General features: G+C 42.1%; 4 protein-coding genes and 1 long non-coding RNA gene across 5 annotated transcripts in view; all 5 read left to right on the top strand.

Moving 5' to 3' along the window:
• Positions 1-26,207: 26,207 nt before the first annotated feature.
• Positions 26,208-35,180, top strand: LOC115355616 (NXPE family member 3-like). Its single transcript, XM_030046474.1, has 7 exons — positions 26,208-26,330; positions 31,492-31,923; positions 32,823-33,115; positions 33,326-33,396; positions 33,613-33,622; positions 33,783-33,967; positions 34,395-35,180. Exons 1-7 carry the CDS (start codon positions 26,208-26,210, stop codon positions 34,946-34,948), a joined length of 1,668 nt encoding a protein of 555 aa, XP_029902334.1. The 3' UTR covers positions 34,949-35,180.
• An 11,517-nt stretch (positions 35,181-46,697) lies between these two features.
• LOC115354925 (uncharacterized) lies at positions 46,698-57,448 on the top strand. Its single transcript, XR_003927825.1, has 3 exons — positions 46,698-46,763; positions 53,809-53,975; positions 57,408-57,448. It is a non-coding gene; the product is annotated as an uncharacterized LOC115354925 (long non-coding RNA).
• A 166-nt stretch (positions 57,449-57,614) lies between these two features.
• LOC115355615 (NXPE family member 3-like) lies at positions 57,615-111,122 on the top strand (the record flags this gene model as incomplete). The annotated part of the gene is made up of 5 exons (XM_030046473.1): positions 57,615-58,001; positions 62,045-62,337; positions 62,657-62,727; positions 63,112-63,318; positions 110,341-111,122. Coding segments are annotated over 5 exons (1,512 nt in total), but the record flags the coding sequence as incomplete, so codon positions are not given.
• LOC115355540 (NXPE family member 3-like) lies at positions 78,808-85,732 on the top strand. The gene is made up of 5 exons (XM_030046396.1): positions 78,808-78,957; positions 81,023-81,454; positions 83,045-83,337; positions 83,657-83,727; positions 84,705-85,732. The coding sequence occupies exons 1-5, from the start codon at positions 78,808-78,810 to the stop codon at positions 85,256-85,258; spliced, it is 1,500 nt and encodes a 499-aa protein (XP_029902256.1). The 3' UTR covers positions 85,259-85,732.
• Positions 111,123-130,896: 19,774 nt separating the features above from the next.
• The window catches only part of LOC115355614 (NXPE family member 3-like), a 4,706-nt gene continuing 829 nt past the window's right edge, over positions 130,897-134,773 (top strand). Inside the window, exons 1-5 of the mRNA XM_030046472.1 lie at positions 130,897-131,316; positions 132,909-133,201; positions 133,521-133,591; positions 133,959-134,165; positions 134,575-134,773. The exon at positions 134,575-134,773 is cut by the window's right edge and continues 829 nt beyond it. Coding sequence (XP_029902332.1) covers positions 130,897-131,316; positions 132,909-133,201; positions 133,521-133,591; positions 133,959-134,165; positions 134,575-134,773 — 1,190 coding nt within the window. The remainder of the gene's footprint in view (positions 131,317-132,908; positions 133,202-133,520; positions 133,592-133,958; positions 134,166-134,574) is intronic.

Here is a 134,773-nt window from a genome sequence, read left to right as displayed (position 1 = left end):
TGCATGTGTGTGAAAACTGCCTGTGTGGGGCGGTTCTGTTGGGTTACTCACAGAGTTCCCTGTTGGACTTCCCACCGTCGTCGACCAGCCACCTCGGGGCTCCGGCGCAGGCTCCTGAGCGCCCCCTTGCTGCCTCACGTCGGCCTCTGAGCTTTGGCTAGGCCAGACGCTGTTGTGGTGACTTAGTTCAGTTTTAAAATAAAGGTGCAAGCGAAAACAGAAACGTGCGATGTCGGGTGTCCAACAGAGTCCATGACCAGTCTCTGTTGTCTCAAAGGCTGTGTGGGCGAGTCCCGGTGCGGCTTCTACGCCACGCCCTGTGTTTCATTGGCTTCCTCATGTGCGGCTAAATGGGAGTTAACCCAACCCTCCCCCATGAACGTCAGCCTCACTCTGTCTCCTAGCTCCACCTCGAAAGGCCTTTTCTGATAAAAATCATTAAGCACCCTTTCATACTGTTTTATTATTCTATTTGTCGCGAAATTTGGGATAACCGACGAAAAGAAAACCTTTGTTCCATCCAATCCTGACAGGGCGTCAAGAGCATCGAGGAGGTTGATCGGCGATCCAAACTGTGCCATGGGAAAAGTGCACACCGGGTGATCACCATGGAAACTGAATGGGTTCATTCCAGTGTCTATGGCGATCAGCCCTTCAACTGGACCAGGGCAAAGCCTCAAAACACTGCAACATACCGAGCGGATCCTGGTCAGCAGCTGTCCTGGGATCAGTCTGTTTTCTCCATGCTGTGCCAGAGATCCCAGCAGATCCAGTCACATGTAATAGTTGGGTTACCAGGTCACCCAGTTTGCGGTGTTTAGGCTACACCTTGTTGACAGTCTATTAAATTGTTCCATCAATTTATTAAGGTTGCTGCTAAACAACACAGAAAATCAAACCTGTTCCAAAAACTTTGATGACGGACGAAAGTGTTGGCGTTGGTGTGTAAACGTGATTGACACAACTTGAGGTCGGATTTACTTTTAAACATGCGATAACTTCAGACGACAAAATCAGACTTGGTGTGCAAAGGCCTTTAACTCTACACCTATTACTAACATATTTACAACTTAATTCATCGTAAAAGGGTGTCGCCTTAGTCAGCGTGTAGCTGCCGACAAGTTCGCTGACATGCAGCCATGTCCATTTCTGGTTGTGCCTTTATTAAAGATTCAAAACCCGAGATATTAGCTCTACTGAGTTTCTGTTAATACTCATCAAAGTCGGGGTGGTGCGACATGTTGTATTTCTGAGTGCCTAGTGTTATTGGCGATTGCTGGTATTTCCGTTGTACATTGGAATTATCAAGACCGTGCATCCGGTAATAGCTTTTATTTAGAACAGTGAGACTCGTTTGTGTTTGCACCCACAATAATAAAACTGTATAGGAGGATGAAATGGAAAGAGCAAGCCAACAGTGTGAACAGCAGCTGGAGCAGGAACTCCAGGTCCATCTACCGCGGCCGTTTCAGATTTGCCAGGCGGACGAGGACCCAATAAAAATGTAACATCCTCTCAATAACATCAGCAAATACAGACACTTGCTTCTCTGGCAAACATCAAACAAAACAAACAAACAAAAAAAAAAAAAACAGGAAAAAAAGCAATCAAAATCACCAGCTAGCCCCCTGGTCAGCACAGCAGTTGGCATGGCAACCAGTTCAACTACAGCGCTGGAAATACCGGACACTGGGTGGGCATCTTTGAGCAATCAATTTACGCATCGACTTCACATCACAGACTAGAGTTTCAGAGGTACAAACATTTCTCAGTGGCAAAGGTAGAAATAATCTGATTGGTTGGGGTGAACCTCAGAGGGCGGAGCCACAGAGAGGCAGATCTGTTCGAAATATGTCATGATAAATAAGTTAAATGAGTGAATGACTAAAAAATCTGGGCTTGGGGAGGTCGTGTCTGTACGTACTGGTGCTGCTGTCGCTGATGGTCTCCTGGCTGGCGCTGTAGGACGGCAGCGGAGTGATGGACAGTGAGGCGGGGCAGGACACGGGCTCCGGGTGCTCGCCGGTGGGCGGGACGGCCGAGGCCTCGGAGTGAACGCAGTCCAGACTGGGCAGCGTCTGGCCGCCGGCCGGGAACGGACTCTTCCAGTGGGAGATCCCGATGGCCACCTGGCCGCCGAGGTCGAAACCTGCCGGGAGCGACAGAGCTCAGTCAGCACAGCGAGACACAGCCGGCATGTCCTACTAATGTCCTATATTGTTAATGAATCTGTTTACTGCACCAGTCAAAAGTTTGGACACACCCACTCACTCAGTGGCTTTTCTTTATCTCCATTATTTTCTACATTGCAGTGTAGATTAATACTGAAGACATCAAAACTTTAAAGAACACAGAAGGAATTATGTAAAACAACAACAAAAAAACAAACAAACAAACAAAAAAAAAAAAAACAGAATATGTTTTAATAATAAAAAAATAAAGAAAAACATTGAATGAGAAGGTGTGTCCAAACATTTGACTGGTACTGTACATTAATCATTAGTGTACACAGGCTGAAAGATAAAGCCAAAGCCTCATGGGAAAAGTGATGTCTTTAGTTTGACTATCAGCCCAAAAACACACAAACAAAAGCAAATAAAAAAAAAAAAACAAATAAATAAAACAATCAATCACTTAATTTTCTGTTGATCAGTTAATCAAAGAACTGACTGACTGTTTCGGCGCTGCACACTCCAATAAACAAACTGACCTCCATTCACTCTGTGTTTGTCCACGTTCTGTTCGTTTGAACACAACCTCAGCCTGTGCCATGTTGTCCAGGCATAAATAAATCTCAACTTTTGGATTAGGCATGCAAAATTAAAATGATAAAACACTGTAACATAAAATAAAATAAGAAAATAAACTCTCTTTTCTACTCCGACATGGCAACCCTGGCTGTGTCATGTTCCACACAGAAACATTTCATTTATTCACAATATCATGACTCATTGTTGTGGGTACACGGGTTTCTGGATATTGAAAGCAAAATAAATAAATAAAAAATGAATAAATAAATAAATAAAATGAACAAGGTAGTAAACGCATCCTGCTTTTGAGTGTCAGGGCACCGCGGCTCTGACCTTTGACCTCATGCCTCTGTAGCGATGAGGTCACCCCGGGGTGAGGCGACGCTCTGCTGCTCAGTGCTCAGCGTCACCCTCATCTCCTCAGTGCAGTCGCCATCTAGTGGCCGGAGCTGCCAACAGCAGCCGGCTCCCTGCAGCTGCTCTGGTCGTTAAACTCAGATTATAAACTGGCAAAACAAACGAAAGGCTTCTTTTGTTCTTTCTTTCTTTCTCTTTGGTTTTCTTTCTGTTTGTCTTTATTGCTTTCTTTTTTATTGTGTCTTTCTTTCTTTCTGTTAGTTGTTCTTTCTGTCTTGCTTTACTCCTTTCTGTCTGCCTGTCTCTTTCTTTCTTTCTGTCATTGTTTCTTTCTTTCTTTCTTTTCTTTCTTTCTCTTTCTTTCTTTTTCTTTCTGTCTGTCATTGTTTTTCTCTTTCTTTAGCTTTCTTTCTTTTTTCTTTCTTTCTGTCTGTCATTGTTTCTTTCTCTTTCTTTCTATCTGTCATTGTTTCTTTCTTTGATTCTAACTTTCTTTGTGCCTGTCTGTCTTTCTTTCTGTCTTTCTCTTTCTTTTCTTTCAGTATTTCTTTCTCTTCTTTCTTCTGTCTGTCTTTCTCTCTCTATTTCTTTCTCTCTGTCTTTCTTTCAATGTGTCTTTCTTTTCGCTTCTGTGTTTGACCTCTCTCTCCTCCATCGTTAGTACCTGTGTCCTGTGTGTGTGTGTGTGTGTGTGTGTGTGTGTGTGTGTGATTGAGCTGCAGGCGGTGTCTATCTGACTGGATCAGATGATGGGATTGCTGTCAGCTGATTGGCTGTTTGGGAGGATTTAAACATAACACATCTACACTAGATACACTTTTAATTCACATTCTATTCTATTCTATTCTATTCTATTCTATTCTGCTCTACCACCAGCTGGTCGCTCCGTCGCTGGTGAGCAGGCTGGGTTTGCTGTTCAGTGACCTTCACCTGTGAATGTGTAAAACAGCGGCACTGCAGGTAAGTGTTTTAAAAGTTCATGTTTGACTCCAAAGCAGCAGTTTGGTGGCAGAGAGACGCCCGTTCCTGCTGTCAGCATTTCTCTGCTGTTTTCAGTTCGGACTTAAAGCCTTCTTTTCTCTTAGTTATATTATTACTATTATTACAATTATTAGTATTACTCAGTCCTGCTACAATCACACCTATAATTATCATTATTACTATTCTTGCTATCATTGTTCCGACTACTGGTACGGATATCAGAAGTTGTATTATTATTGCTATTGGTGTTGTTATGATTAATACTGTTGCTGCAACACTATTTGTATTGTTGTTACTGCTATTATAACCACTAGTATTACTATACAGCCCTGCATCGTTCTGTGTCCCTGGCCCCTGGATATCTGTTGAATTGAAAATTGAATTGAAAACTGAATTGAACTGAATTGAATTTGTTGGAATATAGATGAAACTCACTCACTCAATTAAAAAAAAAAAAAAAAAGAAAGAAAATGATGTAAATCTGTTGATGTGACCTTGAACACCGACTGCAGAGGCTGGACTCTCCACCGCCATCATCAAAACACCAAATGAGGGAAAATCTTTTGGAAGGTTGGAGCTCCATCCCTCCAGTCGAGCTACAGTGACTTGGAGGATCTACACCGAGGAGCAGTGAAGCTGTCCTGCCGGCTCGAGGTGACCCAACATACTTACTGAGACACTCTGAATTGATTTCTTTCGTTCATTAATGCCAAGCGTCTGTGGCTCATCACCGCTGCATGAAAACCTTTGTGCAGACTAAGCAAAACAGCCTTGTGTGCAGCTCGAACGTCATGACTTCATTTTTACGTCCCGCAGAGGAGCAAGCAATCCTTCAACCGAAATGAAGGCATGAAAACTGACGGAGTTACTTTTATTTTATTATTATTATTATTATGTCTCATTCGGTTATATGATCCCCATTCTGATATTAAGCACCCATACAGTTTATGGAGACTGCGCGTTCTGCTGATTTTCTCCAAATTCCCACACCAGAGGGGCAGGTGAGACAAGGGAACACCCTGCCCCCCTTGTTAAGCCTCCCCCCGCCGACACACACACACACACACACACACACACACACGATTCCCTATGAAACACAAAGCCCAGCAGATTTTGAAGGAACATCAGCAGTGAACAAACACAGCCCAATCAATAGCACAGTAGTGCAGCGGCTGGCAGTCTTCTTGCCTCCTCACACGGCTGCACATTCTGCAGAATAAATTTAAAGGCGGGGCAGGGGGGTAAGAGGTAAATCCAAGCCATATCTCATCTCCGCCGCTTTAAAGACTTTAATTCTCTGCAAGAATAAAAGGGGCTTTCACGGCACAGCGGCGCAGGAGCAGGTCCACACGAGGCCGGGGCGTCCCCAGGATAATGTTAGTGCTCCAGTCAGCACTTCCATCAACATCAGAACGGGACTTCATTCTCCCCGCGGCGAGCTCGTGTTGTACAAGACTCTGTGGGGGAGAAATAAAACACAGCACTGTTTTCATGGGAGGAAATCTATTTGGTGTGTGAATCTGGTGAAGTGTCGTTGTCATAAGCAAAAAAAAAAAACAAAACACAATATTACTTCATTCAGCTTCATTTATCATTATTATTATTATTATTATTATTATTATTATTATTATTTTAGTTTTACCTGTGTTCAATCCGAGGTTTATTATACTTTTGCATTTTTCATTAGTTTTGACTTTGAAAGCGGTTTAGTTTAGTTTTTATTTTTTGAAAATGCCTGTTTTAGTTAAGTTTGCATTTGTTTCAGTGTTAGCTTTAGTTTATTTGTAAGATTTGTCAAAAAGGTCAGGAAACATCACACCATTATGAAAAATATATTCACTCAGGCCAGATGAACAAACAAAGGCGTTTTCTTTATAATTTGTTTATTTTAGATACTTTTATAAACACAGATCACAGTTCCAGTAAGTTATTGCTTTTTTGTAAAGCCTTGCTTCTATATTTATGTCAGTTCACCCAGTTTTCATTATTTTGTAAGTTGTCGTTAACGATAATAAACTTAATGTACAGATGTAAGTGAGGCATGAGGGAGGAAACATCTGTGCATGTTTCTCATAAAACAACAGAAAAAGAAAAAGGAATGAAGTCGGCTCAGGCGTTATTCCTCTGAATGTTGACCACTTTCTTTTTTTTTTTCTCTCTTCTACAAAACCCAGCAGGGCAGCACAGGCCGTCCTCAATCATTACCTAAATGAGTCAATTTTCAACAACAAGCTCATTCATCCATTACGTAAACGCCGGTGAGCCAAGATAATTTCAACAGAGTGATGGCCAAATGCCCAGGAAACTCATCTTGTACAACATGAGCTGAGAGACAGTAAAGCTGACCTGGCTCTGCTCTGCTGTGCTACCGACTGGGCGAGCATCAGCCTGGGGACGGGGAAAAAAAAAAAGTGTTTTCTCTTTAATTTACAGATTACAAGCTTTTCTGTGGGACGATAAAATACATTTGGTTGACGAGATAAACTCAAAAGCTCCCGGTGGTTGAGCTGAAATCTGTTTTTCTCCGTCCCAAAGAGGCTGACGACGCGGGGGATACGAGGTTTTCTCCCGACGGCAATGATGTATTACTCTCATATAAAACTGGGCAAAGGTTTTAAAGTTGCTGCAGTCCATTTTTTGCTCTTACTCCAGTTTATCATATCTGTCATTTTCTGATAAAAGAGGTTATATCCCGTTATTTGCTCTATTGAAAAGCTGACAGGCTGCAATACAGTTAGCCGAGGGCATCAATATCACACTGAGTGCTCATATCAAAACCCTCCAGTTCTCTCACATCGCTCTTTCAAGACAATTTTCTGTACCGGCTTCAACAACAAAACCGCTTTGTGAAAAGATTTGGGCGATTTCTCTGGTAAAACGCTGCTCCTGGGGTTTAGAAAGTCAGCGTATGCATTTATATATAGATACAGATATAGGTATAAATACCCGGAAAAGTGCTTCTAGCTAGGCCTGTAGATTTGGGGCTGCTCAGCAAAGCCGACAAACTGACAGAAGAGCTGCCGACAGCCGACATCTGACTTCACTGATGTGCAAGGAAACAGAGTTCAAGAAAAAAGTTTTAGAGAGAGACAAAACAGTCAGGAATGAATGGACTGCCGCTTGGGGTTTCTAGTGCTAAACAACGCAGGGCCTGAAATGACCCGATCATCCTCTACATCCCATGAAAGTCACCTGAACTGACCAGGATGAGGCCGGGACGGGGGCGAGGCGGCGGTGTGTAATCCACACCTGGCATGTATCCGAACGACCTCCAAAACTCACCAGGCACAGGAGCCTTTTTGGACATAGTGTGTTCTAAGCAATATCTGTGTCGCAGTCATCAGGAAAAAAAAAAAAAAAAAGAAAAAAAAGAAAAAATTGCCTGCGTGGCTCTCTGAGGAGAGAGAGGCCCAGATATGTAGTGCCTCCGCTTCCTGCCACCATCACAGGCGAGGAAGGAAACAAATGCAGGTGCTGGAAATCTGGGTCACATCCTGCACCGAGCGCTGAGAAGTTACAGCCGAGCGTCTTCCACAACTTCAGGTGGAAGTCCTCCGGCTGGATGGTGGGGCGGGGCGGTGGGGGCGTCGGGGTTTTTGGGGGAAAGGTGTGTAGCAGGTGTGTTTACCCTCACGTTCCCCTGATTCGGCTGGTTTGGATACGACAGTGACACTGAATCTACTAAATTTTAGGGAATTTGAATGTGGAGCTTGCACTTTGTTCATGTACACAAATGAACTGCTGTGTGTGTGTATTCTTTAAAGGTGCAATGTGCAGCATTTTAACGTCATTAAATCTTTACCTCATGCGCTTCATTTTGAGATATTAGTGTATTTACTGTAAACAAACCAGACCAACAACAATCAGCCTGTCAGCCTCTCCTCTCTTCTCCAGTTAGCCCGTGCTCTTCTCCAGTTAGCCCGCACAGTTTGGGTTGATGCAATGCATTCTGGGGAAGTTGAGTATGAGCTCATGTTGCAGACACAAAAAATCTTGTGAATCTGGTTTACATCCGGGCGTTTCTTGTGTACACAAAGTCCACAAACTCTGCAGGTTGAACGCTCTGCAGACTCATTTTGACGTTGTATTTAGTGTGAATGGTTAGTAGGAGTTTGTCAGCAGATGGGATCTGTCAGGAAATCTGCTGTGTTGCTTTGCGGCACAAAACTGGAAGAGGGCGCTGTTCTTCCAGAGCAAACGGAGCTGAAGAAACAACAAGAACAACAACACCACTACTGAGAGAGAGAGAGGCTGCCTCATTTGTCTCCATCACGGTTTATTTCAAATTGTGTGAAAATGCTACACAGTTGGCAACTTTTACTACTTTTTTGACGTTTTACCTCACAAAATATTTGGCCGGTCTTGAGACAAATAGTGCGTCTACATGTGGGTCCTCGAATTAAAAAGTCTGGGAGTCCTTGGTCTTCGCTGAGTCGCTGCTCGGTGGTCATCAGGGCTTACGAGTGAATTTTAAAGATCCGATTAAAAAACAAAACATAAACAAAACATGGAATAAGCAGGTAATCTATCAGTGAGTGAGTCACAAATCTTTAAACATCCCCTCTCAGCCACCTGTCCCTTCAAAATAAAAGTGTGGTTCTCTCTTAAACTGAGATGCTGTTGGTTTCAAGAAAGAAAGACTCCATTTCACAGGATCTTTAACAAAAATTAATTAAGTATTGAAAGAACAAGTGAACAAAGTTACAGTCTGCTGGTATTTTAGGGATATCGGTTCCTGCACACAGTTCTTATCGCACTGGAAAAATAAAACAATTATTGTATTATTTGTCTCAAGACCAGACAAATATTTCGTGAGGTGACATGTTGAAAAAGTAGTTAAGCTTTCGCTGCACTTGTATTATTACATTGAATTTTTTATTTGCACTAGACCCCTACTTCCTGTGAAACAGTATCTTAAATCGTGACATCATCCTGTACTAGAGTGCAGATCGGGCCACGTGTTTGTGTTAAAACCCAACCCGAGCCTGAGATTTTGCAGGTTCAGCACCACGGACAGTGTCTGTCACAGCAGATTCAGCACCACGGACAGTGTCTGCCACAGCAGGTTCAGCACCACGGACAGTGTCTGCCACAGCAGGTTCAGCACCACGGACAGTGTCTGTCACAGCAGATTCAGCACCATGGACAGTACATGCCGAGGCAGATTCAGCACCACGGACAGTGTCTGTCATACAGTGTCTGTCATCGCAGGTTCAGCACCACGGACAGTGTCTGTCATCGCAGGTTCAGCACCACGGACAGTGTCTGTCACAGCAGGTTCAACACCACGGACAGTAACTGCTGAGGCAGATTCAGAACCATGGACAGTGTCTGTCACAGCAGATTCAGCACCATGGACAGTACATGCTGAGGCAGATTCAGCACCACGGACAGTGTCTGTCATACAGTGTCTGTCATCGCAGGTTCAGCACCACGGACAGTGTCTGTCATACAGTGTCTGTCATCGCAGGTTCAGCACCACGGACAGTGTCTGTCACAGCAGGTTCAGCACCACGGACAGTACCTGCTGAGGCAGATTCAGCACCACGGACAGTGTCTGTACGATTTTCCACAGAGATGTGCAGGCTATAACTTTGTTCTTCTTAATGCAGGGGTGTCAAACTCCACCAGGTGATTTCACTGATTAGTCCCGCCTCTCTGTTTGGAGGTAGGGTGATCAGTGAAATCACCTGGTGGAGTTTTTGGTTGGAATGAAAACCTGCAGCCTCTTGGCCCTCCATGGCGTGAGTTTGACACCTGTGTCTTAATGTGTTAATGTTATCAGTTATTAATTAGCCTATTAATCTTTATTAATTTGTTTAGTCTTAATGAGTTTCTTAGGCCATTCATTTAATTCATTTGTCAGTTTGTTTGCATCTATACATTGAAAAAAACATTTAATAACTCAACACATCTGTGAAAACTGTCATCTTTTTTTCAGAGGTAAATTGACAATAGCCTGAAAAGGCGATTAGCAAAAGCCCCCGAAAGGTGGGGTTGAAATTATATAACTGTTCAGCCTTAATGTTACTGCTTACTGTTGTTACTTTTGCAGCTTAGCCACATTAATCGGAGCTAACGTTAAATTGGAGTGACACCCCCCAGCTGAAATAAAACATCTTCCAGTGAGTTTATGAAAAGATAGATGTTTGTTCTGGCGCCAACACTGGAAAGCAGTAGCCTATATTTAAATATAACTGTTAATATAAGTTGGTTGTAGATAAAAATCAGTTGTATTGGTGAGTTGTTGTCACAGCACCTGTTAGATTAAAAATGACTGAGAAGTCGGCAGAAGTATAACTATCAGTCCATGGAAAAATTATTTTTTTCCAGCAGATATTCTATTAACAACATGATTGAGCAAGCAGAGCAGTTCTGTGTTGCTATGTGTGGTATTTATTCAATTTTGGGATATCGCAATGTCTAGAAAACATGGTAAGCCCAAGTTGGCTGGCTGACAAGGACTAGTTCATCAGATGAGATCATCAGATCTCATGTATTTCCGCTGAAACGGAGAGAATACTAGCAAAAAACTTTTATATTTTGAAAGCGAAATGCCCACATATGGATACATTTTGATTATACATTTTATTTTGTTGGCAATAGTTGTATAATTGCATTATTACACTCGAGGAAGCGCTTGACCGTCTTGTGTAATAATGCTTATTAAAAACAGTGACCCCCCCAAACTGGGCCTGTATCATGTATGACTTAGCGGTTCACATTCACCTGCTGCATCTCAACAGGGTTTACTCAACAGTCACGTCACACCAATCAATAGATTCACCTGTATCTCTCAACAGCACAGTATCTGCAGCATTTGAAAAATAAAGAACAATAATGAACAAGACAATCAGCAAAATATCCATTACTAAACTTGCACACAACCAGTTATTTCTATCCTGTATATTCCACCGTTTGAATGAAACAACCAAATTGATCAACCACACACGAGAGAGAGAAAGAGAGAGAGAGAGAGAGAGAGAGAGAGAGAGAGAGAGAGAGAGAGAGAAGCTCCTTGTCAGTGCTCTCTGTAGCAAAGTAGATAAACGTAGCCTACCTTCTGCCTGGAAGCTAGCAGGTCAGGTCAGGGGATGAAGAAGCTTTGTAATCCCACCTCCAGCTTCATTGTCTTTTCAGCCACGCAGTCATTTTATAGCTAACGTTAGACATAGTGTAGCTTTGTGGTGTCTGTAGCTACTAGCTAGCTAGCAGACAGAAAACTAAAGGAAGTCCAGACCGTCACAGTAATCTTGCGTTAGAGCCAACCGACTACAAATGTTTCTTCCTGCCTCTTTAGGGCTCACTCACAGCTAAGCGGCCGGCATTGTTCTCGCTAAAATAATTTAAAAATTGTTTGGCATCCATATTTGTAATTAATTCACTCCGATCAAGTTTTTTAACAGACTAATGTTAACTCTCTCTCCCTCCTTCGCGCGGCACGCCAACATGAACGGTGCGTTCCTTGGTTGTGATTGGTCAGGTTTTAGGCCAGAGGAGTTCAATTGGTTAAAGTAATATCAGGTAAGCCAATAAGATGCAGAACAGCCCGGGAGTCATCACATAGATTTAATGTGATGAAGATTTAACTTAAAGAGAGAGAGAGAGAGAGAGAGAGAGAGAGAAAATTTAATGTAAAGAGACAGTAGTACAACGTTTCATGTTGTTTTCATTGCTTTTCGTTCAGGGCGGGCCCAGCTGCTGATCAGGGCGGGCACACCCCCCTAAAGCCTGCCCTTGAACATGGGTCTGGACAGTATGACCATTGTTTTTCACTAAAACAACGCCAGCATACCTGAACCCGACCTGAACCCGAACATAATTTCTAAATATTTGTCCAAAGTCTGGGTCATCCACACTCTGTCCTGCACTGGTGGGTCTAAATTAAAATTTCAGCCAATAAAACCTTCACAAATCTTCATACATCCTCTCAAAGTTTGTTTCTCTCCCAAACTGAGATCCTGTTTGTTTGCACTTGTGAATGATCCTTCCCTTCACCGTGTCCCACCCAAACTTCCTGTTTCAACAGGAAATACACAAAAACAAGAAGATAAGCGTCCATATCGTGGGCTCTTTAAAATATTGTCTTACATATTCAACATACGCAAATCCATAAAATTCATTTTTAAATGACAGTTAGTGTCCTTTTAAATTTCTAGTGACTCCAGTGTTACTGTGTGCCAAGTTTTCCAAGCAAAGGAAGCATAATTAGCTCCTTGACAGGCTACAAAATCAGAATCAATATATGATTCATTATACTTTTTATGTGGTCCATTTTTTTGTTTTTGGACTTTTTTTTTTTTTCTTTTGCTTTTTAAATTTTCTCAGGTAGACTTCTGTGTCTGCCTAACTTTACAATCTAAACTCTTTAATCACTGTTACTGATGCAGGGCGTGGGGGTCAGTGGTGCTTTACTGGGCCTGACTGATTGTGCGTACATTGCATGTTATGAAAATTTTCTTTGCCACTAAAGAAAAGGCTGTATTGATGCAGCCGTGTAGCTAAGACGTTCATTTAATCACTCTGCATTTTCAAAGATACAGCATCAACCAGAAGTCTTGATAGCTCTTACTGATGCGTTGTTGCTGATGCCAAAACATTAAGTGTGATTACTGACAGAAAAAAAAAACATGATAGTCAGCAAAGCGATCCATAAACGAGGTCACAGCCTTGTGAATGTTTAGCTGTGATCAACACAGCGCCTGCACACATTTCAGCACGGCATCTCTTCTGCTTTCTATATCATCCTTGGCTGAATCCCCGCCTGGGGCTGAAGACTAACCCCGTCTCTCATTCGTGCAACTGCGGTAAATTCCTACAACAAAGAAGCAAGATTGAAGTCGTGGAAGATTATAATCGATTAGCACTTTAAAGAACCTACAGTGATGCTGACTACCATTTTCTCCTCAAACAAAGGCCAATGCTTTTAAATCACAGGCAGCGTACTAACTCTTCCTGATGTCAGAGAGCAGGGCAAGACTATAGATCTTTCCCTTCCTAAAACGAAGAGGGTGAGTCTCAGCGGACCAAAGCTTTCCCTCAGCACCTCATTAGTTTTTTTAGATAGCGCACAGAGGAGAGTAAAGAGAGGAACACCTGCACAGCACAGCCTGAGCTGAACCCAAACTCCTACTGCCACTGAATCCTCACAGCTCCTCAAACACACACACACACACACACACACACACACACACACACACACACACACAGCTAAACAGGTAGGGCTGTGCCATTAATCGAAAAAAAAAAAAAAAAAAAAAAAAAAACATTGTCAAAAAATGGCAATGTTTGAATACTGCAAACAGCAAGAGGCAGCAAGTTTGTGTCAGGGGGGAAAGTGTTTCAGACAGCTGCCAAAACAGTGTATTGTTTTGCTGTGAACAAGCCATGGCATACACATAAAGTTACATGTCAGGGGAAATCTTTAATTTTGTTGCTGCTTAGCAAATACGGAGGTTTAGCGTCTCAACAAGCCACCATCCTGACATACACAATTTTTCAGCCAGGAGTCATCAGTATTTCCAGTGCAACAGTCAGCTACACAGTCAGCTAAACACATTCATAGAAAGACATACAATACAATTAGAAAACTGCCCACTTATTACACAGAAATAAGTAATTGTGAGATGCACCATTTTCAATTTGGAGTCTTTCAGGTACAAACTGGACTTACCGATGGTGATTTGACTGACGCAGCTGTAGAAAGTCCCGGTAGAGACATTGTAGCTGCCGCTGCTGGGCTCACGGTCTATTAAATGAGCAGAAGCCACAGATAGCAAATGGCATTAGGTATGACACTTTTATACAAAACACCTTACAGTACAACAATTGCATGTTTTTCTTTTTCCTTTTTTTTTTTTTTTTTTTATTTTGCATGGGTTTCCCTTATGTGAATTAAAACCCTAAACCACTGCAGAATCATGGGAATGAAACCTGGAAACCTAAAACAGTTATGACAATGACATCCTTAAGCTTGCCAGGATTCTGGAAATGAAGCCCTTGGATCTTGGCTGAGTTCTGTGAGTGAAACCCCTGAACCATAGCAAAATAAATCCCTAAACCACAGAGAGTTATGTAAATGAAGTGCCTGAACCCTGACGGAGTTATGGAAATGAAATCCTTAAAATTTGAAATAATGGGAATGAGATACTGGAACTCTGACAAATATGGAGTGAATTCCCTGAAACCTTATAGAGATCTAGGAATGAAATCCCTAAAATTTGCAGTTATATGAATGAAATCCCTGAAACCTGACAGAGCTATGGGAGTGAAATCCCTTAACCTTGATGGAGTTGTGGGAATGAAATTCTGTTATGGAAAATTCCACTGTACCCTCCTAACATTTGACTTAGTGCCCTCATAAATGTTATGATCTCAGAGCAAACAGAAGTACTTCCTTAAATTTCAATAACTGTCTAGCTTCAATATTTGCTCACAGTAAAAAAAGGAAACATGAACAGTCCAACATCTGTCTGATATGCCTTAGGATCTGAATGACCTTTGTATGCCGTTTCATATAAAATGCTCTGAACAGTTGGTGTTCGTGGTCAGTCTGTGTCGGTCGGCTAGTCAGTTTGATCACACACTGTACTCACCCCTTTGCAAAGGCTTTAACAAAATACTCAAACACAACTTGGTCTTTCAATGTTCATTTCAGATTTCCACCACAATTCAAAAATTTGCAGTTATGGGAATTAAATCCCTGAACCTGACAGAGTTATGGGAATGAAATCCTTAAAACGTGGAGAGTTGTGGGAATGTTATCCCTGAACCTGACAGAGTTATGGGAATGAAATCCTTAAAATTTGGGGAGTTATGGGAATGAAATCCTTAAAACTTGGAGAGTTATGGGAATGAAATCCTTAAAACTTGGGGAGTTATGGGAATGAAATCCTTGAACCTGACAGTTATGGGAATGAAATCCTTAAAACTTGGAGAGTTATGGGAATGAAATCCTTAAAACGTGGAGAGTTATGGGAATGAAATCTCTGAACCTTACAGAGTTATGGGAAGGAAATAGCTGAACCTTACAGAGTTATGGGAATTTGGCCACTTTTTTGGCCACAGCATAACATTGATTATATGTTAGACAGCAGATGGAGTAACTAAAAACAACAAAACATCATCAGTGCAGATATGATCTCGCCCTAACTTCCAGAATAAAACCTATGTCTAAGCACAAGACATAGGTTTGCACATGGGCTGGTGTTGTAGTAATACAAAGTTCAACAGAAATCATTTACGTATGAATTTGTACAATGAAAATCCTATTACACACATACACAGTATGTATTCAGACCCATATAGGCGTATGTAACATGTCTATGTAAATGGTAAAAGGGCTGCATCTCTGTAGGGCTTCTCTAGTCTACTGACCACTCAAAGTGCTTTGCAATGTTTGCCTCACATTCACCCATTCACACATGAATGAGAGAGGCCCCCGTGCAAGGTGCCAAGGAGCGGTTAGAGGTTCAGTGTCTTGCTCAAGGACACTTTGGCACACCAGGAACCCTCCAATTACCAGAAAAGCGTGCCACCTCCTGATGCCACTCTGTATGGATGGTTTCACTTCATATATATCATTGCTAAGTCTATTTTAATGTGATTTTGTTGTCCAGCTGCTTATTTTTACTATTTTTTAAGAAGGATGGGCATGTACAGATTGCAATAGTGGCTCAGTCATTCCATCAATGCTGGAGCCAGACGATGGAACAAATAATCTTTTACACAAATTTATTCACATATTGCACCTGTGAACATATGATTAGACAATGCGGTGCACCAACAAGAGGCCTTCAAACTAGGTGCTTTCACATTGAGCAGGGAGTTGATGTTGATTGGCTGCAAACAAAAGGAATAAACCAATGCATGTTCCTACAGTAGAGGCTCCCACGTCGAAGGGGTTTTGGAGGAAAATTCAAATACAGACAATGAAAAGAAATAGAGAAGTAGAGGAGGCGTGGACAGGGGTAAGGCAAGCAGAGCCATTTTGATCTCTGAAACAACTTCTGCCTCCACAAAGGCCATAATTTTAATTTCATAATACGACAAATTTTACACTTCTTTTTGAAGGCTTAAGTGTGGGTTTTATTTTCAGTATCTCTGCAGACAACCTCGGACTCTGACCCTCCCAATCCTGATCAGCACTGTTCATTAAACTGAGACACGGTCAGTGACAAAGTAAAACAACTGTATAGCTAGTATTACCTGTACTGCACGTGGTATTTCAAGCACTGTGAAAGGATATGTGATATTAGACAAAGGTGTTCCATAATAGGTACTTCGTTGCTCCTCCTCCCCTGAATTGGTCAGGTATCAATCTACTTATCAAATGTCACCCCTCCTCCTCACCCTTCACCTTTGCGATGGTCACATATTGACCTTGCACGAGTCACCTGTCACTCCTCGCTCCTGGTCGCTAAAACAACGAGCAACGAGCTGGAGAAGCATCGAGCAAGCACAGGAGCATGTTTAGTCACATCATGTGGTCGGCTTGTTAGGATGTTTTTTACCAGTCAGCAAGCTGGAGATCAGAGCAGCAGCTCATAATATAACACTTTTTTTTTTTTTTTTGGTTGTGTTCTGTTCGTTTTTCAATATATGTAGGTGTATCAAATTAACGTTCCTCAGCAAAAGCCCATGTCACCTCTAGCGATTGAAGTACCACCTGTACTGGTTTCTTCTTTACTGGCAGATGACAATTTACCTGAGCTACACTGTCAATATCAATATGTAACACATGCTGATTTATTATGAAGTGATGTATTTGCTAGGAGAAAGACAAAATATGTTTGAAAAAATACTTCAATAGGCCAACTTTCCATTTAAAATCTTATAAACTGACTAAATGCCAAGGTGAAATATATCTTGGTGTTCACAGCTTTGTCATTATATTTTTGACAATAAAAATGACTTTAATTTCATTTAAGTGGATTTCTTGAAGACTGTGTTTTGCTAATTTTTTTTAACGAGATGGATCTTTGCCCACCTCTGCCCATTTTCCTCATGGAAAGCTCACAAACCAGCAACAAGCCCAATGCAGAATGCATATGGAGTATTTCAATTATAATGTTTCCAATGGGTGCAAGAGTTTATGGGACACTTTGTGAGAAATATGAACACTGCTCCCTATCACTGAAGTTTCATGGTTAAATAATTAATAACATTAACCTTAGCACTCAAACCATAAGGCTAAATTGGAGCTGTCGGGGGAGATGGAGGTTAAATCATTAATCTATCTCAGCGGAGGAAAGGACACTTCTCTGGCACTGCAATTACTACAGCCGGGCTCCCTGTAACATTTTTGCATCGCAGAGAGAAATGAATACAACCTCCTCTCCTCCATTTGCCGAGCACTATTCAGGTATAAGGTTAGAAACTCCTTGCAGGAAAATGCCATTTCCTTCCTTTAATCTTGCACTTACTGCTGCATCAAAGACAGACAATAACTGCAGCACAGCGTCGAGATTTATCACGGCGTGGGAGTCTTTTCAGGCGACGTGCGTGCACTTGTTTCCATATTTTGCTGATAAAGCTTAAGTTATCATTTGCTAGTGACAGTCAAAGCAAGTGGACCTGGGGGGAAAAATCACTCTTAACAAGTTTCTTAACAGTTTCCTCTCTGTTTCAGGACATCACTATATAAGATGCACTGAGAGAGTTTAACATCAAATGGCATTTTAAAATCCATTTAGGCTTTGCACGCCAAGTTGTTTCATGCACAAAGTGGCAAATATACAATTTGATTCGTAGGTAAAAGGTTTGTTGGGCTTGGGCGTTCTCAAATGACTGCAGCAACACCGCAAGCTGCTGGATATACTGTTTCATTTTCAACAGCACATATCAAGCCATATGCACTGATGCAGCAGATGTGTCTTTTGGTCCTATTGGTGATGATAATTTGAAAATAAAAAGGGGTAGCTGTATACGAATGTGTGTGTGTGTGTGTGTGTGTGTGTGTGTTCATCTGCTCCAAACATCGCCCAATGACCTCCAAGCAACTATTTCCCATGTTTGGAACTTACTGGTTATGATATAACAAATTCAAAGCAATCAACCTCCACTGTTTCTGATGCACACGTCACATGTACCCTCATGCTTGCAGCAATAAATATTACTTTGTTCACATCTCCCATTGCTCCCTAAACCGATACACACCAGACCCTGCACCCCCATTTTTAAAAGATTTTAAGGAAGCCCTCTAATTCGGCTTTGAGAATACAGAATTAGTGTAAGTGTGACTGAAGGCATCATTCAGACTTTATGGCATACATGCTCTCTTAGTGCTAACTTCTGATAATTCTAATGACAGTATGCTATTCAGTTTGCTGGGAACCTCCCTGAGTCCCCAGAAGGATCCCCGGTTGTCCCCCGACCCCACTTTGGGAGTCACCTCCATGCACTAATCTCAATTTCTTGCGCAATTCCTAACTCTGGGGGTGCAGCACACATGAGCAGGCTAGACACTGGAGCACCGCACCCCTCATCTCAGCCTGCAACCTACTTAGTGGATCCAGAAATTGGAGCAAATAATTAACGTTTTGTTTGAGCTACACGAGAGGAAACAGCGGGACTGACGTATTGTCACCATGTTAAATCCCACCACACTACTTTTCCCTGGCTGCGTTACCTGCGGAACCGGAGGAGAGGCGCGTCGCGATGGCGCGGCGGGGGCTCCGCGGGCTTCCCGGAGAAACCCGCACCAGCTCGTCCTGACACTGCAGGCAGATCACCTGGTTGTCGGGGGTTTCTCCGACCTTGCCGCAGCCTCTGGGCTCCGTCCCGGGCTGGATCTTCATTCCTGTGTTGATCTGGTTGACCAGTCGCATGTCGGCTCCAGCCTCATGCTCCACCATCCTCACCGGCGACGGTCACGCTTACGCATGGCTTCAGCGTGTGTGTGTGTGTGTGTGTGTGTGTGTGTGTGCGTGCGGGTGTGTATGTGTATGAATGTATGTGTGTGCGTGCTTCTCCAACTTCTCCTAATGCGACCCAACTCCACCTACCTCATTCAAAATACTCTATAAATCTGTTGCCACAGCCGACCATACACCCCCTCCTCCCTCCCCCTCCTCCTCTTCTTTCTCTTCCTCCTCCTCATCCTCATCGTAACCTCCCTGCCTGTCAGGGGATTTGATGTTGCAGTCTGCACGCACGACCAGGCGTGGCCGTTTTCACGTGGTCGTTGAGGAAACCGTGCCAGTGTGCCTGTATAGTCTTTATAGTAATCCCATAATCGATTTCAGCTGGATAGCCCATTCTGCAGCGTCACAGAAAACTATAAATCCCCGTTGCAGTGTTATAGGATTATTATGGCATTATTATAAGGCTTCACATAATATAGGAGATAAAACAAATAAATAAATGGCAGACTACAAATTCTTTAAGAGCTATCCCTATAGGAAGACTGGGAGTTCCTAGTGGTAGTAATACAGTGGTGGTACCTATGGAATACATATATACATATAGACCTATAGATAACAATAATAATAATAATAATAATAATAACAATAGCCTAATAAAATATGGTCATCTTAATCTCTTAATCTACTGGTTGGCATGCACTGTAAGTATAGGATTCATGGTAATATCATTATGAGGCTCATTTAACTCGTAACCTATAGGATGTTATAGTGATAGGAAATATTAAGGCTTCTCTAACTTTCCTATTAAGTGTACCACACACTTTGAGTCCCTGTAGAAATATTATGTTAAAGTAAATTTTCATTCAGCAGCTTTTTATGCAACACAAATAATGTGATCATCAGCCTGAATTTAGGTGTAATGAACAATTTTAAACCTTATGGTTGCATAATAAACTGGGTTAGTCAGAAAACCAGTGGAACTGATCTGAAACTGACCAAGCACAAGGCCTTAAAGGAAACATGTGAACAAGCACTAACCCTTAAAGGTGTGCAGCACAGATTGTAATCTCAGAATAATTTGGTATCACAATGAAGGAAGTAAGACGCCTCATCAAAACCCTGCAATTGATTGTGCTGAAACTTAGTATGGAGTTTTGACAGCTGTCTACAAATCTGATCCTTGAGTAAAATATCTTTATCTTTAGATCTTCAGGAAAACCCTTCATCCCAGAAACCCCATTTGACAGGCTTAGAGAGGCTACAAAAGGTACAGCACCACAGAGAAAAACCACTACCTCTAGGTGGGGGAAATGGGAGTGTGTGTTACCGGGCCCACTGCTAATCTAGGCAACAGGGAAAACAAAAGGTAATGCAACTCCCCACAATGTGATCACGGTGATTGTTGGATATGCGGATTACTGTCACATGAGTTTAGATGGGAAAGTGATGTGCAATTACAGTTTTACAAGACACACAACAAGTAGAACAGAGGTCAGGGGGGTCATTTGGCTTGATGGGAAAAGGGTCAGACATCTGGTTCTGTGTCAGAGCTCTACTGAATTCGGCCTATTTAAATCAAAGCTGAAGACCTACCTTTTTAGATTGGCATTTTAATTATAAGTAGCGTAGCTTTGTTTTAGATTCACTTATTGTTCCTTTTCTGCTCCTTTTTGTGCACCTCTGACAGGCTCAAGTTATCCTGCAGCACTATAGCACTTTCCCTTTGATTGTTTTTATACTGTTTTTCTTACGTATCGTTTTTATGTATTATGTATTGTTTTTCATGTGTTGCTTTTCTGAACTGTTTATGACTTAGTTGTAAAGCACTTTGGGTACCTTCTGGTTATTGTAAAGGGCTATAGAAATAAACTTGATTTGATTTGATTTGATTTAAAAAATTAGAAATATGGCACGATAGTGGATTTGATGAAGATTTGTGGTCAGTAATGGTGCGGCTGACTTACAATAAATGTCACTAAAAGTAGTTAATTCGAGGTCTCACACTAAAAAACCTAACAAAGAAAGCATTTAGGAATAGTGATGTGGACAAATTGGCATAAATGAGATGACAGGTGGTTATTGGGTCCAACAAAATGGGCCAAAATGTAGGCTCTGCTACATTCGTGCCTCAAAAAGAGGCTACTGACCTCCTCAAACACACACATGATGGGTGAGGACATCCAGGAGCAGAAACTGAAGTTGCTTGGTTGAAAAAACATCATGTTCCTCCAGCTAGAAAGGTTTCAGTAAATCAGCAAGTGCAATTACTGTCACTGTAAGGATGATTTTTTGGCTATTGTTAAAATACTCAATAATAAAGTTGAGTATTTAGTGTTATAGTTGGCTACGATTTCCCACACATCGGCTCCTGTGCAGGTTTCATGCATTTTACAGTTAGGAAGAGGTTGCAGAATTACTAATGTGCAGCCACCGGATGAAATATAAAATGGTGAAATGGCCATGAAAAGAAACCCAGATAAAAATATGCACGGAATGAAAGTGATACCACTGACTTCAAAACTAGGGAGAACATGTGAAAATGCCTTACTTCCGCCCTCGGCTCGGCCTGTTTTGCGAGAGCCCCAGTTCCAATGACCTCTCTCTCAGGCAGAAGGCGCTCGAGTGGAGGAACGCCCTTTGGCTCAAGGGAAATAGCTCAGATCTGTCGGGTAATAATTCAGATGCTGCAGAGATCCTTTGCACTGCTCCACATTCACCAACAGTTTGTAGACGCTGTGTCAGTGTATCTGTGTGTGTGTGTTGAAGGAAAAATATTGCATTACATCATGAGAATGTAAGAAAAACCTTGCATTATATGATGACTGTAACACAAGTAAATATGCGTTAGGTTGGAAATGGATGTTAGAAATGTCAGAGGAAGGAACGTTAATTTATGGATCATATGCTCCTTAGTAAATATTCTCTTGCAAGACCTGGAAAGGAGGGAGTCAATGCACTCTCGAGCTCCGATACATTTCAAAGGACTGATTTTTTTTTCGACCAAGAACTGTCTTCTTCAGGGTTTTATGTATCACTCTCCATGTGATCTATTAATTCGGTCTGCAGTAGCCAGCTTACCTGTAAATTAACCAATATCTTAAGATTTGTGTAAGCCACAATGTATTCATTCTTGTATCTCCTGTATTGATATCTAAGGGGGGAGAGAAGGAAGGAAAGGTGGGCATAACACAGCTAGATGTAGCTGTGTTATGCAGGGTCAACACAATATTTCACTTACTTGATTTTATTGTGTAATGTCTCCTGCATAATGAAAGCAGATGGGGAAAACAGTAATAACTGTCTTCTTCAGGTTCAGCCTACTGACATTACTGGCGTATCGTTTTCCTCACAGCAAGAAGGTCCTGGGTTCAAATCCTGGCTGGAGCAGGTCCTTCCCCCCACCATCAAAACATGTATGCTGAGTTAATTCTCCTCACATACGCCTTTTCCACCAAAAAGGTTCTGTTCTCGAACTGCTGTCATAGAACTGAGGTGATACACTATATAAATAATAAGAAAATGGCATCATCAATAAAAGCTGCATCACTTATTGGAGACAGCAAAGAAATGAAACTAGGAATGAATGCAGTGGAATGGCACTGATCAACAGATGTGGTATCACTCAATAAAATAATTCAGTCAATCAGTAAAATCAACCAATAAAATGGTGTGAATTAAAACAGTGAATTCAGCAATGCCAGGCATGGTGCTGTCTGAGTCAGGTGAAATGCGCCACATCAGCAGAATCCAGAGCACATTAGTGCTGAAAATGGAACCAGTTGCATGCCTCATTGTACCTTTCATCAAAATACATTATGTCAGTGGTAATGCATCACATTTGAACGCTGCTGGATGTCTGCTGTACAAACACAGTGTGTCCAAAACTTTGAAGGCCTTTTCTTTCACTGTTCACCAAATGAGAATTGCTCCACAGTGTGTATAAGCTGCCACCTCAAGAATTTTCTCCAAAAGGATTTGAAACATGGACCTACTCAGACAGAACAATTGACATCAAATTGAATAAATTTTTCTCAGAATAGTGGCCACTTCCAGTTATTGGTTGGCAAAATGAGAACAGGCTGCGACTACATCATGTGTATTTTAGAGACACTTCTATACATTTCTGGCAATTATCATTAATAGTTCCTTTTTTTCATTCCACAAAATGAATACATAATGTTTTGGAGCAAAACATTTCAACTGAAATTACTTCACAAAGAGGAAAAACAACATGTCTGACATTATTGTCCTCTTGTCCTGCTTTTTTTTTTTTTTTTAAATAAAAGATGTAACGTGAAACGTGAAACATGAAACGTTGCAAAGGGACAAAGAAAACCTCACACCAGTTGGCCTTACATTGTTAGCACCTGAGAAGGGAGAAGTCGGCTGAGGTAAGACCCATTTTATGATTTAAAATATTTTGAAAGAGTTTCACGTCAAAAATCGCTCATATTAATTACAGAGAGGAAATTCACTTCTGTGTTTGGCATTGAGCTCATAGTGAGTGGTGCTGTTGCACTGGAATGCAATTTATTAATAGGTGTTTCCACTATTCTGTCCCCCTCATGTAAACCAAATAGGTTGGACAAAAAAAAAAGAAACACCTCTCAATAAAATGCAGTCCAGGTAAAGTGACACTGAGTGGATAAATCTGCAAACTGTTTAAATTTGTAAAAAGCCAGTCTGTGAACTTTAAGTATTTTGACAGCCAAAGACAAAGTATGTCATATGTTTTAAATTGACCGGTAATATATTTTAAGCAGTTGTTTGAATGTGACATTTTTTTAAATTTGCTGTGCCTGTTTGGAAATGACAGATATCACATCTTATTTCAAACGACTATATATACACTCATAGTGATGCATGGCAGGTTAGAGCTGTTGTGGATAGTTTTCAGTGTTAATCACTGTGTAATTATGGGTAACACTTCATTATAGTCTTTAATGTAATACATTTTGGCACATTAACATTTTCACAACTTTATTAAACTGTAAGTAAGCTGTGTCTTCTGCTTCTTTTGGCTGCTCTTCCTAGGGGTTGCTGTGGGTTGCATAGCAATCATAATACTGAATTTTTGCATTTGCATTTCCAAATCTTATATTGTGCTTTTTGTTTCCCATCTATAAGACCTCAGAGGTCAGGCATGATGCTGACTACAAACCTTTGCCCAAATAAATTAAATCCAGAAGCAGCAGATTTTCTCTGTAGGGAGTTTTCATGTGATCGTCTCTGTCACAGTCCGTGGTTGAAGTTGCAGTTTAAAACGTGCCATCGCAACCTTAAAGAGAAGCATCAACTTTATTCTCCACTGATGAGGCCAGCTTTTCCAATCATGGCGTGTCCTCCTCAGAGCTCTGAGCTCTGTTTCCGTTCTGTTATACGTGTTGCATCATGAGGTTGTCGACAATACCCAGCCGTGATTGGCTGGGCGGAGTCCCTGTGGTCTTCAGAGGCTAGCGATGGCCCTGTGGAGACAGGGACAGGTTAGCAGGTGGTGCCACTGCTAGCTTAGCTCATTAACAACATCAGTATCAGAGGAGCAGGAGAGGACAGGAGAGAAAAGGAACAGAGCTGGAGAGAGAAGACCTGGAGAAGAGAGGTGAGGTGAGGAAAGAAGTGGTGAGGAGAGAAAAAGAGGGAAAAGAAAGAGTTAGAGAAGAGATGAGAAGAGAGGAGAGGGACACACCTGGACAGTTTTTTTTTTTTTTTTTTTTTTTTTTTTTTTTTTTTTGTAACTCAACCGTTGTGACGTCTCTATGGTTCTTAAGTTTTTATCCCTTACAGATGTGAAATCACACATGAAATAAACCTCATGTGGCTTTGAAACACATGTGATATGCAAATCTGTGCATATTCTCATTCGTCCAGGTCATAGGCATCTCAAGGAAATTGAATCAGGTCAACTGGAATTAGTTATATGTCAAGAAGATGTTTCCTTCCTCAGTGGGTGTGTCCCCCAAGGTCTCTGATGTTGATGGGGGTGGGGCTCTTTAGTGCTCCATTGAGTTGTAATGATTATCATTACAGCGGTTGGAGACACATGAGGCCAGTTGTGAACGGCCGTCGTCAGAGTCGCATGAAGTCAGTTGTGAATGGCCTTGTCGGAGATGAAAGGAAAATATTGTAGATGGAAGATAGCTGGTAAACCCCCTCCTCTGTTAAGAGAAGGTTTTTCTATCTTGACATTGATGGCTTCTTTTACCCCTCTTTCAAACCATCTGTCTTCTCTGCCCAGAATGTGCACATTGCTGTCCTCAAAGGAGTGAGCCTTCTCCTTAAGGTGGAAGTAGACAGCTGAATCCAGACCTGAGGAGTTAGCCCTTCTGTGTTTGTTCAGTGGTTGCTTGGTTTCACCAATATAGAGGTCACTGCACTGTTCGCTGCATTGTATGGCATACACAAGGTTGCTTTTCTGTGTGTGTGTGTGTGTCTCACAGAGAGAAGACACACTCCTCTGAGAACAGCAATGGTCATATTCTGGACAGAGAAGACAGATGGTTTGAAAGAGGGCTAAAAGACGCCTGCATAATAAAGAAGTTGTTACAACTCAAAGGAGCACTAATGAGCCACACCCGGGGCCACCAACATCAGAGACCTTAGGGGACACACCCACTAAGGTTAAACACCTGAGCTCCCTACCACTTAGTTAGATTAGCAGTCTAGTCTAATGAACTGCATGAACTGATGAAGCCACTTGGATGAGGGCCGAAATGTCTTCAAGACATATAACTAAGTCCAGTTGACCTGATTCAATTTCCTTGAGATGTGATATGCAACCACGTGTGATTTAATTATTCAACATGTGATTTTCATTGGTTTTTCCACATTTTTCCTGAAACCACATGTTATTATTTAACACATGAAAATTATAGTTTACATGTCAAAAAACCAGTCACATGTGATAATGTGGAATTCACATGTGAAGATGCAAAGATTACCAGTGTGAAGTGGGGTTTATGACAGGTGGTAAAGAGACACTGTAGATGTGCAAATGTAAATTCAAATGTTTATTGCCTCCTGCCAGAGAGTTAATCATTAGGTCAGACGTGGGGAATTATTGTGGCCCATGTGGCTTTGTTTAATTTTTAAACAAAGGCAGGACCTACCACAGAGTTCCGCATTCACAGTGTTGTCAGTTTCCAAATGGTTGAACAGTTCTTCTTGAAGTGAAATCATCAAGTTTTTTTTTTTTTTTTTTTTTTTGTTCACCCATGTCGGATCACAGTGCTGTTCTGCAGCCACAGGGTCGACTGAGATGAAGACCGGTGTTGGTAGAATCAGGGAAATTGGCGTGTGTTTCCCCAAGATAGCTGCCATCTTCTTCTTCCTGGTCGGGTCCGTTGTGTATATGCTGCGATGTAACATCAGCACACTGGAGGTGAGAACACCGCTGCAGTTATTTATTTGTTTGTTTGTTTGTTTGTCCACTTTATCAGCTCCACCTGTACAATCTAATGCAGGTCAGTGCAACAGCTCTGCCATAAATTCTACCTTTTAACAAAGTTTATAATGTTCACATTTTGTTGACGTTGTGCAGAATGTGTAAGTTTAATTCTATGTTTATTACTGAGGTTGTAGTTTGCAGAGGTCTTGCACTGGACATTATATTGTAGTGTTTCTAAATGTTTCTCAGCCCTATTTACCTATTTCACCACCCCTAACTATGAGCTCAATGCCAAAGATAAAGGCATCATAAAAGGAAACTTTATGGCAGAACAGTTGTATTGGATTGTATTAGATTGTGCAGGTGGCTCTAAGGAATTGGACACTGACTGTATATGTGTATGTGTGCGTGTGTGTGCTTATGTAATGTATAAGCACACAACCATAATGAGCAACATAATGAGCAACAGCCAACAGTTAAAAACACTCCAGGACTGTGAAAAACAGACAAAGGAGGCACGGAGCTCAGCAAACAAAAATAGATTTAATACCTCACAGGGATCGCAGGGAACTCAAGGAACACATGGCAGGAAACACAATACATAACACAATGAACAGCACTCAAAACAGGACTTAAATACACAAGAACTAAATAGCTAACAAGACACACTTGGGGAAGGGGCTGGAACACAAGACAGGAGAACACAGAGGAAAGGCCAAGGGAAACATTAGCTGGGTTTCTATCCAAATATATTGAAATTTTTGAGCGAATTTTGTCAAAATGCACAAAAGAAAATGCAAATTTATGTCTGTTTCCATTAGTTTTGTTTTGCGATTATTGAGACGAGAGTGCGCCGTGAGATGACGCCGTAAGATAGTGTCTGTGTGTCCACTGAACAACAACAAAAACTCAGCTGACACTCAACAGCTGATCATGGACAGATTCCTGCTGAACTTGTCGGCTCTTGGGAGAAGTCTGGTTACTATTTTGGCAGCGCTAACTTCGTACTGAACCATCCTAAATAAGGAATAAGAGACTAATAATGATAATAATGATAATAATAATAATAATAATCATAATAATAACTAATAATAAGACTGTAGCGTAGAAGTGTGACGTGGTATCCGGTCGTCATCGTTTATTCGCAAAACCTGTTTCCACAGCAAAAAGTAGCATTTTCTTTTAACGATACGCTGAGAAATCCACCCCCTCCAAGCGTAAAAACTTTTTTGCGAATTTTCGACCGTTTTTCGAATTCCTGGCGTTTCCATCCAAGTTTTTTTTTCCGTAATTTTTGAAAATGCGAATAGAAACAGGTGGATGGAAACCCAGCAACTGGGAGGGATCAGAACAATCAGGCATAATTGACAGACACAGGACAGGTGTGGCACAGGAAGGGGCAAACAAGACAAACCAGACACAGGTGACATCACTAAAAAGAACCAGGCAATGAAAACAGATAGGGGAGAGTGGGGTAAGTGGTGCAAATTTTTACTTCAAGTGCCTTTAAAGCAAGGGGATTACAGTAATGCCTCCAACTAAAATATGCACATATAGTTTAGGATGTTGTGCATCCCTGGGAACAATCACTTTGGATCTTATATAAACTGTTTGAGAAATATAGCTTTCGAAAAAAAAAAGTGGTTTTGTGGCACAACTTGCCCCCGGTGCGGGGTAAATTGTGCCATTGATAATTGAAGTAAAACTGATCATTTTAATCTCACAAATGATAATACTATATAAAAGCAAAACAAATTCAATACAAAATTATTTATTTAACATTTATTTATTATTTTAACAAGACAGACACAGGCCACTTTTCTATACACTGATTCTTGGGAATTTGGATAAAACAAGTTTTAATTTTGAAAAAAAAGTGAGTTAAATTACAAAATCTGAAGGTATATCATGATAGGCCAAGGTCTTGGCTGTTCAACAATGTACCGGTGGAACCTCCTCATTTTGCATCATTTTCATAAAATAGGCGTTTTTCCAGTTATTAGGCTACTTTGTTTTTGTCAACACCATCACCGTAATGTTTTTTTTTTTAATTTGAAAAATATATTTTTGTATTAAAAGAGACTATTACTTTAATAACTCAACAGCACCAAAGAAACATATTGTAAGCATATTCATTTAAAACAAATATAACTGCCTCTGAAGGTGGTGACACTAATCTGACGGTGGTGACAGTGGCCTCATTACAACATACAATTCCAAAATTTATACCACTCAAGTCAATGGCTTCTCGCTTAACAACTTTATTTAACTATTTGGTACAAAAAATAACAATCCTGAGCACTGTTATAAGCATTTTTCAGACTTCAGTCATCACCGTCAGACAGAAAATCTGACGGTGGTGACGTCTGACGGTGGTGACAAAAACCTTCTCTTTCACATGATAAGCATGAGTTGTTCACATTAGCCAGCTTGTTTTCGCCCTGTTGCTACCTGCATCAGACCTCTTCTTAAAAAGTATACATTTATTCCATAATCTAATTTAATATTTTTTATACAGAAGTGACGGTGTTGACAATTTATGGTTGTGACAGTAGCAGTGTCCAAAAATATGAAGAGATTTAAGAGAAAATAGAAAACTTCCAGGAGCCTGAGCGGTCTTGAAGCATACAGTAGAACTGAAGGTTTGAAAAGGGCTCCTCAGGAATGTAATTGACCTTGTAGTTTTTTTTATTATTATTTAAATATATATCTGATGGTGGTGACGAATATCTGGGATACATTTTGAGCAACCACAAAATAATAGTAAATATTGTTCAAAACCCATCCCTTTGTAGTTTTTAATACATATTATGATGTACTCTTTCATGTGGTAAAGATATTATTCAATGAAATTATTACTTTTTGTTGTTTTAATCAAGTTGAAATGATTATCTCCTATCCGAGGACAACTGGTTTTGTAGGCCATGGGCCAACATATAATCATTAAATTAATACAAATTAAAAATAAACCTATAAAAGAACCTTACAAATGTGCAAAGGACCCCCTGATTATGCCCTTGATTCTTTTTATTCATTAAAATGTTGTAAATTTCCAGCAGAAATAGCATTTTTCTTAGTGGGACGTGATTTATCCAAATTCTCAACAAGGCCTAGCGCCACATGAACACATACCCAGAACAAAATAAAAATTCCAAAATGAGCACCTGCAAATCATCTTCATTTGAATCTGAATAGTTTTAATGATCAAAGGTAAGAAGACAATGTACAATAACAATAAAATACAATAAAGTAAAATATAGTATATAATCACAAGTTGTGCCACTGGCACAACTTACCCCAGGCCCTTTGGCACAAATTACCCCAAGACCACTATTTTGAAAAAAAATGCATCCCCCAGTTGCCCTTTCATCGATACCCAGGAGGATCAACAAATTAACCCCAGATGACTCTCAGTGATCGTCGTTCACCAGGGTTTCACTTGACTCTAACGACTGTCGTTCACATGAGACCACAACAATGGTCAAGTGAAACCACTGCCTGCATGAACACACCCACAGGCATTTTTGGTAAACACTTCCACAGAGGTTAAATACCTGGACCTTACTCCACTGTCTTTGTCAGACTAGTGCGGACTAGATAGACCGATGCGTACGAACTGATGAAGCCCCTTGGATAAGAGGCGAAACGTCTTCCTAAGACAAATACAAGTCCAGTTGCCTACGATTCAGTTTGCCCAAAGAGATCCCCCAGCTGTTTTGAGCTAACATCATGCTAACTGTATAGACTCATGGTGTAGCTTACTAAAGTACTAAAACCTGTGTGAACTGTTTTCAAAGTTTTCTATAATTGTTCAAACACAGCAATCAAAAAACCTTCATGATAGAAATTTTACTTTGGAGGGCAAAAAAATGTTTTTTGAAATTAAATTTGCTTACCTCTCAAGCCATGTGTCTCCCTTCTTTGCAGGATGAGTGAAATGGATGCCTCGTCAAAAATATGTGGTCACATGACCAACTTCTTCTATGGTTTTCTAGATAACAGGGGTGGCACTAATTGCCCCTTGGCACAAATTACCCCACTCTCCCCTACATGAGACCAAACAAAACACAAGAAACTCAAAACCATGACAGCGAATTAAAGGGCAACTCAGCACTACACGTCTGCTGCGCTGTCCGGTCGTCTGGTAATTGGAGGGTTCCCAGTTCGATCCCCAGGTGCTGAGGTTGAGTTGCTCTTTAAAGGGGCAAAACTGAACAAATGGCCATAGCATAACTGCATGGGTTTGAGAGGGTTTGTGTTGAATACCAGTGACTCAGTGGTTACATGGCAAGGCTGTTAAATTCACCTCCCTGGAACCAAAACAAAAACCACTCACCCAATGCAACAGTGGTTATTCCTCTTTAAAGCTGCAGTAAGCAATTTCTGACCACTAGATGGTGCAGATGGCTCAAACTCTGCTTCTAAAAAACAGAGTCAGTCCTGCTTCTGGGTTCACAGCAGCTTGGTGGGACAAAACCATACGTTGAGGTGAAGCAATGCACTTTTGGGATGGAAATGAGGGATACATTTCACTCTCACAAGGCTGTTGTTGGATTAATTTACTATTATTTTGTCTCTGAGCTCCAGTTTGAAAGTGTGATGAAGCTGCAGACTTACAGCACAGTGAAGAGGAGGACATGGCTACAATCAGGAAATAATAAGAGGCTGAAAGTAATGACTCTCATATTGCAACTAGACATTTTACTGTGAACATTTTTTTAAAAATTAAAATAAAAAAAGGAGTTAGGTCTGTGTGAAAATGGAATTAATACAGTCTTGCACTGCTGTCTTCTGTTTCTGAGATGGCTTACTGTGAGAAACTCTAACACACAACTACAAATACTGGCTTTGGCCAGTGGAGCTAGAGAACTATAAATCTCAATATCAGCATAAATATCAATGTCAATATCAATGTCAATCACAAGCAAGTGTATTTTGAGGTAAGTCAGAGAGACCAAGTAAAATCCAATACAAAATGACAATTTGTTTTTATTTAAAGGAATATTACACCGCTTCATTGAAGAAAAACAAGACTTTAACACTGATTATGAGAAAGGCTGCCTTGTTAAGTTGGAGATGATCTTCTTTTCAACTCCAGTCTAAAATGACCAACTAACATTTGTGTCTATCTCCTTTGTGCCCAAATCCCTGCCAGTTTCAGAATAAAATGACCTCCACCTTCACCATGCTGAGAGTCTTCCCTGTCCAAAAACATCAGCCTGTTAACTGCAGCCACCAGCAGCTGTCACCTGAGGAACGCCGCCTGCTGGACTCCATCGCTTGGCCTGAAACCCCTCGCCTCCCTGTGCCCATATCCCTGAAGACGACCTCTGACCCCGCCCACAGCACCTTCACAATCCTGCCAGTGAGGGCAGGAGGTCAGTGGCATGTCGGCGATGAGCTGGAGGCTCTGATCCAAATTGGTGACTTCCACGGTCGTCCAAAACACTTCGGGGGAGATTTCCTGGTTGCCCGGCTGCATGACCAGACCCTTGGTGCAGGCGTGGCCGGACGAGTGGTGGACCACCTGAACGGCTACTACACTGCTGTGTTTCCATTACTCTGGGAGGGACAAGCACAAGTTGAGGTGACACCAAAGTCTACGTTGTTGTTTAGTGTGAATATAAACATATTGGTTGGAGGACAGTTGAGTCAGTGGTATATAGTAGGAGAGTGAAAGTTCACCCTTTTCATGATTTGGTTTATTTAAAAAAAAAAAAAAAACTATGATGCCAAATTCCTGTTAAAGGGACAGTTAACCCTAAAACAGCATTGGATTCTAGAAAACATCTTGACCCTGTTGGTCACACACATTTTTTAACCATCCTGGTCCAAGCCAAAAGCATGCAACCCATGAATTTTGGGGAGTGGGCGAACAGGCGCACTGTTTGGCTCAACACACCCCCATTCACTGGTTGGCCTTCGGTGGAGCATTGATGGAACTGACTGAGATGCATAGCACAAGACATGGTGGTTGTTTGAGTGTCTACAACTCTGCAACCCTAAAACCTGAAAAAGACCCTAAAAGCACAACCAAAATCTAATAAACTTATTAAATAGACTAAAATGTGTTAGGTTTGAGGTTGCAAAGCCATAGTGGTACCATGCACTTTAGGTTTTAACCCTTGTGTAACACAGCAGGATACAGAATCAAAGGTCACAATTCTTTTAACTTTCTGGTGTTAGGCTGCAGCCCAGCACAACATATCTGCACATCAAGCAAGTGTGACACGCTTTATGGCTATGTTGACTTCTGTGGTCACCATAAGCAATTAACCACAATTGCCATTTTATGATGTACCGGCCAATTAACAACGTGAAATGATGCAATCACTGCTTGGTGGTGCTACCTTATGTTGACAGTCAATGCACGTGCATCTAACATGCATCACTTTTTTGCTATGTTCTCCACTAATTCCTTACTGATATGACAGAACATAAAACATTGTTGGACTGAGTGAAATCCCTGGTTCCTCCCCCTGTCAGGTGACGCTGGTTCACCCCAGTGAGGCCATCACGGTGCTGCACAGGCTGAACATGGAGCACCCAGACCGAGTTGAGTTCAAGAGCCTCTTCCGCTCCGGCTCTGTCTCTGAAACGATGGTTTGTAACATCTGCCTGCCTCAAAACCAGCCACTGTGCAACTACACTGACCTCCACACGGGGGAGCCATGGTTCTGCTACAAGCCAAGAAATCTCAACTGCGAAACCAGGATCAGCCACTATAAAGGACGTGTCAGTCAAAACCTCATGGCCAAGGAGGAGACGCTCTTTGAAAGGTGAGGGAGGGCTGGGAGAGACAGGATAGACAAGACTTGTGTCCTTGTGTTTCCTTGTGGTATATAACCTCCAGCTGTGATCTTGGTGGACGTCTGCACTCTACTGAGTGCCCTCGTGTAATCAAATTAATATACTGATAAGGTAATACTAGTATTTACCTCTTAAGCATGTAGCATATGTTCATATGTCCTTTTGTGTGTTTTTCTCAGTGGGGTCAACATGAAAGTCTCCATTCATGCATCAGGGCCTGACAAAGTAACTGTGCTGCCGAAGGAGCAAGGTATTAAAAAAAAAAATACTTTGTTTTTTAAATACATCAGTGCTAATTATGTGCTTACGAGTTTTCCTTTTGCACAAAATAAAAGTAAAAGGTCTTGTTTTGTTTTATTTGAAATAATCTACATGATGGAGAAATTTGTTTCCTTTACAAAACAAAACAAAACAAAACATTGGTGATATTAATGTATCTATGTCTGAGGCTGAAGCCGTAATGTAGTGCCTGACAGGTATGGTTGTTCTTGGTGACTGAAAACATTCAGCATTAAACCAGCAAAATGTTTTCTGTCATTGGTTTTCTGTGTGGTTCTCTGGAACCACACAGACGACATTCACGTCTCAGATGTTTGTCTTTATCTTCCTCTCAGGACAACCAGAGGTGAAAAGCAGCACCGTGAAGCCTGAACCCGCTGGATATTACTACCAGGGTGCATGGCGAGCACTAGGGGGCACCACAGTTCATCAGTTCATCAACGCCTCTGCCATCAGCCAGTGTCTGACAGACAAGGTGGTGCACATGTTCGGTGACTCCACCATGAGACAGTGGTTTGAACACCTCAGCAGAGTTCTGCCAGGTAAATGATCGAGTACCAGAGTTTGATAACATGTAATAATACCCAAATTTAGGTTCTTTAATAATACCCAAATTTAGGTTCTTTACCGAGACACAGATGTTTATTTGACAGATGTGCATCATACCCTGCCAATTAAAGAGACTCTCCATTTAACTGGGACTTGGCCTTTAATTGAAATTGAAATGCACAACGGTGATACTTCTGTGACATTACCATGATTGCTGATCTAGAGCAGGGGTGTCAAACTGGTGCCATGGAGGCCCAAGAGCCTGCAGGATTTTATTCCAACCAAAAACTCCACCAGCTGATGGGTTGGGAAACACTGCTCTAGAGAGTCCTCTGACTATCCCAGGTTCCCCAAACCAAGAGATCAGCATTGAGTTTTTTATGTAACGCTCTCCTTTGATGGCATTTTTTTCTGTCTTAGACCTCAAGGTGTTTAATTTGCACAGCAGCATGCAGTGTGGACCCTTCATGGCTGTGGACACGGCCCGAAACATCTTGGTGAAGTTTCACTGCCACGCCCCTCCAATCCGTTCCTACACCGTCTCATCCATCAAACTCAGCTATGTTGCCAACGCGCTGGACTGGCTGGATGGAGGCTCCAACACTGTCGTGGTTTTCAGCATCTGGGCTCACTTTGGCACTTATCCCGTTGAGGTGTACCTACGGCGACTTCAGAGCATCCGCAAGGCGGTGCAGCGGCTGCTGGACAGAGCTCCTGACACGCTGGTGGTCATCCGGACAGGAAACCTCAAGGCCTTGACGCTTGACGTGGCGCTGAGCAACAGCGACTGGTACTCACTGCAGCGGGACAAGGTGCTCCGGGACATGTTCAAAGGGCTGAACGTTCACCTGGTGGATGCCTGGGATATGGTCCTGGCCCACCATTTGCCCCATGACCTTCACCCGCCGCCCCCCATTATCAAGAACATGATAGACGTCCTCTTGTCCTACATATGCCCGCCAAAAAATGGCTAAGTGGGCCTCATTTCTCAGTTTATAAGTTTTGTACAAAGGACTGCAGATTTGAGTGCCAAGAAGCACTAAAAAATTGCTCCATGTGCAATTTATGAAACAGTCACACCTCCTCAAAACGACCAATGATCATATTGATCACACTAAGTGAGAGAATTGATATTTATCTCAAAATCAAACATTTTCCTGGCAGTTGAAAAATGACACACTCTCAGATGAGACACCAAAGATGAAACAGGTAAATGACAATCCTGTTGGTGAAATGAGCAAACATTATAACTTATATTTCATCCTACACCACTCTGACAAATGATCCACAGTGTTTGCTAAAGAGTCTATTTAGCACACCGGAGCCACTGATCTACTGGGGACACATGAATGACATTTGTCTCTGACACAGCAGGTCGATTGGCTGAGCAGGCCACTATCTGAAAAACTGAATTACTTCACCAGTTACTGCAGTTACCAACAGTTACCAGTTACTGCATGTAAAAGTAATTAGTTACTTCACTTTTCAATGTCTGGTTGAGTTTTCTTACTGATGCACACATAGCTATATTATTTTAGTGTTGCTGTGGCACAGTGTGGGACAAGACAACTGTCAGATTTGATCTATATTCGTACCCATTATCACTATGATGATTTGCATAATATTGTGGCCACTTTATTAGGTCTAATTTTGCCTTTGTACACCACCACGGTGTATTTGAAATGGAGTAATCAAGATGTGATTGAAGGGCAGACTTTCAGCTTTAATTTAAGGGATTGAACAAAAATATGGAATTAACCTTTTAGGAATTACAGCCAGTTTTATACATGGTCACCCCATTTGCAAAATTAATTGGATACTTGACTAAAAAGCAGTGTCATGGCCAGGTGCTGCCTATACCCTCATTATTAAAAGACAAATTCAGAAAATAATTGTCTAGAGTTCATTCCAAGTGTTTGCATTTGCATTTGGTGGCTGTTTATCAGAACCTTCAACATGCGATCCAAAGAGGTGTCCATGCAAGTGAAAGAGACCATCATTAGGCTCAAGAAGCAAAAAAAAAATAAAAATAAAAATAAAAAAAATAAAAAATCAATGGTTTCGTAAATCCTGAAAAAGACAGAATCCATTGGTAAGCTCAGCAACACAAAAGGCTTGAAAAACCACAGAAGACATCTAAAGTGGATGACTGAATAATTCTTTCTCTGGTGAAAAAAAAACGCACGTTTAGGGAAGTCAAAAATACTCAGGAGGAGGAAGGTGTATCAGTGTGCCAATCTACAGTCAAGAGACGTGAGAATATAAATACAGAAGGTATACATCAAGGTGCAAACCACTGGTGTCACTCAAGAGCAGGAAGGACACATTAGACTTTGCCAAAAAAAAAAAAAAAAAAGCCTGCACAATTCTGGAAAAAGGTTGTTTGGACAGACGAAACCAAGATTAACTTGTGCCAATATGATGGGAAGAGCAAAGCGTGGAGAATGAAAGGAGCAGCTCAGGAACCAAAGCAGAGCACATCATCTGTCCGGCATGGTGGAGGCAGTGTTATGGCATGGGCATGGCTGCTAGTGGAACTGGGTCACTAGTGTTTATTGATGTGACTTCTGATGGAAGCAGCAGGATGAATTCTGATGTTTATAGGGCTATACTGTCTGCTCAGATTCAGCCAAATGCCACTAAACTGATAGGACGGTGCCTCACGGTGCAGATGGACAATGACCCAAAATCTTATAGACCTAACTGTGTATAAATAGGGAGGATTGTGTCAACTTTGTGTGAACTTTGCTGCCTACACTGCTCAGTTTTCTCACTTCCTCAACTTGACCATGAGAAGATTGTTGTAAAAACTTTTAGAGTTATAAATGTAAGCGCCAGTTCCTGTGGCTCCACCAACCAGCTGCTCACTGTGCTTTTGTTATTCCTGTTATTTAAAAAATACACATAGCAGATAAAATGAGAACAAGGCCAAAAGACATGAGTATAGAGAAAGTCAAGACTGCAGTAGAGGTACAAGTACTGTTCCTCTGCTGGTATTTGACTGCAGTAGAAGTAGAAACGTTTCAAGCATTACATGCTTTTTCCACAACTGACACATGTGGAAAAAGCATGTAATGTGATGGTTGAGTCAACATGGTTCTCAACTCACTTATTATTCTACTTGCTGGTTGAGTCTAAATGGTCTTTGTTTTATTGTGAAATATGGAAATGATAAAAATGTAGAATCAACAAAGTAGAGGCAGGTTCCTCTTCTCATCTTTGCTGCCTGAGCTTTTATTGTGAAAGGTTCCACAGTCTGTCATTGATCATTTGGACTCTGTGATGGATCTGATTTAAAATGTAGTGAAGGACAAACTCTAGCAAAAAAACACTAAACACTAAAAGTAAAGAATAATTTAAATTACTGACTTTAAAAAAAATACTCAAACTAGTACACAACTACACCGTTACAGCAACCTGAGTAAATGTAATGAATTATCATTATTAATAATAATAATAATTTTTAACTAATATCATTACTGTTATCATTTCATTATTAATAACAAGTTGTTTTTCTCTTTCTTCCTCTTATGTATCCATCAAGAAACATGTCTCTTGCATCCTAAGATTTGTGTGTGTGTGTGTGTGTGTGTGTGTTTACATGTCTGTGTAGTTTTATTTTATTTTATGTATTTATGTATTTGTACTTTTTCTTTCCCTTTTCTTTGTTACTGTTCATTCTCAGGGTTAACAACTTAATATACCAAAAATGTCAGACTTCTCATTTGTAATAATTCTCTGCAGTATCTGTAAAATGCTCTGAAGTTTGTTCAATAAAAAAAGTAATTAATTATCTCCACCTCTGCAAATGTAATGTAGTAAATACCAGCTTAATAAATCCAAGGTAAATCTGGGAGAACGGCTCTTTCAGACCTTTAATCAATCAGGGATCTAATAGGGAGCCGGTGTAGGGAGGCCAGCACAGGAATGATGGGATCATGCCTTTTGTTGCAGCAATAAGTCAAGCAGCAGCGTTTCATACCCGCTGGAAACGGTGGAGGGAGCCCAGTGCACTGCAATAATCAAGCCAAGAATAGACCAATGCATGAAGATCAGCAGCTAATAGAAATTACTTCATTTTAAAAAAAATATCTTGAGCTGAAACAAACATAACTGAACAACATTTTGGACTTTGGTTATCAAAAGTTAGGGTAGCATCTAGGCCTGGGCCAATATGAGATATTACCAAATATTGTGATATTTGCCATCCTATTTTTCACAATGTCAAATACTGAACAGCTGTTATGGCACCTTTGGACTTTTATTTTGAAAGAAAAGCATTATGTAAGCACACATGCAGGGCTTTAATACACAGACATGGAGGATTTAGTTTCAAAGAGGAACTGCCAGCTCGTCCGCTTGGCCGTATTTTGCCTTCAAACTTGGAGAAAATGGCGAGCCAAAGGATTGAAATGAAGTCATATGTCATGGCAACACTTCAGAGTCCATCACCCAGCACAGTTTGCTCGACTTGATTCAGTATCAAGGGGCAATATCGTGATATTATATTTAGGATATCGCCCAAGCCTAGTGGCATCAAATTTGACCCCTTGATTCCTGACTGCCTGCTTGTTGTTGAGTTAGTTACTTGAGTTATTCGATTGAGAGTTAGTTTTTTTAGCTTCATTTTCCGTCTACAATGTTTGAGTTTTCTCCACCTCCACCTCTTTATACCTGCCCTGTTTGCCCCAACCTGGACTCAAGCTTGCAACATTCACTAAGCACTTTTTTAACCTCAGCCCTATTTTCAGTTTCTGCACTTGAGTGTGGGTAATCATGTGACCGGAAGTGGCTTGATCACTGTGAAACAACAGAAAAAAAACCTCCATGTTAAGGCTGCATCCGTTTTCAACAGTTAACGTCTGAGTTCAGTTCAGTTCAGTTCTTTATTGTCTCTCAAGGGGAAATCTGGTTTGCAGTGCAATACAACATACAAGGAGCAGTCATGACAGTCAAGAAAATGACATCAACAATCACAACCACAATACAATCATGAATAAGATGAGTAAGATCGAGCTGTCCATAGAAATAAATCAATAAAAGGAATTATAACAATACTAAAACTGACTAACTCCGTCAAGGCTCAGTGCAAATTAAGAAAGCTTATTGCACTAGGAATAAAAGAAAATTTAAGCCTATTGCTTCTGAACCTGGGGAACCAATATCGCCACCCAAAAGGAAGAAGAACAAATTCTTCTAGAAGTGGGTGGTCAGGGCTGCTCTGCAGGACTTGTGGATTATAGATCTATTTCGACCTCACTCAGACCGTCACCACGGTCTTCACCTTGAATGATGCCATCCTACTACCTATCCTCGAGACCTTATGTCAACAAAGTCATGTGACTGACCTCAGGAGGCGCGGCCCCGAGTCTATAAGAGGTTCCGGGTGACGTCGCCTCCGCCTCTTTGCCTTACTCGCCTCATCCGAGACCGTGAGTATTACTGTTTCCAGACCCCACCATCAATCCGTCACTACGGTGCAGGTGCCTAGTGTCCCTGTGGGTTGAATGGGCGTCGGTGAGTTTCTGGTGTTTAATAGCGCAAACGGCCGATGACGAGTCCGTGTTTATTCCTGCTCGTTACAGGTGTCTTCCAGTGTTACGTCTGGTTGGAGCACGGTGAGCGGTGAGCGCTGGTGAGTGAATTATTACCGTTTTGCATAGCACAGTGTGCAGTTTTCGAAGTGTTCATTGACATTCTTTCTATTGTTTTGCCCCGCTAATTGGCTGTTTGCAGTGAGCGGGTGTCTGTGGGGACAGTCCCTCGTGCGTTCGCGCACGCGGCAGGGACGCCACATAATCAGTTTTCCTCAGGTAACGTCTCTGTATTTATTAGCTGCCCGAGTAGCGTGATGAATCACTCAGGGCTTTGAAATAAGTGATTAACTGATTAATTTGATTAATTTTGTTGCTCTTCATACACAGGATTGTGTTGATTCACTTTGTTTTTGTTCCCCTGTTCGCAGTGGGTTCTTAGTTTAAAGCGAAATCCAGGTGATTTTTTGGCCTTGGAAAATCCCCCGCTGTCCGCAGTGTGGTGCGTTTTGTGTTACATTTACATTGTCTGTCAACTGGGAGATGGCCTCCCAGTGGTGCAGATACTGCCAGGTGGACATGGATCCCCGCGATGGCCACAGGGAGTGCCCCCACTGTTTGGGTGTGGCACACCTGGTGGAGGATATCGAAAAGCCATGCCTGGCAGCTGCGGAGCTTCCCCTGGAGGAGCGCAAGCGCAGAGCCAAGATGGTGGAGGAGACGGCTCGGAAGAAGGCGGCCCTCCCTCCTCCGGAAGTGGGGGGCAGCAGGCATGGCTCAAAACAGAGCAGGAGTCGCAAGCGGGTGCACAGCCCCGAGCGCCATAGAGGACGGGGCCCTGAGAAATCGGCCTGGCCCGGCTCAGAACAGCAGGGACAGCCTGAGGATGCCCAGCTAAAAATTCTGGCTGCTATTCAGGGCCTGTCAGAGAGGCTGGACAGGATCGAGGCTCAGCGGCCTAGGGTCGCCCCAGCCACAGATCCACAGGGGCTGACGGCAGCCTCTCAAGGGGAGCTGCCATCATACCAGGAGGAGAGGATGGATTCAGTGGACGTCCTCTCCCTGTACGCCCACAGCTCCTTTGCTGGGAGTGCTGGCCGGTCTGAGGCGACCCCAGAGGACGAGAAGCTCGACTCCTCACTAGGCGGCATGGAGTCAGAGCGGGGGAGTGGTCAAGACACTGAGACCCCGGCTCTGGATGTCGTGTCAAAGATTCTGAGTGCGGCCAAGATTGTGGGGCTCTCAGTGCCGGCGGAGGCCCCAAGCTCAGTGGAAGGGGTTTGGGCTGGCATCTCCCAGCCCCAACCAGCGGTCTCTGTGCCGGCAGCAGCAGACTACCTGCAGATGCTCAGGAAGGCATGGAATAGCCCGGCAGCGGCTCCGCAGTTCAACGCGGGCTGTCGGAGGCTGACAAGACCCCACTTTGCTCCGGACTCGGGGCTAGCAGATATGCCACCGGTCGAGGGGGAGATGGCGGCCCTGACATCGCTCGGTCCTGAGCGAGTCACGGCCAACCCTCGCTGCCCGGTGAAGGAGTGCCACAAGACTGACAGCCTGGTCTGTCGCACATATAATGCGGCTACACGCGCAGCCCGCTCTGGAAATGCGCTAGCCATTCTGCTGGCGGCAATTCGGAAAACTGTCAGCCAGGAGGACCGGGATACGATGAGCCTTATTGACGCAGCGCTGGTGACTCATGCCCAGCTGACAAGAGACATGGGGGCAGCAATGTCATCGGCCATGCTAGCACGCCGGCAGGTGTGGTTAGCGCAGACTACCTTACCTGAAACTATCAGGAAGGAGCTGACTAACCTGCCTGTGGTGCCAGGCAGAGTGTTTCACCCAGACTCCCAGGGTCTGCTGGACAAGGCGGAGAAGTCGCGCCGCACAAGGGACAGTGTCCAGCGGACATTCCACAGACACAGTGCCTCAAATTACAGAGCTCGGGGCGGCCCCCAGCCCCCGCCTCAGGTATCATGGTCCCGTAGTTCGGACAGGCGACAGGGCCCAGACATGGGTGCTTCTGGTGAGGCCGCTAGGCAGCCGTCACAGCGCCAGCGGTATGCGTCTCGGTTGGGCCCTAGAGGGACGCCTCAGAAAAGACGCACCCCCAGAGGTCCAGGGCCTCAGGGGAGTGCCTGACGCTTCAGGGCCGGCCGTCGAACCTGTCTCTCAGCTTCGCCTGGACAGCTGGGAGAAATCAGTCTCCGATCCGTGGGTCCTGTCCACCGTTGGGACAGGTTACAGGATCCAGTTTCGACGGCGACCCCCCCCCCTTTACCGGGGTCCACATGACGGTGGTAAGGGACACAGACCAGGCGCAGGTGTTGGCTGCAGAAATCACGACCCTCCTTCAGAAGGAGGCGATCGTCAGGGTAGACTCCAGCGCACAGCACGCTGGGTTCTACTCCAAATACTTTTTAATTCCAAAAAAAGATGGCGGCCTGCGGCCGATTTTAGATTTAAGGCACTTAAACAAGTTTTTAAAGGTCCTCCCATTCAAAATGCTGACGACAAGACAGATCCTGTACACTGTCGAAAAGGGGGAGTGGTTCACGTCCCTGGATTTGAGGGACGCCTATTTTCACATCCCCATATGCAAGGACCACTGGCCGTTCCTGCGGTTTGCATTCCAGGGACAGGCCTATCAGTTCAGGGTCCTCCCCTTCGGCCTGTCACTGTCCCCCAGAGTGTTCACCAGGGTGGTGGCAGCTGCTTTGTCTCCTCTGCAAGCAAAGGGGCTAAAAATCTTGCCATATCTGGACGACTGGTTGGTCTGTGCCCCCAGTCGCAGTCAGGTGCTCCAGGACACGAAGACGGTTATGGACCACATTCAGGGATTGGGCTTCAAGGTAAATCTAACAAAAAGCAATCTCGAACCTACACAACAGGCGGTGTTTGTGGGGCTAACTCTCAACTCTCTCACCATGTCGGCCTACCTCACTCCTCGGAGGGTGGAGAGGCTAGTGGCCTTAGCGGAGCAGTTTCAGCCGGGCAGGCGGCTGGAAGTGGCTCAGTTTCAGAGGTTATTAGGGATGATTTCAGCCGCAGCGACGGTCGTTCCCTTGGGCCTTCTCAGAGCACGGCCTCTGCAGAGGTGGCTGAATGCCTTCGGTCTCCATCCCAAACGGGACAGACGGGTGAAACTCAGGGTGACACGACAGTTCGTCCGGGCACTGCGCCCTTGGACGAATGGGGCCCTCTTAGCCGCAGGGGTTCCACTGGGGAATCTCCCATCACGGCGGGCGGTAGTGTCAACAGATGCCTCCATGACTGGCTGGGGCGCAGTCTGGGAAGGCAGGACAGTGAGGGGTGTGTGGGGACCACAGTGGAAGGGCCAACACATCAACTTGCTGGAGTTGAGGGCGGTCCATCTAGCATTGGTGGAGCTTTTCCCATTTATCAGAGGCAAACATGTTCTGGTGAGATCGGACAACTCCTCCACAGTTTACCACATAAATCACCAAGGGGGTACCAGGTCTCACCACTGTCTCCAGGAGACAAGGAGGCTCCTGTTGTGGGCATATCCTCGTCTGGCATCCCTCAGGGCACTGTTTATCCCTGGGGTGGAGAATCAAGCAGCGGATCTCCTGTCCAGGACGGGACCACTCCCGGGCGAATGGCGATTACATCCGCAGGTGGTGGCGCTGCTCTGGTCCCGATTCGGCAGAGCTCAGGTCGATCTCTTTGCGTCAGAGAGCACGACCCACTGCAATCAGTGGTTCTCCCTGGAGTTTCAAGGGGCTCCCCTGGGAATAGATGCACTGTCTCACGAGTGGCCGACAGGCTTGTTGTATGCTTTTCCCCCGTTGCCTCTGATCCCCCATGTCCTCCACAGGGTGGCGGGAGGACATTACAGGATTCTGCTGGTAGCTCCCAGGTGGCCAGGGAGGTCCTGGTTTCCAGCTCTCCTCCGGCTGGTCCACGGCCAACCATGGCCCCTGCCGGTCAGGGCGGATCTGCTGTCCCAGGCAGACGGTCGAATCTGGCACCCCAAACCAGCGGCGCTGCAGTTGTGGGCATGGCCACTCCGCAGCCCCAGGATGAGGAGCTAGACGAGGCAGTGTTGCAGACTATACGTAGCGCTAGAGCCTCTTCCACACAGGCTAGCTACAGTCAGAAATGGAGAGTGTTCTCTGGCTGGTGTCACAGGCAGCAAGCAGTACCCTCTACTTGCTCCGTGCACCTCATTCTGCGCTTCCTTCAATCCCTTCTGGATTCTGGGAAAGCATCTAGCACTGTCAGGTTGTATTCAGTAGCAATTTCAGCTTTTCACGAGCTTGTCGGGGGCGCCTCGGTGGGGAGACACCCTTTGGTCTCACAGTTTATTAAGGGGGCATACCGGTTGCGCCCGGGCAGAGTACTTAGAGCTCCAACATGGGACCTTTCCTTGGTCCTGAGGTCCCTGACCCGAGCCCCTTATGAGCCTATCGACCAGGCGGATTTGAAGTCACTGTCTCATAAGACGTTGTTCCTTTTGGCGATCTGTTCTGCCAAGAGGGTGGGCGAGCTTCACGCCCTGTCCACCAGTGAGCAGTGCTTGAGGTGGAAGGCCGACGGTTCAGGGGTGTCATTGTGGCCGAACCCTGCATTCCTGCCCAAGATCGTGAACCCCCAAACGGTGAATCAGGTGTTGGAGATCAGTTCCTTTCAGCCGGACCCGTCCTCTGTTGAGGGGGACGTGGCACTGCACACACTGTGTCCAGTGAGGGCATTGAGGGCCTACTTGGCGTGCACCCAATCTTTGCGGCACTCTCATTCACAACTGTTTGTCTGCTATGGGGTTAACAAACGGGGGGCTGCTGTTTCGAAACAGCGCTTGTCTCACTGGGTGGTGGACACCATCGCACAAGCTTATGAGGGCCAGAGTCTTCCTGTGCCTGGGAATTTGGTGGCACACTCAACGAGGAGCATGGCGACCTCCTGGGCAGCCTTAAAGGGGGTGTCAATGGCTGAGATTTGTGCTGCAGCCTCATGGAACAAACCATGTACTTTTGCTCGGTTCTACAGGGTCAACGTGGCGGCACCAGCGCCTCTCGGTTTGGCTGTGCTTTCTGCCGCAGGCTCAAACCAGGATCCGGTGGAGTCTTCCGTTCTTCACGACCCTGATGGTATGAGTCATCCAAGGTGAAGACCGTGGTGACGGTCTGAGTGAGGTCGAAATAGATCGTAAGTTATGCCTATAACTATGGATCTATGAGACCGAACGATGACCGTCACCATTCTCTGTCGTTCAGAACCGGCTGAGGCGTTCCAGGCAGGAGGCGGAGGCGACGTCACCCGGAACCTCTTATAGACTCGGGGCCGCGCCTCCTGAGGTCAGTCACATGACTTTGTTGACATAAGGTCTCGAGGATAGGTAGTAGGATGGCATCATTCAAGGTGAAGACCGTGGTGACGGTCATCGTTCGGTCTCATAGATCCATAGTTATAGGCATAACTTACGATATCTGACAGTGAAAGCTGTTGTGTGCTGATAATCTTGCTGGCTACCTTGACAATATCTGACAGGCGATTTTTGTCCTGCACTATGAGATTACCATACCAGCCAATAATACAGAATGTTAAAATAGATAAAAAAAAAAATAAAAAATAAAAAAAAAAACATGAATCTTATCCACATTAAAACTGCTTAGTCTGCGAAAATAAAGTCTCTGCAAGCCCTTTTTGCAGATTGCAGATGTGTTGAGATCAAAGTTTTAGTTTTTATCTATCACTGTACCCAGGTATTATCTAGTGCTCTACAGTCTCAACATGTGAGCCTTTAATAGTGGTTGGAAAGGTAGAGGGAGAGTTTTTCCTAAAGTCAATGGCCATGTCTTTAGTTTTATGGGACATTTAACTTCAGAAAGAGGTTGTCACACCACTCTACAAACTCTTCCAAGACTGGTCCATGATCGACCTCTCCTTCCTGGAGCAGACTAATAAGGACTGTATCGTCCACGAATTTCACAGGATGCCTGTCACTGTGTTTGCTCCTACAATCATTAGTGTAAAGAATATACAATAAAGGAGACAGGACACACCCCTGTGGTGACCCTGTGGATGACAGCCGCTTCTGGGAAAAAAAATACAAACCTTAGCCCTGACTACCTGCGGCCAACAAGTTAAAAAATCCAACACCCATTTCACCAGTCCAGCATTAAGATTAAAATCTGACAATAATTTGTTGACTGAAACATGTGGCTGGATTGTATTAAAAGCTGACAAGAAATCTAAAAATAAAAGCCTGACGTGTGTTTTTGTACCCTCAAGATGTTTGTAAGTAATTGAACAGAGTGATGGTAGCATCATCTACCCCTCTGATTCCTCTTTGGTCTCTGTCTTTTTATGAGTAGGTCATCCCTGTTGCATTGATTGGCTCTCCCTCGGGCCTGTTGGACCACTTGTGTCTTGTATCCCCTTTCCTGCAAAACGTTCTGCCATCTCTACAGATATAGATCTCTTTACTGATCAACAAATCCAAAAATGAGATTTCTCTTTTGCTGTATTGTAATGTCATTCTTATATTGGCACTGACTGAGTTTACGTATATGTGAAACTCCAAAAGTTGGATTCTATACCTTTAAAACAAAAGAAGACATCATCAGTGTAGCGGCACTAGAAGATTTAATTTTCAAGGAAGGGGTTGCATGTGTTGTGAATGTATTTCTTCTCCCAAAGACCAAGGAAAAGACAAGCATAGCTGGGTGCAAAGCAAGCCCCCATAGCTGTTCCCTTGGTCTGTCCAAACAGACCTCAAAGCAGAACACATTATTTTTGAGTGTCCATTCAGTAAGCTGTAAAATAAATTCATTTGGTGGCATACAATCACTTTGTCTTGATGTTGGATAATACTCAGTAGCCTGAAGGCCTTCAATATGATCAATGTTTGTATATAAACTCTCAACATCCATGGTTGCAAGAAAAGCATCTTTAATATTTAACAAAGCCGATAATTTTGCAAGTACATCTGATGTATCCTGTACAAATGATGGGAGAGTCCTGGCAGCCTGCTTGATGTTGAGTTAGTTACTTGAGTTATTCAACTGAGAGTTAGTTTATCAGCTTCATTTTCCCATCTACCCTGTTTGTGTTTTCTGCAACATCCACTAAACACTTTTTCCCCTCAGCCTTACTTTCAGTTTCTGTACTTGAGTGTGGGTAATCATGTGACAGGAAGTGGCTTGATCACCGATAAGCAACAGGAAAAAAAACCTCCATGTTGAGGCTGCGTCAGTTTTCGACAGTTACATCTGAGGGAGTGTCCGCTGAGGTAAGACTTATCTTATGTTTAAAAGGAAACTATATCAAGTCAAAAATGCTCTGTATCTATTATGGATATAGGAAATATACACATATAGCTCATCACTCAAATGAATACCAGTCTATAACTTTAAAGTACTGTGCCAACTGAGGACAAGTTATGCCATAGGTTTTAAGTTAACCAGTAATATGTTATGTAGGTTATTTTAAGTTTTGCTGTCTCCTTTAAATGGCAAATGGCAGATTTCACATTTGAAAACATCACTAATTTTTACCAAGAGGGATATAATCACAAAGACATGGCTTACCACCAGGAGCTAAAATGCAGTGAATTGGACACCAAAAACAAGAGGATATTAACATAGATTTGCCGTATAAAAATCTTAAAAGGGTTTGTTGCATTGCCATGAAATTTAGTGACAACACTGTTGGCTAGAGGATGAAACCTGGGAATTTTGGTGAGGAAACCAAACATGATGATAATAGTTCTATGATATCATATTCCTATAATAACTCTCAGGAAACCTGTTTAAAAAAAAAAAAAAAAAAAAAAAGCTCATTTGGGCTTATTTAGGTCTACGCAATTTATATATATATATATATATATATATATATATATATATATATATATATATATATATATATATATTTTATATATACATATTTGAAAATATTAAAAGTACAGAAAATGATACAATGACTAATTTTGAGGATCTCTTCATGTCTCCTTATGTCTACATGCAAATACAAATAGGCGACTTTAAATCCAACACATAGAACCTAAAAATCTCGTAAAATATTGAAATGATTATGACACAATTACCCCAAACCCAAAAATGACTCATACAATTACAAGTTGTATTAACAAACAAAAACATAAGATCATAGACAGGCATAAATGAAGGCCCCAAAGACATTCCTTCTATTATCATTAGCAGAGATAAAGAGCTGGAAAATCTGTTTTACGTCAACTTGATCCAGTTCATCCTGGTGGATGTGGCAGAGGCTCACACTGTTCGGATGTTGACAATTACCTCAAAAACAGTTTTACCCTCAAACTCCACAGTTCAACACTATATAGTTGTCAGTCTTTTCACATGTTGTCAGCAACCATATTCTAACTTATTTAATATGTTTCCAATAAAATCTCGGATTTAATTTTACAGTCACGTTAATCAAAACGGTTTAATTTGAGAGCTGAGAGTCTCCCTGCCTCTCCCTGTCTTGCCCTCTCTGTTGCCTACTGACATATGCAACATTTACATATTATGGCATATTTCACTTATTTCTTGTGAACATTTTATAATCAACTATTCTTTAAGGTAATACGCTGTGGGGCTCTTACTTTGTGTTTTGGTGGACAAAAAAATGTTCGGATGTCCGTTGATTTTCTCTTCTCTGCCATGATGGCTGTGGCCACACACACACACACACACACACACACACACACACAAATTTGAATGCAACCACTCAGGCAGAACAAACGCCCAACATGGAACAGCTGACAGTCGCAGATACACACGGACTGCAGCTGCTGGCCAACTAGCGGAACAAACTCCGCTGTGCTCTTTTTTTTTTTTTTTTTTACAACCAGATGGGGTGACAGCGGGGACGGCCAATCACACATTAGCAAGAAACGGCAGAGCCAATCGATGAGCGATATTAGGTTAGAGGCGGGACTTCTATCAGAGACCGACTGTTAACTAGAGATGGGATTTATGGCTCTTTGAAGGGAGCCGGATCTTGAGGATCCGTTCCTTTCAAAGAGCCGTTCAAAAGACTGGCTCATTTTTATATTTATTTATTTTTAACCCATTAAGACCTAAACATTACACATGAGACTAACAGGGTGGTATCAGACTGTACTGGATGCTGAGAAGGTGTGGGTTAATATTTCGATCAGAATCATTCAAACTTAGACATCCCATATATATTATATCTGAGGCCACATAGAGATGTAATTTAAAAATCTGCCTTTGTGGTCGGCTCGCACAGCACAAACATACCTTTACTGTGGACTCGAGATCTTGTTAGTCTCATTTCCTTATGTGACATAGCCTTGAGCTGGCCTTGAGTCTAAAGTTTTATCTCCAAAATCATACCACTTTGTTATATCTGCACGAGTCCATAAGAGGTAGGCTAAATTTTGCAACAGCTAGATTTAGCTTTCTGATCCGTGTCATTATGTTCAAAGCTTGATTAGAGAATAAAGTATAGTTTTCCCCAAATACCGCTGGTCTATGCCTGCCGAGAGGGTAAAGATAGCAGGACCCAGGCAAGACCTGTCTTAGACACGCCCTACCTGTCTCTGATTGGCCTAGAGCTCATTGCCTTGAACATAACCGGTGAACAACCACTCCACGACTGTCCCAAACTGTTCCGGTGAGAATACGCTCCACAAGATTCTTGGCCAGTAAGGACTGGCCAAACGAGTCACACACATGACTCCTTCATCTTTCTTTTTGTTCACAACGTGCAAAAATGACCAAATACACCGAAATTAATGGATACCTGAGTGAATTAAAGCAAAAAAACAAAGAAATTGGGAACTGGCTCGTTCATTTCAAAGAGCCATTCAAAAGAATCGACTCGTTCGCGAACGACCCATCACTACTGTTAACCCTTTGTGTACCATAAGCATGGACTGGATGCTGACGGACAGTGTTTATATCAGTAGGGACTATACAGTAGTGGCTGGATATTGGTAGGGACATGTCCCTGGCGTCCCTACGCCCCTGTGTGTGTGTTTGTTTGGAAGGAAAACTATTGGATTACATCTTGAGAATGTAGGAAAACCCTTGCATTGTATCATGACTGTAACACCGGGAAGTAAATATGCGTTAGATTGGAAATGGATGTTAGGAAAGAACGTTAATTTATGGATCCTATGCTCCTTAGGAAATATTCTCTTCCAACACCTGGAAAGGAGGGACCCGATGCACTCTCGAGCTCCAATACATTTCAAAGCACTGATTTTTTTTTTCGATCAAGAACTGTCTTCTTCAGGGTTTTATTTATCACTCTCCATGTGACCTAATAACTCGGTCTGCAGTAGCCAAGTTTCTTGTAAATTAACCAATATGTTAATGTGTAAGCCACAATATATTCATTCCTGTATCTCCTGTATTGATATCTAAGGGGGGAGAGAAGGAAGGAAAGGAGAGGGAAGAAAACAGGGAAAGGGGTAGGCTATACGAAAATAAAATCGAATTGATAACTATATAAGATTTAATTATATTTTTATTGTTCAAGGAGGGAGGGGATCAACGGGGTCAACACAGTATTTCAGTTACTTGATTTTATTGTGTAATATCTCCTGCATAATGAAAGCAGATGGGGAAAACAGTAATAACTGTCTTCTTCAGGTTCAGCCTACTGACATTACTGGCGTGTCGTTTTCCTCACAGCAAGAAGGTCCTGGGTTCAAATCCTGGCCGGAGCAGGGCCTTCCCCCCACCATCAAAACATGTATGCTGAGTTAATTCTCCTCACATAGGTCTTTTCCACCAAAAAGGTTCTGTTCTCGAACTGCTTTCATAGAACTGAGGTGCAAACTCAGGAACTGGCACCAGTTTTTGGAGTGACCACTGTTTCATCGATGGTGGGAGTACAAAACAGAAGTAAATCCTCTGTTGTCACCTCCACTTGGTTTGTCCTGCATCTAGGCATGGAGTACCTACGCCCTGATGGGAGTGGCTTAAAATGGCAAGACAGAGGGCGGCTAGGGTCGGCAGCAATGGTTTGGGCATTCTTTGAAATCCTGGTGTTAAAAGTATGGGAGAGGTCAGGGAGGGTTGTGCCTGCAATCTTACTGCATACTCTGACAATGCCATCAAGCCTCTTTTTGTTGTTGACTGATAGAGACCAATGTTCCCTCTCAGCTGCGCGCTTGCACAATCGCGCACTGCTTGCACAATCGCGCACTGCTTGCACAATCGCGCACTGCTTGCACATTCTCAGCGCACAAGAAAATCTATGCAGCGCATAAAATAAAATTCAACATAAACGTATTAATTAATATCTAATATTAGACCTAATCTAATCTAATTAATTAGACCAATAATGTTGTTTTCTGTACCATTTTGCAATGTAACTCAGTGAGTGACAGGTGTCCAGCCAATGATACGATATGGTTCACTTACGCTATGCAGCCAATCATAGCATTGACAGTGCTTGCATATGTGCCCTGCCCATACAGGTGCAGGTTAGCTAGCTAACAACAGTGCGGTAGAGTTAAGAGACGCAAATGCTAACCCCTTATCATGGCGAAACGAACGGGCAGCGACACATCCACTGACCAAGCCAAAGTAAAAAAGAAATGCATTTCTTTTAAGATGGAATGGCTGTCAGAGTATGTGCAAATAGAAGAACAAGCGGTGAAACAGGTGTGATACTGGTGTGTGGCCACAGCGTGCACATCTGATGTTGCTCACAGTGGTCCTCAGTGTGCTCAAGGAGCTTGTGTGTATGCCCAGACACATGAAAAATTAGAGGGAACATTGATAGAGACCCTAACCAGCAGATAAAACAAAAAGTTAAAACAGCCTCAATAAAACAAAAATAACACATCCTCATAAAAGTACAGTCAATGTTAAAACTCCTTAGTTTGCGATAAATGTACATGCGTTGTTGGGATTTAGCACAGACGACTTCAGTGTGTGATTCAAAATTTAGTTTGCTGTCTATTGTTATCCCAGATTTTTGTATTCCTGCTCTATTTCCACTGGATGACCATTAATTACACTTGGGGAGAGAGGGAGAAAACACAATTAGAAAGACTACATGCTGTGTCGCGTTTGTGACGTCACGCCATTGCCCTTTCCCTCCATCCAGATTCAAGTCAAGATGCCGGTGTGTTTTGTTCCCGATTAGCCACATTCCAGCATGAACGGCTGTAATTTCTATCGTTTCCCGTCTGATAAAAGGACTAGGACTCGCTGGCTCCAACTGACCAGTGCGGGTGGTGACGTATATCATTCACGTCGAGAGCAGCGAAGAGTTGTAGTTCACAAAGCGGGCTCACACAAAACCTAACATTATCAAAATTACTGGCGCTAAATTGTAGTCTTCTTTGCGTGAACAATTATCTTTAAATATCACAAACAACATATATGAAATCCATGGCACAATTCAAACAGGACCAGAAAATAATTTTTATCTACCCATTGAATCGCACTGATAACTTTTTGCTTTGAGGATCCATGTAGCGGAAGTGGAAGGGCGGGACTTCACCACTCTATGGTGACGCTACAGCACGCCTCTAAATTTCAAAACTTTGAAAATTCATAGTTTCATAGTCACTTTCATCAAAATGTAGCCCCAATACCGAAGAAACCTTTGTACACTTTACACTTAAACATCAGTTTTTCACTTTGTTTTTTTTTTGTTTGTTTGTTTGTTTGTTTTTTTTACAGTCGTTTGAAATCTGCCTTTCCCTGCATAGGCGGCTCCTATCATGTGACTGGCTTAGTCAGTTTGTGAAGCCTCACATAAATTGACACTTGCCAATTAGCTCAGTAAGATGGGAGTTCAAGCCTAAACTGATGCAAAATGCACATTAGTATGCCACCTTTCTTTTCGTCTTCCTATTCTCCACTTGTTGCTCAGAATTGCCTAAAATTGCCCGGCCCCGACCATTGCTGAGCAGCAGCTATAATTTCTTTTGTTTTTGAGACATTTAAAAAGGAGCTTTTACACCATGCATTAAAATCATCCACAGTTTCATTGACTTTTAAAAGGGACACTATAACTGAGTCATCTGCAAACTTAATCACTTGTCTTCCTTCAGGGTGTGACCTGCATTCGTTTGTAAATAATAATAATAATAATATTAAAAAAAAAAAAAAAAGTTAGTGGGGAGAGGACACACCCCTGAGGACTGCCAGTGGGAGGTAAAGGAGCCTCAGATAAAATACCATTAACTTTTACCCTTTGGGATGAAGAGGTTAAAAAGTCAACTAGCCAGGCTATTAGCACTGGGTTGATGTTGTGTGTCTTTAAAAGTCTGTCTGCTAAAATATGAGGTTGTATACAACTAAAAGCTGATGAAAAATCAATAAATAAAAGTCGTGTAAATTGCTTAGCCCCTTCTAAGTGGTTGAAAACCACGTTGAGTAGGGTGCCAGAGGCATCCTCCACGCCCCTCCCTGTCCTGTAAGCGAACTGAAGGGGGTCAAGTTGAAATTGTGTTGCTCTCAAAATCTCCTGTTTGACTATTTTTTTTCGAAGGCTTTCATGACGAGGGACATAAGTGCCACTGGTATGTAGTCATTAAGTGACTTAGGTGACTTGTTCTTAGGTACAGGCACAATGACTGACTCTTTCTGGAGATGAGGGAACTTGTGTGACTGGAGTGACTTGTTAAAGATAAAAGCAAGAATGTCAGACAGTGGCTTTGCACAAGTTTTAAGGAGATGGCCGCCAATGCAGAGCACACATTGTGCCTCGGGCCTTTTCTAGTCTAAATAGAGTCTTCAAGTCTTCTTCTTCCTTCTTCTCCTTCTTTTCGCCATGCTGTTCGCCATGTCGTTCTCCCCGCTTGCAGTAACCATAGCAACAAAGACGCCCCAGGATTCCTTGTGAATTGAGCATGCGCAGACATAAGTGAATGTTCCGCTACGGGGCATTTTCCAATTAAGGTGTTTACATGGCACAATATTCTGGTTAAAACTGGCATCAGGGACTGATTTGGAATTTTCTCCAACCAGAATATGACCTTAATCGGGTTAGGTTCATGTTTACATAACTCAACTGGAATACTGAGGATATTCTGAATAAAACAGGAATATGGTGTGCATGTTAACGTGCTCATAGTAAATGTGTAAAAGTAAATTCAAACGTGGTGAATTATTGTGGCGCATGTAGCTTTGTTTAATTTTTAAAGAAAGGCAGGAAATACCACAGAGTTCAGCATTCACAATGTTGTTATGTTTCCAAATGGCTGAACAGTTCTTCCTGAAGTGAAATCATCAAGTTTTTTTTTTTTTTTTCGAGGACACTTGTTTGTTTGTTTGTTTGTTTGTTCACCCGTGTCGAGTCACGGTGCTGTTCTGCAGCCACAGGGTCGGCTGAGATGGAAACCGGTGCTGGCAGAAGCAGGAGAATTGTCATGGCTTTCTGGCTTACTCTTATCAATAACCCCAAGAAAGCTGCCATCCTCATCTCCATCTTCCTGGTTGGGCCCGCTGTGTATGTGCAGCGATGTAACATCACCACACTGGAGGTGAGAACACCGCTGTAGTTATTTATTTATTTGTTTGTTTGTTTGTCCACTTTATCAGCTCCACCTGTACAATCTAATGCAGTTTAGTGCAACAGCTCTGCCATACATTCTACCTTTTAACAAAGTTTATAATGTTCACGGTTTGTTGACATTGTGCAGAATGTGTAAATTTAATTCTATGTTTATGACTGAGGTTGTAGTTTGCAGAGGTCTTGCACTGGATATTATATTGTAGTGTTTCTAAATGTTTCTCAGCCCTATTTACCTATTTCACCACCCCTAACTATGAGCTCAATGCCAAACATAGAGGCATCATAAAAGGAAACTTTATGGCAGAATAGTTGTTTTGGATTGTATTAGATTGTGCAGGTGGCCCTAAGGAATTGGCCACTGACTGTATATGTGTATGTGTATGTATGCCCCAGAGCAGACTAGCTTTCAGGACAGGTTCAGGATAGATTTTATATCCCGATCAGAGGGTAGGATCAGAGGATAGGATTGAATCCTACATAAAGCACTGCCCCCTGGCCAATCAGCTGTTTGCCAAAATGTGGCCTGCCCAATCATGGAGGATCCCCTTGAACAATGAGTCCAAATAAGGAGAGCATTACGGCGTGAAAGGATTTTCCTGGACCAGTCATATCCGTAACATTTTACCGACGACTCTCTGTATAAGAGAAAGACTGTAATATTAATGTGAAGCAGCACTTCAGCCTGGCTAACAGCTGCCTGCTATACAAAGCTGACACTCTGTAGGAGAGGAAAACAAATGACAGATCATTCAAGGAAATTTGATAATTAAAAGTATTTTTAGAGGCGTTTCACAACATTTTAGGGCCATTTAAAGTGGCTCAATTAATTAGCTCTGAATATTTTTTTGGGGGTAAATTATTCCTGGGTGAGAGAATGGGCCTAATTGACAGCTCGCTGATGCAAATGTAAAAAAGGATCATTTGTACCCTTCATTCAAGATGCCGAGTCAGCATTTATAGTTGCCTTTTGTTCCTGCTAAGTTCAAACGCAGCTCAGTATCTGATCTTATTCAGGCTGTCAACCTGATGTACTGACGTGATTGAATTTTGGCGTCCGCTTTATTTTATTATAGCCTGTATAAGAGGCTATAATAAAAAGGCAAACTTAGAAATGCAATGATGTTCTTGTGTTGTGTTTTTGTGTTTTTACTTGCTCCCACGTTCTTTTAACCCCTGAGGGATTACACCTGGAGGAATTCAACTATACCTGTGTAACACCCCAGCACCCTATGCAAGTTATCAGTTACTTTAACTCACCTTTAACAAGAATGATGGGGTGTTTGGGTTCGTTGTCAGGTGGATACCACGAAGGTTTACCTATATTGAGTGAAGTAAAAGTACTCTAACTGCACTCTAATCACTAGACAAAATAATATCACTTAACATGAAATATACCTTAAACACTATTTTAAATAACTGACCCCAGGCGTTTTTAAATGAAAGAGAAAACAGTTTACTATTTGTTGGGTTGTTTTCAAATAACACAAATAAAATATAATATTACTTTAGTATGAAATAGAAAAATATTAATAAGACCCTTCAAAATATAGGAAAATAATAAATTCTCAAAAATAAACAAAAATACCTTTTGCAAAGTTTAGCAAATCAATCAGTTTCTTTCCCAAGGAAAAATATACAAATGGGTTTATAAGTACCCAAAATATTACTCAAAAAATTAGATATGTTCTCAGAATTATGTCAATATGTTCTCAAATATATGTCAAAATCCCTCTTTTTCTATTGTTATCACTATGCACATCTAGTAAACTTCAGATCAAATAACACACTTCTTAACTCTCAGTGGGCCCACACACACGCACACTCACGCACACACCCATCCAAAATAACAAAAGTTGCAGGCCTGATGTGTTGCTCGGGTGCGGTGCGGCCGTTAAATCCTTTTTTACTGATGTGAATCTGAATCACGAGGCTCCAAAATGAAGAAAAAGTCATAAGTAGTCCTACCAGAAACTCAACTGCGTCCCGAGAAAAAAAAAACAACAACACACGATAAACTTCAAACTGAAACAAACTACTGCACTTAGCACAGCTACAACAATGACTCACTGTGAGTTTAAACTGCAGGGATACTTTTATCCACACGCTTTCAACACCACAATAGTCCGTGTTATACGTTCAGTTTATTTCACACCCTTCCCTCTCCGAACACCGTTTTTCTCGCATCTCCGCATTTTTTTTTTCATCTCCCGGCCTCTTTTCTTACTCTGCCCAATTGCTACAGGTAACTTTGATTGACACATCAAACAACCAATAAAACAAAATGAACAATGGTAAAGGCACAATCTGTGTGTTTTTTCTTCAGTTAACATTCAATATGATTTAGTACTGCTTATTTTAACCACACCTTACTTTTTTTTTTCTACATATTAGAAAATAAGAAATTACATCAATCTCTTAGTTAACCATTTTTCCTTTTGTTGTTAAACTAAAATATTTTCAGTTTAATGACTGTTAATGAATATTCTCCATGAAGAGTTATTAGGAATTAACTTGTATTTTAATCCCCTTTTTTAACATCCGGGCTACACCTGTCATACACGCAGCACATCTGTGCAGTGCAGTGAGTTCATGGGTTTCAGCGTAGGATGTGGACTTGAGCCACTGATGTGTAACTTGCGCATTTAGGCAGTCGGCAATTCGTTGCCAAGCATTCTGCCTTCTCTTCGCGGTAGCCGCGGTGTTCGATTTAGTGTGTAAATTTTGTTTTTCCTCCTATTTTTCCAGTATAATACGCTGCTCCTCCGTCGTGAAACACACTTTGCGTTTTTCCTTGTCGCTCATGTTTGTGATTGGTCTGCTGCCTCAGAACCCACCTCTTATACGTGCGCGTTCATGGCTCTTATAGTGAGGCAAACCTGGATCAAATGAGCCATGATAACCAGCGTCATGATACCAGTTATCCCTGATCACCATGATCTCGATTAGTGTATCAGGATAGGTCTGAGTAATCCAGGGAAAAAAAAAGCATGCTTCGTGATACAGGCCTCAGCTTGGTGGGACAAAACCATACGTGAGGTGAAGCAATGCACTTTTGGGATGGAAATGAGGGATACATTTCACTCTCACAAGGCTGTTGTTGGATTAATTTATTATTATTTCACCACTCTGTGTTGTGAACACCTGTTCACCTGTGCCTAATCACTCAGTGACACCCACATATGTAACTTCACCCTCTCACGGTCATCAATTCATTTGCATAATAAATAAACATAACAATTATCCCCCCTCCCAAAAAAAACATTTCAACATAATAATCAGGCATAATTCACAGCAAATAAATAAATAAACAAATGAGGCAAATCTGTAAAATGGCTTCAACAATTGCTGTAAAATGAAGTTAAAACACTAACAAACTACTTTGTTGTTCACTTGATTCCAGACTCCAGCAGTGGCCAAAGTAACAGCTGTTCATCGGGTGTTAAGTCATTCATTCATTCATTCAGTCATTCAGTCATTCCCTTTACTGAGACCTTCAATAAATGAGGCCCTGAGGTTTAGGTGTCTTCGCTTCTAATCTCGTCCAGTGTCAAACCCACTAACAATGCGTTTTTATCTTTTTTTCCCATCTCCTTGACAGTTTCAGAATAAAACCACCCCCACCACTCCTGTCAACTGCAGCCACCAGCAGCTGTCGCCTGAGGAACGCCGCCTGCTGGACTCCATCGCTTGGCCTGAAACCCCTCGCCTCCCTGTGCCCATATCCCTGAACACGACCTCTGACCCCGCCCACAGCACCTTCACAATCCTGCTGGTGAGGGCAGGAGGTCAGTGGCATGTAGGTGATGAGCTGGAGGCTCTGATCCAAATTGGTGACTTCCAGGGTCGTCCAAAACAATTTGGGGGAGATTTCCTGGTTGCCCGGCTGCATGACCGGACCCTCAGTGCAGGTGTGGCTGGACGAGTGGTGGACCACCTGAACGGCTCCTACACCGCTGTGTTTCCATTACTCTGGGAGGGACGAGCACAAGTTGAGGTGACACCAAAGTCTATGTTGTTGTTTAGTGTGACTGTAAATGTGTGGACTGGAAGACAAATGAGTCAGTGGTATAAAGCAGGAGAGTGAAAGTTCTCCCTATTCAAGATTTGGTTTATTTAAAAAAAAACAAAAACAAAAAACTATGATTCCAGATTCCTGTTAAAGGGACAGTTAACCCTAAAACAGCATTGGACTCCACAAAACATCTTGACCCTGTTGGTCACACACATTTTTTAACCACCCAGCTCCAAGCAAAAAGCATGCAACCCATGGATTTTTGGGAGTGGGCGAACAGGCACACTGTTTGGCTCAACACACCCCCATTCACTGGTCGGCCTTTAGCGGGGCATTGGTGGAACTGACTGAGATGTAGGGCTGGGCGATATCTCGAGATTTTAATTTATATCGATATATTTCTAAACGCGATATAACACGCGATATAAGACAATATCTTTTCTATCGATATAGTTCATTTTGCGTTAAAATAGCAATACATTTCTTCCCATGGGCTGCAAGTTCGCACCTATTTCTCCTCTCTCTCTCCTTGTGTCCATGTCTCACACACACAGCCTCTCTGCTCCGCCTCCCTCGCTCTGTGACCTGTAGCCTTAATGTTTGTTTGTTCTTAAATGTTTGTTTGTTCTTTTTTGCTTTGTACAGCGACCTTGGGTGTCAGAAAGGCGCTTTATAAATAAAATGCATCATCATCATCATCATCACAACTACCACTCCCCCTCCCCAGACAATATTGGGCCAATCCCAATTCACCCCTTAACCCTACCACTTGCCCCTACCCCTCCGTTTTGCGCGTTCACATATAGGGGTAGGGATGTCCCGATTCTTGTTGAGGCAGAGGGGAAGGGTGGAGTGCTAGGGCTATATAGCCCTCCAAACAGAGTTTTTTCAGAGGCACACTCCAAAGCGAGTGCTACGAGAAATCTCCCACACTTCTCACACAATTAACACAAAAATCGATAAAGTCGGCGATTGTCTGTTTGACGTTACACCACTACACCAGCTGGCTAGCATGTTGTGTGGCTAACGTCGGGCTAACTACAACAAAACTTGTTTACGGTCTATCATTCATACCTCAAGCTGATTCACCGGTGCTCCCAGGCGTCGAATTAAACAATAAGCCCCGAGAAGCCGTGGGTTACAGGGATTTTACAACGGCTGAGGGGCGACGCGCAGAGGAGACATCTCCTTACATTCTTCCGATTCGCTATTGACAACCGCAAAAAGATGCCAATAGCCCACGCAAGAGAGATTACCACAGCTGAAGACGTCATTTTGAGATTGAGATTTACCGTCAAAAAAAAATCGTCGCGTCTGTTTACAACGTCACTGATGACTAATGATGACATTTCCGGGGATGAAGGGTTGTCCCATTTCATAGGGGAGTATTTCAACCCCTTGTAACTTTGTTGCAAGGGGCAAGTGGCACTCGAAAAAGAGGGGTAGGGGTGAAAATAAGAAATGGGATTGGCCCAATGACACAGACAACATGGTTGATTATTGATTGCGCAACGCAGCGATTTGCTGGTAATCACGCTGCGCACATTAAACGGTTTTGCGGAGGCAGGAGGAAACGGGGAAGGGATGGTTGCATGATTTACGTCATATCCACGTTTGCGCGCTGCGTGCGTGACCGTGCATGTGCTCATGCATGAACGCCCGTACCGTACTGGAGCACACCCCCTCAGACTAGTAGTGATGGGAATTCTGGTTCTTTTTAGAGAACCGGCTCTTTTGGCTCGGCTCACTAAAAAGAGCCGGCTCTTTCGGCTCCCAAGCGGCTCTTCAGATTTTTTTGTCGCTTAAATTAATTTATTACCAACAATAATGTAAAATTATGTGCAAAATCAGTTATTAATGTAAACAAAAACTTATTATAACTTATTTATATATGTTTATTATATAAATATGCCTTTATTTATTAACTCTACATAGTGCTACGAACAATATATTATAAAATACAAAAACAAACTTTTAACTATTTACAGTTGAATTGAATTGCTGTACACACTGCAGCAGCAGCAGCAACAGTTGCAGTAGACACACTTCACCTTCATTAATATCAGGTTCGATTGCTTGTGTTTTTTCTTCCCATTGCACTGATGGGTGGACAGTTCCCATGTGCCTGTGCAGGTTGTTTGTGGAGCCGGCTCGATAAGAGATTTTTTTCTTGCAGACTCTACGGGTGTATTCAACGACGTTACGATACGTAACGTTGTGTGACGTTGTCTCATTGAATGGTGTGTTTGGTTGTAACGTTTTGTAACAGAGAGCAACATGCCTCACAGGTACTTTTCCTCCGTTTTGTGGGCATGTCACAGGTGTTATCCAATCAGCATCAGCCTGTATTTAAGCCTCCGCGATTTAAAACGCTAGTGCTCCATTATGGCTTCCAAGTCGCTATATTAGTGCAGCCTATGTTTAAAATGTTGCCCATCATTTGAGGAGGTAAAAGCACATGTATGTGTAAGTATGATGATAAATCAGACATAGTTTATTGTTTTTCTCAATAATATGGCAACTTTTATTCAACTTAAAACTTAAAACTCATTTGTGTAGGCCTATGGTACAAATCTTGGAAACAATGTTTAACAATAACTATTTTTCATAGAGGACATTGAATGTATTTAGTACCCCTATAGTTAATGATCCATGTAAAGTAATGTCCTGCTCAGACAGATCTTCGGCTACAATTGCAAGGAGAATGGCCCTCCGGGCTTCCATACCTGCAGCGCTGCGTAATGCAACAGGTTGTTCAGAACTTTATCGTTTCTGTTGGCTTGACGTTACGTACCGGTACGTCTGCGCTGAATACACCCTACACTCTTGACATTTTACTCCTTTTCCGGCTGCCACTTATTTTCTTAATTACACCTTTCCAGCGTGTGTGTGACGTCTGTCCTTGTGGCCCCTCGCTCTCTTTCTCTCTCGGTTCCCTCCCTCCTGTTCTCCTGTTCGTGTGTGCTGTGTGTGTAGCTGCCGCCCCTCCCACCTCTGCTCAGTGCAGACACATACTATTGGACACAGACGACACCACACAAATTGATTAATCACGTGCGACTTGAATAGAAAAAAAGTGTGTGAGAGAGAGAGAGAGAAGGGGGGAGAGAAGGCGGAAAAAAGCTATGTGCTGCGACCCAGACTACAGAGCCTCCCCAGCCTGCTGGGCCGAACCAAACCTGCTGCAAGCTTCATTAGCAGTGGAAAAGTCTGTTTACTGTTAAAATTGTAACACAGTGTATTTTTGAATTAATTACTGTTTTTTTTTTTTTTTAATCATGCAGAAAAGGGACATTATTATTGTTTTATTTTATTCAAGGAGCATTTTATTTCATAAATGCACACAGTTTTTTTTTGTTTTTTTTTCCAATTTGTTTTATACATTTTGATATTGTGCCGTGACCTCTGTTAATAAAGGTGCCTGTGTGACATTTGGCACGTGGCTTAAACTTATAATTGACCGTTTTATTTTAAGGATTTGTCTCTGAAAAAAAAAAAAAAAAAGAAACTAACAGGGACGCTATGCTATAATGCTTTGGGGGAAACCCCAATTACGTCACAGAAAAAATATCAATATATATCGAGTATTGTCATTCTGGTTTGATTGTATGCATCAAAGCAACATCTCAAGGCTAAGGCAAAACATTGAGATATATATCGTGTATCGTGATATGGCCTAAAAATATCAAGATATTAATAAAAGGCCATATCGCCCAGCCCTAATGTATAGCACAAGACATGGTGGTTTTTTGAGGGTCTACAACTTTGCAACCCTAAAACCCTAAAGACCCTAAAAGCACAACCAAAATCTAATAAACTTATAAAATAGACTAAAATGTGTTAGGTTTGAGGTTGCAAAGCCATAGTGGTACCATGCACTTTAGGTTTTAACCCTTGTGTAACACAGCAGGACACATCAAGCAAGTGTGACACGCTTTATGGCTATGTTGACTTTTGTGGTCACCATAAGCAATTAACCACAACTGCCATTTTATGATGAAATCCCTGGTTCCTCCCCCTGTCAGGTGACGCTGGTTCACCCCAGTGAGGCCATCACGGTGCTGCGCAGGCTGAACAGGGAACACCCAGACCGAGTTGAGTTCAAGAGCGTCTTCCGCTCCGGCTCTGTCTTTGAAACGATGGTTTGTAACATCTGCCTGCCTCAAAACCAGCCACTGTGCAACTACACCGACCTCCACACGGGGGAGCCATGGTTCTGCAACAAGCCAAAGAATCTGAGCTGTGATACCAGGATCAAGCACTATAAAGGACATGTGAGTCAAAACCTCATGGCCACGGAGGAGACGCTCTTTGAAAGGTGAGGGAGGGCTGGGAGAGACGGGATAGACAAGACTTGTGTCCTTGTGTTTTTAAACCATTGGCTATATAAAAAGATGGTTTTAGTCTTTGTGACGTCACACATACATTTCTGAAGGGATGTTCTTAAGACAAATGTCCAGGGTCCAGATCCAGGTGTTTCCTTGTGGTATATAACCTCCAGCTGTGATCTTGGTGGAAGTCTGCACTCTACTGAGTGCCCTCGTGTAATCAAATTAATATACTGATAAGGTAATACTAGTATTTACCTCTTAACCATGTAGCATATGTTCATATGTGCTTTTGTGTGTTTTTCTCAGCGGGGTCAACATGAAAGTCTCCATTCGTGCATCAGGGCCTGACAAAGTCACTGTGCTGCCAAAGGAGCAAGGTATATAAAAAAAAAAAAATACCATGTTTTATCAATACATCAGTGTTAATTATGTGCTTATGAGTTTTCCTTTTGCACAAATTAAAAACATAAGACTTTGTCCTGTTTTATTTGAAATAATCTACATGGAGAAATTTGTTTCCTTTACAAAACAACACAACAGAACACAACACAAAATAAAACAAAACATTGGTGATATTAATGTATCTATGTCTGAGGTTGAAGCCCTAATTTAGTGCCTGACAGGTACAGTTGTTCTTGGTGACAGAAAACATTCAGCATTAAACCAGCAAAATGTTTTCTGTCGTTGGTTTTCTGTGTGGTTCTGTGAAACCACACAGACGACATCCACGTCACAGATGTTTGTCTTTATTTTCCTCTCAGGACAACCAGAGGTGAAGAGCAGCACCGTGAAGCCTGAACCCGCTGGATATTACTACCAGGGTGCATGGCGAGCACTAGGGGGCGCCACAGTTCGCCAGTTCAACGACGCCTCTGCCATCAGCCAGTGTCTGACAGACAAGGTGGTGCACATGTACGGTGACTCCACCATGAGACAGTGGTTTGAACACCTCAGCAGAGTTCTTCCAGGTAAATGATCCAGTACCAGAGTTTGATAACATGTAATAATGCTCAAATTTAGGTTTTTTACTGCCAAATGAGACACAGACGTTTATTTGACAGATGTGTATCATACCCTGCCAGTTAAAGAGACTCTCCAATTAACTGGGACTTGGCCTTTAATTGAAATTGAAATGCACAGCGGTGATACTTCTGTGACATTACCATGATTACTGATCTAGAGCAGGGGTGTCAAACTGGTGCCATGGCGGCCCAAGAGGCTGCAGGATTTTATTCCAACCCAAAACTCCACCAGCTGATTTCACTGATTACCTCACCTTCAAGCAGAGAGAAGGGACTAATCAGTGAAATCATCTGGTGGAGTTTTTCGCTGGAATGAAAACCTGCAATATCTCAGCCCTCCACAGCACAAGGTTTGACCCTTGTGATCTTGAGCAGTGTTCCTCAACCCAGTCCTCAAGGACCGCCAGAGCAGAGCTGAAACAAAAACCTGCAGGACAGGCGGTCCTTGAGGACTGGGTTGGGGAACACTGATCTAGACAGTCCTCTGACTCTCCCAGGTTCCCCAAACCAAGAGATCAGCTTTGAGATTTTTATGTAATGCTCTCCTTTGATGGCATTTTTTTCTGTCTTAGACCTCAAGGTGTTTAATTTGCACAGCAGCATGCAGTGTGGACCCTTCATGGCTGTGGACACGGCCCGAAACATCTTGGTGAAGTTTCACTGCCACGCCCCTCCAATCCGTTCCGAGACCGTCTCATCCATCAAACTCAGCTATGTTGCCAACGAGCTGGACTGGCTGGATGGAGGCTCCAACACTGTCGTGGTTTTCACCATCTGGGCTCACTTTGGCACTTATCCCGTCGAGGTGTACCTACGGCGACTTCAGAGCATCCGCAAGGCGGTGCAGCGGCTGCTGGACAGAGCTCCTGACACGCTGGTGGTCATCCGGACAGGAAACCTCAAGGCCTTGACGCTTGACGTGGCGCTGATCAACAGTGACTGGTACTCACTGCAGCGGGACAAGGTGCTCCGGGCCGTGTTCAAAGGGCTGAATGTTCACCTGGTGGATGCCTGGGATATGGTCCTAGCCCACCATTTGCCCCATGACGTTCACCCACCGCCCCCCATTATCAAGAACATGATAGACGTCCTCTTGTCCTACATATGCCCGCCAAAAAATGGCTAGGTGGGCCTCATTTATCAGTTTATAAGTTTTGTACAAAGGACTGCAGATTTGAGTGCCAAGAAGCACTAAAAATTGCTCCATGTGCAATTTATGAAACAGTCACACCTCCTCAAAACGACCAATGATCATATTGATCACACTAAGTGAGAGAATTGATATTTATCTCAAAATCAAACATTTTCCTGGCGGTTGAAAAATTACACACTCTCAGATGAGACACCAAAGATGAAACAGTGTCATGTCCTTGAAATTATTATGTTTTGTTAGGTTTTGTTGTGTCATGTCTTAGGAATTATGTTTTGTTTTGTTAGGTTTTGTTCTTGTGTCTTGTCTAGTGACTTCCTGTTTTATTTTTAAATCCCACTCTCCTCTTGTGTCAGGTCACTTGCCCTTCCCCTTGTGTGTTTCCCACTCGTCTGATTGTCTGCCATGCCCTGATTGTTTCCACCTGTTCCCCATTACCTTGTGTGTATATATAGTCCGTGTTTCCCTTTGTCCTGTGCCAGTTTTTGTCACGTCACGTCACGTCACGTCACGTCACGTCACGTCACGTCACGTCACGTCACGTCACGTCACGTCTTGTCAAGTCAAGTCAGGTTCTGTATTTCTTTGTTACTTTGCTTGCCATAGTTAAGTTTTAGGTTTCTTTGCTACTTTGTTTTGTCATAGCTTTGCTTTCATGTTCTTTTGATACTTTGTCTTGCCTTTGTTTGTAATTCCTCGTTAAGAGTGATTTTCAGTTGCTACTTTGTATTTGAGATTTGAGTTGTTACTTTTCCTAGTTATTAAAAGATAGATAGATAGATACTTTATTCATCCCTAAGGAAATTCACAGTTTTCAGCAGTATCCACAGAGTACAAGATTAAGTAAATCAAAAATAAAGAATAAAAGATGACACTCGAGATCTAAAGATCTAAGTACCCAATGTGCAAAAAACAATGTGCAAAAAACCCCAAACACCAGTGTGCATCAATGTATACAATGTGCATAGATGAGGGCAATGTGCAAATTTACAGTATAAACAGATGAAAAATAGCACCCAGATGATAAATAGATGATAAAAAAACCCAGTGTGCATCGATGTATACAATGTGGATAGATGTGGGCAATGTCCAAATTCACAGTATAAACAGATGATAAATAGCAGCAAGCAATATATACACTATAAACGAGGAATATATAAAAAATAGAAATATGAACACTTTAAACAGCAGAAATAACCTAGACCTGAGGAACAACATGCTCCGACGGAGGTTCAGGGTTTGTGCGAGACCATGAGACCAAGTGACAGAACCCGACGCCCGGTACTGGGATTCAAGAACTGTCAGACTTGAGCCTTTTGGACTCACCCCTTCCCCTCCAGTCTTTGCGTGTTATCTACCAGAAGTGCAGTGTGTGTGTGTGTGTGTGTGTGTGTGTGTGGAGGGGGGATGGGATGGGGTGGGGTGTGTGTGTGTGTGGAGGGGGGTGGGGTGGGGTGGTGTGTGTGTGTGTGTGTGTGTGTTTGCATGTCTGTGTGGTTTATTTTATTTTATTTATGTATTTGTACTTTTTCTTTCCCTTTTCTTTGTTACTGTTCATTCTCAGGGTTAACAACTTAATATACCAAAAATGTCAGACTTCTCATTTGTAATAATTCTCTGCAGTATCTGTAAAATGCTCTGAAGTTTGTTCAATAAAAAAAGTAATTAATTATCTCCACCTCTGCAAACGTAATGTAGTAAATACCAGCTTAATAAATCCAAGATAAATCTGGGAGAACGGCTCTTTAAGGCCTTTAATCAATCAGGGATCTGACAGGGAGCCGGCTTTTATTTTGAAAGAAAAACATTGTGTAAGCACACATGCAGTGCTTTAATACACAGACATGGAGGATTTAGTTTCAAAGAGGAACTGCCAGCTCGTCCGCTTGGCCGCATTTTGCCTTCAAACTTGGAGAAAATGGCGAGCCAAAGGATTGAAATGAAGTCATATGTCATGGCAACACTTCAGAGTCCATCACCCAGCACAGTTTGCTCGACCTGATTCAGTATCAAGGGGCAATATCGTGATATTATATTTAGGATATCGCCCAAGCCTAGTGGCATCAAATTTGACCCCTCGATTCCTGACTGCCTGCTTGATGTTGGGTTACTTGAGTTATTCGATTGAGAGTTAGTTTTTTTAGCTTCATTTTCCCGTCTACAATGTTTGTGTTTTCTCCACCTCCACCTCTTTATACCTGCCCTGTTTGCCTCAACCCGGACTCCAGCTTGCAACATTCACTAACCACTTTTTTAACCTCAGCCCTGTGTTTCTGCACTTGAGTGTGGGTAATCATGTGACCGGAAGTGGCTTGATCACTGTGAAACAACAGAAAAAAACCCTCCATGTTAAGGCTGCATCCGTTTTCAACAGTTAACGTGTGAGTTCAGTTCAGTTCTTTTTGCTTGCTAAATCTTTTAATGAATTCTTTACAGTTAACTCTCAGGTTCATTCTCACAATACAAGACATGCCGTTAAACTTCATACTCCCTTTTGCCGTACCACACAAAGTCAATTTTCTTTTACTTACAGAGGTTCATTACTTTGGAATTCATACATTCTTTTAGCGAAAACATCTACATCTCTGATTAATTTTAAGTCTAGACTAAAGTCCTATCTAATACACCAAGACACTACAGCTTCTACTTAATTATTTCATTTTCACTTTTACTCTTAATTTTATACTGTTTTTTGGTGTTATAATATGGTATTTGTACTTTTGTTGTTGTTGTTGTTTCTGTCGTTAATTGAATTTTGAGTATCTTATTTTATTTGTTATATTATCTTTTTTTGGGGGGAGGTTTCTTTGAATAAGCCCATTTTGGGTTTTTTACCTCTCCAGCACTTTCTGTATTATTGTTTTTTTTTTGTTTTGTTTTGTTTTTTAATCTATGTAATTGTCTCTGTATTATGGTGCAAATAAATAAATAAAATAAAAATAAATAAAGACATCATCAGTGTAGCGGCACTAGAAGATTTAATTTTCAAGGAAGGGGTTGCATGTGTTGTGAATGTATTTCTTCTCCCAAAGACCAAGGAAAAGACAAGCATAGCTGTGTGCAAAGCAAGCCCCCATAGCTGTTCCCTTGGTCTGTCTAACCAGACCTCAAAGCAGAACACATTATTTTTGAGTGTCCATTCAGTAAGCTTTAAAATAAATTCATTTGGTGGCATACAATCGCTTTGTCTTGATGTTAGATAATACTCAGTAGCCTGAAGGCCTTCAATATGATCAGTGTTTGTATATAAACTCTCAACATCCATGGTTGCAAGAAAAGCATCTTTAATATTTAACAAAGCCGATAATTTTGCAAGTACATCTGATGTATCCTGTACAAATGATGGGAGAGTCCTGGCAGCCTGCTTGATGTTGAGTTAGTTACTTGAGTTATTCAACTGAGAGTTAGTTTATCAGCTTCATTTTCCCATCTACCCTGTTTGTGTTTTCTGCAACATCCACTAAACACTTTTTCCCCTCAGCCTTACTTTCAGTTTCTGTACTTGAGTGTGGGTAATCATGTGACAGGAAGTGGCTTGATCACTGATGAGCAACAGGAAAAAAAAAAACTCCATGTTGAAGCTGTGCCAGTTTTCGACAGTTACATCTGAGGGAGTGTCCGCTGAGGTAAGATTTATCTTATGTATAAAAGGAAACTATATCAAGTCAAAAATGCTCTGTATCTATTAAGGATATAGAAAATATACACATATAGCTCATCACTCAAATGAATACCAGTCTATGACTTTTAAGTACTGTGCCAACTGAGGACAAGTTATGCCATAGGTTTTAAGTTAACCAGTAATATGTTATGTAGGTTATTTTAAGTTTTGCTGTCTCCTTTAAATGGCAAATGGCAGATTTCACATTTGAAAACATCACTAATTTTTACCAAGAGGGATATAATCACAAAGACATGGCTAACCACCAGGAGCTAAAATGCAGTGAATTGGACACCAAAAACAAGAGGATATTAACATAGATTTGCCGTATAAAAATCTTAAAAGGGTTTGTTGCATTGCCATGAAATTTAGTGACAACACTGTTGGCTAGAGGATGAAACCTGGGAATTTTGGTGAGGAAACCAAACATGCTGATAATAGTTCTATAATATCATATTCCTATAATAACTCTCAGGAAACCTGTTTAAAAAAAAAAAAAAAAAAGCTCATTTAGGCTTATTTAGGTCTACGCAGTTTTCCTCACTGACACACTTAAACTCTTTGATAAGGCGTTGTTTTAACTGCGGAAGGAAATAAAATAATGACGTCAAGCCAACCGAATAAAGCACAGCCCTGTGTCCGTCCAGCAGCGATGTTCTGCCTGTGTGGCCCACAACCTTATATTTTAACATGAACTGTGAATTAGGAGAAGGAGCCGCTGTTTTGCCTGTTATCCTACACCAGGTTGTGTCACTGGCTTTCATCTGTTGTCTTCTTTCCCTCCAACTCCTGAAAAAAGTCTGTAATTCTGTTGCCACATTTACAAATTTGAAAACAGACTGGGAGCCCCATCATGTCATGTAATTATGCAAATTAATTAAAGGGGTCCTACTATGCTCACTTCCAGCTCTCTCTCTCTCTCTCTCTCTCTCTCTCTCTCACTCCAAATTTTCAATTTAACTCAATTTTTCAATTTAATTCTGCTTCACTGGCATGAACGTGACATGTTACCAAAGCATTTCACAAAAACAGTTAATACAATTCTAATATATTTTACAACAGATTATATATCTGGCCCAGTAATCAATATAGGAATAGGACACACAAATAAAACAAGGGGTCTTTTCCTCACGACTGCACTCTAACTGTGCACAGCATTAATTTACTGGAACTTTCACTATATGCAGTACAGACAACGGTATTAATTCTCATCGAAAGAAACCAACAGATTATTTTCCTACAATATAGACAATGGTAGTGGCCTTGACCAAGGGCGTAGATTTAATTTTGACATTGGTGGGGGCATAAAAGCGCTCCAAGGTGGCGCCCCTCAAAGTTGATGTTTTTTGCATTTATGACTGCAATTTCAAATCATGTAGAGCTGATCAAATAAACAAGCAAATGATCATAATCAGAAAAAAAAAAATACTCAGGGATTGACATTAATGTTTATACTGCATATCTGCATATCTATACTGGCTACAAGTATTTAATAATTCTGTAATGTTTTAAGTTAAAGGCAACTTTACTCTAGTGCAAGTGTGCATCATACTGTACATCAACATTGTACATAAACAGAAATAAAATAAAATAAAACAGAATAAATGTTTGACACTAAATACCTAAATACAAACAGATTAGTGTCTAGAGTATAGAAAAAACAGTTTGACAATTATTATGTGTAATATATTCCACATCAGTATGGATGTATAAAATCACATGAACATTTGTAATCTCAGGTTTTACTGTATTTTCCTCACAGACTTTCTTAGTTGGTGTTTTTCAAACAGTTGCTGCATCTGAACACACAAATGATACATGAAAATAGTACATAAAATAACAAAAAGGTGTATCTCTTTCACATTAAATTAAAGGTTGTTTTATTTATTTATTTATTTATTTATTTATTAAATCTCTGTGTTGTTGAGGCTACAGTTCTAAAACTGATAATTCCTGCTCCCCTAGAGACAACAGGGCAATGTAATTTGTAATGAGTAGATACCATTTCCTGTTTTCTGGTGCATTTTAACATGTCGTTTGCTACTTTTATCTAGCTATATCAAAAGAGGAAATATGGGTACATTTTGTAATTTCCTTCAGAGATAATAGACAGGAGTAAATGAAGGCCCCAAAGACATTCCTTCTATTATCATTAGCAGAGACACTTTACAGTCACTTTAATCGTTTTAATTTGAGAGAGCAGAGAGTCTCCCTGCCTCTTCCTGTCTGCCTGTCTTGCCCTCTCTGCTGCCTAATGACATATGCAACATTTACACATTATGGCATATTTCACTTATTTCTTGTGAATATTTTATAATCAACTATTCTTTAAGGTAATACGCTGTGGGGCTCTTACTTTGTGTTTTGGTGGACTAAAAAATGTTCGGATGTCCCTTGATTTTCTCCTCTCTGCCATGATGGCTGTGGCCACACGCACACACGCACGCACACACACACACACACACACACACACACACACACACACACACACACACACACACACACACACACAGTAGTTTGCATGCTAGTTATCTGTTAAAACAGCATAGTGAGCCTTCTAGTGACCTGTAATCCAATGCTGCAAAAACCACATGATGCTTTTAAAAGCAACAGGCGGACACAGTAGGCCTATAGCTCGTTGTGACAGTTTAGTTGTGTCCACAGCCTCCGTGTGTGCTGCTCGGTCCGCTCCGATGTTTCAGATAGCCTGCCTGGGACTGGCAGAGGGACAGAGTGAAAGCCTGGCATATGGAGTTTTATTGTAACGGAATGGATTTGAGTCAACGCAGCGCGGCAGACAAGGTAGTAGCAAAAACGTGGTATGGAGTTTATTTAAGCATTCTTTCAAAGAGCAAGCGCCACGGAATGGATTTTACTGACAGCGCGCTGAAAATGCCGTCGTTTCCGGACGTTAAAAGTGGCTCGACCCGATATTATAGGGCCTGAAAAGTGTATGGGTCTTGTCCCACTTACAGTCGCTCCAGCGCCCATGCTTTTAAAGAAACTTCCATACCTGCCAACATTTGAGTAGTAAAATCCGAGAGGGGTCTAGCTGCAGATATTAGTGCCTGCCGAGCGGGTTAAGATTTACAACCCATCCAGGCTTTTAATAATTAGTCAGTAAACTCGGCATTGTCTTGACACATGCCGGAAAATGTGCACTTTTATTCACACTTAAACATTTCGCCGTGTGTTTCAGCTTCTGTTTAACTAACGGAGCTGTGGCGGCTTTCGGTCTCAGCTTTCAAAATAAAACCTTTGTTATTGTGCGTTTCTCATTATTATGAACAAACAGAATTGGGGCTTGTAAATTAGTTTTTCTATTACCAGTTTTCTATTACCGTATTCATCTGAATATAAGACGATATTTTTTCCATTGAAAATGTCCTGAAAAAACGCCCTCGTCTAATATTGGGGGTGTAAGCAAATACACATGTATTGTTGCATATGTAAAGCAGTAGGTAGGCTCGCCTGATGCCGCGGTTACCGGCGACTGGCCGCATTGCGCAATCAATAATCAACCATGTTGTCTGTGTCATTGTCCGTTGTGCTGCTGCAGCCGCATATTTACAAAAGTTGATTTATAATGAAAGGTATATAGGCCTATGGCAGTCTGTGTGTGCCGCTCACCTGTCAGATCCGGCAGACCTGACCGGGTGGGCACGGCGCCGGTCGGCATCAGGCCGGTGCCACGGCCGGCCCGCCTGATGCCGACCGGTGCCAAGCCAGGCCCGCCTGATGCTGACCAGTGCCGCGGCCGGCTCGCCTGACGGCGGCCGGTGGCTTTTTTAGGCCAAACAAAAGGTAAGGTAAGGTTTAAGGTATTTGTGCAGGTCCCAGAGCAGGGGCGCCTCTAGCGGCTGGAGGGGCACCGGTAGCGGCCGTTACCGCCTGGGACATGGGGTGGGGGGTGGGCTGCGGGGGATAGAGTTCTCATCGGGCCTGAAAATTAAGACCCGACCCGACCCGGGCTCGACTGGGCCAGCCCGAGGCCCGACCCGACCCGACTAATTAGCCGAACTATAGGCCCGACAGCCCGATAAAGCCCGAAAAAAAAAAAAAAAAAAGCCGGTCGGCCGCGGCACCGGGGCACCATCAGTCGGTATCAGGCAGCTCACCTGTCAGATCCGGCAGACCTGACGGGTGGGCGCGGTATCGGACGGTGCCGCGTCCGGCCCGCCTGTTGCCGACTGATGGTGCCGCGGCACGTGCGGGTCAATACATAGCAAAAACCGTTCCTGCTCCGAGTCTGCCACTCTCTCTCTCTTGTTTGCGCTGCGCTCGCACAGCTGGTTGTCTGTCACTGAAAGTTTAGCCTCCAAATCCAATCCAGTCTCTCACTCTCTCCACCAGTCACATAAAAATGAAACGTCATAATCAATAACAGAACACATAATTCTATTTTTTTATTTAGAAAAAAAAAAAAAAAATCCCCCACAGAACCCGAAGCCCGACCCGACCCGCCCAATTCACGTAAATTTTAGGCCCGACCCGACCCGAAAATGTCGGGTCGGGTCGGGTCGGGTCGGGTTCGGGCAGAATATGAGAACTCTAGCAGGGGAGCGTGTGTGTGCGTGTGTTGGGAGAATTCTTAAATGAACACGGAGTCACCGAAGTCAAAGCAGTTGCGTTTATTTCTCTTGCAGCAAGGAGACAAGTCAGTACAATAGTACAGAGTTATCTGAAGAAAAAATTGAGCGTGTGAGTCTTTATGTGCATGATTGTTGTCCAGTCATACATTGTTGCCAGCCATACACGTCATTGTTGTCATGGAGACTCATCTAGGAAGTGAAATAAGTTGGGTGCAGTGCAAGATGCCACGGTGCAAAATGTTACATTCTATGGTGAGAGTGACCATGGACAACAAGAAGATACATGAGAACGCTATGTTCGAACATTGTATACTGGCCCTCTGTTCTTTCTTACTTAGTATAAGATAGGCAGCACATTTTTCTAACATTTCCCTCCTGTTTATACTTATGAAGAAAGAAATAAAGAAAACAAAACATCATCAAATTTAATTCACACAAAAATGTAAACCACATAGTAATCATCGAAAAAGTCAACAAGGCAACACGTCATGGGAGTCAGAGGTTGCCAGCACATAACTCCACCGTAGGAGGTCAGTCTTTACACTGCCTCAAGCTGAAATCCATAAACAAAAGCAATGTATATTCAACACAGGTGCGGGTGGCCTCCTGGTCATATCATCGCGTCAGCACTTAACACTTCATGCAGATTTTCATTAAGTGAGTCATTATTTAGGAGAGGACCACCATCACACGCTGTCTTCCGCAGCTAGGGAGTCGTCGTCATCAGAGACTTGCTGGTACATAGTCTTAGTTAGTGTCGTGTCAATGAGACGCTGTAATAACCCACGGATACAGGGAATGCAACAGCAGCCACAGGTGACCAGGATGGCTGCTACCACAGAGGCGGAGATGAGGAGAGAGGTCACAAGGCTGCTCCATTTCCCAAACCAGCTGTGCAGCATGTTGGAGAAGGGGTCATCCACGCCAGAGTTCTCTGCCAGCTCCTCGGACAGGGAGGTGAGGCCGTCCAGGGCCTTGGTGATACTGCCATCTGGGGAGGTGTTATTAGGGATAAAAGTGCAACAGAAGGTGCCAGACATCTTACACACACCACCTTTCTCTGCAAGTAACATATCCAAAGCCATTCTATTCTGCCAGGCCATGAGTGACGTTGGGCCCAGCTGTTCAGCAATACCTCTCACTGCATCCCTGGTGTAATTAACAAAGCGCTGCTGATTGTAATAAATGTAATTAATCCAGTCTACATTTTTGTTTATAGTTGCCCACCAGAAGAAAACAGACTCAAAGCCCGCTGCTACTTGATTTCTGGCTTTAAATTAATCCGGGACGCCCCGTGGAACACCAATTCCATCAATGTAGACTCTGTTGTCAAATGAGCCGCCAGGTGTTTCAGACCTCCGTGACCTGGACAGATGAAGATGAAGACGTCGTCCTAAATTTTTGAATTCAGCCGTGGGGAACATGTGGAATGGCATGAGTAATTGTGTGAGTGCACAACTGCCATGCCAGTTTCCGGGGAGGTTGGGCCTGAGTTTCATATCTCCACACAGCCACCAGAGGTCCGCTCTCATAGCTGAGTGGTTTAGAAACCAGGAGGCCGAATAGTTCCCCACGTCTGAAGTGATGTCAATTGAGGTCTGGCAGTAATTGGTGGTCAGGCTCCCGACATGTCTACCGTTACCACTACGTTTAAAACATGTATAATTTCCCTTATAGATCTGTATGGATGGGGGAACGTCCCGTTTTTCTACTGGGGGGAACAACAATGAAACAGTTTTGCAGACCTCAGTTGGTTTAAAAGAGGCATCGTATAATCGTAGGACGCAGTGGAGGCCGCTGGGGTCATTTTCCGGTGTGAGTGCAAACGGGGTAGTGCCTAGCTGGGGTCTAGCTCTAGCACATGCAATACAATTAGTTTGTCCACTCTGACGGGCGGTACACATCATCCATTCTAGCCACTCATTTCTGTCAGTGTAGCCTGTTTCTATTGCCACTTTGTCCTCATAAGTGAGGTTAGTTAGATACGTCACAAATTGGGGAACTAAAGGTTCAGTGTCATTGGTTATTTGATCTGGCGAGGCCTTCTCGACAACATTAATTATGAACTGACCTAATGGATCCTTACCACCTTCATATGCACCAAGTACATACACTCCAGTGTCTGATAGCTGTGGTCTTTTAAGAGTCAGAGTGAGGGGATTACAATGTTTTGGATTGCAAAATGATTCTGCATTGTTTTTCATTAGTGACATCCTAGTTTGTAGGGGGTCCTGGCCAGATGAGGCTTTGTGGGGTTTATATCCCCAATGATGTCGACCTGTGTTCAGAATGACAGACATCCATGACTCACACCAGTTATAGCTATGAGATGAGGTTACACTTAGGGAGTGACCGGAGTGTCTGCCAGAACGAGGAGCATGAGGGTTTCCTGTTTCGCAGATATATTTTGCTGACCAACCGTAGGATACTTCATTGCCGCTGCAGGAAAGTACGGAACACAAATCAAATTGGGCGGTGCCATCCTGACCTTCTGTAAAATGTAGTGTCAATAATTTGTCTTTAGTGGACCTTTTGTGTCTGTTAAGCCGTCGCCTAAACGAGGCAGTGGTGTTATCTGGTGATTGAGATGTTCTTTCAAATTTCTCTCTTTCCACCCACAGTATTGGAATAACTATGATAAGTGCTATTGTCAGCAGACAGCATCGGGTTCCACGCATGCCACAGAGGCCTGGCTGCCTAAACAGATGCCAAGACCTGCACCCTAGATTCCCGTGCGGCCGTTGGTTTCTTCACTGAGGTTGAGACGAGCTCCCCTCTATTAGGTGAGCCCCCCTTTGTAGTCAGTCTTTTGCCTCAGGGAACAATGGTGGGTAACTAAACTTTCCCTGCAATGTCTAAGCCAGGCATCAATAGCTTACAATGGGCTAGGTGGATCCACGATACTCTTTCTGCTATCTTAACTGCGGTGGGTGTAGTGAGCAATACCTGGTATGGACCTTCCCACCTTGGGCTTGACCACGTTTTCCTCTTGATGACTTTAATTAAGATCCAGTCTCCGGGTTTCACGGTGTCAGGAACGTTTTCTGTAGTTTCTCCTGGAAGGGAATTAGCAGAAGACACTTCTTTGTTTAGTAGCAACTTTCTCATATAATCTGCCAGTGTTTGGTCTGCTTCCTCATCTATTCTACTAAAAGGTTTTAGTTGGAGTATAATATAAGGTCTGCCATATAACATCTCAAATGGTGTCAATCCTTTTGCTGTTGGCGTTATTCTCATATTGAGGGTCACTAGTGGTAGACAATATATCCAGTTCTTACCAGTCTCTTCCATAGTTTTCTTTAGTTTATTTTTTAGGATGCCATTGTGTCTTTCCACCAAGCCTGCAGACTAGGGGTGATGCACAGTGGTTTTTTAAGCAGATTCTTAAATTCTGGGCTATCAGTGATATGATTTTGTTAACAAAATGGCTGCCATTGTCACTGTAGATTCTCTCGGGGATGCCAAATCACGGAATTACTTCTTTTACCAGTGGTTTTGCTACTGTTAGTGCATCTGGGGTTATGGTTGGGAATACTTCTACCCATTTGGTAAACATGTCAATGATGACTAGGCAATTTCTTTCCCTCGCATTTGTTTAGCTCAATGAAGTCCATGCATATATGTTGGAATGGATATTGGGGATTCGGAAATTGTCCTCTTTTGGGCCGCATGTTCCCTTGGGGGTTATGTTTTGCACAGGTAGGGCAGGCTAAACAAAATTTCTTACAGTAATTTGTGAAGCCATATGCTGTGAATACTTTTTGTATGATTGTTACCATCCCTCCTGTTGAGACATGGCTTAGCCCATGGCCTAATATCGCAGCATATCTAAAAAGGTTAGTTGTCAGTACTGGCTTTCCTTCAGTTATCGGCATAGGCAGAAATCCCGTGGGGGTCAAGGCCCCTCCATCCAGAAAGTTGTCCCTCACCCCCCACCAAAAAAATAATAATAAAAAAATCATTAACACTAATAAAAAATTTTGAATAATATAATAATATTCAATGAAAGCACAATGCAACTGATTCTAATTATAAATGTAAAACAGTGTGTTTTTAAGTGTTAAAATAATAATAATAATAATAATACACCCTCCAATAATGAAATGGGATTTTCGCTCCTGGTTATCGGGCTGATGAATGCCAATTTCAAGGAGTATGTTTGTGCTTTGTCGCTTCATTTATTTATTCATTTATTTATTTTCAGCCTATTTATTATAATTAGAATTATAATTTTTCTTGTTTGAATAACTTCTCACACATTTGCACATGTACAAGGTATCGCTGCTGGGAAACCATTACTTCAACTGATTCACTGACAATTGAGAGTTGAGTGTTAAGAGTTGTATGTCTAATGAATGATTGTTGGATTTGTTGTACTTTTATTTATTGAACTGGAAGCTGTCAGCTGAATTGCCTGTATGGGATAAATGAAGTTATCTGAATCTGAATTTCTGGTCGCTCTTCATTTAGCAACATGAGCTCTACTTTGGCTAGGTTTAACACTTCCTCAGGTCTCTTTTCAACTTCCTCTTACCCTTTAACCTCTTTTGCACCTGTTCTGACTCGTCATGTATTTTCTTTTCCTGTTGCCTACTTTTCTTCTGTCTGCAATCTCTGGCCCAGTGTCCTTGCTTTCCACATACATAGTATCCTTCATCTCTGCTTGCTGCTCCTTCGTCACTGAGGAGAAAATCCTGTCCCATTTTCTTTTGTTAGGTTTGTGATTTTGCTGTGTTTTTCTCTTTTGCGCTACTTTATGTTTTACTGTCGTAATGCTTCATCTATTTGTCAGTGATGCTGTTGTCCCTTTTCTGAAACAGCAGCTGAATAATAAATATAATAAACCAAAATAATAAATCAATAAATACATAAATAAATTTAGCGTTTTATAAATCTCTAACTAACTACTGTTGGTCTTTATTTGGCCTTCTAAAACTAGGGTTTCTGTTTTCTTTTTCTTTACTCCTTTTTCTTCTATTAGCTTCTGTTAACCATTCTCTAGCCTGGGGCAGGCCATATTTATCATTTAGCTTTCTTTTCCCCTGTCCAACCTTTTCTGTGTCTTTCACAAGTATTGAACATGTTTCTGGTACTAATTTGCCGTTAAATCCAAACTTTTTCCTCCATATTTTTAGATGTTTGATGTTCTTTGGATCTTTTTTGTTTCATATATTTTGCATCCCCACTGATTTCAGGTTCTGATTTACAACAGTTACTTCCCATTTTCTATTCCCCTTCAGCAGCCAACCAGTTCGTATGACACATACGTTCCGAGCAACTGGTCCAATCAGCAAGAATACTGTTTCAGTTGTCACCGTTAGGTTTCCACAGCCAGACAATTGTCTGTTATTCAATGCTGAGACACTGCTGAATATCTACCTCCCTCCCTTTTTTTTTTTTTTTCCAACAGCCAGTCAGTTTGTATGACACTTACGTCCCAAGCAACTGACCCAATCAGTGAATGATCAATTCACTGAGACACTATTGAAAAGTACATATATATTCATATATATATACACACACACACACACACACACATACACATATACAGTATATATATACACACATATATCCCTTAGACAGACTTATTCACATACACACACTCATTCTTTTCTCATCGCGATGTTTTTTTTTCTTTTCTTTTTTTTTTGTTTTGTTTTTTCTTAAGACTTTTTAACGTGCACACGGAGTTATTTATTCCTATAGCCTTCTCACATAGGCTATGGACTACTTTTGACTTAACTTCACTGGTTTATACAGGTCTTAGATAGTCATGACTCAACTTCACTGGTTTTATACAGGTCTTAGGTGTGTGTGTGTGGGGCTTTGTTTAATTTTTAAACAAAGGCAGGAACTACCACAGAGTTCGGCATTCACAATGTTGTTATGTTTCCAAATGGTTTAACAGTTCTTCCTGAAGTGAAATCATCAAGTTTTTTTTTTTCGAGGACAACTTGTTTGTTTGTTTGTTTGTTTGTTTGTTCACCCGTGTCGAGTCATGGTGCTGTTCTGCAGCCACAGGGTCGGCTGAGATGGAAACCGGTGCTGGCAGAAACAGGAGAATTGTCGTGGCTTTCTGGCTTACTCTTATCAATAACCCCAAGAAAGCTGCCATCCTCATCTTCATCTTCGTGGTCGGGTCCGTTGTGTATGTGCTGCGATGTAACATCAGCACACTGGAGGTGAGAACACCGCTGTAGTTATTTATTTGTTTGTTTGTTTGTTTGTCCACTTTATTAGCTCCACCTGTACAATCTAATGCAGTTTAGTGCAACAGCTCTGCCATAAATTCTACCTTTTAACAAAGTTCATAATTTTCACATTTTGTTGACATTGTGCAGAATGTGTAAATTTAATTCTGTGTTTTTTTACTGAGGTTGTAGTTTGCAGAGGTCTTGCACTGGACATTATATTGTAGTGTTTCTAAATGTTTCTCGGCCCTATTTATCTATTTCACCACCCCTAACTATGAGCTCAATGCCAAACATAGAGGCATCATAAAAGGAAACTTTATGGCAGAACAGTTGTTTTGGATTGTCTTAGACTGTGCAGGTGGCCCTAAGGAACTGGCCACTGACTGTATTTGTGTATATGTGTATGTGTGCGCGTGTGTGCTTATGTAATATATAAGCACACGACCATAATGAGCAACATAATGAGCAACAGCCAACAGTTAAAAACACTCCAGGATTGTGAAAAACAGACGAAGGTTGCAAGCTCTGTCAGGAAGGAAGCCTGGGTGGGAACACACACCAGAACAACAGAAGAGAGCACAGAGCCAGAATGACGGCAACTCCTCACAATAACTTTACACCACATAGTAACGTAAGGGCCATTGTAATATAAACTGGGCCTCTCAGTCCTCTGTGAATGCATCCAAGACTGAAATCATCACGGAGGACTGAGAGGCATGCTGCCCATCAGGACAGACAGACACCACATACTCCTGCGTTATCGCCTCACACAGCAAGAGAGAGGTGCTGAGTGGAGAGAGGCAGGCCACCTGAGCGCTTTCTGTGATGCACAAACAGCTGCTATATCACCCCAAACACTGCATGTATTCTGATATTCAACCAATGTTTCTTCACTGTTCCTTAAAGCCTTCAATGTTTTTGATGAGGGCTCTGCCCCAAACGTCGAGCATTTGAAATAAACTGAAGGAGTCTGAGTGTGAGGCTTTCCTTTGCTTCCAACTATTTAGAGAAATACTGAAAATCAGGGGATAAGAGATGAGAAGAGAAGAGAAGTGAATTAATGGGCAACTCAGCACTAAACGTCTGCTGCGCTGCCCGGTCGTCTGGTAATCCGAGGGGTCCCAGTTCGATCCCCAAGTGCTGAGGTTGAGTTGCTCTTTAAAGAGGCAAAACTGAACAAATGGCCATAGCATAACTGCATGGGGTTGAGAGGGTTTGTGTTGAATACCAGTGACTCAATGGTTACTTGGCAAGGCTGTTAAATTCACCTCCCTGGAACCAAAACAAAAACAACTCACCCAATGCAATAGTGGTTATTCCTCTTTAAAGCTGCAGTAAGCAATTTCTGACCACTAGATGGTGCTGATGGCTCAAAATCTGCTTCTAAAAAACAGAGTCAGTTCTGCTTCTGGGTTCACAGCAGCTTGGTGGGACAAAACCATATGTTAAGGTGAAGCAATGCACTTTCACAAGGCTGTTGTTGGATTAATTTATTATTATTTTGTCTCTGAGCTCCAATTTGAAAGTGTGATGAAGCTGCAGACTTACAGCACAGTGAAGAGGAGGACAGGGCTACAATCAGGAAATAATAAGAGGCTGAAAGTAATGACTCTCATATTGCAACTAGACATTTTACTGTAAACATTTAAAAAAAATTAAAATAAAAAAAGGAGTTAGGTCTGTGTGAAAATGGAATTAATACAGTCTTGGCACTGCTGTCTTCTGTTTCTGAGATGGCTTACTGTGAGAAACTCCAACACACAACTACAAATACTGGCTTTGGCCAGAGGAGCCAGAGAACTATAAATATCAAATAATCACTAGCAAGTGTATTTTGAGGTAAGTCAGAGAGACCGAGTAAAATCTAATACAAAATGACAATTTGTTTTTATTTAAAGGAATATTACACCGCTTATTTGAAGAAAAACAAGACTTTAACACTGAATATGAGAATAACTGCCTTGTTAAGTTGGAGATGATCTTCTTTGCAACTCCAGTCTAAAATGACCAACTAATTTTGTTTCTATCTCCTTTGTGTCCAAATCCCTGCCAGTTTCAGAATAAAATGACCTCCACCTTCACCATGCTGAGAGTCTTCCCTGTCCAAAAACATCAGCCTGCTAACTGCAGCCACCAGCAGCTGTCACCTGATGAACGCCGCCTGCTGGACTCCATCGCTTGGCCTGAAACCCCTCCCCTCCCTGTGCCCATATCCCTGAAGGCAACCTCTGACCCCACCCACAGCACCTTCACAATCCTGCCGGTGAGGGCAGGAGGTCAGTGGTATGTCGGCGATGAGCTGGAGGCTCTAATCCAAATTGGTGACTTCCAGGGTCGTCCAAAACACTTCGGGGGAGATTTCCTGGTTGCCCGGCTGCATGACCAGACCCTCGGTGCAGGCGTGGCCGGGCGAGTGGTGGACCACCTGAATGGCTACTACACCGCTGTATTTCCATTACTCTGGGAGGGACGAGCACAAGTTGAGGTGACACCAAAGTCTACGTTGTTGTTTAGTGTGAATATAAACATATTGATTGGAGGACAGTTGAGTCAGTGGTATAAAGTAGGAGAGTGAAAGTTCACCCTTTTCATGATTTGGTTCATTTAAAAAAAAAAAAAAAATATGATGCCAGATTCCTGTTAAAGGGACAGTTAACCCTAAAACAGCACTGGATTCTACAAAACATCTTGACCCTGTTGGTCACACACATTTTTTAACCATCCTGGTCCAAGCCAAAAGCATGCAACCCATGAATTTTGGGGAGTGGGCGAACAGGCACACTGTTTGGCTCAACACACCCCCATTCACTAGTCGGCCTTTAGCAGGCCATTGATGGAACTGACTGAGATGCATAGCACAAGACATGGTGGTTGTTTGAGTGTCTAAAACTCTGCAACCCTAAAACCTGAAAAAGACCCTAAAAGCACAACCAAAATCTCATAAACTTATAAAATAGACTAAAATGTGTTAGGTTTGAGGTTGCAAGGTTTGGGCACAAAGGAGATAGAAACAAAATTAGTTGGTCATTTTAGACTGGAGTTGCAAAGAAGATCATCTCCAACTTAACAAGGCAGTTATTCTCATATTCAGTGTTAAAGTCTTGTTTTTCTTCAAATAAGCGGTGTAATATTCCTTTAAATAAAAACAAATTGTCATTTTGTATTGGATTTTACTCAGTCTCTCTGACTTACCTCAAAATACACTTGCTAGTGATTATTTGATATTTATAGTTCTCTGGCTCCACTGGCCAAAGCCAGTATTTGTAGTTGTGTGTTGGAGTTTCTCACAGTAAGCCATCTCAGAAACAGAAGACAGCAGTGCCAAGACTGTATTAATTCCATTTTCACACAGACCTAACTCCTTTTTTTATTTTAATTTTTTTTTTTAAATGTTTACAGTAAAATGTCTAGTTGCAATATGAGAGTCATTACTTTCAGCCTCTTATTATTTCCTGATTGTAGCCCTGTCCTCCTCTTCACTATGCTGCAAGTCTGCAGCTTCATCACACTTTCAAATTGGAGCTCAGAGACAAAATAATAATAAATTAATCCAACAACAGCCTTGTGAAAGTGCATTGCTTCACCTTAACGTATGGTTTTGTCCCACCAAGCTGCTGTGAACCCAGAAGCAGAACTGACTCTGTTTTTTAGAAGCAGATTTTGAGCCATCAGCACCATCTAGTGGTCAGAAATTGCTTACTGCAGCTTTAGGTTTTGAGCCTTGTGTAACACAGCTGGACACAGAATCAAAAGGTCAAAATTCTTTTAACTTTCTGGTGTTAGGCTGCAGCCCAGCACAACATATCTGCACATCAAGCAAGTGTGACACGCTTTATGGCTATGATGACTTCTGTGGTCACCATAAGCAATTAACCACAATTGCCATTTTACGATGTACTGGCCAATTAACAACGCGAAATGATGCAATGACTGCTTGGTGGTGCTACCTTATGTTGACAGTCAATGCACGTGCATCTAACATGTATCACTTTTTTGCTATGTTCTCCACTAATTCCTTACTGATATGACAGAACATAAAACATTTAGTGAAATCCCTGGTTCCTCCCCCTGTCAGGTGACGCTGGTTCACCCCAGTGAGGCCATCACGGTGCTGCGCAGGCTGAACATGGAGTACCCAGACCGAGTTGAGTTCAAGAGCCTCTTCCGCTCCGGCTCTGTCTCTGAAACAATGGTTTGTAACATCTGCCTGCCTCAAAACCAACCACTGTGCAACTACACCGACCTCCACACAGGGGAGCCGTGGTTCTGCTACAAGCCAAAGAATCTGAGCTGTGATACCAGGATCAACCACTATAAAGGATATGTGAGTCAAAACCTCATGGCCAAGGAGGAGACGCTCTTTGAAAGGTGAGGGAGGGCTGGGAGAGACAGGATAGACAAGACTTGTGTCCTTGTGTTTTTAAACCATTGGCTATATAAAAAGATGGTTTTAGTCTTTGTGACGTCACACATACATTTCTGAAGAGATGTTCTTAAGACAAATGTCCAGGGTCCAGATCCAGGTGTTTCCTTGTGGTATATAACCTCCAGCTGTGATCTTGGTGAAAGTCTGCACTCTACTGAGTGCCCTCGTGTAATCAAATTAATATACTGACAAGGTAATACTAGTATTTACCTCTTAAGAATGTAGCATATGTTCATATGTCCTTTTGTGTGTTTTTCTCAGTGGGGTCAACATGAAAGTCTCCATTCATGCATCAGGGCCTGACAAAGTAACTGTGCTGCCAAAGGAGCAAGGTATTTAAAAAAATACTGTGTTTTTTAAATACATCAGTGTTAATTATGTGCTTATGAGTTTTCCTTTTGCACAAAATAAAAGCAAAAGGTCTTGTTTTGTTTTATTTGAAATAATCTACATGATGGAGAAATTTGTTTTATTTACAAAACAAAACAAAACAAAACTATTGGTGATATTAATGTATCTATGTCTGAGGCTGAAGCCGTAATGTAGTGCCTGACAGGTACGGTTGTTCTTGGTGACCGAAAACATTCAGCATTAAACCAGCAAAATGTTTTCTGTCGTTGGTTTTCTGTGTGGTTCTGTGGAACCACGGAGACGACATCTCGTCACAGATGTTTGTCTTTATCTTCCTCTCAGGACAACCAGAGGTGAAGAGCAGCACCGTGAAGCCTGAACCTGCTGGATATTACTACCAGGGTGCATGGCGAGCACTGGGGGGTGCCACAGTTCATCAGTTCAACGACGCCTCTGCCATCAGCCAGTGTCTGACAGACAAGGTGGTGCACCTGTACGGCGACTCCACCATGAGACAGTGGTTTGAACACCTCAGCAGAGTTCTGCCAGGTAAATGATCCAATACCAGAGTTTGATAACATGTAATAATGCCCAAATTTAGGTTCTTTACCGCCAAATGAGACACAGATGTTTATTTGACAGATGTGTATCATACCCTGCCAGTTAAAGAGACTCTCCATTTAAGTGGGACTTGGCCTTTAATTGAAATTGAAATGCACAACGGTGATACTTCTGTGACATTACCATGATTGCTGATCTAGAGCAGGGGTGTCAAACTGGTGCCATGGAGGCCCAAGAGGCTGCAGGTTTTTATTCCAACCAAAAACTCCACCATCTGATGGGTTGGGGAACACTGCTCTAGAGAGTCCTCTGACTATCCCAGGTTCCCCAAACCAAGAGATCAGCTTTGAGTTTTTTATGGAATGCTCTCCTTTGATGGCATTTTTTTCTGTCTTAGACCTCAAGGTGTTTAATTTGCACAGCAGCACGCAGTGTGGACCCTTCATGGCTGTGGACACGGCCCGAAACATCTTGGTGAAGTTTCACTGCCACGCCCCTCCAATCCGTTCCTACACCGTCTCATCCATCAAACTCAGCTATGTTGCCAACGAGCTGGACTGGCTGGATGGAGGCTCCAACACTGTCGTGGTTTTCACCATCTGGGCTCACTTTGGCACTTATCCCGTCGGGGTGTACCTACGGCGACTTCAGAGCATCCGCAAGGCGGTGCAGCGGCTGCTGGACAGAGCTCCTGACACGCTGGTGGTCATCCGGACAGGAAACCTCAAGGCCTTGAATCTTGACGTGGCGCTGAGCAATAGTGACTGGTACTCCCTGCAGCGGGACAAGGTGCTCCGGGCCGTGTTCAAAGGGCTGAACGTTCACCTGGTGGATGCCTGGGATATGGTCCTGGCCCACCATTTGCCCCATGACCTTCACCCGCCGCCCCCCATTATCAAGAACATGATAGACGTCCTCTTGTCCTACATATGCCCGCCAAAAAATGGCTAAGTGGGCCTCATTTATCAGTTTATAAGTTTTGTACAAAGGACTGCAGATTTGAGTGCCAAGAAGCACTAAAAAATTGCTCCATGTGCAATTTATGAAACAGTCACACCTCCTCAAAACAACCAATGATCATATTGATTACAATAAGTGAGAGAATTGATATTTATCTCAAAATCAAACATTTTACTCGCGGTTGAAAAATTACACACTCTCAGATGAGACACCAAAGATGAAACAGGTAAATGACAATCCTGTTGGTGAAATGAGCAAACATTATAACTTATATTTCATCCTACACCACTTTGAGAAATGATCCACAGTGTATGCTAAAGAGTCTATTTAGCACACCGGAGCCACTGATCTACCAGGGACACATGAATGACATTTGTCTCTGACACAGCAGGTCGATTGGCCGAGCAGGCCGCTATCTGAAAAACTGAATTACTTCACCAGTTACTGCAGGTAAAAGTAATTAGTTACTTCACTTTTCAATGTCTGGTTGAGTTTTCTTACTGATGCACACATAGCTATATTATTTTAGTGTTGCTGTGGCACAGTGTGGGACAAGACAACTGTCAAATTTGATCGATATCCATACCCATTATCACTTTGATGATTTGCATAATATTGTGGCCACTTTATTAGGTCTAATTTTGCCTTTGTACACCACCACAGTGTATTTGAAATGGAGTAATCAAGATGTGATTGAAGGGCAGACTTTAATTTAAGGGACTGAACAAAAATATGGAATTAACCTTTTAGGAATTACAGCCAGTGTCATACACTGTCACCCCATTTTCAGAGGCTCCAAAGTAATCACCCACTTGACTAAAAAGCAGTGTCATGGCCAGGTGTGGCCTATTCCTTCATTATTCCAAGACAAATTAAGAAAATAATTGTCGAGAGTTCATTGAAAGTGTTTGCATTTGTATTTGGTGGCTCTTTATCAGAACCCTCAACATGCGCTCCAAAGAGATGTCTATGCAGGTGAAGGAGGGCATCATTAGGCTCAAGAAGCAAAAAAAAAAAAAAAAAAAAAAAATCTATCAGACAGATAACAACAACTTTAGTAGTAGCCAAATCAATGGTTTCGTAAATCCTGAAAAAGACAGAATCCACTGGTAAGCTCAGCAACACAAAAGGCTTGAAAAACCACAGAAGACATCTAAAGTGGATGACTGAAGAATTCTTTCCCTGGTGAAGAAAAACGCACGTTTAGGGAAGTCAGAAATACTCAGGAGGAGGAAGGTGTATCAGTGTGCCAATCTACAGTCAAGAGACGTTGTGAGAATATAAATACAGAGGGTGTACATCAAGGTGCAAACCACTGGTGTCACTCAAGAGCAGGAAGGACACATTAGACTTTGCAAAAAAAAAAAAAAAAAAAAAAAAAAACCCTTCTAAAAAAGCCTGCATAATTCTGGAAAAAGGTTGTTTGGACAGATGAAACCAAGATTAACTTGTACCAATATGATGGGAAGAGCAAAGTGTGGAGAATGAAAGGAGCAGCTCAGGAACCAAAGCAGAGCACATCATCTGTCTGGCATGGTGGAGGCAGTGTTATGGCATGGGCATGGCTGGCTGCCAGTGGAACTGGGCAACTAGTGTTTATTGATGTGACTTCTGATGGAAGCAGCAGGATGAATTCTGATGTTTATAGGGCTATACTATCTGCTCAGATTCAGCCGAATGCCACTAAACTGATAGGACGGCGCCTCACAGTGCAGATGGACAATGACCCAAAACACTCTGCGAAAGCAACCCAAGGGTTACTGAAAGCAAAGAAGTGGAATATTCTTCAATGGCCAAGTCAGTCCTCAGACCTCAATCCAACTGAGCTGCTTTTCACTTGAAGACCAAACTGAAGGCAGAAAGACCCACAAACCAGCAGCAGCTGAAGGAGCTGCAGTAAAGGCTTGGCAGAGCGTCTCAAGGGTGGAAATTCGGAGTTTGGTGATGTTTCCGTCGGTTTCAGACTTCAGGCAGTCATAGACTGCAAAGAATTTTCCTCCAAATATTGAATATAATCCTTATAGTTATAGTTATGTATGTTATGTGTAGTTTGTCCCATTACTTTTGAGCCTCTGAAAATGGGTTGACAATGTATAAAATTGGCTGTAATTCCTAAAAGGTTAATTCCATATTTTTGTTCAACCCCTTAAATTAAAGCTGAAAGGCTGCACTTCAACTCACTGTGGTGGTGTACAAGGGCAAAATAATGAATACTGTTTCACTGTCCAAATTCTTATGGACCTAACTGTGTATAAATAGGGAGGACTGTGTCAACTTTGTGTCAACTTTGCTGCCTACACTGCTCAGTTTTCTCACTTCCTCAACTTCACCATGAGAAGATTGTTGTAAAAACTTTTAGAGTTATAAATGTAAGCGCTGCTTCCTGTGGCTCCACCAACCAGCTGCTCACTGTGCTTTTTTTTTATTCCTGTTATTTAAAAAATACACGTAGCAGATAAAATGAGAACAAGGCCAAAAGACATGAGTACAGAGAAAGTCAAGACTGCAGTAGAGGTACAAGTACTGTTCCTCTGCTGGTATTTGACTGCAGTAGAAGTAGAAAAGTTCGAAAAGGAGGAGAGAACACACTGCAAACTACATTCTTTTAAAGGGGCATTTCACTAAACTGAGGTGAGGACCTTGTAGATTCAACTGACACTTGTGGAAAAAGCATGTAATGTGATGGTTGAGTCAACATGGTTCTCAACTCACTGATCATTCCACTTGCTGGTTGCGTCTATATGGTCTCTGTTGCATTGTGAAATATGGAAATGATAAAAACGTAGAATCAACAAAGTAGAGGCAGGTTCCGCGTCTCATCTTTGCTGCCTGAGCTTTTATTGTGAAAGGTCCCACAGTCTGTCATTGATCATTTGTACTCTGTGATGGATCTGATTTAAAATGTAATGAAGGACAAACTCTAAAGTAAAGAATAATTTAAATTACTGACTTTAAAAAAATACTCAAACTAGTACACAACTACACCGTTACAGCAACCTGAGTAAATGTAATGAATTATTATTAATAATAATAATAATTTTTAACTAATATCATTACTGTTATCATTTCATTATTAATAACAAGTTGTTTTTCTCTTTCTTCCTCTTATGTATCCATCAAGAAACATGTCTCTTGCATCCTAAGATTTGTGTGTGTGTGTGTGTGTGTGTGTGTGTGTGTGTGTGTTTGCATGTCTGTGTGGTTTATTTTATTTTATTTATGTATTTGTACTTTTTCTTTCCCTTTTCTTTGTTACTGTTCATTCTCAGGGTTAACAACTTAATATACCAAAAATGTCAGACTTCTCATTTGTAATAATTCTCTGCAGTATCTGTAAAATGCTCTGAAGTTTGTTCAATAAAAAAAGTAATTAATTATCTCCACCTCTGCAAATGTAATGTAATAAATACCAGCTTAATAAATCCAAGGTAAATCTGGGAGAACGGCTCTTTAAGGCCTTTAATCAATCAGGGATCTAATAGGGAACCAGTACAGGGAGGCCAGCACAGGAATGATGGGATCATGCCTTTTGTTGCAGCAATAAGTCAAGCAGCAGCATACCGAGCATACCCGCTGGAAACGGTGGAGGGAGCCCAGTGCACTGCAATAATCAAGCCAAGAATAGATCAATGCATGAAGATCAGCAGCTAATAGAAATTACTTCATTTTAAAAATTATCTTGAGCTGAAACAAACATAACTGAACAACATTTTGGACTTGGTTATCAAAAGTTAGGGTAGCATCTAGGCCTGGGCCAATATGAGATATTACCAAATATTGTGATATTTGCCATCCTATTTTTCACAATGTCAAATACTGAACAGCTGTTACGGCATCTTTGGCCTTTTATTTTGAAAGAAAAACATTATGTAAGCACACATGCAGCGCTTCAATACACAGACATGGAGGATTTAGTTTCAAAGAGGAACTGCCAGCTCGTCCGCTTGGCCGTAATTTGCCTTCAAACTTGGCGAAAATGGCGAGCCAAAGGATTGAAATGAAGTCATATGTCATGGCAACACTTCAGAGTCCATCACCCAGCACAGTTTGCTCGACCTGATTCAGTATCAAGGGGCAATATCGTGATATTATATTTAGGATATCGCCCAAGCCTAGTGGCATCAAATTTGACCCCTCGATTCCTGACTGCCTGCTTGATGTTGGGTTGGAGTTATTCGATTGAGAGTTAGTTTTTTTAGCTTCATTTTCCCGTCTACAATGTTTGTGTTTTCTCCACCTTCACCTCTTTATACTTGCCCTGTTTGCCCCAACCCGGACTCCAGCTTGCAACATTCACTGAGCACTTTTTTAACCTCAGCCCTGTTTTCAGTTTCTGCACTTGAGTGTGGGTAATCATGTGACCGGAAGTGGCTTGATCACTGTGAAACAACAGAAAAAAACCCTCCATGCTGCATCCGTTTTCAACAGTTAACGTCTGAGTTCAGTTCATGAATAAGATGAGTAAGATCGAGCTGTCCATAGAAATAAATCAATAAAAGGAATTATAACAATACTAAAATTTACTAACTCCGTCAAGGCTCAGTGCAAATTAAGAAAGCTTATTGCACTAGGAATAAAAGAAAATTTAAGCCTATTGCTTCTGAACCTGGGGAACCAATATCGCCACCCAAAAGGAAGAACAAATTCTTCTAGAAGTGGGTGGTCAGGGCTACTCTGCAGGACTTGTGGATTATAGATATCTGACAGTGAAAGCTGCTGTGTGCTGATAATCTTGCTGGCTACCTTGACAATATCTGACAGGCGATTTTTGTCCTGCACTATGAGGTTACCATACCAGCCAATAATACAGAGCGTTAAAATAGATTAAAAAAAAAAAACCAAAAAACAAAAAACATGAATCTTATCCACATTAAAACTGCTTAGTCTACGAAAATAAAGTCTCTGCAAGCCCTTTTTGCAGATTGCAGATGTGTTGAGATCAAAGTTTTAGTTTTTATCTATCACTGTACCCAGGTATTATCTAGTGCTCTACTGTCTCAACATGTGAGCCTTTAATAGTGGTTGGAAAGGTAGAGGGAGAGTTTTTCCTAAAGTCAATGGCCATGTCTTTAGTTTTATGGGACATTTAACTTCAGAAAGAGGTTGTCACACCACTCTACAAACTCTTCCAAGACTGGTCCATGATCGACCTCTCCTTCCTGGAGCAGACTAATAAGGACTGTATCGTCCGCGAATTTCACAGGATGCCTGTCACTGTGTTTGCTCCTACAATCATTAGTGTAAAGAATATACAATAAAGGAGACAGGACACACCCCTGTGGTGACCCTGTGGATGACAGCCGCTTCTGGGAAAAAAAAAAAAAAAACCTTAGCCCTGACTACCTGCGGCCAACAAGTTAAAAAATCCAACACCCATTTCACCAGTCCAGCATTAAGATTAAAATCTGACAATAATTTGTTGACTGAAACATGTGGCTGGATTGTATTAAAAGCTGACAAGAAATCTAAAAATAAAAGCCTGACGTGTGTTTTTGTACCCTCAAGATGTTTGTAAGTAATTGAACAGAGTGATGGTAGCATCATCTACCCCTCTGATTCCTCTTTGGTCTCTGTCTTTTTATGAGTAGGTCATCCCTGTTGCATTGATTGGCTCTCCTTCGGGCCTGTTGGACCACTTGTGTCTTGTATCCCCTTTCCTGCAAAACGTTCTGCCATCTCTACAGATATAGATCTCTTTACTGATCAACAAATCCAAAAATGAGATTTCTCTTTTGCTGTATTGCACATTATTTGCTGTAATGTGCACTGACTGAGTTTACGTATATGTGAAACTCCAAAAGTTGGGTTCTATACCTTTAAAACAAAAGAAGACATCATCAGTGTAGCGGCACTAGAAGATTAAATTTTCAAGGAAGGGGTTGCATGTGTTGTGAATGTATTTCTTCTCCCAAAGACCAAGGAAAAGACAAGCATAGCTGGGTGCAAAGCAAGCCCCCATAGCTGTTCCCTTGGTCTGTCTAACCAGACCTCAAAGCAGAACACATTATTTTTGAGTGTCCATTCAGTAAGCTGTAAAATAAATTCATTTGGTGCCATACAATCACTTTGTCTTGATGTTGGATAATACTCAGTAGCCTGAAGGCCTTCAATATGATCAATGTTTGTATATAAACTCTCAACATCCATGGTTGCAAGAAAAGCATCTTTAATATTTAACAAAGCCGATAATTTTGCAAGTACATCTGATGTATCCTGTACAAATGATGGGAGAGTCCTGGCAGCCTGCAACATTCACTAAGCACTTTTTTCCCCTCAGCTTTACTTTCAGTTTCTGTACTTGAGTGTGGGTAATCATGTGACAGGAAGTGGCTTGATCACCGATAAGCAACAGGAAAAAAAACCTCCATGTTGAGGCTGCGTCAGTTTTCGACAGTTACATCTGAGGGAGTGTCCGCTGAGGTAAGACTTATCTTATGTTTAAAAGGAAACTATATCAAGTCAAAAATGCTCTGTATCTATTATGGATATAGGAAATATACACATATAGCTCATCACTCAAATGAATACCAGTCTATGACTTTAAAGTACTGTGCCAACTGAGGACAAGTTATGCCATAGGTTTTAAGTTAACCAGTAATATGTTATGTAGGTTATTTTAAGTTTTGCTGTCTCCTTTAAATGGCAAATGGCAGATTTCACATTTGAAAACATCACTAATTTTTACCAAGAGGGATATAATCACAAAGACATGGCTTACCACCAGGAGCTAAAATGCAGTGAATTGGACACCAAAAACAAGAAGATATTAACATAGATTTGCCGTATAAAAATCTTAAAAGGGTTTGTTGCATTGCCATGAAATTTAGTGACAACACTGTTGGCTAGAGGATGAAACCTGGGAATTTTGGTGAGGAAACCAAACATGATGATAATAGTTCTATGATATCATATTCCTATAATAACTCTCAGGAAACCTGTTTAAAAAAAAAAAAAAAAAAAAAAAAGCTCATTTGGGCTTATTTAGGTCTACGCAATTTATATATATATATATATATATATATATATATATATATATATATATATATATATATATTTATATATACATATTTGAAAATATTAAAAGTACAGAAAATGATGCAATGACTAATTTAGAGGATCTCTTCATGTCTCCTTATGTCTACATGCAAATACAAATAGGCGACTTTAAATCCAACACATAGAACCTAAAAATCTTGTAAAATATTGAAATGATTATGACACAATTACCCCAAACCCAAAAATGACTCATACATATGTACACTATATTACCAAAAGTATTCGCTCACCTGCCTTTACTCATACTATGAACTGAAGTGCCATCCCATTCCTAACCCATAGAGTTCAATATGATGTCGGTCCACCTTTTGCAGCTATTACAGCTTCAACTCTTCTGGGAAGACTGTCCACAAGGTTGAGGAGAGTGTTTATAGGAATTTTTGACCATTCTTCCAAAAGCGCATTGGTGAGGTCACACACTGATGTTGGTTGAGAAGGCCTGGCTCTCAGTCTCCGCTCTAATTCATCCCAAAGGTGTTCTATTGGGTTCAGGTCAGGACTCTGTGCAGGCCAGTCAAGTTCATCCACACCAGACTCTGTCATCCATGTCTTTATGGACCTTGCTTTGTGCACTGGTGCACAGTCATGTTGGAAGAGGAAGGGGCCCGCTCCAAACTGTTCCCACAAGGTTGGGAGCATGGAATTGTCCAAAATGTTTTGGTATCCTGAAGCATTCAAAGTTCCTTTCACTGGAACTAAGGGGCCAAGCCCAGCTCCTGAAAAACAACCCCACACCATAATTCCTCCTCCACCAAATTTCACAGTCGGCACAATGCAGTCTGAAATGTACCGTTCTCCTGGCAACCTCCAAACCCAGACTCGTCCATCAGATTGCGAGATGGAAAAGCGTGATTCATCACTCCAGAGAACGCGTCTCCACTGCTCTAGAGGCCAGTGGCGGCGTGCTTTACACCATTGCATCCGACGCTTTGCATTGCACTTGGTGATGTGTGGCTTGGCTGCAGCTGCTCGGCCATGGAAACCCATTCCATGAAGCTCTCTGCGTACTGTACTTGGGCTAATCTGAAGGTCACATGAAGTTTGTAGCTCTGTAGCAATTGACTGTGCAGAAAGTCGGCGACCTCTTTGCACTATGCGCTTCAGCATCCGCTGACCCCTCTCCGTCACTTTACGTGGCCTACCACTTCGTGGCTGAGTTGCTGTTGTTCCCAAACGCTTCCATTTTGTTATAATAGAACTGACAGTTGACTGTGGAATATTTAGGAGCGAGGAAATTTCACGACTGGATTTGTTGCACAGGTGGCATCCTATGACAGTTCCACGCTGGAATTCACTGAGCTCCTGAGAGCGGCCCATTCTTTCACAAATGTCTTGTTTCACAGTCTGCATGCCTGAGTGCTTGATTTTATACACCTGTGGCCAGGCCAAGTGATTAGGACACGTGATTCTGATCATTTGAATGGGTGAGCGAATACTTTTGGTAATATAGTGTATATATGTATATACAGTTGTATTAACAAACAAAAACATAAGATCATAGACAGGAGTAAATGAAGGCCCCAAAGACATTCCTTCTATTATCATTAGCAGAGATAAAGAGCTGGAAAATCTTTTTTACGTCAACTTGATCCAGTTCATCCTGGTGGATGTGGCAGAGGCTCACACTGTTCGGATGTTGACAATTACCTCAAAAACAGTTTTACCCTCAAACTCCACAGTTCAACACTATATAGTTGTCAGTCTTTTCACATGTTGTCAGCAACCATATTCTAACTTATTTAATATGTTTCCAATAAAATCTCGGATTTAATTTTACAGTCACGTTAATCAAATCGGTTTAATTTGAGAGCTGAGAGTCTCCCTGCCTCTCCCTGTCTTGCCCTCTCTGTTGCCTACTGACATATGCAACATTTACATATTATGGCATATTTCACTTATTTCTTGTGAACATTTTATAATCAACTATTCTTTAAGGTAATACGCTGTGGAGCTCTTACTTTGTGTTTTGGTGGACAAAAAAATGTTCGGATGTCCGTTGATTTTCTCTTCTCTGCCATGATGGCTGTGGCCACACACACACACACACACACACACACACACACAAATTTGAATGCAACTTTACTGTGGACTCGAGATCTTGTTAGTCTCATTTCCTTATGTGACATAGCCTTGAGCTGGCCTTGAGTCTAAAGTTTTATCTCCAAAATCATACCACTTTGTTATATCTGCACGAGTCCATAAGAGGTAGGCTAAATTTTGCAACAGCTAGATTTAGCTTTCTGATCCGTGTCATTATGTTCAAAGCTTGATTAGAGAATAAAGTATAGTTTTCCCCAAATACCGCTGGTCTATGCCTGCCGAGAGGGTAAAGATAGCAGGACCCAGGCAAGACCTGTCTTAGACACGCCCTACCTGTCTCTGATTGGCCTAGAGCTCATTGCCTTGAACATAACCGGTGAACAACCACTCCACGACTGTCCCAAACTGTTCCGGTGAGAATACGCTCCACAAGATTCTTGGCCAGTAAGGACTGGCCAAACAAGTCACACACATGACTCCTTCATCTTTCTTTTTGTTCACAACGTGCAAAAATGACCAAATACACCGAAATTAATGGATACCTGAGTGAATTAAAGCAAAAAAACAAAGAAATTGGGAACTGGCTCGTTCATTTCAAAGAGCCATTCAAAAGAATCGACTCGTTCGCGAACGACCCATCACTACTGTTAACCCTTTGTGTACCATAAGCATGGACTGGATGCTGACGGACAGTGTTTATATCGGTAGGGACTATACAGTAGTGGCTGGATATTGGTAGGGACATGTCCCTGGCGTCCCTACGCCCCTGTGTGTGTGTTTGTTTGGAAGGAAAACTATTGGATTACATCTTGAGAATGTAGGAAAAACCTTGCATTGTATCATGACTGTAACACCGGGAAGTAAATATGCGTTAGATTGGAAATGGATGTTAGGAAAGAACGTTAATTTATGGATCCTATGCTCCTTAGGAAATATTCTCTTCCAACACCTGGAAAGGAGGGACCCGATGCACTCTCGAGCTCCAATACATTTCAAAGCACTGATTTTTTTTTTCGATCAAGAACTGTCTTCTTCAGGGTTTTATTTATCACTCTCCATGTGACCTAATAACTCGGTCTGCAGTAGCCAAGTTACTTGTAAATTAACCAATATGTTAATGTGTAAGCCACAATATATTCATTCCTGTATCTCCTGTATTGATATCTAAGGGGGGAGAGAAGGAAGGAAAGGAGAGGGAAGAAAACAGGGAAAGGGGTAGGCTATACGAAAATAAAATCGAATTGATAACTATATAAGATTTAATTATATTTTTATTGTTCAAGGAGGGAGGGGATCAACAGGGTCAACACAGTATTTCAGTTACTTGATTTTATTGTGTAATATCTCCTGCATAATGAAAGCAGATGGGGAAAACAGTAATAACTGTCTTCTTCAGGTTCAGCCTACTGACATTACTGGCGTGTCGTTTTCCTCACAGCAAGAAGGTCCTGGGTTCAAATCCTGGCCGGAGCAGGGCCTTCCCCCCACCATCAAAACATGTATGCTGAGTTAATTCTCCTCACATAGGTCTTTTCCACCAAAAAGGTTCTGTTCTCGAACTGCTTTCATAGAACTGAGGTGCAAACTCAGGAACTGGCACCAGTTTTTGGAGTGAAACCACTGTTTCATCGATGGTGGGAGTACACAACAGAAGTAAATCCTCTGCTGTCACCTCCGCTTGGTTTGTCCTGCATCAAGGCATGGAGTACCTACGCCCTGATGGGAGTGGCTTAAAATGGCACGACAGGGGGTGGCTAGGGTCGGCAGCAATGGTTTTGGCATTCTTTGAAATCCTGGTGTTAAAAGTATGGGAGAGGTCAGGGAGGGTTGTGCCTGCAATCTTACTGCATACTCTGACAATGCCATCAAGCCTCTTTTTGTTTTTGATTGATAGAGACCAATGTTCCCTCTCAGCTGTGCGCTTGCGCAATCGCGCACTGCTTGCACATTCTCAGCGCACAAGAAAATCTATACAGCGCATAAAATAAAATTCAACATAAACGTATTAATTAATATCTAATATTAGACCTAATCTAATCTAATTAATTAGACCAATAATATTGTTTTCTGTACCATTTTGCAATGTAACTCAGTGAGTGACAGGTGTCCAGCCAATGATACGATACGGTTCACTTACGCTATGCAGCCAATCATAGCATTGACAGTGCTTGCATATGTGCCCTGCCCATACAGGTGCAGGTTAGCTAGCTAACAACAGTGCGGTAGAGTTAAGAGACGCAAATGCTAACCCCTTATCATGGCGAAACGAACGGGCAGCGACACATCCACTCACCAAGCCAAAGTAAAAAAGAAATGCGGTTCTTTTAAGATGGAATGGCTGTCAGAGTATGTGCAAATAGAAGAACAAGCGGTGAAACAGGTGTGATACTGGTGTGTGGCCACAGCGTGCACATCTGATGTTGCTCACAGTGGTCCTCAGTGTGCTCAAGGAGCTTGTGTGTATGCCCAGACACATGAAAAATTAGAGGGAACACTGATAGAGACCCTAACCAGCAGATAAAACAAAAAGTTAAAACAGCCTCAATAAAACAAAAATAAAAGATCCTCATAAAAGTACAGTCAGTGTTAAAACTCCTTAGTTTGTGATAAATGTACATCCATTGTTGGGATTTAGCACAGACGACTTCTAAGTGGTTGAAAACCATGTTGAGTAGGGTGCCAGAGGCATCCTCCACGCCCCTCCCTGTCCTGTAAGCGAACTGAAGGGGGTCAAGTTGAAATTGTGTTGCTCTCAAAATCTCCTGTTTGACTATTTTTTTTCGAAGGCTTCCATGGTGAGGGACGTGAGTGCCACTGGTATGTCGTCATTAAGTGACTTAGGTGACTTGTTCTTAGGTACAGGCACAATGACTGACTCTTTCTGGAGATGAGGGACCTTGTGTGACTGGAGTGACTTGTTAAAGATAAAAGCAAGAATGTCAGACAGTGGCTTCGCACAAGTTTTAAGGAGATGGCCGCCAATGCAGAGCACACACTGTGCCTCGGGCCTTTTCTACATGCCCACCATATTCCGGTTCAGGGTCAATATTCCAGGCTAAGGTAACTGCGCTGTGGCTACTGGAATATTCCGTTTACATGTTACTTGGCATGTTCCCGTGTTGCGGCGTATTCCACTCTCTTACGTAATGCAACACTCAGCCACGGGGGGGGCAGCAGTGCGCGTATAGGTGTCTGGTCTGCTGGAAATGCAGACAGAAGAAGTCTTCTTCTGTCGCTATTTCTGTCTTTCTCCCATGATATACTCCACAGATATATACTCCATGATATTTAAGTCTTTCATTAGCTGAGAGCAGACTGCAGTCTCCTGGCTCTTGCTGCTGTTCGCCATGTCGTTCTCCCCGCTTGCAGTAACCATAGCAACAAAGACGCCCCAGGATTCCTCGTGAATTGAGCATGCGCAGACATAAGTGAATATTCCGCTACGGGGCATTTTCCGATTAAGGTGTTTACATGGCACAATATTCCGATTAGAACAGGCACATGCCAGGGCTCTGATTTGGAATATTGAGGATATTCTGAATAAAACAGGAATATGGTGTGCATGTAAATGTGCTCATAGTAAATGTGTAAAAGTAAATTCAAATGTGGTAAATTATTGTGGCGCATGGGGCTTTGTTTAATTTTTAAACAAAGGCAGGAAATACCACAGAGTTCAGCATTCACAATGTTGTTATGTTTCCAAATGGTTGAACAGTTTTTCCTGAAGTGAAATCATCATATTTGTTTTTTTTTCCGAGAACACCTTGTTTGTTTGTTTGTTTGTTTGTTTGTTCACCCGTGACGAGTCATGGTGCCGTTCTGCAGCCACAGGGTCGGCTGAGATGGAAACCGGCGCTTGCAGAAGCTGGAGAGTCATCCATTTGATTACCATCACCATCCCCATCTTCATGGCTTGTCTCGTTGTGTATGTGCAGCGATGTAACATCAGCACGCAGGAGGTGAGAACACCGCTGTAGTTATTTATTAATTTATTTGTTTGTTTGTCCACTTTATCAGCTCCACCTGTACAATCTAATGCAGTTTAGTGCAACAGCTCTGCCATAATTTCTACCTTTTAACAAAGTTTATAATGTTCACATTTTGTTGACATTGTGCAGAATGTGTAAATTTAATTCTATGTTTATTACTGAGGTTGTAGTTTGCAGAGGTCTTGTACTGGACATTATATTGTAGTGTTTCTAAATGTTTCTCAGCCCTATTTATCTATTTCACCACCCCTAACTATGAGCTCAATGCCAAACATAGAGGCATCATAAAAGGAAACTTTATGGCAGAACAGTTGTTTTGGATTGTATTAGATTGTGCAGGTGGCCCTAAGGAACTGGCCACTGACTGTATATGTGTATGTGTGCGTGTGTGTGCTTATGTAATGTATAAGCACACGACCATAATGAGCGACAGCCATCAGTTAAAAACACTCCAGGACTGTGAAAAACAGTCGAAGGTTGCAAGCTCTGTCAGGAAGGAAGCCTGGGTAGGGAACACACACCAGAACAACAGAAGAGAGCACAAGAGCCAGAATGATGACAACTCCTCACAGTAACTTTACACCACATAGTAACGTAAGGGCCATTGTAATATAAACTGGGCCTCTCAGTCCTCTGTGAATGCATCCAAGACTGAAATGTCATGGAGGACTGAGAGGCACGCTGCCCATCAGGACAGACAGACACCACATACTCCTGCGTAATCGCCTCACACAGCAAGAGAGAGGTGCTGAGTGGAGAGAGGCAGGCCACCTGAGCGCATTCTGTGATGCAAACAGCTGCTATATCACCCCAAACACTGCATGTATTCTGATATTCAACCAATGTTTCTTCACTGTTCCTTCAAGCCTGCAATGTTTCTGATGAGGGCTCTGCCCCAAACGTCGAGTATTTGAAATAAACCGAAGGAGTCTGAGTGTGAAGCTTTCCTTTGCTTCCAACTATTTAGAGAAATACTGAAAATCAGGGGAAGAGATGAGAAGAGAAGAGAAGTGAATTAAAGGGCAACTCAGCACTAAACGTCTGCTGCGCTGCCCGGTCGTCTGGTAATCGGAGGGGTCCCAGTTCGATCCCCAAGTGCTGAGGTTGAGTTGCTCTTTAAAGAGGCAAAACTGAACAAATGGCCATAGCATAACTGCATGGGTTTGAGAGGGTTTGTGTTGAATACCAGTGACTCAGTGGTTACATGGCAAGGCTGTTAAATTCACCTCCCTGGAACCAAAACAAAAACCACTTACCCAATGCAATAGTGGTTATTCCTCTTTAAAGCTGCAGTAAGCAATTTCTGACCACTAGATGGTGCAGATGGCTCAAACTCTGCTTCTAAAAACAGAGTCAGTCCTGCTTCTGGGTTCACAGCAGAGGCCTGTATCACGAAGCGGATTAAGGCATTAGCGAGATAACTTCAGGCTCAACTCCGGATTTTCTGTATCACAAAGCTGGTTCACCTCTGATCGGGATAGAAAATCACTCCCTCCGGGACATAAACTGCACCACTGTTCTTCATACAGATGACTTTTATTTAAACCACTGGTCACCTTGTTATCACCACGTCATCACGTCACCACGTCACCGTCGAACTATAAGCACATACACAAACATAAATACAGAATTACCGAATAATTATACAAGATATAAAATAAAAGTACAATAAAATAAATAACAATATTGCTGGCTAGCAACGTTACCTCAATGGCTGCACATGACCGTGAGGGAAATGAGTCCAGAGGAAATCTCAGGCGCGTAGCCAGGGGGTTGCTTGCAGTTGCTATAGCAACACCAAAATGTGGCCCAGCAACCGCAAAGCAACCCCAAGGCTGAAAACTAAAATGCAAGGTTTTTTTTTTAGTAGTGTTGTTTAGTAGTGTTGTTTAGTAGTGCACGACGCGCAGCGGACTAAAATCACTATAACTCACTGCTTCTCAGGGCTTATTGCTTAATTATAAAACGAGTGCTTCCCATCCTTAAATGTGATTGGCTGAGCCGCGTTCCATGCCATTGTAAAACCAGTGTAACCCGCTGCATTCTGAGGCAGATCGCAGCACAAAATATCCCCGCGCCAGTCTAAACAGACATAGCTTGATCGTTACATTTGTTGCGAGAAATGAAGTGGCGACTGTGAAACAAACTGGTCTGTTCGAGCTGCTGTGAGGAGAGGAAAGAGACTGTTGATTTTCACCCGATCTCAGCGTCTGTGTTGCTTGGCAACCATTCTGTCCACAACCTTGCTGGATTTTACGCTATAGCTTGGTGGAAGAGTAAATAGTTCTCAATTAATTATTTTGTTGTTGCATTATTCCTAATAAATTGTTGATTTTTTTCTTGTAACTTTATTTTATGGGCTATATGTAGGGTAACAGTGATTTTACAACGGCTGACGGGCGTTCTAAGGTTGTTGTTTTATAATGCAGGTCGGATATCGGTTTTATAATGCAGGTGGGTGTTTTATAATTTAGTTCTTTTCTGTGGCCTATTCCTTCGCATTTTGCCATTCAATTAATTCAACAGGTTATTGTTAAATGGTTTGTAGGCTAGGGCTATTATGTGCATTTCTCACTGCCGTGAAAAAGCGGCATATATACACCAGCAGTTAAATTATCAACGACAAACTTCAAATTGATTTTGACAGGCCTAGGCCTGCACCATAATGTTTATCTGTTTCATGGTGCGCGTGCATAACTCCCAGATGGCCCTGATTCGAATGAGTAGGCCAATAATGACATCCATATCCTCTATGCTGTTTAATTGGCATTGTAGTAAATTGACAAGCAACTCCGTACAGTTGCATAGCAACTACTAAGCAACTGCAGTGAAAAATTTCTGGCTACGCCCATGGGAAATCTTCAGAACTTTCTTCTTCCAATTCCAGAGATAAACATAAAATTTAGTCTCTGAATGAGCAAATATCCTTCAAAACGGAAATAAAACAAATAGGCTGCCACCACAACTTACTGACAGCTAAAAACATGTCGAACAACGCCAGCTTAGCAGTTGTCCATCTTCACCGCATCCAACACCAATGCATAGCGAGCGCATGTGAAAAACAGGTAGGTGTCGCACCAAAATATGTCCCCCGTGCAACAAAAACCATAATAATTAGGAATGTCCCTCATAAAATTAAAAATTCAATTCAATAATAAACTCTACATGTAAATTATCAATTTAAATCAGTTTGACTAATTGAGCTTGACAAATAATAAAATTATCACAAAACAATGACAAATTACAATTTGGCAGCTAAAACAGTTTCAGGATAGTTTTTATATCCCGATCAGAGGATAGGATCAGAGGATAGGATTGAATCCTACATAAAGCACCGCCCCCTGGCCAATCAGCTGTTTGCCAAAACGTGGCCTGCCCAATCATTGAGGATCTCCTTGAACAACGAGTCCAAATAAGGATAGCATTACGGCATGAAAGGATTTTCCTGGACCAGTCATATCCGTAACATTTTACCGACAACTCTCTGTATAAGAGAAAGGCTGTACTATTAATGTGAAGCAGCACTTCAGCCTGGCTAACAGCTGCCTGCTATACAAAGCTGACACTCTGTAGGAGAGGAAAACACACGACAGATCATTAAAGGAAATTTGATAATTAAAAGTATTTTTAGAGGCGTTTCACAACATTTTAGGGCCATTTAAAATGCCACAATTAAGTAGCTCTAAATATTTTTGGAGGGTAAATTATTCCTGGGTGAGAGAATGGGCCTAATTGACAGCTCGCTGATGCAAATGTGAAAAAGGATCATTTGTAGGGGAGAGTGGGGTAATTTGTGCCAAGGGGCAAGTAGTGCCACCCCTGTTATCTAGAAAACCATAGAAGAAGTTGGTCATGTGATCACATATTTCTGAAGAGACATCCATTTCACTCATCCTGCAAAGAAGGGAGACACATAGCTTGAGAGGTAAGCACATTTCAGTTCAAAAAACATTTTTTTGCCCTCCAAAGTAAAATTTCTATGATGAAGGTTTTTTGATTGCTGTGTTTGAACAATTATAGAAAATTTTGAAAACAGTTCACACAGGTTTTAGTACTTTAGTAAGCTACACCATGAGTCTATACAGTTAGCATGATGTTAGCTCAAAACAGCTGGGGGATGCATTTTTTTCAAAATGGTGGGCTTGGGGTAATTTGTGCCAAAGGGCCTGGGATAAGTTGTGCCAGTGGCACAACTTGTGATTATATACGATATATTACTTTATTATGTGCTTGCCTTGAAATTGTATTTTATTGTTATTGTACATTGTCTTCTTACCTTTGATCACTAAAACTATTCAGATTCAGATGAAGATGATTTGCAGGTGCTCATTTTGGACTTTTTATTTTGTTCTGGGTATGTGTTCATGTGGCGCTAGGCCTCGTTATAGAAAAGTGGCCTGTGATCTTGTTAAAATAATAAATAAATGTTAAATAAATAATTTTGTATTGAATTTGTTTTGCTTTCATATAGCATTATCATTTGTGAGATTAAAATGATCTGTTTTACTTCAATTATCAATGGCACAATTTACCCCAGTGTATTCTCTCTAATGGCACAATTTACCCCGCACCGGGGGCAAGTTGTGCCACAAAACCACTTTTTTTTTCGAAAGCTATATTTCTCAAACAGTTTATATAAGATCCAAAGTGATTGTTCCCAGGGATGCACAACATCCTAAACTATATGTGCATATTTTAGTTGGAGGCATTACTGTAATCCCCTCGCTTTAAAGGCACTTTAAGTAAATATTGGCACTACTTACCCCACTCTCCCCTACCCTTCATTCAAGATGCCGAGTCGGCCTTTATATTTGCCTTTTGTTCCTTCTAAGTTCTAACGCAGCTCAGTATATGATTTTATTCAGGCTGTCAACCTGATGTACTGATGTGACTGAATTTTGGCGTCCCCTTTATTTTATTATAGCCTGTATAAGAGGCTATAATAAAAAGGCAAACTTACCAAATTCAATGATGTTCTTGTGTTGTGTTTTTGTGTTTTTACTTGCTCCCACGTTCTTTTACCCCCTGAGGGGTTACACCTGGAGGAATTCAACTATACCTGTCATACACACGGCACATCTGCAGTGCAGTGAGTTTATAGGTTTCAGCATCAGATGTGGACTACTTGAGCCACTGATGTGTAACTTGCGCATTTATGGAGTCGGCAATTCGTTGCCAAGCATTCTGCCTTCTCTTCGCGGCAGCCGCGGTGTTCGATTTAGTGTGTAAATTTTGTTTTTCCTCCTCATATTTTCCCAGTATAACACGCTGCTCCTCCGCCGTGAAACACGCTTTGCGTTTTTCCTTGTCACTCATGTTTGTGATTGGTCTGTTGCCTCAGAACCCACCTCTTATACGTGCGCATTCATGGCTCTTATAGTGAGGCAAACCTGGATCGAATGAGCCATGATAACCAGCGTCATGATACCAGTTATCCCTGATCACCATGATCTCGATTAATGTATCCGGATAGGTCTGAGTAATCCAGGGAAAAAATAAGCATGCTTCGTGATACAGGCCTCAGCTTGGTGGGACAAAACCATACGTGAGGTGAAGCAATGCACTTTTGGGATGGAAATGAGGGATACATTTCACTCTCACAAGGCTGTTGTTGGAGTCATTTATCATTATTTCACCGCTCTGTGTTGTGAACACCTGTTCACCTGTGCCTAATCATCCAGTGACACCCACATATGTAACGTCACCCTCTCACGGTCATCAATTCATTTGTATAATAAATAAACATAACAATGAGCCCCAAACATAAACATTTCAACATAATAATCAGGCATAATTCATAGCAAAAAAAATAAATAAAATAAACAAATAGGCAAATCTGTAAAATGGCTTCAACAATTGCTGTAAAATGAAGTTAAAACACTAACAAACTACTTTGTTGTTCACTTGATTCCAGACTCCAGCAGTGGCCAAAGTAACAGCTGTTCATCGGGTGTTAAGTCATTCATTCATTCATTCAGTCATTCAGTCATTCCCTTTACTGAGACCTTCAATAAATGAGGACCTGAGGTTTAGGTGTCTTCGCTTCTAATCTCGTCCAGTGTCAAACCCACTAACAATGCGTTTTTATCTTTTTTTCCCATCTCCTTGACAGTTTCAGAATAAAACCACCCCCACCACTCCTGTCAACTGCAGCCACCAGCAGCTGTCGCCTGAGGAACGCCGCCTGCTGGACTCCATCGCTTGGCCTGAAACCCCTCGCCTCCCTGTGCCCATATCCCTGAACACGACCTCTGACCCCGCCCACAGCACCATCACAATCCTGCCGGTGAGGGCAGGAGGTCAGTGGCATGTAGGTGATGAGCTGGAGGCTCTGATCCAAATTCGGTGACTTCCAGGGTCGACCAAAACACTTCGGGGGAGATTTCCTGGTTGCTCGGCTGCATGACCGGACCCTCGGTGCAGGTGTGGCCGGGCGAGTGGTGGACCACCTGAACGGCTCCTACACCGCTGTGTTTCCATTACTATGGGAGGGACGAGCACAAGTTGAGGTGACACCAAAGTCTATGTTGTTGCTCAGTGTGAATGTAAATGTATTGATTGGAGGACAGTTGAGTCAGTGGTATAAAGCAGGAGAATGAAAAGTTCTCCCTATTCAAGATTTGGTTTATTTAAAAAAAAAAAAAAAAAAAAAAAAACTATGATGCCAGATTCCTGTTAAAGGGACAGTTAACCCTAAAACAGCATTGGACTCTACAAAACATCTTGACCCTGTTGGTCACACACATTTTTTAATCACCCAGCTCCAAGCAAAAAGCATGCAACCCATGGATTTTTGGGAATGGGTGAAAAGGCGCACTTTTTGGCAGAATACACGCCCATTCACTGGTCGGCCTTTAGGGGGGCATTGGTGGAACTGACTGAGATGTAGGGCTGGGCGATATCTCGAGATTTTAATTTATATCAATATATTTCTAAACGCGATATAACACACGATATAAGACAGTATCTTTTCGATATAGTTCATTTTGCGTTAAAATAGCAATACATTTCTTCCCATGGGCTGCAAGTTCGCACCTATTTCTCCTCTCTCTCTCCCTGTGTCCATGTCTCACACACACCGCCTCCCTCGCTCTGTGACCTGTAGCCTTAATGTTTGTTTGTTCTTAAATGTTTGTTTGTTCTTTTTTGCTTTGTACAGCGACCTTGGGTGTCAGAAAGGCGCTTTATAAATAAAATGCATCATCATCATCATCATCATCATCATCACAACTACCACTCCCCCTCCCCAGACAATATTGGGCCAATCCCAATTCACCCCTTAACCCTACCACTTGCCCCTACCCCTCCGTTTTGCGCGTTCACATATAGGGGTAGGGATGTCCCTATTCTTGTTGAGGCAGAGGGGAAGGGTGGAGTGCTAGGGGCTATATAGCCCTCCAAACAGAGTTTTTTCAGAGGCACACTCCAAAGCGAGTGCTACGAGAAATCTCCCACACTTCTCACACAATTAACACAAAAATCAATAAAGTCGGCGATTGTTTGTTTGACATTACACCACTACACCAGCTGGCTAGCATGTTGTGTGGCTAACGTCGGGCTAACTACAACAAAACTTGTTTACGGTCTATCATTCATACCTCAAGCTGATTCACCGGTGCTCCCAGGCGTAGAATTAAACAATAAGCCCCGAGAAGCCGCGGGTTACAGGGATTTTACAACGGCTGAGGGGCGTTCTTATCGGCGGCACGACGCACAGCGGAGACATCTCCTTACATTCTTCAGATTCGCTATTGACAACCGCAAAAAGATGCCAATAGCCCACGCAAGAGAGATTACCACAGCTGAAGACGTCATTTTGAGATTGAGATTTACCGTCAAAAAAAAATTGTCGCGTCTGTTTACAACGTCACTGATGACTAATGATGACGTTTCCGGGGATGAAGGGTTGTCCCATTTCATAGGGGAGTATTTCAACCCCTACCCCTTGTAACTTTGTTGCAAGGGGCAAGTGGCACTCGAAAAAGAGGGGTAGGGGTGAAAATAAGAAATGGGATTGGCCCAATGACACAGACAACATGGTTGATTATTGATTGTGCAACGCAGCGATTTGCCGGTAATCACACTGCACGCATAAAACGGTTTTGCAAAGGCAGGAGGAAACGGGGAAGGGATGGTCGCATGATTTACGTCGTATCCACGTTTACATGCTGCGTGCGTGACTGTGCATGTGCTCATGCGTGAACGCCCATACCGTACTGGAGCACACCCCCTCAGACTAGTAGTGATGGGAATTCTGGTTCTTTTTAGAGAACCGGCTCTTTTGGCTCGGCTCACTAAAAAGAGCCGGCTCTTTCGGCTCCCAAGCGGCTCTTCAGATTTTTTGTTGCTTAAATTAATTTATTACCAACAATAATGTAAAATTATGCGCAAAATCAGTTACTAATGTAAACAAAAACGTATTATAACTTATTTATATATGTTTATTATATAAATATGCCTTTATTTATTAACTCTACATAGTGCTACAAAAAATATATTATAAAATACAAAAACAAACTTTTAACTATTTACAGTTGAATTGAATTGCTGTACACACTGCAGCAGCAGCAGCAACAGTTGCAGTAGACATACTGGCACCTTCATTAATATCAGGTTCGATTGCTTGTGTTTTTTCTTCCCATTGCACTGATGGCTGGACAGTTCTCATGTGCCTGTGCAGGTTGTTTGTGGAGCCGGTTCGATAAGAGATTTTTTTCTTGCAGACTCTACACTCTCGACATTTTATTCCTTTTCCTGCTGCCACTCATTTTCTTAATTACACCTTTCCAGCGTGTGCGTGACGTCTGTCCTTGTGGCCCCTCGCTCTCTTTCTCTCTCGGTTCCCTCCCTCCTGTTCTCCTGTTCGTGTGTGCTGTGTGTGTAGCTGCTGCCCCTCCCACCTCTGCTCAGTGCAGACACATACTATTGGACACAGAGACGACACCACACAAATTGATTAATCACGTGCGGCTTGAAGAGAAAAAAAGTGAGAGAGAGAGAGAGAGAGAAGGGGGGAGAGAAGGCGGAAAAAAGCTACGTGCTACGACCCAGACTACAGAGCCTCCCCAGCCTGCTGCGCCGAACCAAACCTGCTGCAAACTTCATTAGCAGTGGAAAAGTCTGTTTACTGTTAAAATTGTAACAGTGTATTTTTGAATTAATTACTGTGTTTTTGTTTTTTTTTATCATGCAGAAAAGGGACATTATTATTGTTTTATTTTATTCAAGGAGCATTTTATTTCATAAATGCACACAGTTTTTTTTGTTTTATACATTTTGATATTGTGCCGTGACCTCTGTTAATAAAGGTGCCTGTGTGACATTTGGCACGTGGCTTAAACTTATAATTGACCGTTTTATTTTAAGGATTTGTCTCTGAAAAAAAAAAAAAAAAAAGAAACTAACAGGGACGCTATGCTATAATGCTTTAGGGGAAACCCCAATTACATCACAGAAAAAAATATCAATATATATCGAGTATTGTCATTCTGGTTTGATTGTATGCATCAAAGCAACATCTCAAGGCTAAGGCAAAACATTGAGATATATATTGTGTATCGTGATATGGCCTAAAAATATCAAGATATTAATAAAAGGCCATATCGCCCAGCCCTAATGTATAGCACAAGACATGGTGGTTTTTTGAGGGTCTAAAACTTTGCAACCCTAAAACCCTAAAGACCCTAAAAGCACAACCAAAATCTAATAAACTTATAAAATAGACTAAAATGTGTTAGGTTTGAGGTTGCAAAGCCATAGTGGTACCATGCACTTTAGGTTTTAACCCTTGTGTAACACAGCAGGACACATCGAGCAAGTGTGACACGCTTTATGGCTATGTTGACTTCTGTGGTCACCATAAGCAATTAACCACAACTGCCATTTTATGATGTACTGGCCAATTAACAACGTGAAATGATGCAATGACCGCTTGGTGGTGCTACCTTATGTTAACAGTCAATGCACGTGCATCTAACATGCATCACTTTTTTGCTAATGCTCTCCTCTAATTCCTTACTGATAAGACAGAACATAAAACATTTAGTGAAATCCCTGGTTCCTCCCCCTGTCAGGTGACACTGGTTCACCCCAGTGAGGCCATCACGGTGCTGCGCAGGCTGAACATGGAGTACCCAGACCGAGTTGAGTTCAAGAGCCTCTTCCGCTCCGGCTCTGTCTCTGAAACAATGGTTTGTAACATCTGCCTGCCTCAAAACCAGCCACTGTGCAACTACACCGACCTCCACACGGGGGAGCCGTGGTTCTGCTACAAGCCAAAGAATCTGAGCTGTGATACCAGGATCAAGCACTATAAAGGACATGTGAGTCAAAACCTCATGGCCACGGAGGAGACGCTCTTTAAAAGGTGAGGGAGGGCTGGGAGAGACAGGGATAGACAAGACTTGTGTCCTTGTGTTTTTAAACCATTGGCTATATAAAAAGATGGTTTTAGTGTCTGTGACGTCACACATACATTTCTGAAGAGATGTTCTTAAGACAAATGTCCAGGGTCCAGATCCAGGTGTTTCCTTGTGGTATATAACCTCCAGCTGTGATCTTGGTGGAAGTCTGCACTCTACTGAGTGCCCTCGTGTAATCAAATTAATATACTGATAAGGTAATACTAGTATTTACCTCTTAAGAATGTAGCATATGTTCATATGTCCTTTTGTGTGTTTTTCTCAGTGGGGTCAACATGAAAGTCTCCATTCGTGCATCAGGGCCTGACAAAGTAACTGTGCTGCCGAAGGAGCAAGGTATATAAAAAAAAATAAATACCATGTTTTATCAATACATCTGTGTTAATTATGTGCTTATACGTTTTCCTTTTGCACAAAGTAAAAACATAAGACTTTGTCCTGTTTTATTTGAAATAATCTACATGGAGAAATTTGTTTCCTTTACAAAACAACACATCACAACACAACACAACACAAAATAAAACAAAACTATTGGTGATATTAATGTATCTATGTCTGAGGCTGAAGCCGTAATGTAGTGCCTGACAGGTACGGTTGTTCTTGGTGACAGAAAACATTCAGCATTAAACCAGCAAAATGTTTTCTGTCGTTGGTTTTCTGTGTGGTTCTGTGGAACCACAGAGACAGGCATTCACGTCACAGATGTTTGTCTTTATCTTCCTCTCAGGACAACCAGAGGTGAAGAGCAGCACCGTGAAGCCTGAACCTGCTGGATATTACTACCAGGGTGCATGGCGAGCACTAGGGGGCGCCACAGTTCATCAGTTCAACGACGCCTCCGCCATCAGCCAGTGTCTGACAGACAAGGTGGTGCACATGTACGGCGACTCCACCGTGAGACAGTGGTTTGAATACTTTAACAACACGAGTGTGCTGCCAGGTAAATGATCCAGTACCAGAGTTTGATAACATGTAATAATACCCAAATTTAGGTTCTTTACCGCCAAATGAGACACAGATGTTTATTTGACAGATGTGTATCATACCCTGCCAGTTAAAGAGACTCTCCATTTAACTGGGACTTGGCCTTTAATTGAAATTGAAATGCACAACGGTGATACTTCTGTGACATTACCATGATAACTGATCTAGAGCAGGGGTGTCAAACTGGGGCCATGGAGGCCCAAGAGGCTGCAGGTTTTTATTCCAACCCAAAACTCCACCAGCTGATTTCACTGATTACCTCACCTTCAAGCAGAGAGAAGGGACTAATCAGTGAAATCACCTGGTGGAGTTTTTGGCTGGAATGAAAACCTGCAATATCTCAGTCCTCCACAGCACAAGGTTTGACCCTTGTGATCTTGAGCAGTGTTCCTCAACCCAGTCCTCAAGGACCGCCAGAGCAGAGCTGAAACCAAAACCTGCAGGACAGGCGGTCCTTGAGGACTGGGTTGAGGAACACTGATCTAGAGAGTCCTCTGACTCTCCCTGGTTCCCCAAACCAAGAGATCAGCTTTGAGTTTTTTTATGTAATGCTCTCCTTTGATGGCATTTTTTTCTGTCTTAGACCTCAAGGCGATTGACTTGCACAGTAGTAAGCAGTGTGGACCCTTCATGGCTGTGGACACGGCCCGAAACATCTTGGTGAAGTTTCACTGCCACGCCCCTCCAATCCGTTCCGAGACCGTCTCATCCATCAAACTCAGCTATGTTGCCAATGAGCTGGACAGGCTGGATGGAGGCTCCAACACTGTCGTGGTTTTCACCATCTGGGCTCACTTTGGCACTTATCCTGTCGAGGTGTACCTACGGCGACTTCAGAGCATCCGCAAGGCGGTGCAGCGGCTGCTGGACAGAGCTCCTGACACGCTGGTGGTCATCCGGACAGGAAACCTCAAGGCCTTGACGCTTGACGTGGCGCTGATCAACAGCGACTGGTACTCACTGCAGCGGGACAAGGCGCTCCGGGCCGTGTTCAAAGGGCTGAATGTTCACCTGGTGGATGCCTGGGATATGGTCCTAGCCCACCATTTGCCCCATGACATTCACCCACCGCCCCCCATTATCAAGAACATGATAGACGTCCTCTTGTCCTACATATGCCCGCCAAAAAATGGCTAAGTGGGCCTCATTTATCAGTTTATAAGTTTTGTACAAAGGACTGCAGATTTGAGTGCCAAGAAGCACTAAAAATTGCTCCATGTGCAATTTATGAAACAGTCACACCTCCTCAAAACGACCAATGATCATATTGATCACACTAAGTGAGAGAATTGATATTTATCTCAAAATCAAACATTTTCCTGGCGGTTGAAAAATTACACACTCTCAGATGAGACACCAAAGATGAAACAGTGTCATGTCCTTGAAATTATTATGTTTTGTTAGGTTTTGTTGTGTCATGTCTTAGGAATTATGTTTTGTTTTGTTAGGTTTTGTTCTTGTGTCTTGTCTAGTGACTTCCTGTTTTATTTTTAAATCCCACTCTCCTCTTGTGTCAGGTCACTTGCCCTTCCCCTTGTGTGTTTCCCACTCGTCAGATTGTCTGCCATGCCCTGATTGTTTCCACCTGTTCCCCATTACCTTGTGTGTATATATAGTCCGTGTTTCCCTTTGTCCTGTGCCAGTCAGTTTTTGTCACGTCACGTCACGTCATGTCACGTCACGTCTTGTCAAGTCAAGTCAGGTTCTGTTTTTCTTTGTTACTTTGCTTGCCATAGTTAAGTTTTAGGTTTCTTTGCTACTTTGTTTTGTCATAGCTTTGCTTTCATGTTCTTTTGATACTTTGTCTTGCCTTTGTTTGTAATTCCTCGTTAAGAGTGATTTTCAGTTGCTACTTTGTATTTGAGATTTGAGTTGTTACTTTTCCTAGTTATTAAAAGATAGATAGATAGATACTTTATTCATTCCTAAGGAAATTCAGTTTTCAGCAGTATCCACAGAGTACAAGATTAAGTAAATCAAAAATAAAGAATAAAAGATGACACTCGAGATCTAAAGATCTAAGTACCCAATGTGCAAAAAACAATGTGCAAAAAACCCCAAAAACCATTGTGCATCAATGTATACAATGTGCATAGATGAGGGCAATGTGCAAATTTACAGTATAAACACATGAAAAATAGCACCCAGATCATAAATAGATGATAAAAAAAAACGAAAAAACCAGTGTGCATCGATGTATACAATGTGCATAGATGTGGGCAATGTCCAAATTCACAGTATAAACAGATGATAAATAGCAGCAAGCAATATATACACTATAAACGAGGAATATATAAAAAATAGAAATATGAACACTTTAAACAGCAGAAATAACCTAGACCTGAGGAACAACACGCTCCGACGGAGGTTCAGGGTTTGTGCGAGACCATGAGACCAAGTGACAGAACCCGACGCCCGGTACTGGGATTCAAGAACTGTCAGACTTGAGCCTTTTGGACTCACCCCTTCCCCTCCAGTCTTTGCGTGTTATCTACCAGAAGTGCAGTGTGTGTGTGTGTGTGTGTGTGTGTGTGTGTGTGTGTGGAGGGGGGATGGGATGGGGTGGGGTGTGTGTGTGTGTGTGTGTTTGCATGTCTGTGTGGTTTATTTTATTTTATTTATGTATTTGTACTTTTTCTTTCCCTTTTCTTTGTTACTGTTCATTCTCAGGGTTAACAACTTAATATACCAAAAATGTCAGACTTCTCATTTGTAATAATTCTCTGCAGTATCTGTAAAATGCTCTGAAGTTTGTTCAATAAAAAAAAGTAATTAATTATCTCCACCTCTGCAAATGTAATGTAGTAAATACCAGCTTAATAAATCCAAGGTAAATCTGGGAGAACGGCTCTTTAAGGCCTTTAATCAATCAGGGATCTGACAGGGAGCCGGTGTATGGAGGCCAGCACAGGAATGATGGGATCATGCCTTTTGTTGCAGCAATAAGTCAAGCAGCAGCGTTTCATACCCGCTGGAAACGGTGGAGGGAGCCCAGTGCACTGCAATAATCAAACCAAGAATAGATCAATGCATGAAGATCAGCAGCTAATAGAAATTACTTCATTTAAAAAAAAATATCTTGAGCTGAAACACACAACTGAACAACATTTTGGACTTGGTTATCAAAAGTTAGGGTAGCATCTAGGCCTGGGCCAATATGAGATATTACCAAATATTGTGATATTTGCCATCCTATTTTTCACAATGTCAAATACTGAACAGCTGTTCTGGCATCTTTGGACTTTTATTTTGAAAGAAAAGCATTATGTAAGCACACATGCAGCGCTTTAATACACAGACATGGAGGATTTAGTTTCAAAGAGGAACTGCCAGCTCGTCCGCTTGGCCGTACTTTGCCTTCAAACTTGGAGAAAATGGCGAGCCAAAGGATTGAAATGAAGTCATATGTCATGGCAACACTTCAGAGTCACCCAGCAGTTTGCTCGACCTGATTCAGTATCAAGGGGCAATATCGTGATATTATATTTAGGATATCGCCCAAGCCTAGTGGCATCAAATTTGACCCCTCGATTCCTGACTGCCTGCTTGTTGTTGAGTTAGTTACTTGAGTTATTCGATTGAGAGTTAGTTTATAAGCTTCATTTTCCCGTCTACAATGTTTGTGTTTTCTCCACCTTCACCTCTTTATACCTGCCCTGTTTGCCTCAACCTGGACTCCAGCTTGCAACATTCACTAAGCATTTTTTTAACCTCAGCCCTGTGTTTCTGCACTTGAGTGTGGGTAATCATGTGACCGGAAGTGGCTTGATCACTGTGAAACAACAGAAAAAAACCCTCCATGTTAAGGCTGCATCCGTTTTCAACAGTTAACGTCTGAGTTCAGTTCAGTTCTTTTTGCTTGCTAAATCTTTTAATGAATTCTTTACAGTTAACTCTCAGGTTCATTCTCACAATACAAGACATGCCGTTAAACTTCATACTCCCTTTTGCCGTACCACACAAAGTCAATTTTCTTTTACTTACAGAGGTTCATTACTTTGGAATTCATACATTCTTTTAGCGAAAACATCTACATCTCTGATTAATTTTAAGTCTAGACTAAAGTCCTATCTAATACACCAAGACTCTACAGCTTCTACTTAATTATTTCATTTTCACTTTTACTCTTAATTTTATACTGTTTTTTGGTGTTATAATATGGTATTTGTACTTTTGTTGTTGTTTCTGTCGTTAATTGAATTTTGAGTATCTTATTTTATTTGTTATATTATCTTTTTTTGGGGGGAGGTTTCTTTGAATAAGCCCATTTTGGGTTTTTTACCTCTCCAGCACTTTCTGTATTATTATTATTTTTTTTAATCTATGTAATTGTCTCTGTATTATGGTGCAAATAAATAAATAAAATAAAAATAAATAAAGACATCATCAGTGTAGCGGCACTAGAAGATTTAATTTTCAAGGAAGGGGTTGCATGTGTTGTGAATGTATTTCTTCTCCCAAAGACCAAGGAAAAGACAAGCATAGCTGTGTGCAAAGCAAGCCCCCATAGCTGTTCCCTTGGTCTGTCTAACCAGACTATCCTCAAAGCAGAACACATTATTTTTGAGTGTCCATTCAGTAAGCTGTAAAATAAATTCATTTGGTGGCATACAATCGCTTTGTCTTGATGTTAGATAATACTCAGTAGCCTGAAGGCCTTCAATATGATCAATGTTTGTATATAAACTCTCAACATCCATGGTTGCAAGAAAAGCATCTTTAATATTTAACAAAGCCGATAATTTTGCAAGTACATCTGATGTATCCTGTACAAATGATGGGAGAGTCCTGGCAGCCTGCTTGATGTTGAGTTAGTTGCTTGAGTTATTCAACTGAGAGTTAGTTTATCAGCTTCATTTTCCCATCTACCCTGTTTGTGTTTTCTGCAACATCCACTAAACACTTTTTCCCCTCAGCCTTACTTTCAGTTTCTGTACTTGAGTGTGGGTAATCATGTGACAGGAAGTGACTTGATCACCGATAAGCAACAGGAGAAAAAAACCTCCATGTTGAGGCTGTGCCAGTTTTCGACAGTTACATCTGAGGGAGTGTCCGCTGAGGTAAGACTTATCTTATGTTTGAAAGGAAACTATATCAAGTCAAAAATGCTCTGTATCTATTAAGGATATGGAAAATATACACACATAGCTCATCACTCAAATGAATACCAGTCTATGACTTAAGTACTGTGCCAACTGAGGACAAGTTATGCCATAGGTTTTAAGTTAACCAATAATATGTTATGTAGGTTATTTTAAGTTTTGCTGTCTCCTTTAAATGGCAAATGGCAGATTTCACATTTGAAAACATCACTAATTTTTACCAAGAGGGATATAATCACAAAGACATGGCTTACCACCAGGAGCTAAAATGCAGTGAATTGGACACCAAAAACAAGAGGATATTAACATGGATTTGCCGTATAAAAATCTTAAAAGGGTTTGTTGCATTGCCATGAAATTTAGTGACAACACTGTTGGCTAGAGGATGAAACCTGGGAATTTTGGTGAGGAAACCAAACATGGTGATAATAGTTCTATAATATCATATTCCTATAATAACTCTCAGGAAACCTGTTTAAAAAAAAAAAAAAAAAAGCTCATTTAGGCTTATTAAGGTCTACGCAATTTTCCTCACTGACACACTTAAACTCTTTGATAAGGCGTTGTTTTAACTGCGGAAGAAATAAAATAATGACGTCAAGCCAACCGAATAAAGCACAGCCCTGTGTCCGTCCAGCAGCGATGTTCTGCCTGTGTGGCCCACAACCTTATATTTTAACACGAACCGTGAATTAGGAGAAGGAGCCGCTGTTTTGCCTGTTATCCTACACCAGGTTGTGTCACTGGCTTTCATCTGTTGTCTTCTTTCCCTCCAACTCCTGAAAAAAGTCTGTAATTCTGTTGCCACATTTACAAATTTGAAAACAGACTGGGAGCCCCATCATGTCATGTAATTATGCAAATTAATTAAAGGGGTCCTACTATGCTCACTTCCAGCTCTCTCTCTCTCTCTCTCTCTCTCTCTCTCTCTCTCTCTCACTCCAAATTTTCAATTTGACTCAATTTTTCAATTCAATTCTGCTTCACTGGCATGAACGTGACATGTTACCAAAGCATTTCACAAAAGCAGTTAATACAATTCTAATATATTTTACAACAGATTATATATGTGGCCCAGTAATCAATATAGGAATAGGACACACAAATAAAACAAGGGGTCTTTTCCTCACGACTGCACTCTAACTGGGCACAGCATTAATTTACTGGAACTTTCACTATATGCAGTACAGACAACGGTATTAATTCTCATCGAAAGAAACCAACAGATTATTTTCCTACAATATAGACAATGGTAGTGGCCTTGACCAAGGGCGTAGATTTAATTTTGACATTAGTGGGGGCATAAAAGCGCTCCAAGGCGGTGCCCCTCAAAGTTGATGTTTTTTGCATTTATGACTGCAATTTCAAATCATGTAGTGCTGATCAAATAAACAAGCAAATGATCATAATCAGAAAAAAAAATACTCAGGGATTGATATTAATGTTTATACTGCATATCCGCATATCTATACTGGCTACAAGTATTTAATAATTCTGTAATGTTTTAAGTTAAAGGCAACTTTACTCTAGTGCAAGTGTGCATCATACTGTACATCAACATCGTACATAAACAGAAATAAAATAAAATAAAACAGAATAAATGTTTGACACTAAATACCTAAATACAAACAGATTAGTATCTAGAGTATAGAAAAAACAGTTTGACAATTATTATGTGTAATATATTCCACATCAGTATGGATGTATAAAATCACATGAACATTTGTAATCTCAGGTTTTACTGTATTTTCCTCACAGACTTTCTTAGTTGGTGTTTTTCAAACAGTTGCTGCATCTGAACACACAAATGATACAAGAAAATAGTACATAAAATAACAAAAAGATGTATCTCTTTCGCATTAAATTAAAGGTTGTTTCATTTATTTATTTATTTATTTAGTTAGTTAGTTATTAAATCTCTGTGTTGTTGAGGCTACAGTTCTAAAACTGATAATCCCTGCTTCCCTAGAGACAACAGGGCAATGTAATTTGTAATGAGTAGATACCATTTCCTGTTTTCTGGTGCATTTTAACATGTCGTTTGCTACTTTTATCTAGCTATATCAAAAGAGGAAATATGGGTACATTTTGTAATTTCCTTCAGAGATAATAGACAGGAGTAAATGAAGGCCCCAAAGACATTCCTTCTATTATCATTAGCAGAGACACTTTACAGTCACTTTAATCGTTTTAATTTGAGAGAGCAGAGAGTCTCCCTGCCTCTTCCTGTCTGCCTGTCTTGTCCTCTCTGCTGCCTAATGACATATGCAACATTTACACATTATGGCATATTTCACTTATTTCTTGTGAATATTTTATAATCAACTATTCTTTAAGGTAATACGCCGTGGGGCTCTTTGTGTTTTGGTGGACTAAAAAATGTTCGGATGTCCCTTGATTTTCTCCTCTCTGCCATGATGGCTGTGGCCACACGCACACACGCACACACACACGCGCGCACGCACACACACACACACACACACACACACACACACACACACACACACACACACACAGTAGTTTGCATGCTAGTTATCTGTTAAAACAGCATAGTGAGCCTTCTAGTGACCTGTAATCCAATGCTGCAAAAACCACATGATGCTTTTAAAAGCAACAGGCGGACACAGTAGGCCTATAGCTCGTTGTGACAGTTTAGTTGTGTCCACAGCCTCCGTGTGTGCTGCTCGGTCCGCTCCGATGTTTCAGATAGCGTTAGCCTGCCTGGGACTGGCAGAGGGACAGAGTGAAAGCCTGGCATATGGAGTTTTATTGTAACGGAATGGATTTGAGTCAACGCAGCGCGGCAGACAAGGTAGTAGCAAAAACGTGGTATGGAGTTTATTTAAGCATTCTCTCAAAGAGCAAGCGCCACGGAATGGATTTCACTGACAGCGCGCTGAAAATGCCGTCGTTTCCGGACGTTAAAAGTGGCTCGACCCGATATTATAGGGCCTGAAAAGTGTATGGGTCTTGTCCCACTTACAGTCGCTCCAGCGCCCATGCTTTTAAAGAAACTTCCATACCTGCCAACATTTGAGTAGTAAAATCCGAGAGGGGTCTAGCTGCAGACCGATATTTGTGCCTGCCGAGCGGGTTAAGATTTACAACCCATCCAGGCTTTTAATAATTAGTCAGTAAACTCGGCATTGTCTTGACACAGGCTGGAAAATGTGCACTTTTATTTACAGTTAAACATTTCGCCGTGTGTTTCAGCTTCTGTTAAACTAACGGAGCTGTGGCGGCTTTCGGTCTCAGCTTTCAAAATAAAACCTTTGTTATTGTGCGTTTCTCATTATTATGAACAAACAGAATTGGGGCTTGTAAATTAGTTTTTCTATTACCAGTTTTCTATTACCGTATTCATCTGAATATAAGACGATATTTTTTCCATTGAAAATGTCCTGAAAAAACGCCCTCGTCTAATATTGGGGGTATAAGCAAATACACATGTATTGTTGCATATGTAAAGCAGTAGGTAGGCTCGCCTGATGCTGCGGTTACCGGCGACTGGCCGCATTGCGCAGTCAATAATCAACCATGTTGTCTGTGTCATTGTCCGTTGTGCTGCTGCAGCCGCATATTTACAAAAGTTGATTTATAATGAAAGGTATATAGGCCTATGGCAGTCTGTGTGCGCCGCTCACCTGTCAGATCCGGCAGACCTGACCGGGTGGGCACGGCGCCGGTCGGCATCAGGCCGGTGCCGCGGCCGGCCCGCCTGATGCCGACCGGTGCCAAGCCAGGCCCGCCTGATGCTGACCAGTGCCGCGGCCGGCTCGCCTGACGGCGGCCGGTGGCTTTTTTAGGCCAAACAAAAGGTAAGGTAAGGTTTAAGGTATTTGTGCAGGTCCCAGAGCAGGGGCGCCTCTAGCGGCTGGAGGGGCACCGGTAGCGGCCGTTACCGCCTGGGACATGGGGTGGGGGGTGGGCTGCGGGGGAGCGTGTGTGTGCGTGTGTTGGGAGAATTCTTAAATGAACACGGAGTCACCGAAGTCAAAGCAGTTGCGTTTATTTCTCTTGCAGCAAGGAGACAAGTCAGTACAATAGTACAGAGTTATCTGAAGAAAAAATTGAGCGTGTGAGTCTTTATGTGCATGATTGTTGTCCAGTCATACATTGTTGCCAGCCATACACGTCATTGTTGTCATGGAGACTCATCTAGGAAGTGAAATAAGTTGGGTGCAGTGCAAGATGCCACGGTGCAAAATGTTACATTCTATGGTGAGAGTGACCATGGACAACAAGAAGATACATGAGAACGCTATGTTCGAACATTGTATACTGGCCCTCTGTTCTTTCTTACGTAGTATAAGATAGGCAGCACATTTTTCTAACATTTCCCTCCTGTTTATACTTATGAAGAAAGAAATAAAGAAAACAAAACATCATCAACTTTAATTCACACAAAAATGTAAACCACATAGTAATCATCGAAAAAGTCAACAAGGCAACACGTCATGGGAGTCAGAGGTTGCCAGCACATAACTCCACCGTAGGAGGTCAGTCTTTACACTGCCTCAAGCTGAAATCCATAAACAAAAGCAATGTATATTCAACACAGGTGCGGGTGGCCTCCTGGTCATATCATCGCGTCAGCACTTAACACTTCATGCAGATTTTCATTAAGTGAGTCATTATTTAGGAGAGGACCACCATCACACGCTGTCTTCCGCAGCTAGGGAGTCGTCGTCATCAGAGACTTGCTGGTACATAGTCTTAGTTAGTGTCGTGTCAATGAGACGCTGTAATAACCCACGGATACAGGGAATGCAACAGCAGCCACAGGTGACCAGGATGGCTGCTACCACAGAGGCGGAGATGAGGAGAGAGGTCACAAGGCTGCTCCATTTCCCAAACCAGCTGTGCAGCATGTTGGAGAAGGGGTCATCCACGCCAGAGTTCTCTGCCAGCTCCTCGGACAGGGAGGTGAGGCCGTCCAGGGCCTTGGTGATACTGCCATCTGGGGAGGTGTTATTAGGGATAAAAGTGCAACAGAAGGTGCCAGACATCTTACACACACCACCTTTCTCTGCAAGTAACATATCCAAAGCCATTCTATTCTGCCAGGCCATGAGTGACGTTGGGCCCAGCTGTTCAGCAATACCTCTCACTGCATCCCTGGTGTAATTAACAAAGCGCTGCTGATTGTAATAAATGTAATTAATCCAGTCTACATTTTTGTTTATTGTTGCCCACCAGAAGAAAACAGACTCAAAGCCCGCTGCTACTTGATTTCTGGCTTTAAATTCATCCGGGACGCCCCGTGGAACACCAATTCCATCAATGTAGACTCTGTTGTCAAATGAGCCGCCAGGTGTTTCAGACCTCCGTGACCTGGACAGATGAAGATGAAGACGTCATCCTAAATTTTTGAATTCAGCCGTGGGGAACATGTGGAATGGCATGAGTAATTGTGTGAGTGCACAACTGCCATGCCAGTTTCCGGGGAGGTTGGGCCTGAGTTTCATATCTCCACACAGCCACCAGAGGTCCGCTCTCATAGCTGAGTGGTTTAGAAACCAGGAGGCCGAATAGTTCCCCACGTCTGAAGTGATGTCAATTGAGGTCTGGCAGTAATTGGTGGTCAGGCTCCCGACATGTCTACCGTTACCACTACGTTTAAAACATGTATAATTTCCCTTATAGATCTGTATGGATGGGGGAACGTCCCATTTTTCTACTGGGGGGAACAACAATGAAACAGTTTTGCAGACCTCAGTTGGTTTAAAAGAGGCATCGTATAATCGTAGGACGCAGTGGAGGCCGCTGGGGTCATTTTCCGGTGTGAGTGCAAACGGGGTAGTGCCTAGCTGGGGTCTAGCTCTAGCACATGCAATACAATTAGTTTGTCCACTCTGACGGGCGGTACACATCATCCATTCTAGCCACTCATTTCTGTCAGTGTAGCCTGTTTCTATTGCCACTTTGTCCTCATAAGTGAAGTTAGTTAGATACGTCACAAATTGGGGAACTAAAGGTTCAGTGTCATTGGTTATTTGATCTGGCGAGGCCTTCTCGACAACATTAATTATGAACTGACCTAATGGATCCTTACCACCTTCGTATGCACCAAGTACATACACTCCAGTGTCTGATAGCTGTGGTCTTTTAAGAGTCAGAGTGAGGGGATTACAATGTTTTGGATTGCAAAATGATTCTGCATTGTTTTTCATTAGTGACATCCTAGTTTGTAGGGGGTCCTGGCCAGATGAGGCTTTGTGGGGTTTATATCCCCAATGATGTCGACCTGTGTTCAGAATGACAGACATCCATGACTCACACCAGTTATAGCTATGAGATGAGGTTACACTTAGGGAGTGACCGGAGTGTCTGCCAGAACGAGGAGCATGAGGGTTTCCTGTTTCGCAGATATATTTTACTGACCAACCGTAGGATACTTCATTGCCGCTGCAGGAAAGTACGGAACACAAATCAAATTGGGCGGTGCCATCCTGACCTTCTGTAAAATGTAGTGTCAATAATTTGTCTTTAGTGGACCTTTTGTGTCTGTTAAGCCGTCGCCTAAACGAGGCAGTGGTGTTATCTGGTGATTGAGATGTTCTTTCAAATTTCTCTCTTTCCACCCACAGTATTGGAATAACTATGATAAGTGCTATTGTCAGCAGACAGCATCGGGTTCCACGCATGCCACAGAGGCCTGGCTGCCTAAACAGATGCCAAGACTTCTGCCTGTCCATATCCCTTACTTATTTTATCCTGCACCCTAGATTCCCGTGCGGCCGTTGGTTTCTTCACTGAGGTTGAGACGAGCTCCCCTCTATTAGGTGAGCCCCCCTTTGTAGTCAGTCTTTTGCCTCAGGGAACAATGGTGGGTAACTAAACTTTCCCTGCAATGTCTAAGCCAGGCATCAATAGCTTACAATGGGCTAGGTGGATCCACGATACTCTTTCTGCTATCTTAACTGCGGTGGGTGTAGTGAGCAATACCTGGTATGGACCTTCCCACCTTGGGCTTGACCACGTTTTCCTCTTGATGACTTTAATTAAGATCCAGTCTCCGGGTTTCACGGTGTCAGGAACGTTTTCTGTAGTTTCTCCTGGAAGGGAATTAGCAGAAGACACTTCTTTGTTTAGTAGCAACTTTCTCATATAATCTGCCAGTGTTTGGTCTGCTTCCTCATCTATTCTACTAAAAGGTTTTAGTTGGAGTATAATATAAGGTCTGCCATATAACATCTCAAATGGTGTCAATCCTTTTGCTGTTGGCGTTATTCTCATATTGAGGGTCACTAGCGGTAGACAATATATACAGTTCTTACCAGTCTCTTCCATAGTTTTCTTTAGTTTATTTTTTAGGATGCCATTGTGTCTTTCCACCAAGCCTGCAGACTGGGGGTGATGCACAGTGGTTTTTTAAGCAGATTCTTAAATTCTGGGCTATCAGTGATATGATTTTGTTAACAAAATGGCTGCCATTGTCACTGTAGATTCTCTCGGGGATGCCAAATCACGGAATTACTTCTTTTACCAGTGGTTTTGCTACTGTTAGTGCATCTGGGGTTATGGTTGGGAATACTTCTACCCATTTGGTAAACATGTCAATGATGACTAGGCAATTTCTTTCCCTCGCATTTGTTTAGCTCAATGAAGTCCATGCATATATGTTGGAATGGATATTGGGGATTCGGAAATTGTCCTCTTTTGGGCCGCATGTTCCCTTGGGGGTTATGTTTTGCACAGGTAGGGCAGGCTAAACAAAATTTCTTACAGTAATTTGTGAAGCCATATGCTGTGAATACTTTTTGTATGATTGTTACCATCCCTCCTGTTGAGACATGGCTTAGCCCATGGCCTAATATCGCAGCATATCTAAAAAGGTTAGTTGTCAGTACTGGCTTTCCTTCAGTTATCGGCATAGGCAGAAATCCCGTGGGGGTCAAGGCCCCTCCATCCAGAAAGTTGTCCCTCACCCCCCACCAAAAAAATAATAATAAAAAAATCATTAACACTAATAAAAATTTTGAATAATATAATAATATTCAATGAAAGCACAATGCAACTGATGCTAATTATAAATGTAAAACAGTGTGTTTTTAAGTGTTAAAATAATAATAATAATAATAATAATAATAATAATAATACACCCTCCAATAATGAAATGGGATTTTCGCTCCTGGTTATCGGGCTGATGAATGCCAATTTCAAGGAGTATGTTTGTGCTTTGTCGCTTCATTTATTTATTCATTTATTTATTTTCAACCTATTTATTATAATTATAATTATAATTTTTCTTGTTTGAATAACTTCTCACACATTTGCACATGTACAAGGTATCGCTGCTGGGAAACCATTACTTCAACTGATTCACTGACAATTGAGAGTTGAGTGTTAAGAGTTGTATGTCTAATGAATGATTGTTGGATTTGTTGTACTTTTATTTATTGAACTGGAAGCTGTCAGCTGAATTGCCTGTATGGGATGAATGAAGTTATCTGAATCTGAATTTCTGGTCGCTCTTCATTTAGCAACATGAGCTCTACTTTGGCTAGGTTTAACACTTCCTCTTCCTCAGGTCTCTTTTCAACTTCCTCTTACCCTTTAACCTCTTTTGCACCTGTTCTGACTCGTCATGTATTTTCTTTTCCTGTTGCCTACTTTTCTTCTGTCTGCAATCTCTGGCCCAGTGTCCTTGCTTTCCACATACATAGTATCCTTCATCTCTGCTTGCTGCTCCTTCGTCACTGAGGAGAAAATCCTGTCCCATTTTCTTTTGTTAGGTTTGTGATTTTGCTGTGTTTTTCTCTTTTGCGCTACTTTATGTTTTACTGTCGTAATGCTTCATCTATTTGTCAGTGATGCTGTTGTCCCTTTTCTGAAACAGCAGCTGAATAATAAATATAATAAACCAAAATAATAAATCAATAAATACATAAATAAATTTAGCGTTTTATAAATCTCTAACTAACTACTGTTGGTCTTTATTTGGCCTTCTAAAACTAGGGTTTCTGTTTTCTTTTTCTTTACTCCTTTTTCTTCTATTAGCTTCTGTTAACCATTCTCTAGCCTGGGGCAGGCCATATTTATCATTTAGCTTTCTTTTCCCCTGTCCAACCTTTTCTGTGTCTTTCACAAGTATTGAACATGTTTCTGGTACTAATTTGCCGTTAAATCCAAACTTTTTCCTCCATATTTTTAGATGTTTGATGTTCTTTGGATCTTTTTTGTTTTATATATTTTGCATCCCCACTGATTTCAGGTTCTGATTTGCAACAGTTACTTCCCATTTTCTATTCCCCTTCAGCAGCCAACCAGTTTGTATGACACATACGTTCCGAGCAACTGGTCCAATCAGCAAGAATACTGTTTCAGTTGTCACCGTTAGGTTTCCACAGCCAGACAATTGTCTGTTATTCAATGCTGAGACACTGCTGAATATCTACCTCCCTCCCTTTTTTTTTTTTCCAACAGCCAGTCAGTTTGTATGACACTTACGTCCCAAGCAACTGACCCAATCAGTGAATGATCAATTCACTGAGACATTATTGAAAAGTACATATATATTCATATATACTATATACACACACACACACACATACACATATACAGTATATATATACACACATATATCCCTTAGACAGACTTATTCACATACACACACTCATTCTTTTCTCATCGTGATGTGTTTTTTTTTCTTTTCTTTTTTTTTGTTTTTGTTTTTTCTTAAGACTTTTTAACGTGCACACAGAGTTATTTATTCCTGTAGCCTTCTCACATAGGCTATGGACTACTTTTGACTTAACTTCACTGGTTTATACAGGTCTTAGTTAGTCATGACTCAACTTCACTGGTTTTATACAGGTCTTAGGTGTGTGTGTGTGGGGCTTTGTTTAATTTTTAAACAAAGGTAGGAACTACCACAGAGTTTGGCATTCACAATGTTGTTATGTTTCCAAATGGTTTAACAGTTCTTCCTGAAGTGAAATCATCGAGTTTTTTTTTTTTTTTCGAGGAGACCTTGTTTGTTTGTTTGTTTGTTTGTTCACCCGTGTCGAGTCATGGTGCTGTTCTGCAGCCACAGGGTCGGCTGAGATGGAGACCGGCGCTGGCAGAAGCAGGAGAATTGTCGTGGCTTTCTGGCTTACTCTTATCAATAACCCCAAGAAAACTGCCATCCTCATCTCCATCTTCGTGGTCGGGTCCGTTGTGTATATGCTGCGATGTAACATCAGCACACTGGAGGTGAGAACACCGCTGTAGTTATTTATTTGTTTGTTTGTTTGTTTGTCCACTTTATTAGCTCCACCTGTACAATCTAATGCAGTTTAGTGCAACAGCTCTGCCATAAATTCTACCTTTTAACAAAGTTTATAATTTTCACATTTTGTTGACATTGTGCAGAATGTGTAAATTTAATTCTATGTTTATTACTGAGGTTGTAGTTTGCAGAGGTCTTGCACTGGATATTATATTGTAGTGTTTCTAAATGTTTCTCGGCCCTATTTATCTATTTCACCACCCCTAACTATGAGCTCAATGCCAAACATAGAGGCATCATAAAAGGAAACTTTATGGCAGAATAGTTGTTTTGGATTGTATTAGATTGTGCAGGTGGCCCGAAGGAATTGGTCACTGACTGTATATGTGTATGTGTGCATGTGTGTGCTTATGTAATATATAAGCACACGACCATAATGAGAAACATAATGTGCAACAGCCATCAGTTAAAAACACTCCAGGACTGTGAAAAACAGACAAAGGTTGCAAGCTCTGTCAGGAAGGACGTCTGGGTGGGAATGTCGTGGAATTCTACAGCAAAAACGAACAGTCAGATGGTCTTCAGGGATGTTCCTCAAGTGTTCTTCTGCAGGCACATCCACAGGCACATCCAGGGCTTTCTTGCAACGGAAGATGTGAATCCATGTTGCCGAAAAATAAGAGGTCTTACTCTGTAGAAGGATGGCTGCAACTGCATGCGGGATCAGTTCCCTGTAACATGCAAGAGGAGAAGACTCAGAAAAAAACAGCCGCAGCAGCCGCTACAGCTCTCACACAAGCAGGCATACCACATACGACTGACATAAACCGCTGTGAATAGTAGGCAACAGGTTTTTGCCTGTCACCATGGGTTTGACACAGAACAGCTTTATAAAAACCATCTTTTTCATCAACAAATAGACTAAAAGGTTTAGATAACTCTGGAATTTCTAGAGCCAGAGCTGAGGTTAAAGCCTGTTTCAGTATCTGTATGCCAATCACAAGGCCTTGACACAGCTATTTACATACACCCCCACCCAGTCCCAAGACCACTTGTCTGTCTTTGCTAAAATGACGTGGGGGTGTGCATCATGCATTCTGAATACCTTTTCCTGAGCACATGTCAAATTTAAGAGTAACACAACAAAGTCATTCGTAACTAATAGGCCATTACCTATTATCCTTTCTCTTAACACTTCCTCTCTGAACCATTCTTTCTCAAATTCTGTACATGGACCTTCATTACTAAAATATGCACTGCATTTAAGCTCATCTGGTTGCACTACAAGATCTTTACCATGCCATAAGTTCTGTGCTTGTCTTACCACATCCCTAGCCACTTGGTCTGCTGTTCTCCCTTGGAGGTCCCAGCTGTAATGGTAGCTAGGGACAGTTGGACAATAAAGTACCATACAGTCAAGCAAGCGTCCTTCATTGTGGCATAGTATGAGCCCCTCAGGAGTGCATTCAATGATGATCCCTAGTTTACACAATAGATCTCTGCCACACAAGTTAACAGGACAGGAGGGAGACTCCAAAAAGCATGATTTAAGTGTGTGCCATCACTTGCATCTGTTACTGTAAGGGGTTGAGTGAAGACATTTCTTTCCAAGATGCCTGATACACCGATAGTGGGAGAAGAATCATTAGACACAGGGAATGTTTTCAAAGAGACCTTGAGAAGAGAGTAGTGTGCACCTGTATCAATAAGAAATTCATATGGATCACCTTCAATGTGCAGGACTAATTTAGGCAGGTCAGTGGGTGGAATCACAACAAGGAGGAGGAGAGTCTCTTCCTCTTCACCTGTATTGGCAGGTAGTGATTGGTCTCTTCTTTATGAGTTGGGCATGGGTTTACTCACTGTGACACCATAGGGTGGTGCTGAGTCCCTTGTTGTACCAGTACCCTGTTGTTGCTGCTGCTGCTTCAGAGGACAGCCATGAGCTCAATGATCTGGGTCATCACAGATGTAGCAGTTGACTGTCTGTCTCTGCTGCTGACGGAATTTGTTTCTTTTAGGTACTTGGTTGTACCGTCCTCTGCTCCGTCCTCGCCCTCTGCCGACACTGTCATAGAAGTTGAGCTGGGCCATGTGAAGCTTGGTGTCCTCCTTTTGCTTCTTGCGCGCAGCTTCTGTCTGTTGGGTTACTACAACATTCTCAACATGAAAAACATGTCTTAATATTTCAGCCAAGCGAGCATTTTGCCAACCCACACAGTTATTGATCATAGGTTTTCTTATGTCTGGAGACAGTCCTTCAACCGCTCCTGCCAGTCTGCACATGTTTCTGCTGCCCCTTGCCTCAGATTTCTGAGTTTAGTCCAGTCCATTTTAGGTGGAAATTGCTGCTGATGCAGTGTGTGTGTGTGTGTGTGTGTGTGTGTGTGTAGGTGTGTGCGGGGGAGGAAGACCTGCACCCTCAGCACCTTGCTGTCCTCTATCTGTATGTGGTTCCCCCCCAACTGCCTGTGGTCCTGCCCCACCCTCCTGCTGCTCCAGTCCCTGGATGAGCTGCAGGGTTGTAGGGAGGTGGGCAATCAAGATCTGGATCTACAGTGTAAAGGCTCACCATGGCAAAATCTCTCCTGTCACTGGGAAGACAGCTTTTTGCCATTGCTTCCCATTTATTTAAACATTTTCTCATGTATGGCATGTCCCAGCTTACATTACCTTCTGGAGATATATCATCTAAGTTGTCCTTCAAAAGCTGTATAGCCCATGGCGCTAAGCTACCCTCCTTAGGCCACTTTCCATCTGTCCACTTAGTCATATAACTACAAAATGTCTCACAGAATTCCCAGCCAAACTTACCAGCAACCAGTTCTCTAGGTATTTTTTCTCCAGCAACTCCTTCTTTGCTATGCTTTCCAACCTTCTCTCTTTCATACTGCTTTTTCTTAGCCCCTACATACCAAAGCCTCCAACTTACCTAAGGACTCTCTTTCCCTTTCCTATTTCTATAAATAGGTTTTAATTTCTCCTTCAATTGCTCAAGTTGACAGATGCTAAAACTACCTTTAGCAGGAAATTCCCCTTTTTCACACCACAAAGACAATTCAGACACAATTCAGACACCACCAACTCACCATGTTTTTCATACATTCATTTTGCAACACTGGTTTAAATCATTAAAATTAATTCTCTTTCCACTGATGTTTCCCATCTTTCTAAATTTACATACACTACTTTCACAAGATTTTTAATTTTATGCGCAAGTTTGTTTTTCCTTTTTTTTATGCTTTTTTCTATATACTCACCATCAATTTCCATACAGTGGCTTTTCACCTTCAACATTAATCACTAGTTCACAAAAAACAATACACACCTTCAACACCACCTTCCAGGACAAAGCACTCCTCTGCAACAACAGAAGCACAGACATAGACATAGGCACAGACAAAGACACTCACACTCAAATGACAAACAAATGAGCCGGCAAAACCTTCAACTCAGATCACGTGATTTCACTTTGCCCTTTCGGCTGGTGCCCTCAGTAAACTGATTTTCCCTACAACTCAGAGGCCTTATTCCTCCTACTTTGGAGCACTGATGTCCTCAGAGGACTACTTTCCTCCTACGAATACTTAATAATCAGGGAATTTCCTGTTCCCCTACCCTTCAGAGGCCCCAGGCCTCCTACCTTAGAGCTCCCAGAGCTCTATGCTCCTACTATTCAGAGCCTTCCGCTCCTAGTGCTTAGGTCCCAGACCTAAGGGGATCCCTTGGGTCCCAGACCCAATTCTTAAGACAATCAGACTATTCAATATTGCTCTCGATATTTAAAAGGATCACTTACTGATATCCACCAGCCCACAAAGAAATCTTAGGGCTTCTCTGAAGACTAAACGAGGTTCCCCTGTCTGCGTCCAGACTAAGTTTTCTCCTGTAAGTCAGTGGCATCAGGTTAGCGATCCCATCCTCGTCACCAAATTGTCGTGGAATTCTACAGCAAAAACGAACAGTCAGATGGTCTTCAGGCCTTTAATGCTGTGACAGCAGGAGAATCATACACACCAAAGCTTGGAGGTAGATTGTCAATGTGACAGAGGTGACAGAAAGCTTTTAAGGTCTTCAGATTTTACATATACTTTGCATGTCTTACATAGTCAATCAGGTAATAAAGCAATAAAAACTTTCCAGAAACAGACCTAGTTAATGAACAGGCCTAGTCATAAATTCCAAACAAGTAACTGACCACCTCTAAATGAGATAAGCTGGTAGAGGGTCTGATCCATTGCAAATACCACCAGTTTAACTCTGAGGTCATACATAGGCTAACGTAATTCATGATTTTAATGATAAATTCCTTCACAGGAACACACACCAGAGCAACAGAAGAGAGCACAGCGCCAGAATGATGGCAACTCCTCACAGTAACTTTACACCACATTGTAACGTAAGGGCCATTGTAATATAAACTGGCCCTCTCAGTGGATGCATGTGAATGCATCCAAGACTGAAATGGTCATGGAGGACTGAAAGGCATGCTGCCCGTCAGGACAGACAGACACCACATACTCCTGCGTAATCGCCTCACACAGCAAGAGAGAGGTGCTGAGTGGAGAGAGGCAGGCCACCTGAGCGCTTTCTGTGATGCACAAACAGCTGCTATATCACCCCAAACACTGCATGTATTCTGATATTCAACCAATGTTTCTTCACTGTTCCTTAAAGCCTTCAATGTTTTTGATGAGGGCTCTGCCCCAAACGTCGAGCATTTGAAATAAACTGAAGGAGTCTGAGTGTGAGGCTTTCCTTTGCTTCCAACTATTTAGAGAAATACTGAAAATCAGGGGATAAGAGATGAGAAGAGAAGAGAAGTGAATTAATGGGCAACTCCACTAAACGTCTGCTGCGCTGCCCGGTCGTCTGGTAATCCGAGGGGTCCCAGTTCGATCCCCAAGTGCTGAGGTTGAGTTGCTCTTTAAAGAGGCAAAACTGAACAAATGGCCATTTGGTTGAGAGGGTTTGTGTTGAATACCAGTGACTCAGTGGTTACTTGGCAAGGCTGTTAAATTCACCTCCCTGGAACCAAAACAAAAACAACTCACCCAATGCAATAGTGGTTATTCCTCTTTAAAGCTGCAGTAAGCAATTTCTGACCACTAGATGGTGCTGATGGCTCAAAATCTGCTTTTAAAAAACAGAGTCAGTTCTGCTTCTGGGTTCACAGCAGCTTGGTGGGACAAAACCATATGTTAAGGTGAATCAATGCACTTTCACAAGGCTGTTGTTGGATTAATTTATTATTATTTTGTCTCTGAGCTCCAATTTGAAAGTGTGATGAAGCTGCAGACTTACAGCATAGTGAAGAGGAGGACAGGGCTACAATCAGGAAATAATAAGAGGCTGAAAGTAATGACTCTCATATTGCAACTAGACATTTTACTGTAAACATTTAAAAAAAATTAAAATAAAAAAAGGAGTTAGGTCTGTGTGAAAATGGAATTAATACAGTCTTGGCACTGCTGTCTTCTGTTTCTGAGATGGCTTACTGTGAGAAACTCCAACACACAACTACAAATACTGGCTTTGGCCAGAGGAGCCAGAGAACTATAAATATCAAATAATCACTAGCAAGTGTATTTTGAGGTAAGTCAGAGAGACCGAGTAAAATCCAATACAAAATGACAATTTGTTTTTATTTGAAGGAATATTACACCGCTTATTTGAAGAAAAACAAGACTTTAACACTGAATATGAGAATAACTGCCTTGTTAAGTTGGAGATGATCTTCTTTGCAACTCCAGTCTAAAATGACCAACTAATTTTGTTTCTATCTCCTTTGTGTCCAAATCCCTGCCAGTTTCAGAATAAAATGACCTCCACCTTCACCATGCTGAGAGTCTTCCCTGTCCAAAAACATCAGCCTGCTAACTGCAGCCACCAGCAGCTGTCACCTGATGAACGCCGCCTGCTGGACTCCATCGCTTGGCCTGAAACCCCTCCCCTCCCTGTGCCCATATCCCTGAAGGCAACCTCTGACCCCACCCACAGCACCTTCACAATCCTGCCGGTGAGGGCAGGAGGTCAGTGGTATGTCGGCGATGAGCTGGAGGCTCTAATCCAAATTGGTGACTTCCAGGGTCGTCCAAAACACTTCGGGGGAGATTTCCTGGTTGCCCGGCTGCATGACCAGACCCTCGGTGCAGGCGTGGCCGGGCGAGTGGTGGACCACCTGAATGGCTACTACACCGCTGTGTTTCCATTACTATGGGAGGGACGAGCACAAGTTGAGGTGACACCAAAGTCTACGTTGTTGTTTAGTGTGAATATAAACATATTGATTGGAGGACAGTTGAGTCAGTGGTATAAAGTAGGAGAGTGAAAGTTCACCCTTTTCATGATTTGGTTCATTTAAAAAAAAAAAAAAAAAATATGATGCCAGATTCCTGTTAAAGGGACAGTTAACCCTAAAACAGCACTGGATTCTACAAAACATCTTGACCCTGTTGGTCACACACATTTTTTAACCATCCTGGTCCAAGCCAAAAGCATGCAACCCATGAATTTTGGGGAGTGGGCGAACAGGCACACTGTTTGGCTCAACACACCCCCATTCACTAGTCGGCCTTTAGCAGGCCATTGATGGAACTGACTGAGATGCATAGCACAAGACATGGTGGTTGTTTGAGTGTCTAAAACTCTGCAACCCTAAAACCTGAAAAAGACCCTAAAAGCACAACCAAAATCTCATAAACTTATAAAATAGACTAAAATGTGTTAGGTTTGAGTTTGCAAGGTTTGGGCACAAAGGAGATAGAAACAAAATTAGTTGGTCATTTTAGACTGGAGTTGCAAAGAAGATCATCTCCAACTTAACAAGGCAGTTATTCTCATATTCAGTGTTAAAGTCTTGTTTTTCTTCAAATAAGCGGTGTAATATTTCTTTAAATAAAAACAAATTGTCATTTTGTATTGGATTTTACTCGGTCTCTCTGACTTACCTCAAAATACACTTGCTAGTGATTATTTGATATTTATAGTTCTCTGGCTCCACTGGCCAAAGCCAGTATTTGTAGTTGTGTGTTGGAGTTTCTCACAGTAAGCCATCTCAGAAACAGAAGACAGCAGTGCCAAGACTGTATTAATTCCATTTTCACACAGACCTAACTCCTTTTTTTATTTTAATTTTTTTTTTTAAATGTTTACAGTAAAATGTCTAGTTGCAATATGAGAGTCATTACTTTCAGCCTCTTATTATTTCCTGATTGTAGCCCTGTCCTCCTCTTCACTATGCTGCAAGTCTGCAGCTTCATCACACTTTCAAATTGGAGCTCAGAGACAAAATAATAATAAATTAATCCAACAACAGCCTTGTGAAAGTGCATTGCTTCACCTTAACGTATGGTTTTGTCCCACCAAGCTGCTGTGAACCCAGAAGCAGAACTGACTCTGTTTTTTAGAAGCAGATTTTGAGCCATCAGCACCATCTGGTGGTCAGAAATTGCTTACTGCAGCTTTAGGTTTTGAGCCTTGTGTAACACAGCTGGACACAGAATCAAAAGGTCAAAATTCTTTTAACTTTCTGGTGTTAGGCTGCAGCCCAGCACAACATATCTGCACATCAAGCAAGTGTGACACGCTTTATGGCTATGATGACTTCTGTGGTCACCATAAGCAATTAACCACAATTGCCATTTTACAATGTACTGGCCAATTAACAACGCGAAATGATGCAATGACTGCTTGGTGGTGCTACCTTATGTTGACAGTCAATGCACGTGCATCTAACATGCATCACTTTTTTGCTATGTTCTCCACTAATTCCTTACTGATATGACAGAACATAAAACATTTAGTGAAATCCCTGGTTCCTCCCCCTGTCAGGTGACGCTGGTTCACCCCAGTGAGGCCATCACGGTGCTGCGCAGGCTGAACATGGAGTACCCAGACCGAGTTGAGTTCAAGAGCCTCTTCCGCTCCGGCTCTGTCTCTGAAACAATGGTTTGTAACATCTGCCTGCCTCAAAACCAACCACTGTGCAACTACACCGACCTCCACACGGGGGAGCCGTGGTTCTGCTACAAGCCAAAGAATCTGAGCTGTGATACCAGGATCAACCACTATAAAGGATATGTGAGTCAAAACCTCATGGCCAAGGAGGAGACGCTCTTTGAAAGGTGAGGGAGGGCTGGGAGAGACAGGATAGACAAGACTTGTGTCCTTGTGTTTTTAAACCACTGGCTATATAAAAAGATGGTTTTAGTCTTTGTGACGTCACACATACATTTCTGAAGAGATGTTCTTAAGACAAATGTCCAGGGTCCAGATCCAGGTGTTTCCTTGTGGTATATAACCTCCAGCTGTGATCTTGGTGAAAGTCTGCACTCTACTGAGTGCCCTCGTGTAATCAAATTAATATACTGATAAGGTAATACTAGTATTTACCTCTTAAGAATGTAGCATATGTTCATATGTCCTTTTGTGTGTTTTTCTCAGTGGGGTCAACATGAAAGTCTCCATTCATGCATCAGGGCCTGACAAAGTAACTGTGCTGCCAAAGGAGCAAGGTATTTAAAAAAATACTGTGTTTTTTAAATACATCAGTGTTAATTATGTGCTTATGAGTTTTCCTTTTGCACAAAATAAAAGCAAAAGGTCTTGTTTTGTTTTATTTGAAATAATCTACATGATGGAGAAATTTGTTTTATTTACAAAACAAAACAAAACAAAACAAAACTATTGGTGATATTAATGTATCTATGTCTGAGGCTGAAGCCGTAATGTAGTGCCTGACAGGTACAGTTGTTCTTGGTGACCGAAAACATTCAGCATTAAACCAGCAAAATGTTTTCTGTCGTTGGTTTTCTGTGTGGTTCTGTGGAACCACACAGACGACATCCACGTCACAGATGTTTGTCTTTATCTTCCTCTCAGGACAACCAGAGGTGAAGAGCAGCACCGTGAAGCCTGAACCTGCTGGATATTACTACCAGGGTGCATGGCGAGCACTGGGGGGTGCCACAGTTCATCAGTTCAACGACGCCTCTGCCATCAGCCAGTGTCTGACAGACAAGGTGGTGCACCTGTACGGCGACTCCACCATGAGACAGTGGTTTGAACACCTCAGCAGAGTTCTGCCAGGTAAATGATCCAATACCAGAGTTTGATAACATGTAATAATGCCCAAATTTAGATTCTTTACTGCCAAATGAGACACAGATGTTTATTTGACAGATGTGTACCATACCCTGCCAGTTAAAGAGACTCTCCATTTAACTGGGACTTGGCCGTTAATTGAAATTGAAATGCACAACGGTGATACTTCTGTGACATTACCATGATTGCTGATCTAGAGCAGGGGTGTCAAACTGGTGCCATGGAGGCCCAAGAGGCTGCAGGTTTTTATTCCAACCAAAAACTCCACCATCTGATGGGTTGGGGAACACTGATCTTGAGAGTCCTCTGACTATCTCAGGTTCCCCAAACCAAGAGATCAGCTTTGAGTTTTTTATGGAATGCTCTCCTTTGATGGCATTTTTTTCTGTCTTAGACCTCAAGGTGTTTAATTTGCACAGCAGCATGCAGTGTGGACCCTTCATGGCTGTGGACACGGCCCGAAACATCTTGGTGAAGTTTCACTGCCACGCCCCTCCAATCCGTTCCTACACCGTCTCATCCATCAAACTCAGCTATGTTGCCAACGAGCTGGACTGGCTGGTTGGAGGCTCCAACACTGTCGTGGTTTTCAC

Source organism: Myripristis murdjan, chromosome 23, assembly GCF_902150065.1.
Source record: "Myripristis murdjan chromosome 23, fMyrMur1.1, whole genome shotgun sequence".
NCBI lineage: Eukaryota > Metazoa > Chordata > Actinopteri > Holocentriformes > Holocentridae > Myripristis > Myripristis murdjan.
Note: the sequence above shows the minus strand (reverse complement) of the source record. Positions and strands in the feature narration are given on the sequence as shown.

Coding starts and splice junctions, on each gene's coding strand:
- LOC115355616 (XM_030046474.1), top strand. CDS start 26,208: ATGAAGACCGGTGTTGGTAGAATCAGGGAAATTGGCGTGTGTTTCCCC. Junction 26,331..31,491: donor GTAACATCAGCACACTGGAG/GTGAGAACACCG, acceptor AATCCCTGCCAG/TTTCAGAATAAAATGACCTC. Junction 33,116..33,325: donor GAGGAGACGCTCTTTGAAAG/GTGAGGGAGGGC, acceptor TGTTTTTCTCAG/TGGGGTCAACATGAAAGTCT.
- LOC115355540 (XM_030046396.1), top strand. CDS start 78,808: ATGGAAACCGGTGCTGGCAGAAACAGGAGAATTGTCGTGGCTTTCTGG. Junction 83,338..83,656: donor GAGGAGACGCTCTTTGAAAG/GTGAGGGAGGGC, acceptor TGTTTTTCTCAG/TGGGGTCAACATGAAAGTCT. Junction 83,728..84,704: donor TGTGCTGCCAAAGGAGCAAG/GTATTTAAAAAA, acceptor TTTCTGTCTTAG/ACCTCAAGGTGTTTAATTTG.